The sequence below is a fragment of the Populus nigra genome, chromosome 8 (genome assembly GCF_951802175.1).
Source record: "Populus nigra chromosome 8, ddPopNigr1.1, whole genome shotgun sequence".
Classification (NCBI taxonomy): domain Eukaryota; kingdom Viridiplantae; phylum Streptophyta; class Magnoliopsida; order Malpighiales; family Salicaceae; genus Populus; species Populus nigra.
The window spans coordinates 14,495,531-14,637,666 of record NC_084859.1 but is presented as its reverse complement, the minus strand read 5'-3'; the positions used below and the strand labels follow the sequence as shown (position 1 = coordinate 14,637,666).

General features: G+C 33.7%; 16 protein-coding genes and 1 pseudogene across 19 annotated transcripts in view; 9 read left to right on the top strand and 8 right to left on the bottom strand.

Moving 5' to 3' along the window:
• Positions 1–2,867, top strand: part of LOC133700453 (RHOMBOID-like protein 2) — a 3,092-nt gene extending 225 nt beyond the window's left edge. Inside the window, exons 1-5 of the mRNA XM_062123993.1 lie at positions 1–264; positions 1,151–1,314; positions 1,568–1,731; positions 2,107–2,357; positions 2,561–2,867. The exon at positions 1–264 is cut by the window's left edge and continues 225 nt beyond it. Of these exons, the coding sequence (XP_061979977.1) occupies positions 1–264; positions 1,151–1,314; positions 1,568–1,731; positions 2,107–2,357; positions 2,561–2,672 (955 nt within the window). The 3' untranslated portion in view covers positions 2,673–2,867. The remainder of the gene's footprint in view (positions 265–1,150; positions 1,315–1,567; positions 1,732–2,106; positions 2,358–2,560) is intronic.
• A 5,777-nt stretch (positions 2,868–8,644) lies between these two features.
• LOC133700582 (protein IQ-DOMAIN 22-like) lies at positions 8,645–13,169 on the bottom strand. Its single transcript, XM_062124150.1, has 4 exons — positions 12,562–13,169; positions 10,198–10,398; positions 9,734–9,811; positions 8,645–9,647 (listed from the first exon to the last, which is right to left on the bottom strand). Exons 1-4 carry the CDS (start codon positions 12,985–12,987, stop codon positions 8,919–8,921), a joined length of 1,434 nt encoding a protein of 477 aa, XP_061980134.1. The 5' UTR covers positions 12,988–13,169; the 3' UTR covers positions 8,645–8,918.
• A 17,015-nt stretch (positions 13,170–30,184) lies between these two features.
• On the bottom strand, positions 30,185–37,303 carry LOC133700954 (serine/threonine-protein kinase EDR1). 2 transcript variants are annotated; one of them, XM_062124696.1, is made up of 14 exons: positions 36,830–37,302; positions 34,479–34,863; positions 34,247–34,369; positions 33,050–33,632; positions 32,571–32,611; positions 32,419–32,487; positions 32,237–32,337; positions 31,922–32,000; positions 31,725–31,823; positions 31,573–31,641; positions 31,363–31,412; positions 30,938–31,019; positions 30,723–30,817; positions 30,185–30,613 (listed from the first exon to the last, which is right to left on the bottom strand). In XM_062124696.1, exons 1-14 carry the CDS (start codon positions 37,135–37,137, stop codon positions 30,550–30,552), a joined length of 2,148 nt encoding a protein of 715 aa, XP_061980680.1. In that variant the 5' UTR covers positions 37,138–37,302; the 3' UTR covers positions 30,185–30,549. The 2 variants fall into 2 exon arrangements, with proteins under 2 accessions (XP_061980680.1, XP_061980682.1); XM_062124698.1 differs by lacking the exon at positions 31,573–31,641 and having other exon boundaries at positions 36,830–37,303.
• A 3,576-nt stretch (positions 37,304–40,879) lies between these two features.
• LOC133701961 (protein HAPLESS 2-like) lies at positions 40,880–44,209 on the top strand. Its single transcript, XM_062126156.1, has 9 exons — positions 40,880–40,933; positions 41,019–41,076; positions 41,149–41,242; positions 41,780–41,849; positions 42,489–42,521; positions 42,625–42,715; positions 42,803–42,891; positions 43,669–43,784; positions 43,846–44,209. Exons 1-9 carry the CDS (start codon positions 40,880–40,882, stop codon positions 44,207–44,209), a joined length of 969 nt encoding a protein of 322 aa, XP_061982140.1.
• A 593-nt stretch (positions 44,210–44,802) lies between these two features.
• On the bottom strand, positions 44,803–47,845 carry LOC133702253 (cytochrome P450 87A3-like). The gene is made up of 9 exons (XM_062126555.1): positions 47,310–47,845; positions 46,906–47,227; positions 46,671–46,820; positions 46,170–46,421; positions 45,988–46,077; positions 45,835–45,913; positions 45,618–45,724; positions 45,369–45,496; positions 44,803–45,207 (listed from the first exon to the last, which is right to left on the bottom strand). The coding sequence occupies exons 1-9, from the start codon at positions 47,501–47,503 to the stop codon at positions 45,084–45,086; spliced, it is 1,446 nt and encodes a 481-aa protein (XP_061982539.1). The 5' UTR covers positions 47,504–47,845; the 3' UTR covers positions 44,803–45,083.
• A 7,161-nt stretch (positions 47,846–55,006) lies between these two features.
• Positions 55,007–58,818, bottom strand: LOC133701393 (scarecrow-like protein 28). Its single transcript, XM_062125296.1, has one exon. The coding sequence runs from the start codon at positions 57,337–57,339 to the stop codon at positions 55,342–55,344; it is 1,998 nt and encodes a 665-aa protein (XP_061981280.1). The 5' UTR covers positions 57,340–58,818; the 3' UTR covers positions 55,007–55,341.
• A 476-nt stretch (positions 58,819–59,294) lies between these two features.
• On the bottom strand, positions 59,295–63,624 carry LOC133701394 (plant UBX domain-containing protein 8-like). Of its 2 annotated transcripts, none has more exons than XM_062125298.1 (11): positions 63,260–63,624; positions 62,882–62,943; positions 62,216–62,741; positions 61,700–61,783; positions 61,512–61,628; positions 61,013–61,216; positions 60,696–60,899; positions 60,440–60,604; positions 59,939–60,085; positions 59,794–59,852; positions 59,295–59,626 (listed from the first exon to the last, which is right to left on the bottom strand). In XM_062125298.1, exons 1-10 carry the CDS (start codon positions 63,341–63,343, stop codon positions 59,832–59,834), a joined length of 1,614 nt encoding a protein of 537 aa, XP_061981282.1. In that variant the 5' UTR covers positions 63,344–63,624; the 3' UTR covers positions 59,295–59,626; positions 59,794–59,831. The 2 variants fall into 2 exon arrangements, with proteins under 2 accessions (XP_061981282.1, XP_061981281.1); XM_062125297.1 differs by having other exon boundaries at positions 59,794–59,850; positions 59,942–60,085.
• Positions 63,625–66,795: 3,171 nt separating this feature from the next.
• On the top strand, positions 66,796–70,726 carry LOC133700974 (uncharacterized). Of its 2 annotated transcripts, XM_062124718.1 has the most exons (10): positions 66,796–66,935; positions 67,068–67,218; positions 67,309–67,365; positions 67,611–67,663; positions 68,363–68,414; positions 68,930–68,995; positions 69,080–69,139; positions 69,335–69,377; positions 69,882–69,926; positions 70,191–70,726. In XM_062124718.1, exons 2-10 carry the CDS (start codon positions 67,107–67,109, stop codon positions 70,252–70,254), a joined length of 552 nt encoding a protein of 183 aa, XP_061980702.1. In that variant the 5' UTR covers positions 66,796–66,935; positions 67,068–67,106; the 3' UTR covers positions 70,255–70,726. The 2 variants fall into 2 exon arrangements, with proteins under 2 accessions (XP_061980702.1, XP_061980703.1); XM_062124719.1 differs by lacking the exon at positions 66,796–66,935 and having other exon boundaries at positions 67,076–67,222.
• Positions 70,727–72,163: 1,437 nt separating this feature from the next.
• Positions 72,164–72,718, top strand: LOC133701960 (cell wall / vacuolar inhibitor of fructosidase 2-like). Its single transcript, XM_062126155.1, has one exon. The coding sequence runs from the start codon at positions 72,164–72,166 to the stop codon at positions 72,716–72,718; it is 555 nt and encodes a 184-aa protein (XP_061982139.1).
• Positions 72,719–82,687: 9,969 nt separating this feature from the next.
• LOC133702210 (F-box protein PP2-A12-like) lies at positions 82,688–85,440 on the top strand. The gene is made up of 3 exons (XM_062126482.1): positions 82,688–83,284; positions 83,743–83,861; positions 84,782–85,440. Exons 1-3 carry the CDS (start codon positions 82,928–82,930, stop codon positions 85,200–85,202), a joined length of 897 nt encoding a protein of 298 aa, XP_061982466.1. The 5' UTR covers positions 82,688–82,927; the 3' UTR covers positions 85,203–85,440.
• Positions 85,441–87,776: 2,336 nt separating this feature from the next.
• On the bottom strand, positions 87,777–93,463 carry LOC133700414 (probable transcriptional regulator SLK2). Its single transcript, XM_062123931.1, has 9 exons — positions 91,092–93,463; positions 90,748–90,870; positions 90,506–90,554; positions 90,028–90,242; positions 89,880–89,948; positions 89,634–89,734; positions 89,106–89,199; positions 88,950–89,019; positions 87,777–88,755 (listed from the first exon to the last, which is right to left on the bottom strand). Exons 1-9 carry the CDS (start codon positions 92,025–92,027, stop codon positions 88,223–88,225), a joined length of 2,190 nt encoding a protein of 729 aa, XP_061979915.1. The 5' UTR covers positions 92,028–93,463; the 3' UTR covers positions 87,777–88,222.
• A 2,480-nt stretch (positions 93,464–95,943) lies between these two features.
• Positions 95,944–99,550, top strand: LOC133701864 (lysophospholipid acyltransferase 1-like). Its single transcript, XM_062126004.1, has 8 exons — positions 95,944–96,438; positions 97,113–97,168; positions 97,270–97,490; positions 97,697–98,105; positions 98,255–98,340; positions 98,862–98,925; positions 99,021–99,139; positions 99,230–99,550. Exons 1-8 carry the CDS (start codon positions 96,137–96,139, stop codon positions 99,368–99,370), a joined length of 1,398 nt encoding a protein of 465 aa, XP_061981988.1. The 5' UTR covers positions 95,944–96,136; the 3' UTR covers positions 99,371–99,550.
• A 1,310-nt stretch (positions 99,551–100,860) lies between these two features.
• On the top strand, positions 100,861–102,522 carry LOC133701863 (elongation factor Tu, chloroplastic-like). The gene has a single exon (XM_062126003.1). It carries the CDS (start codon positions 100,968–100,970, stop codon positions 102,417–102,419), a length of 1,452 nt encoding a protein of 483 aa, XP_061981987.1. The 5' UTR covers positions 100,861–100,967; the 3' UTR covers positions 102,420–102,522.
• Positions 102,523–105,378: 2,856 nt separating this feature from the next.
• Positions 105,379–107,315, top strand: LOC133700775 (BAG family molecular chaperone regulator 1-like). Its single transcript, XM_062124437.1, has 4 exons — positions 105,379–106,040; positions 106,149–106,405; positions 106,504–106,650; positions 106,747–107,315. The coding sequence occupies exons 1-4, from the start codon at positions 105,791–105,793 to the stop codon at positions 107,005–107,007; spliced, it is 915 nt and encodes a 304-aa protein (XP_061980421.1). The 5' UTR covers positions 105,379–105,790; the 3' UTR covers positions 107,008–107,315.
• Positions 107,316–118,974: 11,659 nt separating this feature from the next.
• LOC133701446 (protein DETOXIFICATION 49-like) lies at positions 118,975–121,196 on the bottom strand. Its single transcript, XM_062125367.1, has one exon. The coding sequence runs from the start codon at positions 120,854–120,856 to the stop codon at positions 119,276–119,278; it is 1,581 nt and encodes a 526-aa protein (XP_061981351.1). The 5' UTR covers positions 120,857–121,196; the 3' UTR covers positions 118,975–119,275.
• A 3,369-nt stretch (positions 121,197–124,565) lies between these two features.
• LOC133701959 (sugar carrier protein C-like) lies at positions 124,566–125,898 on the bottom strand (annotated as a pseudogene).
• A 2,687-nt stretch (positions 125,899–128,585) lies between these two features.
• Positions 128,586–129,764, top strand: LOC133700421 (ethylene-responsive transcription factor ERF027-like). The gene has a single exon (XM_062123941.1). The coding sequence runs from the start codon at positions 128,866–128,868 to the stop codon at positions 129,394–129,396; it is 531 nt and encodes a 176-aa protein (XP_061979925.1). The 5' UTR covers positions 128,586–128,865; the 3' UTR covers positions 129,397–129,764.
• Positions 129,765–142,136: the final 12,372 nt, after the last annotated feature.

The following is a 142,136-nucleotide window of genomic DNA, read 5'->3' as shown; positions in this document are numbered from 1 at the left end:
AGATCTAGAGAGGGGGCCAAAGAACAGAGGAAATAACGCAAATTTCCCTTCATACTATGTTGAAACAGCAGAAAAGCAATGGACTTCATGGATAATTCCCATGTTTGTTGTCGCAAATATTGCTGTTTTTATTGTTGTCATGTATGTCAACGATTGTCCTAAAAAATCTCTGGGTATTGAAGGTAGTTGCGTGGCTAAGTTTCTTGGCAGGTTCTCTTTTCAGCCGTTGAAGGAAAACCCCCTGTTTGGCCCATCTGCTGCTACGTAAGTTTGTTCTTTCTTTGCTTAATTTTGTCCAAATTTGTGAGCTTTTATACGCGTTTTCATGTGGGTTTGGATTTGTTTCTTGGCTGGGTGTTGTGTTTGATTTGGGTGTGAAGTTTTGTTAATTTTGGATTCAGACTTTGAGATACTGGGTAGTGGTTTCTTATAATTTGATTTTAGGTGATCTTTTCTTTTGCTTAGTTACTGGTTCTGATTTTGGTATTTTTTCTTTATGCTTGCCACTAGTTTTATTTAATACTGTTATTTAATACCTGGGCTTAATTGCTTTTATGACAATACATAGTACTAGGTGTTCATAAGAAGTATTTGATTAGCAGTTATGTTTTTTTATCTTGCTATTATTGAGAATCTTCTTCTCCACTTTATCTATCATGAAAATTTGTTCTTGCGTTTATGTATTAAGGCAGTGTGGAAATTTAGGGTGATCCACAAAAGTTTTATTACTTTGTTATGGAGTTGAATTTATCCACCAAAGGGCTCTGGAAGAACATTAAACTATTTATAAATTCACTGTATTGCCTCCACTTTTAGGGGTACTGGACTTTTCAGAACATAGGTTATTTCCTGTATATGGTTTATAGATCAAAAGCTACAGGATTAAATTTTAATATGTAATTCAATGAAACTTACTATGCATATGATCTCTTAAGTGCTGTAGATTCGTGTCTTCATGGGTTTGATTTAGGGGTGTGATGACATAAATAGTGTTGCATGTCATTAAGTTCTTACCTGACCAATTATTTGTCGCAATTTGTTCAAATCGATGTGCCTTTACTGCTAGTAATATGGTATCTGCAAGCAGCCTTCAAATTCATGTGGCAGAAGAATTTTGTTCGCTGATCTTTACATGCCAATGATTGTGCAGATTGGAAAAAATGGGAGCTCTGGAGTGGGACAAAGTAGTGCATGGACATCAAGGGTGGAGGCTCATCACTTGTATGTGGTTGCATGCCGGAGTTGTTCATGTGCTTGCAAATATGTTAAGCTTGATCTTTATTGGGATTCGTCTTGAACAGCAATTTGGGTTTGGTATGTCATGTTCTCTTCTCCTGTCAATTTATATCAGCACTCGTTGATTACGTGCCTTCTTCACATGTTAAGTTGAAATCAACATGCTTGCAAATGTTATTAATCAGTGACTGGAAATATCTCATGCCTCGGATATTATTATTGTTGCACTTTAAGCACCTCATCAAGTTCTTATTCCAGTCATCTTTGTGTTTTTACCATTTTATTTAAAATCCGATCATCCTAATATATATTTTGGAAAATAATCTGGCAGTGCGAGTTGGGATTATCTACCTAGTATCAGGATTTGGTGGGAGCATCTTGTCTTCACTTTTTATTCAGCAAAACATTTCTGTCGGTGCATCTGGTGCTTTGTTTGGACTTCTTGGAGCAATGTTGTCAGAGCTTCTTACCAACTGGACAATCTATTCTAATAAGGTATGCTGTTAACCGTTGGTTTCTTTTGCATACATATGAAAGTTTTGTGTTCTCTTATCATCTTAAGATTGATGAGGCCTTGTGTTTTATGGAAGCAATAACTTGACCTAGGAAATATTTACACATACACTCAGCTTTTCCATAGCTACGTGATCTTGAATTGCTAGTTTTGGTCTTAGATTTTGTGGTTGTTTCATATGGTTAATATATTGTAGCAGATATAGATGCTTTCCTGCTACTTATTCCTGGAACTAGGACCATGAGACCAAGACATTCTTTAGAGATAGCTTGTGGTGCGGTTGCCTCAATTTTTATTTTTTTTTAAAAAACTGGATTCAAATAATTTGCAACTCAAAACTACTCTCATTCTTGTAGATTGCTGCTCTACTCACACTTGTGGTCATCATTGCCATTAACTTAGCCGTGGGAATTCTTCCACATGTTGACAACTTCGCCCACATTGGAGGTTTTGTGAGTGGTTTTCTCCTCGGCTTTGTTTTCCTACTTCGTCCTCAGTTTGGGTGGGCAAAAAACCGACATTCTCCTGCCGATGGTCGTGTGAAATCCAAGCACAAGGCTTACCAATATGTATTCATGCTAGCTGCTGCGGTGTTGCTTATTGTTGGGTAAGTTCAAAACCCTATTTTTTTTGTTTTCAAGCCAAGCAAATGAGATGGGCTAGATTTAATTCAATGCTCCTTTGGTCTCCCCAAACTCCAACTTATCCTCATGAAACCAAGTATTTGCATATCTGCGTGTTTTCTAAAAGCAAGTTCTATTAGTGCAAAAACTTGTTTCTAATATATTCATACCATTATGTACATTGCAGATTTACTTTGGCATTGGTAATGCTATTTAAAGGAGAAAACGGGAATGATCACTGCAGCTGGTGCCATTACCTTAGCTGCGTGCCTACTTCAAAATGGAACTGCCGGAGCTGATGAAGATTTTCCCATCTTATCTTCTGTTTGATAATTTTCTTATTCTTTTCATCCTTCCATTTTCCTTGGTTTTCATTTTTTCATTTGTTTGTAACGCTTTCACATATGTACATGGAAGTTGCGCTGCGATTGACTTTGGACATCAAAGAGGATTATAATGCTACTACCCGCAGAATGGTTTCCCATCATCACAAATGCATTGCTGCCAAGCATAAAGTGACTTGATGTAAGAAACTTAGAATTAATGTTGTTGTTGAATGGGCCATCAGAAATACGTGTAGTGTTTTAAAAAAAGACCGGAGACATTCTGGCCTGTGACGTTGACACGGTACCAGTTGCACCAAAACACCAACAACCAATGTTAGTTGAAGGATGACAAGTCATTTTTGCTTGCTTGCCCAAACATCTAACAACTTTTGAATTCGAGGGTTAGATTTCGTTCAGTAATGAGAGTTTCCAGAGAGAACGAGTAGCTAAAGAGAAGAAATCATCCGACCAATGCCTAACGAGTTGGTGTGGGGAATATTGGAGAAGTCATGATTCAAGGTTGGAACGAATGGAATACTAGTATTGTATGGGATTTATTTAACCCTATTCTACATCGTGAGCGTTAGTGCACAAGTCGGCGAATACCTTAAAGGTTTTGGGCAGGAGTATCGACGACAATGCCTAAATCAAGCCTTTGAAGGCTGTGTATATGTTTTCAGTTGCAGTGGCCGGCGCTCCAGATCAAATTTTTTCTCAATATAAAAAAAATACCAAGGAAAAAAATATAAGATGTGAGTCATTAGATATACCAGTTGGTAATTTAAAAAATATATATATAACAGCAGTAAATAAAATGACAAAAAATAATAACAAAAGATCAAAAAACTCTACATAAACCCATCTATAGTATAAAAAAACGAATGTTAAAAAGTGAAATTGTAAAAAAATAAAAATAAAAAAAGCAACAGAAAAAATTAATGATTAAAAAAATAAGAATTAAATTTGATATAAAATAAAAACTGAAGAATAATGAAATTGTAAAACAAAATTAATTTAAAAAACTATTTCAAACAAAAGAAATGGCAATACAAAGATGAGAAAACAAAGGGGGATGAATTGAAAAGACAAATTAATTTTATAAATTATTTAAAATAAAAAAATCATAATAAAAAAAAAACCAACCGAACATGAATAATCAACAAATTAAAAGGTTGTTATATAATTTTCAAGGGGCTGGAATTAAAGTCTAGGAAAAAAGAGAGAAAATCAAGGGAAAAAAATTAGTTGGTAGCGATAAACCTCCGTGAATCTTGAAATATTAGGATGGAGAGTGCTGCGACATTTCAAACCCTACCTGTTTGAAAATGTGGTTATAATTACTTTTTAAAATGATTTTCATTTATAAATATATAGAAATAATATTTTTTTATTTTTTAAAAATTATATTTGATATCAGTATATCAAAATAATCTAAAAACATCAAAAAAATATTAATTTAAAATAAAAAAAATTAAAACACAAAAAAAAAAAAACAGCCAGAAATTTCCTTAGCTGAGGATCGTTTTAAGTCTGTTTCTTTTCCCATAGAAGGGACTAGAAAACTCTCGTTGTAGAGGGGGGACTAGAAAAACCCACGCTCATAAACCTTTGTTTTTTTAAGTTCTGAAACCACAAACGCCATCCCTACTCAACCCACAGTCCATACCATATTTCAAACAACACTGAACAACAACAACCATCCTAAGCATGTATGATCTTTCGTCCCTCGCAAAAAAGTCTTATTTTCAAGAGGTGAGGCACACAGAAATTAAAAAGGGAAGTCTAAACATACATCGGCTCTATCCTAAAGCTAAATGCTTGCTCCTGTCTAGTTTGAGAAGAAAAGGAAATGATTTGTTGGCGATAAGAGGTTTGGAACAGAGTTGTGTATCATATTCAACGAAGGTGCAAAGCTATCATGCGAATCATTGTCAGAAAATCAATAAATACAAATGAAAATATTAAGAAAATATTTTCATTGGTAAAACCGATAGAAATATTCCGGTATTTACAGAGAATTAGTTGGAAAAAAAAGTAAAACAAAAAAAAAATGATTACGTTCCATTTCCACCAACACTTGATTTCTTAGCACCAGGTTTCTTCCATCGCGGCAAGTATAAAGTTTCCTCCTTTCTTTACATTCCAATCTCTTACATATTCTCGTACGTGTTTCCCTGTTTTTTTTTAGGATAAGGATGTGAGCTATAGGAGGAAACCCATTGGTATCTTGGTCGTACTGCATTCACATGACAGCATGTATGGCAGCCTGGTTAGGAGAACTGAGTTTATGAGGTGTTGTCGTGCTGTGTTGCGATCACAGAGAAGGACTTTCGCTTTAATGAATCGTATTGTGCTGATGAAAATGGCATGTGTTGAAACAGTACAGTAAAACAGGACATTTTCCTTTTAAGAAAACAAAACCATGCAGTAAAGTTCTCCTTCCTGTTAATGCTTTCTTTCCATTTTCATAAAGTTTGGTCCTGCTGATCTTAAAATCTGAAGGGGTGGAAGGTAGAGCAGGGCGTTTGCTTTTGTTTCAGGCTGAAAATGGCAAAGAATCGAGGCCTCTCTACATGCTTGTTTTGCATGGTAATAAATACTATGCTGTTCTATGAGATCTTTGCTTTGCATGCTTCAATGTAAATTTGGTTTGTCTTGGCTTGGGCCAGTTGATTTAAGGGTAGACTAAGCTTGCATGCTTTCTTCGGTCTTCATTTTGGGAAGATGGGCTGAAGGGTTTTTGCATGAGTTTAAAAAGACGATTTTGGGTCATTCTTCTTCAATCATTAGTCTACACCTGTGCAAGTTGCAGGGCCCCAGTTTGGGCTGCCGACATGATATATCATGAGTTTTCGGCTTCTCACCTTTGAATTGCCAAAAACATGTTTGTTTTTATATTTCAAAATTATTTCTGAAAAAATTTATTTTTTTTATTTTTAATTTATTTTTTAAATTATTTTAATATGTTTATATTAAAAATAAATTTTAAAAAATAAAAAATTATAATTTCAATAACAATTACTACCACAATACGGAGCTAGGATTATTTATTAGGGGAGGCCAAAATTAATATAACAAGAGATAATATTTTTTAATTATTATACATAAGTTATAAAATAAATACAAATATATAATGATCTTTGCACAAGGTAAAAGATTTTGAGCAATACCAAATTGAGTTACAGTGATGAAGTTAATTTCATCTTCATCGTGAAAAAAAAAATTGGTAATTTTGGTGATTCTACTAAAAACAAAACATAAAAAAATATAATCAAGATAAACCAATAAAATATATCTAATTAATTAGAAAAAAATTATTATAACAAGAATTCAATAATAAATTTGATAAAACTAGCATATTCGAGCAAAAAAACAAAAGAAAGCTAAAATAATAGAATTATGAAAAAATCTCATCAAATTCTTAATAAACATCTCAAAACAAGACAAAATAAATTTTAAATTTGAGGTTAATGATGCTCAATTACCTTGATTTGTTTGATAAAAAAAATTAATTAATAGCACTTTGCTTCAATCTTTTTGTTTGCTATTTATATTTTTAATTTTGTATTTTATCTTTTATATAAGGGCTGCAATTAGAAAAAAAAAGGGTAAAATCCATTAAGTTAAAAAAGTTATTTATAACTTTATATTTTTTTCTTTTCATGTCCACGTAGATAATTTTAAAGTCAGTGAACTACAAATATATTTACTATTAGAAGGCCCACCTATTTAAATATCCCATCTTCTTACACTATTACTAAGAACAAAAACAAACCTACAGAATTAATCATCACAATTTTTCTTTGCGGCCCCTGCTTGCCTCCCCTTGATTCCGCCCCTGACAATACTAAACAAGTTCTAAGTATTGTACTATTTTCTCTAGGTTTTCCCTCATGTTTGTGGCTAGTTCTTTTTCTTTATAAAGATTTTTTTTATGAGCTTGCTTATTTAACCCTTTGCATTTAATATTTGGTGTTGTATATTTATATCTAAGATGCAATTCTAATATTAAATAAATTCATTTAACTTTAAAAAAAAAAACTTTTTTAATTAAATATGACCAAGCCCTTCCAAAAAAATTATGTACCCATTTTTAATCAAAAAAATATAAAAATTAGAGAAAAACAAAGAAAAAACCAAAAATACATTGCATGATTTAGTATTTCTTGAAAATAAAAAAAAAATAGTTTTTATATTTTGCATGCATCATAGTCCTAATAACAAGTTTATTAAGTCCATGGAGGACTTGGTTTAAATTTTAAAAATATCAAAAAACCAATTTGTTTATTTTTAATATTTTAGGACCTACAAACTTATACATAATATTTATTTTTAATAGTAAAGATAAATTAAGTACATAATAAATAATAAATAAAGATCTCATTCTCTCTCTCATTTATTTACTTTTAAAAAATATAAATTTATAAACAAGACACGTTCTCAATATTAAAAGAAACAAAACAAAAATATAAGAAAATATTATTTTACTGTAGTTGAGTTGTATATTCTGTTACAATTGACATTTTGTTTTTCTTATTGGAACAATACATTTTAGTTCTAGACTTTTAAGTGTTTTATTCCAAGATCTTGTATTGTGTGTAATTTAATTAATTTAATATATATTATTTTAATTCAAATTTAAAGTTAAATTAACTTTAAATTATAAAATATAAATAGAATATCAAGTATCTAAATATAATTTTAAAATTTAAAACATTTCTAAATTATTAAGAATAAATAATTCAACATAAATAAAATGTCGGGACAGTAAGGTAGGAAGGTTTCAAAACAAAAGAAGCATAAATCACTTAGTCTCGTGTGCTTTAGTTTATTTCTCTTTTTGGAGTAGATGAATCCAAATATACTCTAATTTATTTCACATCCAGTTATATTATAAGACCTGCTAAAAACTTGAATTGCAAACTTTTAAATTCCTGGAGTATCATTGTCAAATTGTTTCCACCGTAGAACTAATTAAAATAAAAGTTCAATAAATTAAATATTATAAATAAAAAACAATATTTATATTTTTAAAAATACAAGCAATAAAAGTGATTTACTCAAATTAACTTTTTTTTTCTTTAATGAATAGCCATGGAGATGCCAAAATCACCGGAAAAATCTAGAATTTGAGATCCTAAATTATTAGAGCCATTTCAGCATAAACGAAACGCAGTTAGTTATGTTTAGCAGTGTGATAGTGGTTATTTTTCAAATAATTTTTTGTACTCAAATATATGTAAATGATTTTTTTATATATTTTAAAATTTATTTTTGATATCAACACATTAAAATGATCTAAAATATATAAATTATATTAAATTTTAATTAAAAAAATTAAAATTTTTTAAAAATACAATTTAGATCGTGATTCCAAACTATATATATTGCAGCAGAGCTGAATGATTCTCTTTGACAGTAGCTAGTTCATGACCACCACACAACAGTCAACAGAGCTGTGGAAATAGTTGGGCCACTCAAGAGCTTGTGGTTGAACAAGGGAAGAGCTGGACATTGCATTGAGCTACTCGAAATTTCTACTTGGGTATAAGATGTACTAATCAGATTGGGGACCTGCCCTAATGCATTGCATGGCATGGCATGGCATGGGGCAATTCAACGTTTCCATTTGAATGTAAGATGTACTGATAAAGATGCATTAATTGACCACACGGAGTCATAGGACCGTAGCCATGTCTAGCTGACTTGTGACCATCACAACCACCAACATTATCTTTCCCATGTCCTCAAACATGTTCTTCAAACGCGATCTCCTAAATCCCTTGTAGGGCATGAGCTACCTTTAAAACTGACAGTATGACTGTTTAATTCACCAGATTAATTCACCAGATCGCTCTGCTGAATTGGTTTTAGGACAATAACTGGTTTCAGTTCAAATCTATCACTACTTTCTTTACAGAAAAGATGGCAAATGGCAGAAAAGATTTAGAAGAGAAGCCTGATACATTTGGCTTCAGGAATTGACACTTCTGGTTAAGCTTGATTTTACCCTTGATACAGAAAACGAGTTCAAAAACACTACACGGATGATTTCCATTGGATTCTTGGCGTCTAGTGATCATACTAATTAGGCACCAACATAAACAACTTGACAGTTAACATACATTAATCTATGACAAATCAAGTATAAACTAAGTGACGCTCATTTGTACCCAGATGAGAAGCTACTCCAGACACTAAAACCATTGAAACTTCGTTTTAGTATTTCTGCCCAACAGGCATTCCCAGCCTGTCCAAACGACCAGATCCAGGGTAAGCTTTACTTGTAAAACTTGCACGCAAGGCAGAAGCACTCTGTGCACTACTCGATCTTTGTTCACCAAAGCCGAGAACCGAGTATCTCTTGGTTGAGCTGGATCTCTCATACTGAGGTCTTTGTTTTGGAGCGCTTAGAGATCTCACCTTAGCCCTTGAAGATTCAGTGTTGCACATATAATTTGGGTAGTCAGAGTATCCACTCATGAAGCTTCTAGAGCCACCACTCCTACTGGGAGTGAAGGGACTTCTCTTACCACTGCCACCCCTTGATGATGCAGAGTAGAATTGCGGGCTATTATCAGCGGTGCAAAATGCTTCCTCAACCTCATGAGAGAATTTCAATGGACTGAAAGATTGAACTTCGCCAGATGAGGGGCTTGGAACTGCTTGACGGACTGTGGAGCCTTTTGATGTTGTGAAACTATTGCTATACTGATCCGCAGACAAGGAAAGGTGAGAAGGGTGAAAGAGATTTCTGCGTTTAGGAGTAATATGTGGTTTTCCAGAATCAATCTCAAGGATCTTGTCATCATCAATGGGGCCAGTTCCTGGCGAAGGGGCTTGATGATCCCATGTTCTACTATCCATTCCATGTTCTGACCAATTGAAGGATAAGTGTGCAACATCTTGATCGGCAATTTCTCTGCCTTTAGTTTTTGACCCAGTTCTCTGTAAATGTCGAAAACAGGTCCACAAGTGCAAGGTCAGGATTTTAACAGTCGAATAACCATCCAAGGAGAACAGGATAAATATACCTTAAGCATTGATGATTGTTCATATTTTCCACTCATAGCACGAATGGCATGCTCGGATTTTTCATGGGTTGGCAGACCCTGGAGGTAGTTTAAATATGATCAGCAACACATAACCTAGGCAAAGTTGGTACAAGCACATAGAAATACAGTCTAAGCATACAGTTATCTGCTTCTAAAAAAATAACCATAAACCAATTTCATGAGCACCACAGCCATTTTTGAAGGTTGGATTTTATTGTATAATATGGCTCATTGATTTTTTATAACCACCCTCACCAAACCCACCAAGCTTACATCATTCAAAACCATAAATAATATATGCACCTTAATTAAAGGTGTCTAAAGCCAAAAAGAAAGCTAGTCTACAGCTCTAAAGAAAAGTAGCCTTGAGTGCGCAATTCACTTCTCAAAAAATTCCAGCATAAGGAATTCAAATATGGGAGGGAAAATTGAGTTCCGCTTACAGGGAGGTGATAGCGAGAAGACTTGCTGCTTGAGTGGGAGGATTCAGAAATTTGGGCACGTCCTGCACGTGCTCGAGCCTGCGCTCTCAGCAATGCTTGCATTCGATGAAGCCACTCTGCTGTTCGCTTCCTCTCAAGGTGACCTCTTACCAGTGCCTGAAGCCTCACCAACGCTTTTAATGCTCTTAACGCTCTCCTTGCCTAGATTAATCCAGTAAAAAGTCACCAAGTTAAGCCAGTTTAACATTGCCGTTTGGGTTTTTTTAAAGCATTCCTTGTATGAAAAAACATGAAGTTGATGTTTTTTAAGTATTTTTAAATGATTTTAATATAAGGATATAAAAAACATCCAAAAACACCTAAAAAAATCCTTCAAATTCGTGCTTTTTTAGGGAAAAATCACCTTCAGCTGCTTTATCAAACACACACCAATACTTCAAAGCCTAACAAGCATCGCATTGCATTTAATGCTAGAGCAGAAATGTCCAATCCTTCAATTAAGTACGCATTTGTTACATGTAATAATAATAAAAAAAAGGCATCTCGAGCTGGTCATAGTTTCACACTGTTACATTCACTATAGGATCATCAGTTTGACAGAACAGCTTGAAATCATGGCGCTAAACAGAACAACTCACACCAATTAAGATTTTAAAAGGAAACAGGACAGAAGCCTTAGACAAAGTCCCAATTGAAAATCCCATCTGCCACTAAATACATTATAGAAGACAATGACATCTCACTATCCGCCCTCCCCTGAGGGAAAAGATAAATGTTGTGAAAAGTCTTTGATGAATATTGAATAGGAGAGAAACTAGAAAGAGCTCAAGATTTATCATGGTTCGGCAATGTGCCTATATCCACGTAAGCAGGGAGCTTTTATGTTTCACTATGTCAAAATAGAATTATATGGTGTATATTTACAGTAGACCCTAAAATGCCCAAGAAAACATAGCCGCCCAAGGAATCCTAACCGTCCAATGAGTATTAATAGAGCCACAAACTACAACAATAAAGTATTCCACAAGCCTTGACTTAGATAGTGTTTGTGATTGTGGTGGTGATGGTTGTTTTTTAAAGTGTTTTCTGTTTTGAAATACATCAAAATAATATTTTTTTTATTTTTAAATTTTATCTTACATCAGCATATCAAAACGATATAAAATCATAAAAAAAATTAATTTGAAAAAAAAATATAAAAATTTCAAAGACGCCGCCTTGAACACAAAAACAAACATAATCATAGCAATACCATAATAGAACAACTAACCCAACTTTCATCTTTGTACATGAAGGAAACATTTACACTTTTTCGCTACTTTGGTACCCACCCTTACCTAAGACCCAGCAACTAAAAGCATTTAGAGTTGAACCATACTTGGAAACGAGAAACCTCAAAGAGTGTACTGTCAACAATTTCCGTATTCCTTGTCAACCAAAAAACAACCTACCAAATATCCTTAATTTCACTACTATTCTATGTCTAATCCTATTGGCATTACGGGCCAAAATCCATCCAACAACTGTTGACAATGGGAGCTGGGCCCTACAGTTTGGAATGTAACACTGGAATTAGACAAACCCATCTTTTTAAATAGAGCATCTCGTTGATAAAGTTCTTATCACAGAAGCTAGTGGTCCAAAAGAAAGCACCTGTACAGCAATCTCCACATGAAATCAAAAGCATTTAAGCTACAAACATACCAATCAACTAAACAAGCACACCGATAATAATAATAAAAAAAAAATCATGAAGCTTCACAGGGATAACTAGTTAAAGACTTGGGTACAATGTCTTTGAAATTACATAAAAGAACACCATGACATGGTACCGCTTGAAATTATTCCTCCAAGATCCAAACCAAAAATAGAACCAGATTATTTTCTTTCAACGTTGAACATCCCAACCAAGATAGAAGGAAGTGAAAATTTTAGTTCCACACGGATTCACGACCCTGTACATGGTAGTCTGGTGACCACACAAGTACAAATATAAAAACTGGCTCCATTTATAGTTCAATTAAAGGACTTGTAAATGGAAAAAAGAACCTCCCAAATGCAGTTTTATTCGGACACTGAATTCTTTAAGCATAACGACAGAGCAGAACAACTCAGGTGACAGTGCAATGCAGGAAGAAAAAATAACATTGTAAGAGTGAAAACGACATTGTTTTAGTAACTTTGTAGAGCAGGCAGCTGTAACATGCATCCGATCTTTTCAAGATAAAAGGTTCATGACTAAATAGCGCTAATCCCAACAAAATTGGCGAAAAAACATGACTAACTAAAGATAAATAAAATTCTTATACAGGATAGAATAAAGGAATAAACGTGAAGAAAAAAACGTGAGACGAATTATATTACCAGGTAGCCACGAAAAGCAGCTTCGATCTTAACAGCAGCGAAGTCTTCACGTAAGCCAGGACTCCCGCTAACGTACGCAACACTGTTATCAACACACCTCCCACTGCTTGTTAACCGCACCACCTCTGCAGCTGCCTTCGCGGCAGCAACTGCAGCCTCCGCAACTGCAGCAGTAGCAGCAGCCACAGCGATCGCATGCTTGTTTGGGTCCTCCTCAAACTCCTGCCCGTACAAAACGCCTGCTTTAACGGCTTCGGTCTCTTGTTGTTGTTGTTGGTGGTGATGGTGTTGGTCTTTTTCACGGTGGGACTTGACAAAACTCCATCTCCTTTTTTCTTTAGAACGAGTTGTTACGGGGTGGTCTGGTGGTGGGTCGGGTTTTTTGAGGCCGAGAACGGCACGGAACCATTTGGAAGCTTTACCCATCAGTGAGAGGGAAGTGTTAAGAAGGTTTTGGGGTGTTTGGGGTTAGCAATAGCAGGGAGTGAGAGGGAGAGGCTGGTTAAGTTCTAGTTTAGTCGGAGTGGAGGGAGTGAGGGAGTTGAGAGAGGGTGAGGGTGTTTGCTGGCATTTCACTGGTGGGTATATAAATCCGGGGAATTTTATACGATTTGGAAAATGATGGCAGGATTTAATGGGAGTGTTTTGGGTAACGCGAAAGTCTATTCGCTTGGTTTGCGCGTGTGATTCAAACGTTGCATGCAGCTTATGTTTTGGTAAAGATGACCTTTTGGATTATTTTATGGGGTGACTCCTTTCTTTTATATGAAATTGGATCCTCGTGGAACTCTCTCTCCCCCTCCCCCTCCCCCTCGATAACTACACCATCATATGCAATTATCAAGTAAACTATACATCGAGTTTTACTGGCTACTACATAATTGGCACAAGTTATATCGTGGGTTTATCAAAAAAAAATATATATAGCATAAAAATATAACTAGATATTATTAACATGTTTTATAAAATAAAATTTAATTATAAACTAAAAATATAATGTTTATTCGATGACATCTCTAAATTCTTAAAAAATATATATCAAGATGACGATATATTAAATTAAATCGAGTTAACATGTTGAATTTATAATCTGAATTATGAAAATGTGATAATTATATAGAAATAAAATTAAAATAAATTATAAAATTTAATTTATAATCAACTCAATATTGAATAAATAAAATAAAAAAAATATTAAATAAAAAACCTATTTAAGTCAACATAACAAACCCACAATGAGGGTTATGAAATCGAGATAAACTCATAGAAAACAAGTAAAAAATTTGCAAAGTTTGATTAAAAAAAAAATAAAAAAATCAATGAAAAATAAGGACATGAAAAAAAAATCCAAAACAACATGGGTGACCTGTTAAACTCACGATCTAATTCATAAGACCAATATAAATTCATAAAAAGCAAATAAAAAATTACAAGGATCCATTTTTCAATAGATGTAATGTTAATGATTGAAATCGGAAAAAAAAAATCTAAATCCAGGAGATTGGGATAACACCACGTAAAGCAAACTATAATAAATTATGAAACTCAATTCCTGAACAACCTGAAATTCAAATATGAAACTGGATAAATAAATAAATAAATAAAAGAAGAAGAAGATTGAGTTGTTTGATAGTGAAATTGTAAACCAAAATAATAAAAAAATGTAAAAAAAATAAATTGGATCAACTTGAGTTATGAAATTAAGTAATCCCTGTAAAAAAGCAAATTAAAAAAAAAATACAAAATTTATTTTTCAATAAATACAATGTTGAAAGATAAAATAAAAAAAAATCATTTAGAAAATTGATCAAAATTTGAAACAAACTAGTTAATTCAGGTTAACATAATAAACTTGTGATATGAGTCATGTGATCAAAATAAATTCATAAAAATCAAATTAAAAACAATTATGAAGCATTACTCTCAATAGATTTAATATTAAAGATTGAAATAAAAAAAATTCACGAAACCGATATATAACCCTACATAAATACAATTAAGAAAAAATCATGAAACATAATTTCTTAATACAATATAATATTGAAGGATAGAATTAGAAAAAAAAAACCTAAAAGAAAAAAGAAGATTGAGCTATAGAATAGTGAAATTTTAAAAAATATGCTATTGTATTCTTGAAATAACCTTGGCTAGGATCACACCCTATACTGGGGGGCAAGTGTAATAAATAGTAACTTGCTCGTGTAGGTACAGTAAATTAGCCGCATCCTCTACTTTTTTAAATAAAATAAAATCACTGGTTAGTTAAAATTGTTTGAGGTGCCAATTTATTAGGTTCATATATCCTATCAAATTTTATAAATTGTTCTTATTCTTTTTCAAACTTAATAACATAAACCGATATATAACCCTACATAAATACAATTAAGAAAAAATTATGAAGCATAGTCTCTAAATACAATATAAATATATTATTAAAAGATAAAACTAAAAAAGAAAAACCTAAAAAGAAGAAGAAGATTGTGTTATAGAATAGTGAAATTTTAAAAATATATTATTATAATAAATAGTAATTTGCTCGTGTAGGTGCAGTAAATTAGCCACATCCTCTACTTTTTTTTAAAAAAATAAAATCACTATTTAGTTAAAATTGATTGAGGTGCCAATTTATTAGGTTCATATATCCTATCAAATTTTATAAATTGTTCTTATTCCTTTTCAAACTTAATAACATAAACTAGTTAATAAAATTACACTGGTATTTAATTAGGTTTGATTTTTCCAATAGTTACTTTACAGTTACACGAGAATTATTACAGTGGCGTATCGTGTATAGCAAATTTCATTTAATTTCTTTCTCTGGTTGGTTTGAAATTTGATTGTGTGCAAGTTTTATAAGATAGAAATTAATGAAAATAAAATATTTTTTTTACTCTGAAAGATATACAAACGCGATCCCTTCTTTTTTTCTTCCATACAAACGTGATTCTAGATGTATTTAATATTTCTCCTTTTTAAAAAAAAACTTTAATGCTCAAAATATTTTATTTTATAATTAGTATGCGAAATTAATTTTTTATATGGCTGTGAAAACAAACTACATGTTCCTATTAGAATATCCTGTTGGTATTACTATATTTCTTGAAAACTTAGAGCTTGTATAATCTTCTAATTTTTTAAATTCTCTATGCTTTGAAAGCTATCAGATTAAACTTGTTAAAAATATTTTAAAAAGAATTGGTAATGTTTTTAAAAATTATTAGATTAACTATTGAAAACGTAAGGTTATTTTATAAAAATATATTGAAGTTATACTAGCTTCTCCTTTAAAAGCATAGGAAATTATTATTTTTTTTTAAAAAATTAAAGGCTACTTATTTGATTTAAAATACAGGAATAACTTAAAAAATTCACATCACATCATGCAAGACCCTGTTTATTTTTGTGTTTAAAAAATATTTTTTAAAAAAAATATTTTTTTATTTTTTACTTCAAATTAATATTTTTTGATGTTTTTAGATTATTTTGATATGCTAATATCAAAAATAATTTTTTAAAAATAAAAAAAATTATTTTAATATATTTTTAAGTAAAAACTCTAATCTACTATGAAATCCCTGATTAAAAATCGACAAGGAAGAACTCAATATCTAAATATATAAATTGATATAAAAAATATTATTATTATTATCATCAAGATTATTTTAAATCTAATACTACAAAAAGAACACAATTAACACCTAATCAATACCTTAAAAGGTTATTGTTGAGCTGGGACTCTAAGAAAATTGAAACTCGAAACTAATAAATCTGGACATGAGCCAAGCTATGAGAAGTTATAAACGTTCAATGTCAAAAAAAAAAAGGATGTTAATTTAAAGCTGTCAGTCAATCTTTACTTTCGTGCTCTGGGATTGAATTTATTGTGATTATTTTTAAAATCACCATACATAATATAATTCATTTAATAAGTTTCGTTACTGTGAATTGTTTTTTTTTAGATGAAAAAAAGTTTGATAAATATATTTTTCCAATATTTAACTGGCAATTATCATACAATACACTAAAAAAAAGAGTTTTTCCTTACTATTTGATTGTCCATATAAACAATGATGTAGCTCTTCTTCTCTTTTTTTTTTTTTATCTCTAATTTTTGTCATTCTTTTCTATTTTTGTTCCTTTATTTTTATTAAATCTGTTTATAGCATAGAGAAAATTCACGGCGCCTATCAAATTTATAATAATTTTATTTTAGTTCAAAAAATTATTTTATTTATTTTTTAATTCTCAAGCTTAGAAAACAAGAGAAAATATTATAAAAAAAAATAAGGGAATTTGATGTCATAAAGTTGAAAACCTAACTTTATAACAAGTTCTGGCCACCGGAGGTGGCTTGAAACCGGGCACCCGATGATGCGTCTGCAACTTAGTTTTTTCCCCAAAATGCAACCTTTATTGCAGAAAAAACATGAGCCTATAAAAGATGGGTCTGAATTTCCAAGCTCAGATGCATGAGTTTGAGTAGTTGGCTCGGTGTACAGGCGACCTACTATGCCTAATACCGCCTTGCTAATCTCTCTCTCTCTTTTTTTACCCTAAACTAATATCCTCCCTCTTCTTTTTTTTTTTAGGTTATGTTAATTTTTTATTTTAATTAAATTAATACTTTATTTTTTAAATTGTAATTATTATTTTTTATATTTTTATAATATCTCAAAGAGATTATTGCAATTTATATATTTTTTTATAACTGATATAAATAAACTAAATTTGTAGGATATATCTGTGCTTCATGAAAAAAAACACCTCCCAGATAAAAAAAAATTAAATTAAATTTTTTTAAAAGAAAAAATATTGGCTTAATAGTTTAGTATTTAATCAGAATAACAACTCTTTCACAATTAATGACTTCATTTATTTTTTAAATTTACCTTATTAAAAATAAACAATATCTTTACGTTTTTTAATTAAAAAATAATATAATAAAATGTAGATGTAATATTAATATATTCTTTTATTTTTTATTACATTAAAATTTAATTTGAAGTTCTAATCGGGATATAGAATAGCGGGTTTTAAAACTAGTAACTAAATTTCCGGTAAAAAAACAGAAACTTGCTCCGACCAAAAACGAACACCCATCATCTGCTAGTATAATATTTCGTACTCCAGGGTAGGAACCTCCCACATATGCGGCTGCAACTCCTGCCTAGACCCCAATCTTGCAAGAAAATCAGAACATTGGTTCCCTTCGCGTAACGAATGGTTGAGCTTGGAAGTCATTTCTGTCTGTTAAAAGCAACCTAGTATTATGAACGAGACCCTGACGAGGATGGCACATAGAAGGGTTCACACTAGCCACTCTCAAAGCTTCCATTGAATCAGATTCAATCCTTATCAATAGCCAAACGAATTCCCTGCCATATACCCCATAACTCAGCCGCCGGATTTGCTGTGTGGCCAAAATATACAGAAAACTCAGCCTTCCAGTTACCAAGAGAGCCCCGGATCACACCACCACAACCTGCTCTTTCCGGATTTCCCAAAGAATCACCATCAACATTAAGCTTCCAGTAACCTAGTGCAGGCGGTAACCACTTAACAAACCGATAAGGAGTACCAGAATTAGCCAAACTATAATCGCCGAAAGCTAATTTATAATCATCCAAAAGATGATAAACTCGTTGAATTAATTTGTGCGATTATCTCTCCATTAATCACCTCTGCATTCCGTCATTTCCAAGATCACCAGCATGTACACACGAACACCAACTGTTCAGACCACTCCTGGTACAATAAACCTGCAGCCAACTACACAATCGTTCATGAAAAAATTACTCCACAAGACAGTAGGCTTTTTCACAGTCCCGTAAAAGATGCGGCACAGATCCCGGCTTCTCACTACATGCCAAACGTAGAGGGAAAACAATCATTACACGTTCATACCTAACTTTGTTCGTTAGAAGCCGATTCCAGGCAGCTAATCGAATAAAAACTATACGCTTTTGTGCAGCCTTAAGTTTCCAAACCCAATTCCAACTCTCCGTACCCGCCATTGGATCAGCTTCCATGTGGAAATCAAAACCACTCCGAGCGGAGCACATACCAGTAGGATTTCTATCCCAAATAACATTAGCCGCTTTCAAATGCCTTCCCAAACCCCAATTTTCAAAACAAAAGGAGATATAATGTTCGCCATTACCAACCCGCCAAAAAAATCCAGTCATTCAGTTGAGTATCCACCTATCCATTGAATGACATGGGTTCATGAATGAAAAAGAAAATAAAAATAACTCTGAATGCGACAGGAAGGCAAATGGAAAAACGTGCCATGGAATGATGGAAGCCGTGGAAGAACCTGCATCGTCTGTCCTGATGCGACTGCACGTTCATGCCTCCAAATTATATTATTACCCCCGTAGACTTTTGTACAGGAATATTATATCCTTTTCCTTTTCATGAGAGGTGCGAGCAAAATTCACAAATTGTTCAAAATTGTGATTTTAGGCCCACAGACGCTACCAATATTATGATTTTAAAACAACGGGCCACTACATCAATTGATTCCAACGAATAGTTTGTATAATAAGTGAGTACTTGTTTTTGTTTTATAATGTATTTTTTAAAGAATTTTTTAATTTAAAAAATATATTAAACTAATACTTTTTAGATTTTTAGATGATTTTGATGTATGGATATAAAAAATAAAATAAAAATATTATTTTAAAATATGGGCTCTTTATCTTACTCTGGATGAAAAAAAATGATTGCTTTATTTCTTTTTTTATTTTATTTTAAGATTAACCATGCATTTGTTGTCTGGGAATATTTTCAGGGTAGACGCAAATTTGATTGGACGTTGAACAATGCAAATTACAATTAGTTTTTATCCCACAATTTTTGGGGCAACTCAAACCCTTTTTTTTTTTTTCGTTCTATCCAGGAGTTTTATTTTTTTAATGGAAGACTCTAAGTAGTAGAACCCAGTCAATAGAAACATTCGCCAAACACAGTCGCTAGGAAACAATTAGGCAAGAGCGAAAATCTTTGGTTTTAAATAAGATGATCTCATCTTTGAATCTGAAACCCCACGAATTGCAATATAACATGCACAACGCAAAGCTGTTAAGGGTAATTTCAAACCAACACACAAATAAAATGAAAAATAACACTAATAAAATAATGAGATAATTAAAAAAATAAGGATCATGTTAATATATATATATTTGGATTGAATAATAAAATTAAAAAATAATAAAATATAAGTTTCTGCATTTAGAAGAGCATTATTGATCCATGGGTGTGCACAGTCGAAGCACGATGATAAACTGAGGGTAATTTCACGTATTTGTTTTTTTTGTAAAATCAGAAAGTAAACATAGAAATTTAATAACACAATATCATTTAAAAAAACTTGATAAAATAGTACAACAATATAGTTTTTGTTGGGAAATAATATAAATTATATATTGAGACTTCACCTAGCAACTTAAACTATTGAGTTGAGATGATTATTTAACATGATATCGGAGTTTTGATAACCAAGCGGTCACGGGTTTGAATCTCACCATCTTCATTTATTTGATAAAAATTAAGCATAAGGTAATGTAGCCATGTGTAAGTTTCAAGCCCAAAAAGCTTTTATTGAAAAATAATATAAATTATATTTTAGAATCTTGGATTGAGAGGGTTCTTTGACAATTTTATCAAGTTGTACTTTAAAAAAACACATAATATTTACTAAATATAATTATTCTAAAACGTAAAAACTATCTCATTATACTTAAAAATAACAATATTTAATAAATATTATACTTCTAGAACAATATACATTAAAATCACAATATTTTACCAAAAATTTATGCTCCCACATATTTTTAATCTTGTGTAGTGCCCAATTTATCCTAATTTCACTGGGTGATTCTTTTGAGTTCTGGAGTGGAGTTCACGGGTCTCATTGAAAACAACAATCCCTGCTACCAGTGGTTGGTAACTGGAACACTGAAAAGGATCATAAGCCATCTCTTCACAACTCTATCTTTAGGGATCTGCCAGGGTTTTACCTACAATGTCATAGGCTGTTATGTCGTTTCAACTCACCAGAAACTGTAGCCTTTGTGAAAAAACTCGTAGACCAGAGACGCCGAGGGATGCTTTTTCAGACCACCACACAATTTTTTTCTCTTTAAATAATTAATATAGGTAATTTCTTCTTTTTAAAATCATTATTTTTCTGGCCCTTTTCAATGCCCTGTAAACTTAAAAATAATTTGCAATCACAATTCAATTAAAAAGTCTATCTCCGTGGATTCAACTGGATCTTTGAAAAAAAAATTAAAAGGCCAAGCAGATGAACATAAACAAAGATCCTTTCTTCGAGGGATAAAAGATTACATCAAAAATAACAAATCTAAGAATAATAAGATCCGAATCTATAATCATAAGATCTAGGATCATTTTAAAAGGGGAGGGGTCCCTACCTACGGTAGCTAAAGATTTGGAATCTTAGAAAGGGAAGGAGGGAGGGTCTCCAGTTGCAATCCCAGAAAAGGCTTGATATAATATAATATCTAAAATATTGATATAAAGGCTTGAAATCCACCAGGGAAAAAAGTATTAGGCAAGGTTTCAAAGTAGAATTGCAATTGCACTGAAATATTACCCTAATAGTGTTAGGATACTGGCATGTAAACCCGACAAGATAAAAGGCAAGGAATAAGATAAAATGAGAAATGAGACACACAAGAATTTACGTGGTTCACCCAATTGGGTTACGTCCACAGGCAAGTATAGAAGGATTTTACTAAGTAATGTGGGAATTACAACCTCTCTCAAATAATAGGAGAACAACTAAGAATCTCTCTATTATTAGGAGAAAACACCTCACTTACTCTCTCACAAATACCTCACAATTTTGTGGGATTACTCTCTCTTCACTCTCCTCTTCTCTTCTCTATCTTGGTGTGCATATAGGCTTGAATGCATTGCCTATTTATAGGCAAGAGTGAGGGTATAATGGTCATAAATTTAGGAGGAATATATGCCTAACAACTCATCCTCCACTCATACTCCACCAATTATACCAACTCATCCTCCACTCACACTCCACCAATTACAACTCATCTCCCACTCAAATCCCATCAATTATGCCAACTAATTAAAGTGGCTTTACATTCTCCCACTTGAAGACTTTGATGATTTAATCAAGTCTTCACACTTGATTATCTGTGATTCTTCTTCTATCCTTTCTATACTTGCCATCTTCATGCTGCTTACGTTTCTGCTAGGCCATAAGAGGATCTACACCATATATACTTATCAGTGTTGACCGGTTTAGTCAAAGCATCTGCTGGGTTTTCCTTTGTATGAACCTTCTGAAAATCCACACTTCCATCTTCCACAACTTCGCGAACAAAGTGATATTGAACATCTATATGTTTTGTTCTTGAATGAAATGCTGGATTCCTTGCAATATGCAAGGCACTTTGACTATCACAATACAAAAGAATCTTCTCTTGTTTGTGCCCGAGCTCCTCCATAAGTTTTTTCATCCATATTGCTTCTTTGCAAGCTTGTGTAGCTGCCATGTACTCAGCTTCTGTTGTGGACAATGCTACAACAGTCTGAAGTTTAGAGACCCAGCTCATAGCTCCTCCTGCAATTATGAACACATAGCCTGTAGTGGATTTTCTTTTCTCAAGGTCACCGGCAAAATCTGAGTCAACATAACCTCTGACAGTAAATTCTGATCCTCCATAACATAATGCAACATCTGAGGTACCCTTGATGTATCTCAAGATCCTCTTAATAGTATTCCAATGCTCTCTACCAGGATTTGCCATGTATCGACTAGCTGCTCCCACTGCTTGTGCAATGTCTGGTCTTGTACATATCATGGCAAACATTAAACTTCCCACTGCTGATGCATACGGTACTCGAGACATCTCCATCCTCTCTGCTTCATTGCTAGGAGACATACTTGAGGATAATTTGAAGTTAACAGGAAGTGGGGTAGAAATTGGCTTACAATCTTGCATGTTGAAGCGTCGCAAGATCTTCTTCAAATAATTCTTCTGAGAAAGCCAAATCTTCCTCTTACTTCTGTCTCGGTGAATTTGCATCCCTAGAATCTTGTTTGCTGGTCCCAAGTCCTTCATATCAAACTCCCTAGCCAACTGTGCCTTCAATTCTTGGACTCGATCTTTGTTGGGGCCTATCACCAACATGTCATCCACGTACAACAACAAAATGATGAAATCTTCTTCAAACCTCTTGTAATACGTACAATGGTATGAACTGAGTCTGTTGTACCCAAGGCTAATTATGAAGGAATCAAATCTCTTGTACCAACACCTCGGCGCCTGTTTGAGACCGTATAGAGATTTGTTCAACCTGCAAACCAAGTTCTCCTTGCCTGTTTCAGCAAAACCCTCTGGTTGGAGCATATAAATTTCTTCTTCAAGTTCTCCATGAAGAAATGCAGTTTTCACATCTAACTGCTCTAAGTGAAGATCAAATATAGCACACATTGCCAAGACTACTCTGATGGTAGTAAGTCGTACCACTGGAGAAAATATCTCATTGAAGTCTATTCCTTCTTTCTGAGCATATCCTTTCACCACCAATCTTGCACGATACCGCTCTACTTGATCATTGCCATCACGCTTTATCTTGTAAACCCATTTGTTGCCAATGGCTTTTCTTCCTTGTGGTAGCGGAACAAGATCCCAAGTGTTATTCTTGTGTAGAGCTTCAATCTCCTCTTGCATTGCTGTCATCCACATAGATACATCTGTGCTTTTGATAGCCTCGTGGAAAGTTGAAGGCTCTCCATCCTCTGTTAGAAGACAGTATGCAATGTTACTCTCAGTAACATATTCTGAGTGCCAAGCCGGTGGCCTTCTTTTACGAGTCGACCGCCGAACTTCAGGAGTTTCAGTCTCTATTTGTTCTTGCTCTTCATGCTCTGGTATAACTTCAGAAGAAGCATGATTCTGAGTATTTTCCACATGGACTGCTGTAGTCTCCTTTAGAATGCTATTATGTTCTTCCATTTGCATTTTACCTTCTGCAAATATGACATCTCTGCTGATGATTACCTTGTGGGCAGTGGGATCCCACAAGCGATACCCCTTCACTCCATCAGCATATCCCAAGAATACACATTTTCTGGATTTTGAATCTAGTTTGCTAACTTCTTGTGTATTGTACATCACGTACACAGGACTTCCAAATATATGCAATCGAGAATAATCAGCTGGCTTCCCAGTCCACATCTCCATCGGTGTCTTCAGCTCAATTGCAGTTGATGGAGATCGATTTATCACATAACAGGCGGTATTGACTGCTTCTGCCCAAAATGACTTTTCTAGACCTGCAGCCTTCAACATTGCTCTTGTTCTTTCTAATAGAGTTCTGTTCATCCGCTCTGCCACTCCATTTTGTTGTGGAGTGTATGCCGTTGTGAACTGCCTTTTGATACCTTCATGTTGACAGAAGTTATCAAATTCATCACTGGTATATTCTCCTCCATTGTCAGTCCTCAAACACTTGATCTTCTTTTCAGATTCAAGTTCCACCCGCGCTTTGAAAGTTTTAAAGACTGCGAACACATCTGCCTTCCTTCTAATTGGATACACCCAACATCTCCTGGAGAAGTCATCTATGAATGATACAAAGTATCTTGCTCCTCCCAAGGATACAACCGGTGCTTGCCAAACATCAGAGTGAATCAGGTCTAAGATGCATTTGCTCTTAGTTGTTGATGTGCCAAACTTCAACCTGTGCTGTTTACTTGTAACACAGTGCTCACAAAAAGGTAAAGTAACCTTTGTAAGCCCAGGGAGTAACTTCTGATCAGAGAGAACCTTTAAACCTTTCTCTGACATGTGGCCTAGTTTTTGATGCCACATCATCGTCTTCTCTTCTGCAGGACTGGCTGATGCGATTGACACTTCTGCCCCATGATGTGTTTCTCCCATTAATACAAACATGTTTGCAACTGTCTTTCTCGCCTTTAAAACCACCAGCGCTCCTTTGACAATTTTCATTATTCCATTGTCTGTTCGGATCTTACAGCCAAGACTATCAAATTGTCCTACAGACAAAAGATTCTTCTTCAAGTCTTTCACATGCCGCACTCCTGAAATAGTACGAATTAAGCCATCATACATCTTCAATTTGATGGTGCCAATGCCAGCAATCTCCAAAGTATGATTATCACCCATGAACACTTTGCCTCCAGAGATGGGTTCATATGTATGGAACCAATCTCGATTAGGAGTCATATGCCATGTTGCTCCTGAATCCATTAGCCAGACCTCAGTGAGCTCTTCTCTATCTGTAGAGACTGTCGCTGCTTCACTATATAAAACCTCTCCATCTTCTGAGGTGCTTGCGACACATCCTTGAGGTTTTGATGACTCTGCAGTATTCTCTATACCCCTTTTAAACCAACAATCCTTTTTGAAGTGCCCTTTTCTGCCACAGTTGTAGCATTTCACAGTCTTCTTACTTCTTGATTTGGACCTCCCTTGCCTTTGACTCCCACTAGAGCCACGCTCCGTTGATCTCCCTCTTGACACCAACAATGCCTCTGCTTGGTTTGAACTATTTCTGTCTCCTTTATTTTTGCGCCTATTTTCTTCTTCCAAGATGGCGGCTGCAACATCATCAAAGACTAAATAGTCTGTGAGGATATTATTGGTCAAGTTGATAATGAGTTGATCATACGAATCTGGAAGACTTTGAAGTAGAAGCTCTGCACGTTCACTTTCCTCTATTTGTTGACCCAACGTAGTGAGTTGTGAAAATAGAGTCCTTATTGTGTTGATGTGGTCAGTCACCGCCGTGGTTTCTGCCATTCGAAGGGTATAAAGTCTCCGCTTTAAGAAAATCTTATTGTGCAAAGACTTGGACTCATATAGCTTTGTTAGAGTCTCCCATATCTCCTTAGCTGTTTTCTTCTCCGCCACACTTGATAATACTTCATCGGCTAATGCTAAATGTATGTTAGCAATAGCATTGCCATCCATCTCATTCCATTTTGCATTATCAGTGATCTCCGCGGGTCGATCCCCAATTGCTGCCAAGCAATTGTCTTTCCTTAAGATTGCCTTGATTCTCATTTTCCAGAGTGAGAAATTGCTCCCATTAAACCTTTCAATCTCGTACTTTGCTGCCATTTTATTCACCGTGATCTATTCAGCTATCACCGTTTCACAGAACTGTAACGTATACAGAAATAGTATTGTGTGAATAATACTTCACTAAGTAAGTTCCCAGGAAAGATTGGAGGGGTCACAAACGGTCCCGCTTAAAACCCAATCTCCTTAGACAGAACTTCCTAGACTGTATTTAATCACCGCACTGACTTTCTATATACGCCAACAGTAACTTATGTGAACAGTACCGTATGGGTGAATAGTGCCGTATAGGTGAATAGTGCCGTAGACGTGAATAGTAACTGTATACACGAATAACTTTTGTGTATTAACAACACCAACCAAGAAGGCTCTGATACCACTGTTAGGATACTGGCATGCAAACCCGACAAGATAAAAGGCAAGGAATAAGATAAAATGAGAAATGAGACACACAAGAATTTACGTGGTTCACCCAATTGGGTTACGTCCACAGGCAAGTATAGAAGGATTTTACTAAGTAATGTGGGAATTACAACCTCTCTCAAATAATAGGAGAACAACTAAGAATCTCTCTATTATTAGGAGAAAACACCTCACTTACTCTCTCACAAATACCTCACAATTTTGTGGGATTACTCTCTCTTCACTCTCCTCTTCTCTTCTCTATCTTGGTGTGCATATAGGCTTGAATGCATTGCCTATTTATAGGCAAGAGTGAGGGTATAATGGTCATAAATTTAGGAGGAATATATGCCTAACAACTCATCCTCCACTCATACTCCACCAATTATACCAACTCATCCTCCACTCACACTCCACCAATTACAACTCATCTCCCACTCAAATCCCATCAATTATGCCAACTAATTAAAGTGGCTTTACAAATAGAGCTTCCAAGGGCTCGAGGAATAGCAAGAAACTAGACTTTGGAACCGCGTTTCGCTGAGGTAAAATATATATATAACAATATTAGAAAATATAAATGGTGTTATTTTTGCCTGTGAGGATAAAATATTTAAAATCATAATTAAAAACTTATTGTATATTCAAATCAATTAATCAATTATAATAAATGTTAATAAAAAAAAATAGTTGGTCTAATTTATTCTACCAAGCAAGCAATAAAAAGATTGCTTAACTCATACAGGTATATGGTTTTAAAAAACCTCATGGGGATATTTAAGTCTTGTTTAACTCTAGTTTAAATATGACAATAAAGAACTGCTAATGAATTAAATTGAAAAAAAAAATCAAGGGAGTGAATTAATAAAATAAAGATAAATTTTATTGATCCGGGTTAATACGTGAAATCTACGAACTGTATAATAGACACAACCATAATAGGTTGACTGGATTTTATCTTTCATTTTCCCTTTCCTTGTTTTTTTCTTAGTTGGACCGTTATTGCATCTTAATTGACTACGAATTATATTAAATTTTGAAGCAAATAAAAGAATTATAAAAGATTTTAAGTTAAAATTATTAAAATATATCATACTATATTAATCTCAATCAGCTTCGATCAGCTTTAATCAATAAATAATATTTAAAACCTAAGTTAAAAAATGATCCCAATGACATAATTTTTTTAAGTTATGTTATAAAAAACAATGAAATTATTTATTTAGTTGAAGTTAAATAAATAAAATAAATGATAACAAAGGGATAAATTACATTATTTGTTTTTGAAATCAAGGGGGAAAATGCATTAAAAAAAACAACCATACATGCTGTGTCATGACTCATTAAATCAATGATTTGCATCAAAGGCTCAACATGGTCTACTAATATTTTTAATATTTAATGTTGCATCTAAATAAAAAATAAAATAATTATAAAAAAACCCCACCAAAAACTCATTTGTGCGGTCCTAGCAACCTAAAGCATCTAGGCATATGAAAAAAGAGCCCGCCCTGCGCCCTTGAGCTTGTATTTTTTAAGGGGTTCTGTTAAAAAATAAACAAATTAGGCAACACATTACAAATGAGGTGTCATTTGACTGTCCATAATCCGGTCAACACCATGATAGCTAGAAAATTAAAACAATTTTTTTTTTCAACCCATTTTAATTAAAAAACATACTATAAACACTCTCACAGCAACTAGAACCAATTTATAACCTAAAAAATTTCAACAGAGGCCCTAAAACATGAAACCAAACTTACTATTAACAGCTAAACCTTGTCTAAAAGATCCAAATAGCACCGACTATAATGAATTAAATATCTTGTATCAAAAAATACATATGCAGTTATATTGTATATTAAAAAATAAAAATATATAAATACCCTTACCCCAGACCATTAATTTTTACTCTTGAACTATTTTATTATTTTACTATTCATAAAACATTAAACAAATATAAATACCCCCAACAAATTAGTAATAATTAATACACATAGTAAAAATATCAAAATATCCCTAATCTAAATACATGCAATTTTTATAAGAAAGATAAAATAGTTATTATACGGTGAATCCTCCTGTTTATATAACAAGTGTGAAAAGCTCATGGTCAATTTAAGCACAACTTTTTTTTTTTCACGAGAAAGGAAAGGAAAAAAAAAGAAGAAACAGATGGTTACGGTATCAGAATGGTTATGGTATCTTGTCAACAGGATTTCTTGTCGACAGGATGCAACTACAAGATCATGTTGTCAGGATATAATTTCTCGTCGAGTTTCTAGCAATGACATGAATGATCCTGTCCTCGTACGTACTTATCGTACAAACTTATCCTATTATACAGAAGTATCCTCACCCCACCAGAATATCAAATACTGAAATTAAAGAAAAAAGAGTCGATCATATATTTAGCTACTGTGATCATGACACGTTGAATTGAAAGTGTAATGGAGCCCTACTGGATCATTACTTTACAGAGATGAGAGAGTCACAGTAGGAGACCTGGTCAAATCAACGCACGTTCTTTGCCTCCTAAACATTTAGTTCACGGGTGTGGATATTTGTCAGCTTAGTTAGTCAACATTTTCTGCAGGTGTGAATACTGCTAGGTCAATGCCTGATTCAATGTTTTTTAGGAACTGGATGAAACACTCAAATCACAGGGGCACATGAAAGTCCCAAGAATGCACAGGATAGGAAGACAGGGCTCATACTGCCCGTCTAGCCCTGTTTTATTACTCCTGCTAAACACAGCAAGAGCAATGGGACTGGATAATTTGAGCTTGACCCTCTTCTTTTTAGTTAGAATTGATGGCACTCGCGTAGATTGTTTGATCAAAACTCAGAGTGTTAATAGTCTCTCTTGTTTTGTTGTTTGGTGAACATGCTTTTTATTTGAAGTCATTGAAATTGAAGAACATCATATAACAAGTATCAATTTATGTACGAAGATTATCTAATGTTCAGGGATTCATGCTGGCCAAAAAAGTTGTCGGGAGATCCTCCAACTATGCCCGGCAACATTAACTAAGATTAGGACATGGCACATTCACAATTCGCAGGGTAACGAGGTAAAAAGATGAGAAAAAATACACTCCCAGTTCTGGAAATCACTGGGAACTATGCCTGTTGGGGGGGCTTGGGAATTGCACCCCATTATTGGCCCAGGATTTGTATTCCATCGATGGGCATTTGCACCCCTTATCGCCAAACCACGAACACAAAACACAAAACCAGGTCAACAATACCCACGAGTCCAAAGACTAACAGGTTCGAGGATGAGGTCCTAAGGAACTCAGGCACATCATGTGACTCATTATTATACTGGACTCTGAAAGATGGCACAATTCCCAGAGAGTTTTGCTGATCCGAGCCCATGATAAATTAGTTTCCATATTGGGTCTGGAATGTCCATATAGCCTACCGAGACACCAATACTAAACAGGCACGCTTCGACCCCGAACCACTTTACTATTTTGAGTGTGTTGGATATTGAGTGTGTTAGATATTTCAGTAGTTTTTATAACTAAACTATGAAAAAATAAGTTTAGAAAAATAAATTATTTTAATTAAAATATTTATTTGATTAAAATTATAGTTGAAATTATTATTCAATAAAAAACAAGTCTAAGATGTTTGATTAAAGCAATGGTTCAAATTGATATTGGTAGTGAAATAATCTAAAAGGTCATGTATTATTTTTTTATTTTGCAATTATATCAATGTGCATTTCATTATTAATACACCGTAAAAATAACTATGCAAATTATAATACTAATTTTATTATAACATTAAATTTATTGTAATGTCTTTACGAGTATATTTCATATAGAAAAACCTCTAATTTTTTTGGAATTGTGAATATGAAACTACATCGATTAAAATTTTTTTTAGAAATAAAATCAGAATATATATATATATATATATATATATATATATATATATATATATATTTTACCGATACAAAAACTTGGATGTTGTTAAATTTTTAATTGTCTAACATTGATTTTTTAATTAATTCAAAGGAGGGTGAGATTATTTTGATCTTATGGATAACAAATTCAACTATAATAAACTATAATTCAATGAAAAGCATAGAAAAAATGTAGCAAAAGTATGTGAAAGTAGCTTCTCATAAATTGAGTTCAAAACCCATTATTGATGGGATACATGAATAAAAATTGTGTTTCAAGAATAAAATTATGATTAAATAAAAAAATAAATGCTAAGGCGTAGCCAAACAGGCACTTTTGTGTATTATTGGTAACCAGCATTACCAGGTAAGGTAACTCTAGAATTTCAATTTTTTACCGTTCATATTCAACTTCTTGTCATCTCTTTATTACATCATTTTTAAACTCTAAAAACACGCACACAAAACAACCTTATAGCTTCTTGTCTTGTAAGTGTACTTAACTCAAGTATTGACGTGTCTTTGGACTGTTTTGCAAGCGATCGCTATTTCCAGTCTTCAACATCTCTAGGATATGTCACCTGCCATTCTTTGTATTATCTCCTCAAACGATGGACGTTGTTCAGGATCACTGCTTGTATAATTCAAACAAAATTTGTTTTCATCAACTTGTAAGCTCCCAATTCATTATTAAAAGTAAAATAAAAAAAAGGTTGGTGCATATGCATTTAGAAAAGTACCTCCGCCAACAGTCGTTGATAATAGATGCTACCTTGGGATCAAGGCTTTCTGGTAATTCCAATCTTCTATCCATGAAGCCTACAACCCCAACTACCTTTGAAATGGGAGAAACACACTTTCAGTGAGATTTTATGAAATATTCAGTGCTGTATTTGATATGTACGTGTCGATGATTAAGGTAATATGGGAGAAATGCATATTACAAGGGATATACCTGTAAGGAATTTAACTTGACCCATGGAATGGAGACAGCCATGAGTTCCCAGAGGATGACGCCGAAACTGAACACATCAGATCTGTGCAGATGCAGGGCAAGCCAAACACTAATTTTCAGAAGATTATTAGTGAGTTAATAATGAATAAATTGGAGAAACGATGATCTCTCTTTACTTTAGCTAATAATGAGGTTTAATGATTTCTACTCCTTGAACACTTTTGATTGCTGAACTAGACAGTAGGTAAAAAGGTGTCCAATACATCAAGAGTTAAGAACGCTAGATGATAAAAGAGGGACCATGTCACCTCTACTTTCTATGTTGGTTAACGCAAGCAAGCAATTCCATTGAATCTGTTTAGCATAAATTAGGAAACCAGCACTTGTCCATTTCTAGATTAACAGGGTTTAGTTTCATGAATTACTTTTCATTTGAAGGTTCATTCCGGAGGACTTCAGGGGCCATCCATTGAGGCTGCACAGAGAAAAAAACGCAGATAAAACATTTGCAGACGAATGCATCAAAACTGACAACATTGAGGACCATTATATTCGCACAATTTGCAGCTAAGGAACTGCAGGAATTTCCTCAACATTTGGAGGAAATAATTAAAGAAGAGTGCTAAGATCATTACAGTTCCTCTATCAGATTTTGCAGTTAAGAAGGTTGCATTCATCCACTTTGACAGGCCAAAGTCTCCAACCTGTAACAGACTTCAGATGGTTTTCGAAGCAATTGCTAGATGACAAGTGTGCTTGAATAACTTGTGGCATATTTGGATATTACCTTGACAGTCCAGTTTTTATCAACGAGGAGATTGGAAGATTTCAAGTCTCTATGCACTATAGGTGGATTTCTATGATGCAAATAATTCATGCCTCTAGCCTGCAGTAAAAGTCAAAACTGTAAGGCCTTGTTTGTCGGTTGAAAAACTCCACAAGCCCCCTTTGTGCTCTAAAATAAAACAGTCGTTGATAACATACAACGTCAAGGGCCATCTTTAGACGCCGTCTAATGTCCAAGGCCGGGCTGTTTTTGTGTAGTGTCTTGAAAAGACTTCCCCTACCATGAAAAACAGAAGAAATATAAGAAAAATTAGTTTTCTGAAGAAATCAGAACATATAGTAGGAGAGCACGCATCCATTAGGGCAGCATTGATTTCATCCCCAAGTTGCATATCACTAGATTTTAACAGAACACCAAACGGCAGCTCTAGGAAGCCTTGGTCACTTTGAAAGAGAGCTAGCAAAACAATACCACTGGGTGATCACTCCTCAGAAAGAGAGCACTGTCATTACCTGGGTAAAAACTCCGTGACAATGGCAAGTCTTTCTGGTGAATATACTGCTCCCATAAATAGCAACACATTTGGATGCCTGAGTCTTTTCATTATATCGATCTACATGAATGAGACCCATTGATCAGGTCTTTCCTTCACAAATGAAACTTACAAACAATTGAAAGCTGAGTGTTTAAGCACCTCCTTCTGGTAGTCTAGTAAAGTTTCTTCTTTGTATTGATTCCCAAAATAAATCTTTACGGCAACATCCTGGAGTTAAAAAAATCATTTTAGATCAAGATTAATTTGGAACTCAGAACAACACAGAAGAACTTTTCCAGTTATCAATTTACCGATCCATTCCAAATTCCACGACGAACAGCAGCATATGCACCTGTAGAGCGAAACCAAGATAAGAGAGGAATTTTAAGAAGAACTGCCTATAATTAATGATAGTTAAAATCATATAATATAACAATGGAGTTCAGATACATCAAAATTAGACCAGATACTGTAATTTTGCCAAGCACTTCTGACAAGGTCTCATTACATTTAATGAAATATATATGTTCACTTGAATATCAACATAAAATGTTTTAATGAAATATGTTTCCTTTGAATATTAACACAAAATGTTCTGAATGAAGATCAAGTTTATTTTTGTTTTATTTACTCAAAATCTGCTAAAACACTTCAAAAATAGTAATTCTTCTCATCATATCATCCCTGGAAGCCAAGTTAATTAGCCCTACACGTATGCATTCATATGTAAACACTTTAAAGGACAACATATGTAACAAAGGTAAAGACATATTATGCCTTCGAAGTTTACCTCGACCAATCTCCTCTCCCAGTTGTAGGTCTTCCCAGTGAATCTCACAGTCCACTATGCAATTTGAATCGCGATCCCTTTTGCTTGATGTACTTCCAAGGCTGCCGACACTCTTCTTGTGACTTGGAAAATTACCATCTGGCTGTCTTTTTGCATCATCTTCTACCCCATTGGATTCCAAGTTTGATGCTTCTAGCTCCAATTCATTCCTGTCCTGTTGGCAGACTAATTTTTGCAGCTGATCTCCTGGCTTATCTAACCCATGACGTCCATTGCATTCTGTTGATGAGGCTACAGGAAAGTTCTCTTCTGAATCATTAGGGCTTCTGATTGGATATGCATTTGAATATTCTCTTCGGAATTCCGAGGAGGAATTTATTTTCTGTGAAATTTCTCTTTCAGCATCGTTGTTGCAGTGATAAGAAGACGATGCCTTTGAACTTGCAAGATCGTTAGTTCCATTTGGTGCTTCATTTCTTTCTGCAACATCACGAGGACCATTTTGTTGAGCATTGGCATCGTCAATGTTTCCAATGTTGCCAATGCCCTTGATATTCAGCTTTGCTAACAGTATCTTAGCAGCCTGTAAGACATTTCAACCAAGTCATTAGCAAAACAGGTAACAAAGAAAGAGACAGCCTCTACAGTGAAGTAAATTTTAATGATTTAAATATTAAAAATTGTTTTGATCAAAATTTTGTGAGAAAAATCAATCCAATGCATTCCATTCTAACTAAAAGAAATAAAAGGTTTTGATCAAAATTTTTAAACAAAAAAAAAATGTACAGTTTGAAATCAAATTAAAAATCTTTTGGATGAAATTACTAGTGTCTAAAAGTAAAGTGTATATTTCAATTGGATGATTAATGAATTTACAGAAATGCATCAAGAACCGCGCCATTGCAAGAACTGAAAAGTATACAAGTAAATGATGACCAGATGATTTCAAGCATAATGAGTTCCAAACTAGTGTTGTTATGTTAGGAAGCTTAATTAGAATTTAAGAAATTATGGTAAAGTCAATACAATTTTAGAACGTTGAGCGAATTCGAACAGAGATTCGTCTTTTTGAGGGCTCTACGCATTATGGAAATCAGAATTGAGTTTCACCTCCAATAATAAAACTTCAGCTTAGTGTTTCCTTTCAACTGATATATAAAACAAAGTTAAACCAGGGTTAGTAAAATTGAGACTTACTGGTTCACCAGGGATCTCCGATCTAAAGCACCGCATATCTGTTGCAGTATCTCCTTTGTCCCAAGAATTTCCATGTTCATTGCATGTGTCATCACCATGTTTTCGAGCCAAAAAATTTGGGGCCTGATTGGTTAAACAGCACGAGGGCATAAAACTTCTGAGAATGAAATTACATAGAACTTGAACAAAAAAAGAATGGACAAAACTCTAATGATGTAATACACATAAGCACCAGATTGGAAACTGACGATGCAATCTGTGTCACCGGCGCAATTGGTGGTCGTGGGTTCCATTGAATCTTTTTCAAGTTTAGCCTCGGTAATCTAGCACGATTTTGTGAGTTTTCGGTGTTAAATATTGCTGCGTCACTTGAAACAGTAACAATGCCAGCAAGCTCACCTTCCTCATACAATGGGCTTTTTGTAACCAAAGCCATAAACAAGTCACCTGATCTTTTCTTAAATGGGAACCGACCAGACCATGATTGTCCAAAGCTCAGTCTTTCCATTATCTTCTTTAGATGTGCATAATGGTCTTCGGCGACAAGGAGTTCAGTAGCACTTTGTCCAATGACTTCACTGTCTTTCCATCCATATAGATTTTCAGCAGAACGATTCCTGATAGAAATTCGAAATCAGCTAAAGGGTAACGCATGAAAAAGCACCTTAGTTCCATCCATAAAGAGAACATGCTAGTTATGATAATCACAAAGCTATTGGAGAAAAGAGGAAAAACACTAATTGCATTTACGAATTTTGCCTTTATTCAATTGCTATGGTCAATCTCATATAAGTTCAAGTCATTTCCTTAACTTTTTTTGAACCAATTAAATCAAACAAACAATTTATGTTTTAACATGCAACGTGATCAAAAGCAGCTGAACAATACATAACAATGCAAGTGTCTCCATGCATATAAATCTCAGTAGTTCAACCATATTCTACTTGAAAAGTTAATAGATATTTAATCACATCATATTTATGACATATGAGGTGAATCAACAAGATAAAACTTAAAAAGATATATATAGAGTCAAATGAATTTATTAATAAAAATAAATATAATTTTTAATAATCTAATTATTAAATCAGATTAAAACTTTGCAAACATATTTAATAAACCTGATCTTGTAGGAGTTTAACTTAATTATTGTAACTAGCTAGGGTTGTTTTTATATCTATATCAAATCTGAAAGTTGTTGTTTTGTAATTTATTTTTCCAATTAGGTTTGGGGTTTGAGAGCTTTATTTAATTTGAATTTTATTATTTTGTTTGGTTTAACTTATTTTTTAAACAGTATTGGACATTGGCTTAATTTTTTTTTTGACATTGTGAGTTTATTAAATCAAGAGACTCTCTTTGTGAAACCTTTCTTTCTTTTAGCTAAACGTTGTGCCAAAAACCAAGATACTTTTCATGTTTCAATAGCACACATGACACCTAAGAAATCTGGATATATTGCAATCTAAAATTGATTATTCAAACCATGCAGTAGATTAATTAGTGCTTCTTCTGTATGCAAATGCAAGTCTAAATTATTTAAAAAAAGCACTAAAATACGTTGTTAGCATAAAAAAATAATAATTAAAACGTTAATCTAACAAGAAAACATTGCACTGGACTCATTAGCAATCTAAGTCCAGCCTTGACACTATAATTCCTGGCTCTTAACACCATGTCCTAATTAATTAAGTGTTTTTGGTTGTTACAGTACTAAGTTCATTCAGTAATCTGCATATACAAGAAACTTTCTTGAGTTAATGTTCTTACATGAAATGCTCTTAACGTTTCGTAACTGAGAAAAATAATCACAGTAGTTTCTAAGTTATTGTTCACCAATCTGCTCAATGCATTTCCAGCCATGACCACTAAACAAACTATACAAAATTCTAGGCTAACCAAGGAGCTACCACATGCATGATGTATATGAGAGGTTCGATGGTATTATTGATTACTGTATAGGATTATATATCTCAGTTCAGCAATCGCTGAACAAAACACTACTAAATGGTACCAAAACAGAGGATCAACCAACTTGTAAATTAATAATGCAACAAGAAATACACAATAAATATTTTGTGGTGTTATTAGCATATAACAGCAGCATTTCAACGAGCGTCAACCAGTATATAAAAATAAAGATATACAAGAAACTTTACAGAAAACCTGCATCCTGAATCATCTCGCATAGAAAAACATCTTCACAATTGCTGTGGCCACACTACCATGACCATCTCACCCACAAATTAATCAGTGCACCATACGCATAGGGAAAATCAAAACCCTGCTAAATTTTCAATTTCCCCCCTTCCTCTACTTAAATAGCCTCAGGTATGCAGACAATTCTTTTTCTTTATTATTGTTTCAATTTCCATCTAATCCAAAATCACTTTCATCAAACACTTTTCAGCTTGTATCATGAATTAGAACTGTTTTATCAAACACACTCCCACAACCACACACAACTCAAACTAAGTAAACCAAACCAAGGACCAATAAAGACAACCTCAGGTATGCAATAAGCCAAGTAAAAGATATATATGTGCAAGAAATTATATCTATATATATTCAATAGTTACCTACCAGTATACAATTTCACCTGAGGAAGCCCTACACACATGAACAGCATGTCCAATGCAATCCAGAACGCTCTTGTAAGGACTCCCAGTAGTGAAGTACCCAGGAATACACCCCCACTGGGCATCTGACATCGCCATAGCCTCGCTATTATTCCCTTTTCTTTTCTCATCAGCCTCCGTAAGTTCACTCAGTTGCTGTTTCAGCTTTACATGACTCGCTTCAAGACTCGCGCACCGATCCACCAGAACTCGGTACAAACTCGTTCCAGACTCGTCATCTCCGCCGCCATTTTTCTCGCCGGAGACTGGCATCGTTTTTTGTTGTTGTGGTGGTGTGATCTCTTGACAAAGCAGTATTTGTTTATTACCAAGGTGGTCATCCTCTTTTTAAATGGATTTTTTACATATATTTATAGCAGTGATGGAATCTTAAACCCTGCCACGTGTAGCTGGCCGGCGAAAGAAGCTATCAGGTGTGGACAGGTGTAACGTTGGGAACGCAAAGCATGAACGGATAAAGAGAAGAGAGGTTTTGTTAGTGGTTAAAGTATTTGTTTCGGTGGTGGCTCTGATTTTGAAAAAGAATGGTTTTTTTTTTTTAAATTGAATTTTTTAAATATTTTTAAATAAATTCATTTAAAAATTCAACCAATATCACTCCACCAACACTCAAAAAAGACTCTTTTGTCTCTTGGCCTATCAACATTAAAATGCGTGTCTTGTCTTTGTTTTATTCCAAAAATGTCCTCGGATTCATGAAGAAAATTACATGATGACCTTGCCGGCTTCAGGTCTGAAAAGCTACCAGGGGAAGGGGATAGGGTTGGGTTACACTAGGATGTATTCAATCATTCTCCAGGTTGTGAAGGTGGCTTTAGTCAACTTAGAATTCTTGTATCAATTCAGTGATTTATAGAAATCAAACGCCACTAGCTCAGTAATTATTTCGAAATAAAGTTAAATTGATGTGAATTAGCAAGCAAGATCATATATAGTGAGACAATCTTTATTTATTATGTTTTTTCTTGTTTGATACAAGAAGATTTATTACAGCGCATGATCTACTAATAGCAATTATTTAGATGTCGTTTTCAGCACAAGGCATGCGGAAACTTAGACGCTGCCGCCTCTCTGGGGAATCTATTTTTGGACAGGCGCTGGAAGATTAATGGAGATAAAGGGGGATGCGAATAAAAGTGGTGTGGTGGCCTTCTCCTCTCCTCTCCTCTCCCCAAATTTGCATTAAGTCGTTGTCGTCCAGAAAATGACGGCACAATTCAGCATCGGACCCCGCAGTGTATTATAAAACGTCTATACTGCATATGGGTTTTTGCTGCTTCGCATCTCATGATTGTGTGTTCGGCAAGGTAATAGCTTTTCTAGCTACGATATGAAAAAAAAGAAAAGCTATTAATTTTAATTGTTTTTAATTGGAATTTTATAAGGGAGTTCTTAGTAAAATCCATTTAAAACTCAAGTGTATGTAATACTCTCAACTATGTAATTGAGATAAAACAGAAAGAAATTAAGCACAACACATCGTACGTACAAACAAAGCCTAATTAAGCCAACTAGAAACTCCAGGATATTCTTACTAATATTGCCACTTTCTATTGGATCACCGAATGATTAGGTGCATCCATGCATCTTCAAGATTTTTAATTCTATTTCGTTCCGGTCAGGAAGAATGGTATATCTCATTTCATTTAAAAAAAAAATAAAATAAATTTTATTTCATCTAAAATCTTAGGGTCATTCTTGATTTCTTGCCCAAATTTTAACCAAGATGCTATGCTGAAAAAATTATTTAAAACATGATTAATGAATATTTTTAAGACCACATTAAAAGAGAAGTCCACTCATTTCATTTTTAAGGTTGAAAATTTGTTTGAATTTATCCTCAACATTACAAGCTCTTTCTCATGAAATATGAACATGGTTTAAATCTATTAGGGGTGAATGAAAAATTAATCTCATATAATAATTGGTTAACATGTTTTGGTGAAACTCAAAACTCTCTAAAAGTTATATCCTACATTGAAAAGAAACAAGTTAATTTATCTTGTGACGTAGGCTTCGTTTGTTTCATATAAAATGATTTTTTAAAAATCACTTTCCAAACTTTTTTATATTTATTTATTATTAGATAAGTTGGTCAATAGAAGACACTTTCTATTTAAAAGAAAATTAGCTTAGTTTTAAGAAAGTGTTTTCTTATTATTTTAATCGGAATACACTTTTTAGAAGTTGCATGAAATTAAAAAATGTCATATTATTTTTTTATTATATCAAATTTGGTTCTCAATCTTTTAATTATTATATATTTTGTTTTGAATTTTTATTTTATTTTTTAATTTCATCCATTTAAATTTGATTTAATTCGATTTTTATATCAATTTGGTCCTCATTCTTCTAATTGTTATTTGTATTCCTCTTATCATTTTCTTAATTATTTTTTTATCTATCAGATTTGGTTCTCATTCTTTTGATTGATATTTATTTTATTTAAAATAATTTATGAAATTGATTTTTTTTAATTTTATCTCTTTTTAACTTTTTTATCTGTCAAATTTGATCTTTATTATTTTAATTGCTATTTATTTAAAATAATTTATGAAATTAAATTTTTCTTTCAATTTTATTTTTTTTTAAATTTTTCATCTTTCAGATTTAGTTTTCATTCTTTTAATGAACTTGAAAAAATATCAATAAGTTATTTTTCACGACATAGTCAAATATTAAAAAATATTTTCCAACTCATTTTAAATAATACCGTTAAATATATAAAAAAATTTTCACTTTTCATAAAAACTATTTTTTAAAAAGAAATTAAGTTTTGGCAAGCAAACGGGTTTGGTTTTATTTAGTGTGAAGTTGAGAAGCTAAATTAATCAAGTTCTAAGAACACCCAAACTTTTAAAGGAGAGAGAGGCAGTAAGCAAAGTATTGGACTTTAAATTTAAATTCACGTGCTAGCTTGACCCGGTTTATGCTCAAGCTTTGGACCTAGGTTTAGATTCATTGTAAAATATTTTTTAGTGCCTTGAAAGATTATTTTTTGAAAACTAAAATTTAGACTTGAGCTTTGTGTACGAGGAAAAATTTATTTCTGCTCAGACCACTGTTTTATATACTGTTTATGTTTTAATTATATAGCACCATTGTATGGTTTATATAATTAGCGATTCTTGCGTTTAATTATTCTAACTTGCCACATCCATTCATTCATCATGATAATAGACTGTAATGTTAAACTCATTTTTCTTGTTGATGCATTGCTCAATTGTTCTATTTTTTTCTGCCCATCAAGTTTCCTTTGACCCTAGTTGTTTTTTTTCAATTTATTAAAGCATGTGAGAAGCCTCTTGAAAGAAAAGTTCAAAGTCTGCTGTTCTCTGTTTTTGTAGACGCTTATATATATAGATAGATACTGTCAGTGACCTGCAAAAATCTGCAAGAAATGTTTTTTTTTTCTCTCATGGAAGTCAAAGCTTTTATGTTCATTTGGACTGTTTCTCTGTTTCTTTGATCGTTTTCCTCTTGTAGTGAAAGTAATTGAAACGTTGCAAGTTGTGAGAATAGATTCCATTCTTTTATGTTTATGCTCCCTGGGCTAACCGCCTAATAGTAACTATTTTGTAGGTATGGCCTTTGGGCTACATTGTTTTTCCTTTTGATGTTTCTTTGCTAGCAAAACCCCATCCAAACAATAAAATGTAGCACTAGGACATGCAAATGCATTTTTTTGTTAGCTCGGTAATTAATACTTGATTATAGATGTTAGAAGTGGCAATTCTTGCCATGCCGATGAACACACATGGGTGTCAATAAGCAAGTCCAGCACGATCTTTTCTTGTTGTCTTTTGATTATTGTATGATATGAATTATTCACAATGTTTTCATATTAGGTATATGAAAAATCTTCAAAGCATCCACTGTTTTTCAATGGCATCCTCATTTTTTGCTGAACTTCACATGTTTAATGGATGAGTAGTGTGTTTATAAGAAGAATATTGTTTGCGAGGTTGTAAATTTGGATTGGCTTAGCTCTAGGATGAGTGGTTGCATTGCCATGAATATTATTGAAGAACAGATCATAGGTAGTTCAGTATTTAGTCTTTTTTGCTGTCTTTAGACATTGTTTCCTCTTAACTTTTACAAGTGTTTGATTTAATGAAAAGCTAATGTTTCAGGATTCACTTAGGTTCCATGTTTTTGGTATTGGACAGCTATTGATGGGTTTCCGCAATTGTAGATCTGATGTTCAACAATATATAAACTATTTGAATTTCATAACTAATTTGATTCAACCGCAGAATGCAGGGACTCCTTCATTCTCCATAGGAATCACTGAAATTCTTAACACAAACCTTCTGATAGAACTAACCACTGATGACATTGGATACGTCTACCAAAGGTTTACTTATTCTTACTGCTACTGAAAGTTTCTGATGTTAAAAGATTGTAACCAGGGGCATGATTTTAAACAATCGGCGATAAGCTTTCCTTATGCATTATGCAGCATGGACTAAGCTAGTGGGTTTACAATTAAACCCACTCTGTTTGTTTTGTGGGTTCATGAGCTGTTGCTCCATCTGTTACACAGATAAACAAGGCGCAACATTAACTAGAAAGCTGGGGCCACTTCTTTTAATGCCTAGATCCCCTTATCTTGTTTGCTGTCGCATGATCATTATTGCAAACATCTAAAATCACTTCAATGTCGACTTATATCCTGACTGTATTCTCGAGTTGCAGAATAGGAAAGGCATACGATCCCAACTACCGGTATAAATTTGTACACTAGTGCAGTGAATTTTACTTGTTGCAACAACTGGAAAAGATCAGGAACTTTCTTCGCTTATCACCTAGTGCAAGCTCAACAACTTTTTAGTTATGGCATTGCTTGTACATGGATGTCCATTTGTTGAGCTTAATTTCCTTTCTTTTGCAGGAGCCCAGGAAAACTGTCAAGTGTCACTATTCCGACATTTGAAACCCTTACTCAATTTGGCATTGCTACTGTCTCTGCTAAGAATATTGGTTAAGTGGAAGCATCATATACCTTAACGGTATTTTAAACATTGCTTTCGCAAATATGGTCATGGTGCTAAATTGCTTAAACATGACACTTGCTGATGCAATATTTACTCCTATTTGGATCACATTGCTATAAGATAATGATATGTTTTTGTTTATTATATTCTGTATGTTCATCCTTTTCCTCATTCTTTGGCCAGTTTTTAAGAATTACACACCAATTTGATATCTCTACTTTCAGGGTGCATTTTTTATGCATTATGAAGTTTTTTTGTGGTACACTTCACATTGATGGAATTTTATGTTTTAGACCTTTCTTCAGTATTTCAACAATGGCATTAATAAAATCAAGCAGTTTTTAGAATCCCCACAAAATTTTATGTTTTGAAATCTTCTGGTATGGGGTGTTTGATACTTCTAAAAATGTGAGAGAATTGAAGGACAAGATCTAAGTCATGCATGTTGTTGATAGTATTTGACTTTGACTGGGATGAGAGGTCAAATTAGATATTGGTAAGTGCATACCATTATTATGCATTGCTGTATACATGTGATGCCTTAAGGAGTGGTTGCTGCAACACATTCTACTTCTAGCTATTATAATGATTGTCTCCTCCCTGCAGTTTGACTGCTCAAGAGGTGTTGCGGTCATGGAGGTAACATTAACTACCATATAGATTCTAATTCCTAACCATTCGTGAAGGATACAATCCAATTTCAATGTTTCAATGGTTGCAAGAACAATTCTTCATTTTGAAGCTGAGCGAGGTTACAATTCGGTCATTGAAAATTTACCCAGCAACTGATAAAGCTGCACGATATGTATGTGCTGGCAAGGTTTACTACAATGGTTTTATTGCAACTTTTCTTTGTCATCGTGAGTGGTAACTATGGTGGCAGAGAAATCTGGAGTCTAAATCATTGTGCTTTGATGCAGCTATACTGAAGGACTCTAGTTTTAATGAAACTGATCCAGCAGAATGCCAATTGTTTACTACTACCACCATCCTTGAAAACGGACCACAGGTTTGGGGGCAGTAACAGAATTGTTTTATCCAGTATAGTCACTAAAAACTTTACCCAGCAACTGGTCAATTTTCCACTCAAGCAAGCAAGATTTCTATGAACAATTTCTTATGCGGAGCAAAAGGATTTGGAACTGATTGTAGCAAAATAAGAAAAGAAAAAAGAAAATTTGTATGTCGTATGCGAGACTATGCGGAGGTTCAGTAGTCCATTTGTGTTTCCTATGGTGTGGCTGAAAGCTTGTAGATGATTGTTTTGCCATTCAGTGGCTTACAATTTATGCCTTCTATTTGATCTACATTTTTGTGTCATTCTTATGACAATTTATGCTTAGAGAGAATTCATTGTGTCTAGATTACTGTTATTTTTTTATCATTTGCAAATGTAAAGGTAAGAAAAGGCCAGAATTGGGGGTTTCAGAGAGCAGCTAAAATCTGCCGTCTCATAAATATTTGATGAAACTGTTGGGAGTTTTCATACCTAAAAATTAAAAAGAATATTTGATCATATATTAGTGACAGTGCAAAATATCAAAATTTAATATTTAGGAGGGGTTTAATTTCATCAAACTCTCAAAAAATCTTACAATAACGTAACCTATTCACAGACTGTGTCTGCAGACACTGACTGATGCTGTTTTAGTCTAGCATATGATTATGTTCCATCTTCGGTCAAATAGTAAGTGATGCTAATGAATTGATGGGCAGTTTATGAATTGATGGGCAGTTTACTTGTATGATGATTGGAATAACAACTCAAATCCTGAACTTCTTGCAGTTTGCTCCCTTTCGGCCACCAAAGATTAGCATAAACGGTTTCTTTGAATCTATTGAAGATATTTGGAACAGAATTTGGGAAGGTTTAGTAGCCTCCATCACTGGAAAAGTTGGCAGGTAGTTGCCTATTTTTGTGCTAACAAGGAACGCATACTGCATTGTACTTTTTGAGTTCCAGTGCTTGTGCTGCTATGGCTTTTGCATCAGAAAGGACTCTTCGACCCCTTTATGACTGGTGGGAAGATCATCTTTGGGATGATGAGCAGGGAATCAGAGATACACTGAGACACAAAAAAGATGTGAATGGAGATCGTGAGTTGGGACCAAGACAGCAACATAATGCTCGTAAGCGAAGAAGCATTTATCAAGAGCATAGGCACGGGCATTCAGGAAGGGATGCAGATTGCTATCATTATCTTCACCATGTCCACAAGGACAAGAGTAAGCACAGGGGAAGTAAGAAATCAAATGTCCCGCAGCAAGTCTATTTGGATGGACCGGAGAATTCCAATGTTGGAGGACATCATAGAAGGACTGTTTAAATGACCACTCATGGTGAAGAAATGTTGGAAAATTTGTTTATGACATGTTTAATGGGTATATTTAATGTCAAATTAAAAGTAAAATTTATTTATTTTTAGAGATAAAATTTTATTGAAATTTAATTTTCAACCTAAGCTTTTTAATATAGAATATTAATATAATTTGATTAAATTATAAGTGAGTTAAGAAATTAATTTGAAATAACTCTTAATTAATATATTTTAAAGGCTCCTAAAACCTTCTAAGAATTTTTATCTTACATAGCAAAGAAACTTATTGTTTATTTGGAGTGAATGCATAAAGTTAAGATTTGGCTCAAATAATACCAAAACTTTTAAAGGGGTGATGGTACAAAGTGGGTTTTGATTTATAATTTGCGGGCAGGCCGGCTCAACCTGTGCAGACTTGGGTCAAAATAATTTTTTAAATTACAAAAAGATATTTTTTTGTAAACTTAAATTCCTCTAGTTTTGTATGTTTCTATTGGGGGAGTGTACGTGATATGGAAATTGCTGACAATTCCTTGATGTAAAATTGCAGTACCGGCGGCCATTTTCTCATGGAAAGGATGTGACTGAATCATTTACAGTAATTGTTAGAAGTAAAATTTCATTGTGGTGTGGATATATTCCTTTAACCTACTTTCTTTTACAGAAATTATATTATGACAAATAGGACATAAAATCACATTTGGTCCTGATCAAAACTGTAGCTTTTTCTCCCCTTGAGGAGTGAAAATCAAAGCTGCCTGTCACAGTATCCTTACATTAACCATGATCCTCTCTTGTAGCTTGTTGATTACAATCCCTATGGATAAAATGCCAAGTTTGAATCTCTCAGCGCCTCTAGCCATGAGCGTGACTTGCCTTTATCTTACTGGGTATATGATTGCGTGAGTTGTATTTTTTTGTCTCTCTCCATGAGCTGAATGTGATAACCACTTGGAAATTGTAAACCAGGAGTTCGAACAATATTTCCTCCTTTGATTACTTGCCATCTGAAAAGTTTAAATAGTAATGAAGGTTAATCTGTCCCTGTCTCTCTCTCGCGCGCGCATGCATGGACACACAGATGCACTCTTTTGCGTTCTTGCAATGAACAATCATAGAAAGACATTCAGTTGCTCATTCACGCATGAAAAGGCTCGTATGCTATTACCTGAACTTTGTGACCAGGCAATGTAGAAATACAGCCATCTGCACCTTGGTAAACTCTGTTCCAACACAAAATCTCATGCCGCCACCAAAAGCCATGAATTTTTTTGATGCACCGTTTAATTCCAATCCCTTGATGACACAGAAGATTTATTATAATAGGAAATAGGTGGTTACTAGAAGGGCGACAGCTCCTTTTAGTATTGAAATATCGCAGGTGATTAAGTATAAGGAATTCTCAAGTAAAACCCACCTCCCATCTCCATGGATTGAAGGCAAGTGGATCTTCATATTTTTCTGGGCTTAAGTGTACTGCAGGGGGACAAACCATTACTGCCCAACCTTCTGGAATGGTAAATCCTGAATCATGCCAATTTATATCATACTTTGAATTGCATACAACATTCTTTGCGTGAAAAAGGCTTGGTGCACTACAGTAACTGACTAAAGTATTGCTGGCAAACACATACCCTTAAACTGGATGTCTCTAAGTGCTTTTCTGAAAATCCCTGGAACTATGTTTGCCAGTCTAACTGTTTCATTAATTACCTGCAAGTTGAGTTTGTCAGTTTTAATACGGGAAAAAGCTACTATTATGATATCCAACTGGTGGCTTGACCCACCTGAAATGTGAATTTCATTGATTTGTATTCGTTCCATGTAAGACCAGAGTTGCTATTTACCCGATTTCTCAGAATTCCCTCGTGCTCTTCCTGGGACAAGTGAAAACTTCTAGTGTATGTTAGGTTTTGAAGCAAAAATTAAAAATTTTGGAGATGCAATTTTTAATAAATTTCTCACAGACCGTTAGTTTCTTTAGCACCAATGGATTATCCGAGAGAAATTTGACGGCTAAAGTTAGAGCCAGGGAAGTTGTTTCAAAGCTAGCAAATAGCAGCACAAACATTAAATCCAGAGCAATTTCCTCTGTAAGGATTCCTCTGTCCTCCTGAAGTTCTTCAAGCACATAATCGAAAAAATCACTTCGGTACTTTCTCGGATTTGCTCGTCTTTCCTGTAGCTGGTTTTTTAGCATTCTCATTGCCTTTTTCCTACCCTGAGAATTCATAGAACAGTTAAGACAAAAAATTTGGACAGCTGAACGTCAGCTACTATTTGTAGAATTGATTTGGTGCTTTACTGATTCTGAGGGTGCATTTTGTTTTTCATGGCCCTTGCTTGGTAACGTTTTGAACCTACTAATTTGCTTCTAGTTGGTCTGAGTTTCTATTTTTCCAATGCTCGAGTATTTTTAAGAGAATGAAAGGATGGATTTATATGATTAGTATGACAGATTTCAGTTTACCTGTAAGCATTCGTGATATGCTGTTCCTGGAATGTCCAAAGGGAAGGAGATCAATCCGTGTATGAATGGAACAAAGTTGTCCCTTAGATTCTCCGAAGAATTATCTTGATCATAACTTATGAGCTTCTTTGCTGTCAGATCGAATATCATCTGTAAATATCAAGATTGTTATTAGATTCAGTATAAACAACTTTTGATGACTCCCATTATGAGAGGAGGGATAATATGAGATTACAGTTGCAGTTGTTTCTTTTAATTCGACTGACTCTTGATGGGACCATAGTTGTAATCTCTTAGATGTTGTCTGTTCAACTTCAGGGAGCATTTTCTTAAGGCTTTCTGGACCAAAGAGATTAAGCACCATATTCTTAAGATACTTGTACATGAACCCATGTAATGAGCCGACATTTTGCCTTCCAAAAATCTCTGTGAATGTATCTGGATACCAGCTCTGGAACAATTGTCCCTCTTGTTGGAAGATAAAGTAATTGAAATCCGGGTCCGTTGATACTACAACTGGCCTTCCAACCAAATTAGTCCGGAATATTGGTCCATATCTGAAAGCAACAGCAAAAACTTCAGAAGGAAATGATAAAAGCACAACTTTTTGATCAAGTTGGTGATTCATTAGAACATTACCTTTTCATCCTTTCTTTGACAAAGGGAGGGATATCAAAAGAAGTATTAGGAGCGAAGAATTGAAGGGTCTCGCCAATAAGTGGCAATCCCATTGAACCTGGTGGAAGAGTGCCATTGCATCTGGGGTTTCTCCAGCGGTGAACCCAATGTGTGATGCTTATAATAATCAAAGCTCCAAAAAACAAAGCCCACATCTTGATCAAATATAAGTGTCCAAGTACAGAGAACTGAGAAGATCCTGGATTGAGAAGAAGATTATAATGTTGATATGTTTTTGACAGAAGGAAAATGGAAGGCTAAGATTACTAGAAATGAGAAGAGTTCGAGGTAGGAAACGTGGGAAGAATGGACAGGAAGGAGAAGATAATGCTGGAATGTATCTCAGCTACCATCAGGAGTCATCTTAAATACGCAGGGCAGAAGTTAGAAGGAGACAGAAAAATAGTATACTGGTTTTACCTCTATTTGTTTTTGTTAAGTTGTTAAAAGTAGTAGTTGAATATAAAATAGAAAAGCTTAAAATTATTCTGTCCAGAGACCACTTATTATCCTATGCCAATGGTTTATATAGGTATATGTTCAGAATGACCATGAAGCTCACAGGATGTTTCCCATCTCTCTCTGCAGATTTTTATTTTATTCTTACAAGTAGTCCATGTAAAACAAAACTGACGAAGCACGAGGTCAGAATTTTGGCCTTTTCAAGGACAACATGCAGGAACAGAAGGGCTCTTCTCTAGATTTGAGAGGATAGAGATTGAGGTTCGAAGGATCTGTCTAGCCTAACCAAGTGTCTGAAACCAATCTTCAATACGTCATTAAATACTAGAATCTAATGGTTTTTACCACCTTCTCGCTGTCTTCCCAATATCTTTGCTAAATACTACAGTATCTGTGTGATGTTATATATTGCCACTAAGGATTAGATCTCATCCTAGATCTTCCTTAGCTGTGTGATCATTTGGTCATATTGTTAAATGCTAATGTCAAACTCTAGATGTCATTGCATACATCACTGTTGATCTTCTGTATTGTACTCTAGAAATGGACGCAACCACTGTATATGCTCTTCTTTTGTACTCATTTCTTGGAAATGATTTGTGAGGACTAGGTGTATTAAGCTAGTTGATCAGGTTAACCGATTTCAGCACATAGAGCACCGGCCCACCGGCCCATTGAGCCACGGACTGGACCTCCTTGCAACAACTGCTACAATTGGAGGTAGGTTACTGTGAACCATAGCCCTCCATTATATGAATCAGATTATTAAATTGATTTCTATGTGTCACAATAATGTTGGGTTAAGCTTGCTTAATGGAATGGAGTTAATACATGACTTGGAACTGGATAACTTCAATCTGGAGACTTGGAAACTGTCTGCACATGGACTCCCCCCCAAATTTAGCTTGGAGTGACAGCCCGTCTCGTGTTATTAAGCTGTAAAGATGATGCTATCCTGAGCTTGTAGGCACTGTTGAGAAAATGTCTGGATGCACTTTTTTAATCAAATTTCGTTTTCATGTCTCGAATGGTACCGATGAAAGGAAAGTTTCCCGTAAGTGTTAAAAAGAGTACATGCACACAAGAATAAAAGAATGTGACAACTGACAAGGAACAGCTTATGTGTGCTCTCTCCATTCTGAGATTAGTTTAAGAAATGCTTTCGTTTCTGTAGTCCAGAGTTTCTTTTTCTTTTTTCGGTGATTTGTTTTCAGGTATAGAGTCTCTTTATTGCAGAAAAGGACACAGATTGTTTGGAAGGGGCTTGGAAACAGTGTGTAACTGTGTGCGTGTGAGGGGATGCACAGCTATGACAGCTCCTTTTTCACACCATCATACTGTACAATGTGTGTTGCTATGAAGTCAACCATTCTGTTCTCTAGCCCCAAAAGTAAGGTTTTTCTAATAGCTTTCAGGATTCTTGTGTATTTCAAGGGCTTTCAGGGTCCAACCTGTCTTCATTGCCCATTATCTCCAAAATCATACGTTGTAGGTGGGGTCCCACACGCCCCCAACAGGGTGATCTTTTCTAATGATCCAACGGTTCATGATCATCAATGTGGTTGACTTTGGCAATCTATTAAATGGTTAATTAGTTGTTACCCGTTTGTATTCACGACACGTGTCTGGTGGCAGCTGGGTTCCTCCTAATCCAGCTGTGTCTGATTGCTGATCTACTGATTACAAGATCATGACACTGCTGGCATATACCGTGGAGTCTGTGTGCAAGTAATCTGCCTTGTTTTAACAGGCTACACGCTGGTGCGATCTTTGCCCACACTCATCAGGGTTAAAGTTCCTAATCTACTGGGTCTTCAAGTAAGTTATATACAAGAAAGGAAATTTCTTGAAGTTTTTTTCTTTAATTCGAAAGAAAGCGTAGAAAACATGAAAAAGACTTGGACAGATGAAGATCAACGTGTCAATTAATTCGCTTATATGAAAGTTTCACGTTGAAGTGATCCTATGTAGATAGATGCATGCTGTTGCTTAGCGATGGTTTATGTATAAAGATGGACAGATAATATTGCAGGTGCTGAGTTACGCGACAGGGAGATGATCATGGAGCAACTTGTTCTTCTTGTCTGTGCCGTACGCCTAGGGAATGTGCATTTATATTTAAATTACAGTTTAAGTAAAGAAGAAAAAGAACTTAAGAAAAGACAACTTTTGTTGACTGAGATTTGGAAATAGGATTAAAATACACAGTAACGTTTATTCAAAGGACACAACCATTTTAAACTCTGTGTTTACTAAAATTTGATGTAATTGTCAGCAATGTTATTAAAATGGGTCCTGTATGGTGAGTCGAACCGCGACTCTAGACCTAATTTGAGATGGGTTTAGAAAAAAAACTAGGTAATAGGTAAGAGTTGATTTGATTAAATTCAAAACAAATTAAATAATATTATTTTTAATTCATAACTCAACACAATTTTGAAACTAATTTCATCATTAATAAATGGTGTCAGCAAAATGTTTTAAATTTATCACCATTAACTCTGCCATGAAATCCTAATTTTGGGTAATAAACCTCTAGATTTGCCGTAATATTTGTTTTTTTTTTTCCTGGTCACGGTGGGAGTTAATGGACTCTCTTGCTGCTCACGTAACTGGGACAAAAGGTGAAGAGTCGAGAGGTTGTCCATTCTGCAGAACCAGGGGATGACTAATGTGACAATAGTTACAGCTTCTCAATCCCTATTTTAAACAATAAGTTCTATTATTTTTAGCATCTCAATATTATGATAAATTTTTTATTTCAAATCAAAGTTATTTCTAATCAAATATATTAGTGAATTTTTGTTGGGTCGGTAATTAAAAATAATTTAAATTAATTTGCATAGTTCACACCAAATGTAACTTTAATTAAGAATAATAATTACTAATAAACTCAAATTTAATGGACTTAAAAAATTCTCTGAAAACCTAAAATCTCATAATCTCGGGCAACGTGTCTATACCTAGCTCCAATGAACTCAACCTTGAAGAAAAACTCAATTTCATGAGCTCGGTTTAAAAGAATAGTCTATCTTTCATAGGCTCAGTTTAAGGAAAAAACTCAGCCTTCATGGGCTCAATCTTGAAGAAAAGTCCAACACTCATGAGCTTAGCCTTAAAAAAGAGTCTGGTTCTCATGCGCTCAACCTTGAGGAAGAGTCTAGCTCTCATGGGCTCAGTTTAGATAAAGAGCTCAGACTCAGCCCTATTAAAATTATGAAAAGGATATGTAAGGAATATTTATCTCTTATTGATGCATATATCAGAGATATTTTATCTTATTGAAGCTATTAGAAAAAAATTAAACTTTAACCATTCATCTCCATAAAAACATAAGACTCATAGATTATAAATACACCATAAATCCTTCAAACTCTAGGTTTACAATCTTCATTCTCTATTGTATTTATATTTTCAGAGCATCCCTCTCTCTAAAATATCAGTCTTTTCTCTTTAAAAAGATATTTATTTAAATATCTGAGAGTTTTTAAATCTATCAAAAATAACTTTTTACAAGCACTAGGTATCGACAACCAGCCATCTTAGTTAGAGAGAATGGATTAGATTACTAAAATTAAGAAATTGATCGATTTTCGACATATAAGTCTTGTTTTCAAACTATTTGAATTTTTTGGGATATCATCAATTACAATCAATTATAAAGGCAAGATAGTTTTTAAAGGCTAGATATAAATATATAATTCTTTTGGAAATGGAAAGAACATGTTTGGTAGGGGTACAAGGAAGAAAAAATTATAGGGGTAATTTTTAACACCATACTTGTGTTGGGCAAAAATTTTGAGGAGGTTTTTTCTTTTAGAAGGATAACATTTAACTCCAAATAAGGGGTTAAATGTTAGAAGGCTGATTTTTTTTTAAAAAAAAATTTAATATTAATTTATTAATTTTTTTATACTTCTCATTTTGAATACAAGTATAATATCTTTTTATATATATAATTTTATTTAATTGAAAATCTGATTTGTTTTTCATTGAAACCTACTTTATCTCGAAGTTTTTTCAACGTTTTCCAAACATCCTTTGACACTTTACCCCTTCACATGTTTTGCACTTCAACACTTGAATCTTGCTCCCTTAATATTTTCTCTCTTAATTTTTTATACAGTAAAAAAGAATCTGAGTGTAGATGGCAGCGTAGCCCAAGTCCCGCAGCTAGTATATACTATACATGTAATGGGCCTAATCCACGGTTGACCTCCAAGACACTCTAATTTAATTTAACTAGGCTTAATCCACGTGCAAGTGCTAATCTGACCATATTACGCTCGATAACCGTGATGTGCTTATTCTAAATAATCAAGTTTGGCAGTTTAATTAATTAACAGTCGTCTCTTTTGGCCCCCCTTACTTTTTGGCCCTCAAGAAAAATTATTCCAGTCTTGGCTACCCTAAGAGGTATGCTAGCTCCACCCTGACAACCATCGTATCGTCGTCGTCACGGTGTATTTCAGGAATATAGTTGATTTGATGCCCATGGACCTAGCCCCTGCGTGCATTAAACATTAAAGCTCACTCTTAACATCTCCCAATGAAGTGGGAAACCTCTAAAAGCGTCGTGTTTTTTCAGGGGGGAAAGAAAAGGAATATAAGATAGTTTTCAATTTTTCTCGTATCATTTTATTCTTAAAAAAACTTTGGCAGAATCTCAACAGTGACTTTTCTGTATATTTTTCTATATTGTGATGGCAGAATAGGAACCCATACCGTGTGAGCAGTGATTACCTGCCTGAGCTGGTCTGTTAGCATGGAGACATCAACATTGAGAATTAATGACGAAAACATCTCAATACCCTTCAGTTTTTTTCACGAAAATGTCTTGTTCTTAACTCCGATCGACCTAATTAAAACAATTAAATATGTAACTGAGGCCGGAGAGGGGAGTGGATGCCTCGGGGCGAGAGGCCAAGTTGAAGGATTCAGGGAGGTAAATTAGAAACAGCCATGACATTACTGATGCTATTAACCATCTCCAGGATCCTCTCTTCCATTTTTTTTTCACTGAGAAAGAAAGGAACTCCACCGACGTTTTAGATCGGAGCTTTGCTTCGCTTCTATCCTGCGTCGTTTAATTCAACTGTGGTTGCCCTTTAGAGAGATTCTTTAGAGAGATTCATGATACGATACCGTTTTGCTTTAACTGAGTACTTACATGTTTATTATTATAAAATTCATACAGAGCAAATATATAAATTAAAAAAATATATATATTTTTTTATCATGTAAACAAATATCAAAATTATACTTAAATAAAACTTAAAACTAGTTTCTAGTATTTATTTGTTGAAATACTTCAAACATATATGATCTAAAATTTTATTGTTGCCAGTAATTAATTTTTTATTCTTAAAACTTTATTATTCATTATTTGATACAAAATAACTTTTTTCAATAAGTTTATCAGGATTCAAACAATTTCTCATTATTTAGGTGTTTATATAAACAAAATTCAACAAACTAAAAAGAATAATACTAAATATTTCTCTACAAAAACCGAATATAAAATATAAAGTAGAAAGAAAAAATAAAAAAAAGGTTTTTAGAAAAAACAACATAAAAAAAAGAAATGAACCTAAGAAAATACTTTGATATTTTTCATTTGTTACCGACATGCGTTGCACCAGCATAAAAAGAATATAAAGGCGATTTTAATTACATGATGAAAAGTTATTTTTATTTGTCAGGAAACGCCACCCAAAATACACGGATGTCTCATATGCACTATCAACTTTTCCCATTAAAATAATATTTACTATGTGTAAAAAAATTAAATTGCTCTTCATTAAACTAACAATAACAAAAAAATTATATCAAAAAGGTCAAAAAACCATGACAGGTGTTTTTTTTTTCTCAAGGATTAATGTGTTATTATACTATATTTTTAAAAGTGAAAAAACAGAAATATCATTCTTTGTTGATTTTAAAAATACTAATTTGAAAGTAATTAAATCACTTAATTGTGCTTAACCATTTATAAAATACATATATACTTCTAGTTAATTTTTTAATAATTAATAAATCATGTGAGGAGATTGAAATAGCCTCAACGTGAAGACCATTGATTTTTTTCTTAAAGAAAAAAAGGGTAATTAAACTTTTATATTGAATAGTAAAATGTGTCTATAGTGAATTTGCCTTCCCCTTTGGGTTTTATTTATTTACTTTCTTCTCTTGTAGGTGTACCGGTAAAAGATCAGGAATTGGCTACGTCCCAACCTGCACTAAGAAGAATCGATGAAATATGTACCAAGAGAAATGAAAAGCAGCACCGTTTGGCACCATTTCCCCTTCCTCACCGCACTATGGAGACAAGCCGAGTACTAATGAACTCTCAAGTGGGTGTTAGAGTGGGCAAAATCGGACTGTGGCGCTGCTAAATGGGAAATATCACTCGTATTCAAACCACGGCAGTTTCTTAACTCGGCATTGGATTTCAAAGGTAATGGTTTTGAGCTCTTGCCCTTTGGTGCAAGGAGGAGATGCTGTCCATGGCTGCAAAAAGCAGGTGCCTTCTGTTCTTGCACTATCGATCCATCATTCTTTGATTGGTCTCTCCCCCTTAACTCAAGGAATTAATTAATCCCAACAGCAGAGACATGATTGAGAAGTTTGTTTGCTAATGAACACCCTCTCCTTCTAATCCCTAAAACTAGATTCTTATCATTCCTGTTATCCCATTCTCCATATGCAGTAACAGCTTTGTCGTATGCAGTAGTGTGTAACACACCAAAATAACTTTTTGAGTGTGATTGTCGCGTTTCTTATGATAGAAGTGCTGGTTTTGATGTATATTTTCTTTGGAGATTGCCTACTGATTGATCAAGACATGGAAATTCCAGTCTCTCTATTTTCTTGATATATTCAGCTCTCCTAAATGAGAAAACACATGGAAATTCAGATATCCTTCTTCAACTTCATTTCTTGTTTTGAATAAGCTTTTCAGGATCATTAAAAAAAAGGAAAAAAAGCTTTTCAGCACACATCACTCACTTATTTTCGTACTTCGCAGAAAGCCAACTGGTGTTTAGGGTTGAAGATTATTATTTGCAAGGCAAAATATACTCCCAAACAATAAAATAATTCCACTTGTGGCAATTTTCAATTCTCAAACACATCATGTTTTGCATTTCTAATAGTCCTTCAACTTATAAAAAGAACGAACAACGTAATGACAAGACTGCAAAGAATTCATGATACATAAAGAACGAACAACGTAATGACAAGACTACAAAGAATTCATAATACATAAAGAATCAAAGAATAAACATAAAACTGACTCTGAATTCTGTGGACCAAAACCTAGAAACCTGCCCCGCAAAGAACTGAAATCGGTATGAAACTACTGTGTATTCATACAAATGTATCTTGTGCTATTAGACTGACGAATCTTATCTGCAACAAAAGAATGAAAGAATAATCACAGCTTCTTCTACCTACAAAGAATTTAGTGTCCCCCCCCTTTCAGTATGCAAGAATGGTATGGAATTTTGATGATATGTATGGAAAAAAATCTTCAAGGTGGCTGAGAAAAAGAGGTTGAACTCCCTGCAATGTCTAAAGGTGTCCACGCCGAGACTGTGTAGAGAGGTTGATCTAACCAACTTAGAGTAAGCGCTGCTTCCTCGTGCCCTTGTTTCTTAACTTTGTAACTATCACAAGAGTACATCTTCAATAGCATTTGGGCCTGAAGCATCTCCCTCTCATCGATTCTCACGCACCGGAGCCCTCCTTGCTCCATCAACTTCTTCCACTTGTCAAAACTTTCATGTCTTTCATGCCGGTCACTTCCTTCACAAGCAACAACGTTTCTAATTTCCCGAGCATACATCTCCTCTAATTTGATCCTAACTGGGCTGTTAAATGGAAGGCTAGAATCAATCGAGTCAAATATAGCAGAGTAGTACTTCAACGAATTGCAAACTCTTGTTTCCAAATTAGGGGCATTATGTTCCGCTTCTTGCTCTGCCAGAAGGACTATTGTGGGGTTTGTACTCCGGATAAGCCCCAAGAAATCCCTCAGTGCTCCTCCACTCCCATCATATAGTGTCTTGTGCATTTGGAAAATACAATTAATAGCCACACACTCCCTCTCCTTCACATGGAGCATCCACAACCTCACATCTTCTAACCTGTCCACAACTGGATGAAACTCGAAAGGCAGGTTCAATGCCTCAGCAAATCCAGCAAGCCTATCTCCTGTCTCATTAAGCTCTTGCTTAGACTCACCTATACCAGTGATTCTAACATGGCTAGGAGGATTAGTCCTGGAGGCCAAACTCTGAAACAAACTAGGCCATTGAAGCCCTTGCCTAATGTCAAAATCTATAATGTGGACCCTATCTTTCCCTTCAAAAGCCCTCAACAACATCTCATTCGCCGTGAAATGAATGAACTTCGGAATTGGGCTCACTTGATTCAAAAGCCTCAATGCAGTCCCTGAATCATCATCAACCCGATCAAGTTCCCGGGGAGCAGTTATATGAAAAATGTGAGGCCAAATCCTTGTAACTCTAAGAGCTAATGCCTCGGTATAATAAGCAACAAGGCGGCTAATAGGAATTCCTTTGGGGGAAGCAAGCTCCCCCAGTTTAGCTATAAAATGGTTGATCCTAGCAATATTCTTTAACCCAATCTCTTCAACACAAGCTGTAAGAAAGCTGACCAGCTCAAACCCCTGATGCTCTCTCTGATCATCCTCTGCAGCCTCCACCGCGCCTTCTTGTGGATGAGGAGGATTGCTAGAGCCATTACCCACTTCGTGCTCCACTACGTTCTCGCTTAGTCTAAGGCCCAAGCTTTGACTCTCTGATGAAGTACTTGAACCCGAGGCTTCTTTTACTGGCCTTTGGCTACTCTCTCCATATTTTTCACCCAGGTCAGCGATCTCAGTTATAACAGAGTCCACCCATGGATTGTTAGACAATGGCAAAGGCGGTGAATTCACTTCACTGGGCACAAAGCAAACCCTCTCCTCATCTCCTGAAAAAGTCAAAGAGAAAGGAAATTGTTGAGGGTTTAGGCTTCTAGGCACATCCAAACTTGGTTGAAACCAAGAATTGCTACTACCCAACTGGCCTAAACTCAAACTATCACCTTCGCAAATATCATCAGATTTACCGTTATCATTGTTACCCTTTTTTCTCTTAGCCCTGTTAAAGCAAGACTCATCAACTGATTGCTCGGCAAACCTCTTCAAGGTCTTACCCTTCTCCCAAAACTCATCTTTCACTGATTGATTGCTAGTTGCCAATGGTGGGAGCCTGATATTCTGCATGAGAGAGCAACTGCTGGTCTTGGACTCAAGTGATTTGTCCACAGACAAGCCAACACCTACAGGCCTCATTGGCTGCGACCGCGATGATTCTTTGCGAGAGAAAGTACATGGCAAGTCCAATCTCTGTGTGCTCATTGAAGGTAACTGAAAATGGCAAGCTTGAAACTGCGCAGGTGATTCACTCCTCAATCTATGCCTTGGTGACAGCAATGTTGAACTAGAACACCCGGCCAACATCCTCTATAAACTTCCAATTTTTCTTTTCTGTGATTTTTGTTTGATTCACCCACCCTATTTTTTTCTATTCTTCTCTCCCAATCTCTCTTTGTTTCTATAACAAATCTTCAACTATGAAATGTATGGTCTTGCTCTATCGTGTATGCGTTCTATGTAATCATATAAAACTTTGCATGTATATTTGAAAACAGAAATCAAGAGAGATGGACTAATGTGAGTGTGTGAATTTTCTTTTTCTTTTTCTAAGAAACCAATAAAAAGAATAAACAGGAATCCGATGAGTAACAAAAAAAAAGAAAAACTAAGTTTTCGTAAATGGTGTTCAGTGTTCCTGTATGAACAATGTGAGCTAGTATGCAGCTATTTAACAAAAGACTAGGCAATGAAAACTCCCCAACCCCAACGAAAGAATGAAAGAATTTGTAAAACTAATCAATCATACAAAACAACACCTATAATAAAACAGTCATCGGATTCCAACACATTTAAAACAAACTCATTGAAACAAACTATCAACTCTAATATTCACTTCATGGAAGGAAACGCAGAAACATACTTGCGCAAACTGCTGGCTGAAATCAACACAACTCTTTAAACCCAGTTCAGCATTTGAAGTTTCCATCACGGTACTTAAAATGAAACCAAAACCGAAACCCAGAAACCCCACCTCTTTAACCATGCATGATCAACAAAGAAAAATAGCATTCACTCACTAACCAAAGAAACCATAAACCATAAAGAGGTTGTGTTTTTATATACTAATAAAACATTTGGTTCTTGTTCTTCTCTCTCTTTCTCTCTCTCGCCCCTTCTCTCTCTACTACTATGTTTCTTACTAGTAGTATACCTTCCATAGCTGTCTCAGTCATTGCTTTTTCTAAGACTGGCATGGTTTTTACCAGCACTTGGAAAAAAATTATGATTACTGTGAAAAGGGGTGTTCGAGAAGACTTGGGAAACTGGTTTTCTGGTCGTTGGATTTTGATCAGATGGTGGATGATGCAAGTTCAAGTGGCCGTTGGAGCATGTCGGGAAAATATGACCGTTGGAGATTGGAGGAGGTGGTGTGTACGGAGGAGGTGGTGTGTATATGGGTGAAGATTTTTATTCCTTTTTTTGTTTTTTTTTTACTTTTTCTCTTTTTCTGTTGTTTTTCTCTGTGACGATCACGTAGGATGCACGTGCCTGTTCACCAGACCGTTGGGTTATATCATCGTCTCGTCTTTGTTCATCCTTGCTAGGACTTCGCGTGATTATCATTAACTTCCCTTGACCTCCAATGTCATCAACAAATATTAACACACGTGATGCACTGTCGGCCGTAATTAGATACTGATTATCGTCTTGCTTTTTTATGAGGAATGGATCGCTTGTAGCTAAGGGCGATGGGCCCTCGGGACTAGGGCAGGTAAAGCTAAAAGATGTTTGCCAGACTACAACTAGAAAGAGGCCAATGCCATCTAGATTCCAGACCGTGCAGTGACACCTGTATTGAAAGCAACAGTAAGAGACAGCACGGACATCCGGTCCCAACGGAAGGTGGAAGAGTCATGACGTACTGTACACTGCCCGAGTTTGGAATTATAAAAAAGACAAAACCTTACCACCGAAAGAGTTGATCCCGTACTATTTTTTTGATACGGCAGTTTGGACTTGTAAGCGATGAATATTTGCCCTGAAACGGTAAGATTGTTGAAATACATTGCACCAATTGGTAATTTGACAGCATCCCCCAGATGCTGCCAACGGCATACCTGTTAACGAAAAATAATAATATTTTTTAATCATCAATATATTAAAATAATTTTTTTTAATTTTTAAAAATAATTTTTAATATCCAAAAATACTAAAAAATATTAATTTTAAATTAAAAAATTAAAATTTTTAAAAACACGAATGAAAAAAGCTGAGGTGGAAAGGCTGTAACAGCAGGAGCTGCATGCGAAACACACGCCTTTTAAGTGGGATCAAGAAAGTTCATAAATACCAACATAAATAATATGTACAAGAAACGCAACCATAAACATGTAACCCATGAAGCCAGATTGAATGTGAAATCTGTCCGCACAGTGTGGATCCGAGTGACATCCCCGGACTCCATGCATTGATTCATTTTTCTAGACAACAAATTTATAACTTTTTAAGTTGTAACTCTCTACAATTTGTAACTAGTTCATCCTTAGATCAACTCTAGAAACAAGGCTTCCTGTTTGCTGGTGAGGCCAAGTTCGTTGAGAGTCAACGCACCCTCTCCATCACTGAAAGCACGCCTTGGGTATGGCCTAACCTGCTCAGGTAACAAAACAAATCAGAGACGGCAGGAGGATGTAAATTTAATTACCATCTTTACCAGAAGAAATTCTAGCATCAAAATAAAAATGGTGTAAAGTTTCAACAAAACAACAAATCAAGTGTACATCTGGAGATGATTTCACCATAACCACTTCAGCTTACCAATCTGTAAGTGCCTGGCTTGACCACTCTGCCAATATCTATGAAATCAAAGAGAGCCTGCAAAGCACAATAAACAACATTTTAAAACCAGGATGGTAAGCAGATACAAAATGTTTAAGCATTACTTTCCCAGCAAAACTCAACTCACGTGTAACTTGTCAGACTTGAGAAATCGGCGGCCACGCCGGCTTCCATCAGGCATCCGCACCAAAAGCGTCACAGCATTCTCATCATTAGATGAAGGTTCAAGAGCCAGAGAAGCTTCTTTAGCTGCCAACAGTCTCTCAAACTCCTGCTAGCAAGAATCACACAAGCAGCTATAAACAATTAACAAAAGGTTTGTCAAAGCCATTAGTCACATCCCTTCCTCGACAAGCAAGGAACTGATTGATGACTTTGAGAGACACTTGCAACAATATCTACCACTGCCAAAGGTAAAACCAAAGACCATGAAGAAAAAATAGCAAACAAGGTGACTGGCTGCTTTGAAGAGCATCAAAATCTCAATTCCATTGTTATCATTTACCCAGACAAGAAACATATATATTACCAAGCAACATAATTGACACTGCGAGTTTGAAAATAGACTTAAATTAGTCACCAGTTCCATGTCCATCTTTAGCATAGGAAAACGAGAAGACAATACCTGCTCTTCCTCCAATTTTCTACGAGATTCTTCCTCCTTTTGCCTTTCTTCTTCAAGAGCAGCTTTCCTAGCCACTTCTTCTTGTACACGGCGAGCTTCAGCTTCCTCAATGGCCTTCATCTCCTTTTCTCGGTCAGCTGCCAATGATGCAAGATACTCATCATCCTGCATCCACCAGACAAAGCATACTAACCGCATCAACATTATGGCCCAGAATTTGAAATTTTATTTCGCAGTCAAAGAACAAAAGCCAAACCTGTTGTTCACGGATCAGGCGCTGAGCTTGTAAAGAGGGTGATGGAGGACGAGGTACTGGACGAGGATAATGATCCTCATTTTGCATGAACTGGTGGTGAGGTGTATATGGAAAGCGATATCCAGTCCCTTCAGGAATTCCACCAAACATTGCAGCCTCAAGCATGACTGCTTCATCATGCTCCTCAGAAGAGATGCCTCCCCACTTCAATTTGTCAAATTTCAAGTGTCAACAGATTTGTTTACCTATAGAATGTTATGTGTTCTACATATTGAAATTAGAGTTGATCAATTGTAGAGAAGAATTGTGAAGGATACCTCATCAGAAAATGCATCTCCATTGTGCAGGGGATGACTTCCTATATTACTCTGTCCAGGACTTGATGGCGGGCTAGCCTCAGCAACTCCAACTTCTCTAGCAGATTCCAAAGAGCCGGAAGATGGCTGTCTTGATCTATGCCTAATGAGAGGCTGATCTTCCACATCTTCCGCTTCATCTTGGATGGAAGAGCTTCCTGCCTCCTGCCTAAATTGAGTCAAGAGACCATTGTGAGATTTCCTACCTCTAACCTCAGAAGTAAAATCTAACACATACTTTCTTATCTTCTGTTTTATATGATTGTGCAATTATGGGATGCATTTCAGGTTTTTTCTATGATTATTTATTCTTGGCAGGCCAAGTGAACATGGTTATCTTAGATGGCACAAATACTTCATTGCCCTTTTGTTTGGCCATTACATCATAAGAACATCACATCAGTCATAGAAAAAGTCCAATATCATATGATTATATGTACTAATGACCAATTAAGAATACTTGCCCTCCATTTGATGCAGCTATTTTCCCCTGCCCTTCCTCAACAGCATTATCTCCTACTTCTGACGGTCCAACTTTCCCCCTCTGGTCATGCAAAGTTTTCTCTTGCTCTGCTGTCTGGATTCAGTTTGTGTTAAACAAGACCAAGAGATGCCTATAAGTGAAGCAAAGTGTAAAGAAACACAAACCTTTAAGGATAATGAATCCACATGTTCAAGTTCAGCATCCTCCCCATGAGACTGCCTTTGCTGAGGTCCAGTTTCAGTTAGCTCCTAAATGATAATGCATATGATCAATTAAAAAAAGAAACATTTTCAAAAGAAATAAAAAGGTAAAGAGAACACCTTAACAAAAAGCTAATCCAACCTTTTAAAGTTATGATTTTAGAATTTAGATTGCAACTGATCAAACTACTTTTTAAAGTTTTTTATTTGGAGCTCTTTTGCATGTAGAAAGAGGCAAACTGGCAGAAGAACCTTATTTTTTTACAAGTTTATGTCACATAGCCCAAATAAAACTTACAAATCAAAAGAAGCATCCAAATCAAAAGGTTTGATGCTACGAGGGTCCAAATCAAAGTTCTGAGGTTCAACAGGTCTGCTTCAAATTGGTTATCGGTACAATATCTAGAGTACAGTAACACAAACTACCTGGAAAAAAAATCAGATAGTGCATGCACCAACCCATTAGCTTAGTTGGCTTACCTGAGCCTCTTGCTTTGAAGCCTCAATGGCAGCCCGGACCATTTCTTCTTCGATGTCATTGCTATAATCAGGTAAGTTATCAAATTCAGGAGCACTGGGCCTGAAATGTCCGTCAAGAGAACTATCCCGTTGGGTGGCCCGTGCATTTAAGTCAGTTAAAATATCATCATCGTCATCCTCAGCTATGACTGTTCCCTGAATACCAGGACCTTGTGCATGTTCAGTTCCAGTTACATCTTCAATAATAGGAGCATGAACAGAATGACCAGATGCATCACTATCATCCTTGACCTCTATAGGTATCTCCCTTAACTCTCTTGGTTGAGAAACAAAGGGTGCCTGGTTCATAAAATCAGAACCAGTATCAAATAGACCTCTTCGAAAAAGTGGATAGAACAAATTCATAGCACCACTCTCAGATGGAATTGATAGAGGATTTCTTCTAGGAGGTGGCGCAACTTCAATTGGGTCATCATCTATATCCATGACATCATCTTGCAGCGAAGGAATGGAAGGTTGTCGCATGCTGGACATGTGAAAACAAAATTGCAACATAAATCCTCAAATACATACCACAAGAACTGCACAGAACAAATTTTTGCTACCGGAGGATGAAAAACAACAACTAACAGGCAAAAGGATGACAAAATGGCAGGAGAGACTTACGCGCTTCTGTCTCCTTCGCTGAAATGCGTGTTGACAGCTGCATTGAGATCACCACCATGTTCCTAATTGCAAGCAATCAAGAATCAATAAGTAATCACAAAAACCTCGGATTAAGTCTAACCTCCATATGATTAAAAATATTATCTGAACTTGAAAAATTGGTTACAAATTTGGACCTAAACTTCTGCGTCTACTACATCAAATAGTCAGATTACACTTGAATTAACCAAAAAATATAATTAGCAATCAACATTATCAACTACTTAGCCCACAATGCTGACCCTAATTACATACCGATTACAAAATCCAACAATCAAAGCATGAATCTCACTCCAGTTCTTCAAGATTACAATCCGATTGATTAAAAAAAAGGGTTACCTCAAGTTTTTGCACCGCTACATCTTCGGCGACGCCTGTGATGCTGATAAACGTCTCGATTGCTTCTTGATTATGTCTGGCCATCTTCTTTTTTTATTTTTAAGAATGGAAGGCTTTTATTAATTGATCTCACCGTTGTGTTTTCTTTAATTTAGGTTTCTAAATTGGAATCGGAAAGAAGAGTAGATGATGTTTGTGAGTGGAAAGAATCTGAAGAGATGGGATTGTTTGTGCTGGTGAGGAATGAGGAGAGGAGGCGAGGAGAGTTTCTCCGATATTCTACGCTTCTACTTGAGTCTTCCAGCCTCTACCTATAGAAATGCTGCCTTTTCTTCCTTTGGATTGGGGAGGAAGAAATGTGCGTCGTTTGGGTTTTATTAGAATATTTGTAAAACAACCGACCTGAAGTCAGTGGAATCTAATGATTTTTTGAATAATTTTAATTACTTTTAAAAAAAAAATGATTTGGCTTGGTTTCAGTTTATTTGTTTAATGACTCACGTTATGCTCATGTCGTATCAATATATTTTTAAATAATTTTAAATATGGAAAGGTATGCCTTGTTATAATAGAATTCTGATTATTTTATTTAAAATATAAAAATAACTATAAATATTTTAAAATTAACTAACGTCAATATTTTTTTTTCTATACATGGTAATTAATTAATATGTAATTACATAGTTAATAATCTTAAATATTTTAAAATTGACTGACCTTAATTATTTTATCTTAAGCATGCCATATCCTGGCTTGTCTAGATTCCACTAATTTCAGTCACCTTTTCTTTCTCTATCTCTTTGCCATGCTCTTCTTCTCCACTTAAGAACTTGTAAGCCATAATAATACTGGTTTTGACTTTAAACGAGGTGAACAAAAAATATATAATTAACCAGAAGTCAAGAGAAAAATATATAAATAAATCCATGAAAAAGAGGGACCTATAAGTTTGAAGGAAAAGAGAGAAATGAGAATGGAGAACGGTGAATTAAGGTTTCAATTTTTTCCTTCTAACACAATTACAAATTGAGATGGATATTTGCTTGCTTTTTCTAACTAAGAATTGCAATTTGCAAAAAAGACAAAAAGATTGAAAATTAAAATGGTGCATATCTTGTTCACTTGTGTTTTGTCAATTAGTTTCTTTTATATTTGTGAATAAAATAATTACCAATAATTTAGACTGTACTAAGGCTTATGAAGCCCCAATTGTAGGGGTAAACATCGGGGAGTGTTGAATTCTAAGCTAATAACAAATATGATATGCCCAAAACATTGAAGCTAGTAAATTTATTTTAGGTTGACCATGTTGACTTAAGTCAACCCAACCTACCCATAACTTGAGTATTGTTTCAGATCAACCCCCAAGTCAGGTTTTATAACTATACTTGTAATGATAAGAACAACTTTTACATGGACTAGTAGAGTGATGGTGTTTTTTCTACTTTCTTGCACCTCATTTTAGCATACTTTCTCCTTAAATTGTAGTTATATATAAATACTAAGAGGTGCAAGAGGTGAGGTTAATGGAAGAACCATTTGTCGTGGAAGAGACATGGCTCTTAATTGCTCTTGCATGGCCAAAAGATCCTTTATGAGTATTCTTACTTTCTCAATTAGCTACTAAAAATCTATAAAAGCTAATGTAACACTTGTTATATAAAAGGTTCATAACTTTTCATATCATAAAGTTTCTAGTTTGTCAATCATTGAAAGAATGAGAGAATATATTAAAAAAAGAAATTAAATTGGCTTTTGTTCGAGAATTCCATACATATGGTGTTGTTGATGAGGTTTGAAGAAAATCCTAAAAAATCAGAGCCTTTTGAAAGCTAATAAGGGGTTAAAACATTGAAAATAGATTGGTGTGTTTAATAATTAATGAGAATCACGAGCACCTATATAATAAGTCTCTTATTAGGCTTAAATGACACTTTGATATTAAAGTTAGCAAGATAGATGAAACTTTAAAGGCTATTGTATGTTTGTGTATTGTAGAACAATAATAAAGAGCAAGATAAAAATGTTGAAAAGTAAAGTTGTTTGGCACCATGGTCGGAAAGCACTTTTGAAAAATTATGAAATTTTTATTTTTTATTTTTTTGCTTCAAATTAATATATTTTTGATATTTTCAGATCATTTTGACATATTGATGTCAAAAATAATTTTTAAAAAATAAAATATATATTATTTTAATGTGTTTTTGAATGAAAAACACTTTGAAAAACAACTATTATCACACTCTCAAATACCCTGGTAATCTTATTCAAACTTACCTTTTGGTTCATGAATTTTTGTTTATATATCCATCAGTCACGCTAACTTGCATGGATATAAGAGTAAAATGAGAAAAAGATGAGGAAACATGATTTAATAGCAATAATTTAAGATTACAATACTGTTAAGAAGAAAAGATGTCGTCATATGAGTTATTCATTTGGCATGAACTTGCTAAACACATTTTTGTAGGTCTAATTATGATAGAAAGATATGAGAACATTTAATCCTGAATATCAACCATATGGAAGGATGTTGGAGAAATTTTGGGTCAGGCATCCTCTGTTGTTTGAATGGGAGGTGATTTGTGTTTTTTTAAGTAAAAAATATGTTCTTATAGCTTTTAAAGATGTAATCTATGCTTAAAAAGTATTGTACTTTTAACAAAAAGTCACCACATCTCCAAGCCAAACACACTATAAAGCGGTGTCTTCACGATATTATGTGTCCGAATATGTATCCTTATTAGGTTTGGTGGGCGCTCCAAACCTATTATAAAAGGCCAATTATTTATGAACTAGTTAGATAAACTAGGCTTCTTGAAAATTAGATTACCTTGTCTAAATCTATTAATGAATGAGGTTATGTAGGGTGACCGGCCCAAAAAAAATTAAATTATGATCGAGCTTACAGGCTCCAATATAACCTTTACCTTGTTAGTTTTTGGTTTAGGTTATGTCTCGTCTTCTATTTCTTGAATTGTGTATGCCTCATGTTATATGTTCTAGGTTTGGAGAAACACGATCCATGTTGGATTTTATTTTTAATTTACAATTAATGTTATTTGCAAAAAAAAAATCCAAACCATTAATTTCAAAATTAATAGTTTGGATTTATATGAGATGATGTGTCATATCATCAAATTAGCTTAAGTTACTATAAATTTATATTTGTTGCAAAATTTATCTAATAATTATATTTTATTTAATGGAAAATTAATGTATGCACACACACCACTTATACAAACCTTAAATAATAATTTAACAAAAAGATAAAAACATGTTATTTATTTTCCAATTAAAAAATGAAAAAAGTTCTATTTACATTTTCTTCAAGGTATATATTTTAAAATTATGACATATACAAACCTTAAATAATAATTTAACGAAAAGAGAAAAATATGTTATTTTTTTTCCAATTGAAAAAAATAAAAAGTTCTATTTACATTTTCTTCAAGGTATATATTTTAAAATTATGACATTGTATTAATAGAAATGAAATTAATAAATTCAATTTTGTCGTAAGAAAACTGAGAGGGACTGATATTTAAATAATCATATTAGGTCGGGGACATATTTGTAGTCACCAGAGAACAACTCATTTTAGGCTTATGAGATCCCCTGATTCATTCAGCTCATCCCTGTCATTCTGTTTCTTTTCTTTTTAGGTTTTCTACGGGTAATTTCTCTTTGGGTTTTTTTTTGGTTTTTTTATGGATAATCACAAACTGTAGGAGGCCAAATTTGGTTGTTAGATATTCAATTATTGATCTCCTTTGATTTGATTTGAAGTATATCATGCATGCTTCAGGGTGCGTATCTGGTAAGTCTGTAAAAAGGAAAGAAAGAGATGTCAAAGCTGTTGGCACGGATTGCTGGGTACTTGAGCAACCGAACTTTGGTGGGTGTAGACAAAGTAGGTAACCGTTACTTCACCAGAACAGAAGAGATCGATGGTATCAGTAAGTGGGTCTCTCCTCTTCCTGTTGTAAATTTGTGTCTTTTCTTTTCTTTGCACTTGTTATTAGTTTGTATATTTGTTGATGTTTCAGTGAAAGAGAAAAGATGGGTAATATTCAAAGGGGAGGAGGATCCAACCTCACTTCCAGGTACAAATTTTAAGGCTTGGAAATTTTCCCCTCTCTGATACAGTACTGAATTACGAGGATCATTAGTCATCAAATAACCCTTTCTTATCCATTGGTTGCCTCTAATAAGCTGTTAAGTCCATTCATGATTGTTAAAATACATGTTATTTCTAGTTATTGATATGTTGCTGGGACTTGCTGTGAAACTTGGTTCTTCTGCATGGTTTATTCCTTACACTGAATGTATGTTTATGTGGGTATTGTAGTTGAATGGATATGCTGGCTGAATGGACAGCGTAAAAGGGCTCCAACTCCTGAGGTATGTTAGAGACATTATTTATTTATTTATTTATTTTCACATATGCATAAAGAAAAATGGGATGAAGAAGAAGTCCTCTCCAGCTGAAATATATTTAAGAGTATGTGTGTTAGACATTGAATTTGGAATTGTGTGTATTACGAAAACTATTGTTCAGTCTTGAGCACTTCGTCACCACTTGGCAACTCAGTGAATGCTATTATAAAAAGTTTGGATGATGTATTCATCATGCCTCATCCCTTGGTGTTATCCTAAGTTACTTGGAATCAAATCCTACTCTCATTTGGGGTAGTATTATTTTTGTGCAGTAACAAAGGGGTTTCGGATTTTAAAGATGTTTTCTATACAATAAATTTGCTCTTCTTTGATTGATTTTAAATGTGGATTGTTTGAATGGTTGTTAAATAAATCCAAGGCATCTTCTTTCCTTAGGTAACTTGATGAAAAACAAACAGTACTGCATCAGAGGCTGAATTGACTTCATCATTCCTTTCTTGGTCTCTCTGGACAAGTTAACATTGACACGTAAAATGCACTATTAGTGTGTTGTGCCTTTTTGAATATCTATTTTGTGGATGGACAATTGAGTTTAGACACACATGAGAAATAAGTGTTTATTTTATTACTTCTTTATCATTTTAGTGAGCTACAATGTTGGAGTTGCGTTATTCTTCTTTAAATATACTTGATTTTCTTCAGGAACTGATTGAGATGGAGGCTAGGCGTGAACTTGTGAAGCAGAATGTGGCTCGTAAGTTGCTTGTAGAATTATATAGATCTTTCTGTTTCTTCCTATTTTCTGGTTAATAATATTATTTATGTTTTATTGTTGGCTTGGTACCTATAATATTGCTTGCTGTCTCCTACTTATTGTTTTTGTCTCCAACTTCTGCAGCTACATTGCCACAGCTCCCATACTGCTCACAACACCCAAGCTAACCTAAACCAGCCCTTCAATCATTAAATTAACCCTTAAATTTTAACTACATAGTGAGTACTTGTTTGATGATGCAGTCTCTTCAGGGCACTGTATATCTATATGTTTTATAAATGGTTTTTTGAAGACCTTGACTTCTCATATCTTTCCCTGTTTCTTTTCTTTATGTCTTCTTCATAATTTGAGAAACAATTTTTGTTTCTTTCTTGAAGGTTTTTGATTTACAAAAGTTGACAGTTGAGATACCCTTTTCATTTTCTTCTCTACTTCACACAACTAACTTAGATTTGTCAAGGATCTTAATCAATGTATTTATTTTTCTGTGAAAGTTCTCAAGCAAGAAGAAGAGGAAAGGAGAGCCAGAGAAGGCAGTTCTCGTAAATCCACAAGCGCTGGTAAGTTGCTAAAGCCAAAATCTACTTTTTTAACAGCGTAATCATGCTGATGTAATTGTTGATATTAATCCACCATTTTTACAGGTAAAACTGGAGGTCCAGACTTGAAAAGTTTCGTTCGCCAATTTCCTACTGCTTCTGAGGGTATTACATTCTTTCACTGAAATATTAATTGAGGATTGTATTTCTTGGCTGCAAAACATGTCATTGCATATGCAGGATTTACTTTTACCATGTCATGCCCACTGACTTTGAATATAACACATGTTTACATGCATACTTTCAACTCTGCCGACTTCTGTGCTAACCATGATGACATTATGGTGCTTTTTCTCAAAGGTAACAATCTTGAGGAAGAATCAGATGCAGTGGATAGAGCAAGGTGGGTCAGCTAAAAATTGTCTTCAGCTTTTGAGATAATTTCATTTTATCGCTTACCTTGATTGTGAGGTCAGAGATCACCCATTCTGTTGCTAGTTAAAATAAAAACTTTTGTCATCTTAATTGACCTCTGTTGGCTGTAATTCTTTTTCTAAGCCACCAGTGCTCAATTCAGTTTGCTTCTTCAACCAATGATGTTCTCCTCTTGGGTCTGCTCCAAGACTTGGTTGCACCCATGCATGAGTGCGTGAACATGTGATGCTTTGAAGCTGGCCACCTTATCGACCACCTGAGCTTATATTGTTTTATTTAATCATAAGATTTTACTGTGCTTCTGATAAATCATCCAAGCTTTTACAGTGTCATAATGTATTGTAATATTAAAGCTTCTGTTGTACCGTGCCTTGAAATATATCTAGCAATTGAAATTTTACCTACAATTACATCCTTGCAAGTGGAGCTAGTTTTTTGTCCATGCCATAACATCAGTTGTTAAATTTTGCAGAGAGGGAGAAGCTGGGGGAGAGAAAGCAAAAGAACCTTTGTCAGAGTAAGTAAAGCATCTATGCTATGCACATGATACAATAGTCATAAAGAACTTATGTTAACTTGATCACGACTGGCTATTTGTTGAAGGTTGCATCCATGAGGCACGGTAAGGTGCAAAATTATGGGAACTGCCTATGAAATGTGTTTACCACGTTTAACATATCAAATGAATGTCCATACCATGCAATGTGTTAAAATCTCCATTGCTTTCATGATTCTTTCTTCCACAATAATACTCATGCATTGCTCTCGTATTTTTTTATAGGCATTCAGAACCAACTGGATCTGGTTCAACCTTCAAGCCAGGGACATGGCAACCACCGACATGAGATGGATGACATTGTAATGGTAACCTGTTTTGGTAGTCGTTCTCTTCACTGTTATGATCCCTGATCCCCCATTGGTTTTTTAGTGATTAGAATCACAAAATTCACTAATGACATTGTTGGACAGAATACATATACTGCAAACTTCTTTTTTGGAAAGATTGAGATTTTGGGGAGGTGAGGATAAATCGGATAGGTTTAGCTTCATAATTTGTATCAGCCAAAACAAACCCGAACTCAGGTTCATACCATTAAGCAGCAACATCAGCCATTCAAGAAGATTTGGAGGGATTCTCTGTGAAAGGAGTTTTAACTTTTTGAAAGACCCTTGTACCTTTATTGGACGAGAATATTGGCCTAATAAACCTGTAGCTAATAGCTCGTGCCATCATCAAGCTTCTCTCTGTTTTTCCACCCCTCAATTGCAATAGTTTCACACTAGTTAATCAATAAACAAAATTCATATTCTTTTAAATGATTATCCTGCAGTTGTTTTTTCTCTGTATATTTGAGTTGGTTAATGAAGCTCACCTCAAAGAGAGGGTGGATGCTATAGCAGGCATGGGAACCAGTAAGAAATGCTCTCTTCTTTCTTTTATCTTCTTCGTCTTCTTAAAAGACTTTTCGGAGCTTTTGAGATTTGATAGGACAAGTGCTGTCCTCGCCTAGCTTTTCAAATTTATACTGTTTATCAGATGGTTTTAAATGTGTGGCCTCCAAATTAGATGTCCAAGTAGGGGCTCGTTTGAGACTCCTTGATTTGAGTATTTATCTGATACTTGATTTAAATGAAGAAAGAACTACTGTTGTTATTATACGGGCTAATCATACAGAGTAATAAGGGTTATTTTCTTAATGATGTTGTTATTCTCATTCCATAGTTTGTTAATTTTACTTCATTATTTAATTATCTATATATATAGACTAAAAAACCCCAATTAGATTTTTCACATTTTATATATACTATTTATTTTGATTATGTTTTGCACAAAAAAAACTGAAAAACACAAGAAAATATGTGTGCAGACGTGGGATAATTCTACGATTTTATGATAGATATATTTTAAAAAAGTTATTAAGTCAATCAATCTAAATTGATATTTATCATTTAATTAAATGTTATTCACGTTACCTAATTAAAAAATAATAAAAATAAAAAATCAACCTGTAGTTTATATTTATAGTCAAAGATTGTGCTCATGCAATTCTCTAATATAAAGGTTACATAACATTTCTTTTAAAGATTGTGTTTATCTAATAAATTATGGGATAATTACAAAAAAAAATTATAAGATTTGATCATCTTTTTTATTTTCCTGTAATACCTTAATTAAGAAATCACACTTTATTTTCTGAAAACATGTGTAATATCAAAGTACTTTAATATTTCTTATTTAATTTTTTTTTTATATCAAGTTAATCTTCGAATGTTTATCTAACTTTTTAATCATTATATTTTTTAATATTAAATTTAAAATCTTAATAACATATGTTTAAATATGTTAAATGAGTTACGGAGGCTGATTTAGGTTCTATATTCCCTTAAATTTTGATTATTTTTTACTAAAAAATATTTTTTTATTTTTAAATTGTTTTGATATATTAATATAAAAATAATTTTTTAAGAAATATATATTTTTAAATAAAAAACATTTTAAATCATAACCACTTTTATAATACAAAATGCATCCTTTCCTTGAAAAGAAAAAAAAAAGGAGGAGAAGAAGGTTGCTTGCAAAGTAGATAATTAATTACATGATGATCTGTCATCAGTTGAAATTAAAAGCTGTAGATGTGGTTGGTTGGGATCCACGACCCGGGCAACTCTTTTTGTTTGTGGTGTCTGAAATCGGACAATCTAGAAAATATCGTAGGCATATGATCATATCCAATCAATCTAGCATTAGCAAAAATGGCCCCTTCTTTATTCCTTGTACTTCTACTACTTCTCATGATCTCAACAAGCCAATGTTCTGCAACTTTGCAAGATAAACAACCTGATCTAATAGAGAAATCCTGCTCAATAATCGTAGGATATGAAGACTGCGTGAGAATCCTCAGATCAGACCCTCGTGCCATTAAAGCAACCAACGTCAAAGAGCTAGCTTACATCATTCTTGATCTCTGCATAGCAAACGCCACAGAGACTCTTCGAGAAATCCCAAAGTTGCAAGAGAAGTACAAGAAAGATGGACAAATTGAGGAAGCTCTACGAAGGTGTGAGGTGGAATATGAGAGTGCTGACAAAGTTTATTTTCGCAAGGCTGTTGAGCAACTAGGGACTAAGTCTTATCGTGAAGCACAGAATTCAGCACACATCGGAGGTGCATTAGGTACGAGTTGTGAACAAGAATTTTATTTCCAAGCACCAGAATTCTCACCTTTATGGCTCAGGAATCATGATTTGGCAGTTCTTGGTACTGTTGCAGAAGGCATTGTTTCCCTTCTTCGTTTGAATAAATCTTAATTGTAAGGGCTACCAATTTCTTATTACAGTAGTGCTGCAAATGATTCTACGAGAATAATGGCATTATCCTTGCGATTCTGAATGGGGGTGCTATTATTATGTTTTGATTTGTGTTGGAAATTTTATTGTTGTGGTGATCTTCTCGCATATTTTCGTTTTAAATGGGCTAATTTGAGAATTTTTATAGTTTGGGCTCAGACCCATATTATGAAATAAAAAAATCTATAAAAAAAGGGGGAGCTTTTCCTCTGGATGGAATACCTTATTCTTGAATAACGTGTTACCTTTTCATTCTATATATTAAATCAAAAGATAAAGCTAAAATGCCATGAGGTTTCACTATAGAGATGTTTTTATTTATTATAGATTAAAATAGTTAAATGACTATTTTAGTTCTTTAAAATCTATTAGGATGTTGCCTTTCTAAGAGCAAAGTCAATTTATCATTTGATAATTATTTAGGGATTTTATTTTTTTTTAATTATATTTATGTGCAGTAAAAAGATTTTATTACTAGTAAAAAACAAAAAATCATTTAACTCTTGCAAAGGATCTTTTCAGGTATTTCATATTATGTTTTTCGATTCAGTCATTTTTTTTCTGTTTTTTGTTAAAGTTTTTATAATTTTTATAGGTCTTAATTTTATTTTTCAAATAAAATTTATAGTTGTTTTTTAATAGTTATAATATTTATTTTAATTTGGTATCTTTTTTATTTTTTATATGTTTTCTTTACTCTTTTGTCAAATTTTTTTATTTCAATAATAATAGTTATAGTTATAGTTTTTAATTTTATCTTTCAAATCAAATTTATAATTTTTTTAATAATAATAATATTTATTTTAGTTTGGTTATTTTTCTTTAGATTTTTTTTATTTGATTTTGGCTCTTTTCAATGTTATTAAACTCAAGGAAAGACCGGGATGAGGTAACTACTGGGTCATTAAACGGATGGATGTAATTATTGATATATAAATATATTTTGCAATACATAACATATATAAAAGAAATAATGAAGTGATAAGTGTATAATGTTAAAAGGTGTAATATTTTTTAAATAGTCAATGCAATTACGGTTTTCGGTGTTGACCCAAACCGGTTAGATGTCCAGATCAATGAGTTTTCAATTGAACAGACAAGTTCGGTAGATGCTTAATAACAGGGTCTTTTCCCCTTGATAATGGCTGCACTGTCATTAGGATACAAGGGGCATGCGCCATGCCAGCTGCTTAGCCATGGCCCACCAAACCCTTCAATTCACCGGTAATGTCCGCATCAAAACCCTTAAATGTAGAGTGGCGTCAGGATCATGCCGATATATGGTTTGCATTGTCTTCTTGCCCTGCCCATCTGTATCACCATTGAAATTGCCACCCTCAAGATCTTTGAAAGGTGTTAGTTTTGATTCATAAAAGCCATCTTGGACGAATGAAACTATTCTCATGTTTCCATCTTCCCTTGTCACTCTGAAAAATGAAGAACACAAGGATTTTAGGCTTTTCGTTGGCTAGCAAAGAATCTCACAGTTGTCCGAGAGAAACTGGTGTATTTTGTGACATTTCCCATCCACGATCGATGACTAGCTAGAGGTGGAGTTTCAGTACCTTACGTGTTCGGCCAAGGTCGTTTCACCTCCCTTTCGATCACTCGTATTCTTTGATGTTTGACTTGGTTTTGTGTTAATTGGGCGGACCAAAAGTCAGAATGGTAGGTTCTTGCAATCACAGCATGCATGGACAAGCCTGTACGCACAGCAAGGGGAAAAAATAATCCCAGAGGAAACGCTTGAGTTTAATTTATTATTTATAGATTTTTGTGTGCTTAGATTTGTGATTTGTGTTTAAGAGGCTTTAAGAATTTAAGATTGAACCATATCATCACATAATATTAATTTTTTCAGGATTTTTAACATTATAATCATCGCTCGTTTTAATCCAGTAAGTTTGCCCAAATTCCATTGAGCACGGAGAAGCGCGTCATTTGTGCATGAATAGTTTTTTTAAAAAAAACAACGGGCCTGGATACGAGCCTACACCTGGACAAAGCTCAAGCACTCTTGAACTCAACTCCAGCCCAGGTTGCTTTTTATTATTATTATTGTTATTTTAAGGTTTTTATAAGTTCTTTTTTATTTTGATTTATATGTCTGCCAACCATAATTGAACTAACGTGTTCAAGAAAGTCTTTATTGTTTTTACTTGAATTTTAAATTAAAAAATATTAAAAAAGTCATAAAACTATTTAAGATGTACTATTTGATAATAAAGAATAAGAGTAATTGAGCATTTTTTAAACTTTATTTATAATCTGTTTAAGAGCATGTTTGGTATTGTAATAGCGATTATTATTTTAAAGTATTTTTTACTTTGAAATGCATCAAAATAATATTTTTTATTTTTAAAATTTAATTTTAATTATTAACATGTCAAAACGATTTGAAAAAATTAAAAAAAATAAAAATTAAATTATTTTTTTAAAAAAAAAACACTTTTAAAATATAAAAACAAATGGGATTTATGCATGGAATGCTTAAATCTACCCCCACGAAATGGTACTTAACACCTTGCTAATGGAATGACATTCGGAAAAACGAATGTCCTTTTGTAAATTTCTAAGATTATTTGTTTTTCCCTTTTCTTATGATGGCACAAACAATATTGTTTCATACGGTAAGCAAGTGTCCCTTCAAAATTGAAATTCAATTCAATTGTAGAATCATAATTGAAAGGAGAGCACTCCAATTTGCTTTTCTTAAGCACGAAATTAGGCAGCTGATGTTGACATCTTGTGCATCAAACTTATGCCGGTGTTTCAAGATTCTCCAGAACCAGGCAAGGAATCTGCACTAATTTCACAGGATGTTGTAGAATTGTTGATGAGTGCCTGAGTGGTAAGGTAGGAGCTTGCATCATTCAACAAAATACACTAGTGACTTCTAACATGCCATATTTTCAAAAGGTCTCCTGTCCTGTCAGCATCAGAGCTAGGTTACATTATATTAGGGGGGAAAAAAAGAGATAAATAGGCGTATCATTTTTTTTTTAATTTATCTTGAACATGTTAAATTTTGAACATTTTCTATACTTCAAAAGGTTATATTTTATATACCGAAGTTATATCCAATCTCAAATAATTGGTTTTATTCTATAAATTAAGTCAAGAATTTGCGTATAAAATGTTACATGTTTTCCATTATAATTGTTTTAATATTTAAATCTCCTTATCCTTCTCCACTATCAAATCACTATAAATACCATCATTTCTTGTCCGCAAAAACAACCACCAGGTCCACCACCAAAGCACCTTGATTTCGAGCCGATCGAAAATATAATTAAAAAAATTATTTTTAATATTACCACATTAAAATTATTTAAAAATATTAAAATAATAATTTAAAAATTTTTAAAAAAATTAAATCTTTTTTAAAACATAATTGAATTGAAATATCAAACAGGCCTTCATCTCACTTCTTCCTCCTTACTTTTCCTCACAAATCTCCTTCCTTCTCCCTCTATACCCACATGACCTTCTTTTTTAGGAACAAAAATCCATCCTATTTTTATTTTGTGGGTAGCTCGGGAATTCAATCAATATCGAATGAGTAAAGTTGGTCCATTACAATTTTTTTTTCTTAAAAAGGATTGCTGCATATAGATTGTCAAAGAAAGTAAATGAAGAAGTATAGTTAAAAGAGGGGATTTATTGCAATTTCAGTACCAGGCCAAATTCAAAGTCTTGTGTGAAATTATGCCCTGATATATATACCTAACGGATTTCAATCTACCAAACACACAAATGGAAAAAAAAAAAAAAAGTCCATCATAAAAGATCTACCATCCCCACCATCCCAAAATAATTCTAAATCCTTGAATATACTTACTATCTTCCACTCTCTCTCTTTTTTCCCAATCAGGGGCCTCAAGTTTACATTATTCCCACCCCCCCAATTATAGCCCCATCCCTCCTTCTCTTCCGTGCAAAATAAGTTTCATTTGCAGCAATCACATCATACTAAAATATAGTCAAAGAAAGGGAAAAGGAGAGAATGATGGTATAACATTTTCAATACTCGTGTAACCACCTTTTTTCTTTTTTCTTTCAAGTCAAGCTAAATATTAAAAATTAAAATTTTATAAAATTATCAATAAAATAAAAGGACCTTTCTCATTTTTAGGTACGTAACAAAATTAAAGCAAAAGTAGAAGGAGCAAGACTCAAATCTTAATTAGACCATATTCTCAACTAACTCCCAAAGGGAAATACTAATTAGACAACGATGAGGTATAAAATTCGGGTTCTTTTATAAAAATGCATAGTCCTCTCCACCGTCGTCGGCCGTGTGCCCGCCCTGGCGAATTGGCTTCACGTTCTTCTTCGATGAATTGGCTTCACGTCCTTTTTTTAGTGGATTGCATGCACATCCCTCAAAACTAATCGTGTCTCCCTCCTTAGTGGACTGGGTCACCTATACCTCCTCAACGAACTGGCCATGCATGTGTCTCCTCTCAATGTACTGGATGTTTTCCCCGCCGGTGGGATTACCATGCATCCTTCCTTAGGTTTTATTCCTCTGACCATGAATTGTGATTGTACAGAACTGTGTTGGTTTGCTCAAATGGAGGAGAAGCACACCCTTACGAGATGAACAACGTATATATATATACCAGACAAGTAGCATCCCTTGACTCACCAAAAAAGGAAATAAATAATGCATGTCATTAATGCCATCACATATACAGAACAAGTAGCATAACCTTACAAGATTGTTTGTTAACTTATTTTAATAATCATGAAATATTAAAAAAAAACAAATTAAATAATGATTTCATTTAAAAACATTGTGTTGTGTTAATTAAGATGAACAAAGAATATGTTAATAGAGAATTTTATCTTGATGAACAAATTTAATAACAATGTAAAGAAATTAAATATTTTTTTCACGTTTAAATATACTTTTCTGCAGCGTAACACAGAAGTAGAAACTAGTATACTACTAATTCACGAGGATGGAAAGGGAGTTTGTTAGCAATAATTTGTGCTCGATCTCTTCATCTCTCGTTTAACTCTTACAACATTAATCGGAGGGAAAGTTTTGCGCATGGGAAACTACAAAAAAGCATTCTCTTAATTAGCTTGTTTTTTTTATTGCTAATTAACTTTATACATTATAATAGTAGCACCGACCAAGACCAGTGCCACATTGCTATGCCTACCAATAAAATCTTGCCACACGCGACCATTTTGGTGCGGCGCCAGCATTTCCTTTGGGCAAAAGCAACAAAGCTTAGCCAGTTTTCGAACTAGCCGCCTGTGTCGAAAGGGATCCCACCAAGCAGACCATGGTTTAGGGCCTTAGGCAGGTGTTTAATAATTCAATGTAGGAAAAATCGCAATTTGTCCCTTACCCATTATCAAATTCACAGTTTCATCCCTAAACAAAAGGTATTTATTATCTGTGTCCCTAAGGTTTCAGTGTGTTTCTCATTTGGGTCATTAATTTTATCGGTTTTTGTTAAATATTTCCCATTTAATGTGCATATTTTATACAATAAAATGGAAATTACTTTATTAAACTTGATGGAAAATATTAATAGACTTTCATAGATGAACCTAAATGGAAAATTTCAACAACTAAGGACTCAATTGACAAAATCTCTGGTTTTAGGATGATATAGAGAATTGGATAGCATATACGGGGGCTAATTTTAAGCTTCCCGTGCTTATTAATTTGAGTATTGACTCAATCGACAAAACCTAAAGGGCACCTACTGTAACAACTAAAGAGAAATACCATGGATTGTAATGGTATTTTTTTTGAGTCCATAGAATAATTAATTAGATTTGTTTAGTCAACGAAACCAGATCATATAAAATTAGTTTTAATATGATATATATAGTTTAAAACCCAGGCCAAGCAAGGGCGTAATCCAAATGAGTCTTTTAATTTTTATTGAAATTAATTTATTAATTAAAACATTAATAATGCCTGCAAATACTGATTTTTCTGGTATTAGAAATTAACTTTTGATCTTACCAGCGAGTAAGTTAACTAGTAATACCTAACCAACGTCCAAAGCCAAAGAAGGAAGCTGCATGCATGAATTAATGTTCTTTCCTAAACACTCAATTAGAACCTGCTAGAGGAAGATTAGTTTTAAGCATATAATTAAATACTTGACTAATTCCTTTAATATTCTTAGTTTACATTCAATGGTAGACTAGCAATTCCTCAGGCTGGAAAAATCCTCGACGGCCTTGACTAAATTAGTTCTTTGTCGGTATTGATGCACGAAAAACACTAACTAAATAGCTCCATATGTCACCCTTTAATTGCTCAGTCAAAAAACATGTTTTTCTTTTTCTTTCTCATTTTCTTGGCTAAATTCTGGAGGCTTCTGGAAACTTGCATCATGAAGAAAGAAAGAATCAAAATTTCAACATTACAATAGTGTGAACACCATGAAGCTGACCTCTTTTCCAAGCTACATTCTTTTTCGTCGTCAAACCCTAAGCATCGCTAAATTGACTTGCTAGGCTCGGGATTATATATATATACACACACCTGTTTGTGTGTGTCTATGATATTGAATTTAGTGCAAGAATTAATTCCAAATTATTTCAAAAACATTTTTAAAATGAAAAACAAACATACTCTGCAACTTAAAATTAATGCATTCAATCAACAGTCCTCATTTATCGCTTAATCGTGCCAAGACGGCTCTAATCGTTATTTTAATCATGTCATGACCACGTAAACCCATATACTTGGCCTCCTCATTCTCTTCATGATCCCTTGACCATCCGGGAGGCCGCTCTGCTTTGTTAATTAATCATAGCCCAGGTGTTGTAACCTTGTCATGGCCACGTTATGTGGTTGAGATGTCGAGCCGAGTCAGACACACGTGGATGTGGCTGTACTTTTTAGCTGATTGTGCGTGTTTCTATTGGCCCATGATTTTTTTGGATTAGTTTGAATTCAAAAGAGAAGACCTAGCCACTTGTTTCGCATATGAGAAACTTACAGTTTCTATTATATTGTAGGCACAATTAGCGGACCAGGAATGGGTTCCATCGGACATTGATTTGACGGTAATATTAATTATATCCTAATGTTCTATCAGTTAAATTATTGATAATTTAATGATTATTTCGTGGGGGGATCATACCATAATAATGACCTTCTATTCTACACATCATGTTCAGCCTTTTGTTGGTGTCCTTTGCTTATGCGAGGATGTCCAATCTTATCAATACTATGATTCAAACAGTATTTTATTAAATTCTAAAATTTTATTTTATTTAAATTTTGTTTTTTAAGTTTTTAAATTGTTTTTGATGGATTGATATAAAATATAGTTTTTAAAAATATATATTTTAAAACGAAAAAATATTTAAAAGATAATAACAGCCCTCTATGGCTGCCATAGATTTTGCAGCAGTGGGAGGAGCATCCAAAAAGTAAATAATTTAATCTATAAATTCTTCTTCTTCAATGAAAAATGGATGAGAATCTCTGCCCAGTCTAGGTTTGACAAAACAAATATAGGTGTTCGAGTCATTATATACAAGACTACTTGTTTTATTTTCTTTTGCCTTTCGGTACCATGGTATTCTCTCTCGCTTTTTTTTTTTTTTGTTATTTTATTTTTGTCTTCCAATCTAACTGAGTCCTGGAATTATTATGCCACGGCAACTCCGCTGGATCTTTAACTTTGTTCATGTCCACCCATCATATACGTGGCATGCTATGTCACGGGGCTACTCTAATTTTTTTAAACTTAAAAAAATATTAATGCAATCCAAGTACTCATTAAAAAAAACAATATATATATATATATATATATATATATATATATATATATATATATATCTAAGGCTAGTATTATTAACTTGATTAAGTTTAATAAATTCAATTAATTTAATAAGATAAATAAAAAATACAACAAAAAAATTAACAAAAAAAACTGATCCAAACCCATTTGAATTAGCATGTTAAATATGCGACGTGGTTGTGACAGCAAAGGTAACCCCATCGAAAGAAAATTAATAAAACTATAAAATTCAATTATCAAACAACTCAATATTAAAGGGTAAAATAAAAAATAAAAAAAACTCGAGCTAAACCATGTTAACCTTCTAACCCCCGCAATTATGGACATAAGATTTGTGTAACCTCATAGGAAAAAAAGCAAAAAACATGGAAATTAATTCTCAATCAATTAAATATTGAAGAATAGAATTGAAATAAATAATAAATTTTAAAAAATCAAATGTTGAAGGATCTTATCTAATAACGAAACAAAAATTCAATAAAAACTCAATAACCCCATAAAAAAATATAAAAGATTCGAAGCTCAATTTCTAATAAATAAAAAAGATTTGAAACTCAATTTCTAACAAATAAAATATTAAAAAATAAAACTAAAAAATAATATTGTCTAAGTAAATCGAATGTCATCCTAAAAATCACCATGTTGGCGTAATTTTCAGGATGTTAGTATCATTTTTTTTTAATGTGTTATATCTATAAGGTTGTTTTCACAAAATACATGCCTGCATGATTTTCCTCGTAATAAAAAAAATAATGCTAATCTCATTCATTTATTTATTTGAATATTAGTCTACATTATTACCATGACTGTAATAATAATAATAAAAAAAAAGCTAAAAAAAGATTTTTCTGTAGCAATATAGATAAATCGCTGTTCACTGCAGTAACAATACACATGTGAAGTCTACGGTATTCCTAGAAAAAACACGTGTCTCCTCTTGCAGCATAGATATCAGTTAAATTGATTAGAGCATAGCATTCACAGGACGTCATTACATTGACACATGCAAGCTGCTATTACAGACCCTACAATGTCATTGAAAATCTTCGTCTCCTTCCTTCCTTCCCAAATTCGCTTTGGATTCCATGACAAATATCTCTTAGCTTCAAGGACTTGATGTCAAATAGAGTAATTTTTAACATATTCAATAAATATGTTATCACATGTATTTACTATCCTTAATAATATTCTATCCTTAATAAATAAGACTATATAAATATTATTTAACATATTCAATAAATCATACATTCTTAAAATAAAGTGAAATACATAAAAAAAAAACATATTATACATAAAAAAAATGCATTTCAAACAACAACTAATAATATAATTTATCACATGTATTTACTTAACCTTTTGGTGTATCTCAACTGGTCAAGTCTTGAATTTGCTTCTTAGAGATTACCCGTTTGAGTGTCACAAACCTCAAGGTTTCAGGAGGCTTACATGGTCATTAACTTCAAGGTCCCTAAAAATTAATCAAGACGCGTGTAAACTGGTTCAGACACCTATGATTATCAAAAAAGTATTTACTTCATTTATAAATAGAGATGGAGAAAACTAAAGTATTTGTTTCATGTTCATACTCTAATTAAAAACAAATAAATATAAATCCTATGCAATAATAATATAGCAATGCTTCAGTTGTATATCCCAATAGAAAAAACACATGAAAGTGGTGATTATACTAAGAATTTAATTATTATTTTTGTTAATTAACAGTCAAAGATTCTCGAATTCATCTCCCTCAACTTAAAGCATCAAACATAAACTAGTTTGGTCTTATCCTCTTAGTCAACTTTTGGTCTGATTTGTCGAAGTTAAACCAATCTCTTCCATTTAAGTGAATACAGGAGATGGAATAAGCAAATTTATTAAGATTTCTACTTCTCACATCCTGAGAATTTTGACCTTCAAAAAAAAAAATTCACTAGAAATATTGTTCAAACACAAAAAAAAAAAAAAAACAAAATAATCACGCCATGAATTTAGCACAGTACAGTATTATATTATAAATAATACTATCTAAAAAAATATAAAATTAATGGTAATATCTTAAAAGTAAAAAAAATAAAATAAAATCTAAAATCCAACCCGTCAAAAACAGACAACTGTATTTTGCTTTGTGTTTTTCCGTCTTTCCCCTGGTTGTTTCTGTCATCAAAACAAGCAAACAAAGAAAGAAATCTTCACATGTGTGTGTGCATACATTCATATTACCCGCGATACGCGTCTTTTCTTTAAGGCTTCCTTTACCTCCCTCTGACGACTCTCCTTTGTTTCCTTTCATCCGATCTCTTAATTCTACACAACTTTCTAGCCCTCCTCTCCGTTTTTGGGATTCCTCTGTTTTTGCTATGCTCTGTTTATTTTCTTGATGGGTGCTAATCTTTCTTTAACCTTTACAGACCCCAACGCCTGTTCTCTTGTTGGGTCTCTATGCTTACAAATATCATCGCCACCAGCAACAAAGCCTAGTCTTGGCGATTTACCAGAGGGTTGTGTGGCTTTAATTCTTGAATATTTAAACCCGCAAGAGATTTGTAAATTGGCTAGATTAAACAGAGCATTTCGTGGTGCTTCTTGGGCTGATTTTGTTTGGGAGTCAAAACTGCCTGTGAATTATGAAGATTTGATTGGAAGAGTTTTGGGTGATGATTTGAAAGATAAGTTGTGCAAGAGAGAGATTTATACTAGGCTTTGTAGAGCCAACGCTTTTGATGATGGCACCAAGGTACGATCTTTTAGCTTTTATTTGTTTGGATTATGAGAGGAAATAACCTCTGGTTTTTGGTATTTTGTTATCTTGTTATTTAGTACATTAAAAATGGAAAATTTGACGAAAAGGTGTCCTTTTGAGTTGTGGCTCTTCTCTGGTTTTTGCAGCAACTTGTAATGGAATTTGCATGTTTTCTTAATAGTGGAACCCTGATATAGATTTTTTTTCCTGATTTTGTTTGTTTTGGTGGATGAGAAAATTTATCGGAAGGCAAAGATAGGATTTTGAACTTTATTTACTGCGCCAGGGGGGAAAGAATCTTTTGCTGGTTTGATTTTGAAATTGTCAATTACATAGAAATGGATCATGATTGTGAAAAGACAGGACGGTTATTGATTTTGAGTGTTCAATTCTATCAGGCTTTATTCTTCTGGCTTTTCAACTTGTTGAATTAAAATTTTGCATTTGTGCAGAAAGCATGGCTAGATAAGAGGACAAGAGGTGTCTGCTTATCCATTGCTTCCAAGGGATTAGCGATAACAGGAATCGATGATCGAAGATATTGGAATCATATTCCAACAGAGGAATCTAGGTGTGATTACTGAAACTTTTGCTGGAATTTTGATTAGAATTGCAAAATGGTCAGTTTTTCATTATTTATTTGTTAGACATGGCTGGTCAAGTCCAAGTTGATCGGGGCATTTTCTTGTCGAACTTCTTCAAAGAGGTTTTTTAAGTATCTTTCATTCTTCAAAGATTTCTAGGCCATGATGTGTGAGAATTTGGAATCCAGCAACTATTTGTAGTTGTGTACCATATTAGCTTGGAGGTAATTTGATTGGATCTTCAAGGGGTAAGTGAATTTTGGATTATGTCAAGAGTTTTTATAACTTCCATTTCCTGGCATCAGGAATTTTTTTTTAATGTAGAAGTAGATTCTTTTGACCCTGAGCGTGAAACCAATAATGTGACTGGGGAGCATAATTTGATAATGTAATTTACAGAATTATATCCCTGAAGCCCCAAGTTATTGAACAAACTGTCACTAACGAACCTGCTCTGGTTGCCTAGCTGCCCCCATCCCCAAGAATCCTCTTCTTTTTTCTCCTCCATAGAATATGGACAACGAGGAAGGACCCTGGACCTAAGTTAATATTTCTGCATTCCTTCTTGAAACAATTAATTGGCATACACGGCTGAGACCTGCATCTGATTTGGCAGATTGGATAGTTGTATCGCTCCTTTCTTAGCTATGCATGATTTTGCAGTTTGTTTGTGTGTGTGTGGATGATAATTCCACGATCCAATAATGTTTTTATCCTTCTCGTAGCCACTGCTTCTTCGCATGGTAATTCTGGTTGGATTAAAGGATTATTATGCTTTTTATAAGCGGGTTGATGTTAATTGGATTTGTTGTTTCTATGTTTGTGATCAAATTGGTGATTATTTCCCATATAGATGTAGTCAAAATAGCACTGGAATTGATCCAAAGTTCCTTTGTTTTTCTTGTAGGTTCAACTCAGTTGCATACCTTCAGCAAATCTGGTGGTTCGAGGTTGATGGGCAATTTGAGTTCCCATTCCCAGCTGGGACCTATAGCCTATTCTTCAGACTACAATTGGGGAGGGCTGCTAAGAGGTTTGGCCGCCGCATCTGTAACACTGAGCATGTCCATGGTTGGGAAATAAAACCTGTGCAGTTTCAGATATGGACTTCAGATGGTCAGCATGCCTCTTCCCAGTGTTTTTTGAACGATCCTGGGAAATGGAACCTCTACCATGCTGGGGATTTTGTGGTTGATGGCTCCAATACATCAACAAAGCTCAAGTTCTCTATGACACAGATAGACTGTACACACACCAAAGGTGGTCTGTGTTTGGACTCTGTTTTAGTATATCCATGTAAATTGAGAGAAGGGTTGAAGCATTTTTAAACTGCATTTAACCTTTTAGAGTAGAGAGGATGTTCTGCCCTTGTGGTGAGCTAGGACACATCTTTGAGATGAAGCGGAATCTAGTATTTATTAGTTGGTTGGTTCTTCAGCCCTTGTATCGATTGTTACCAAGCCAATGTATATATTGTCATTGGTTTAGCTAGTTGATAAAGAGTGTATTTCTTCTTCGTTTCTTTCCTCGAGGAAATGTTCACTGCTCTTTTTGTTGTTGTAAAAATAGCTTCATGGATCATCCATTTTGGCTTTTTTCTGTGGACGAATATGACAAGAACGTTTGCTTCTGTGCTTAAATTTGAAACCATTAAGAGAAACCAAGGGAAGAAGGAATTAATTATCGCAGAGCACTTGCAGCTTTCTCCGGTTTTAGGTTTTGTGTTGCCAGACAACAATGCCAGTTGGCGAGGGAGACAAGACGGCGATGTTACTCGCAAGTTTCCTTGGCTTTTACGAGATATTTTTGCACTTGTCAGTACTTCTTTGTCTCGTATAATTCACGGCTGGATTTCATTTACGGATCCATCATAAATGGAAACACTGCACCAGTTAGAAGGAATAATTTGCCAAGTCTTTCCGACAAATTCATCAATTTGGATGGCAAAAAATGTTCCCTCAGTCTTACTATATGAGCTGTAATAAGAGTGCCCATTAAAAAATGTGTGGCGAATAACGTGTCAAGACAAGAAAGTGTAGATCGGTACATCAAATACGAGGGAGATTCCACAGCATCAGCCTCTAAAAATAATCATATATATATATATATATATAAAAACTCGCAAAAATATCGTGCGACTTAGTTTACTATTCACTGCATTGGTAAAATAATGGTTCTGTGATTTTTTAAAAAACATTTGTCTTTATTCTTGAGGTATTTTTGCCATGTATTAGTTATTAAAGGATTTTCAAGAAATATAATTGTATTTTCTCTTTTTTTAAGTACAATAAAATAATTTAACTATTCTCAAAATAAAAATTTTATAACAACGAGGAATGGTGGTCTTTTCATTCATGCATCTAATGTGATAAGTATACCTTTGAAATAAAAAAAATATAAATCATCGAGAGTGTTTTAGTCTTTTCATTTAGTTTTTTTTTTGTAATTATTAAGATTGTCAATGATATTTTTATTTTTAAATATTATTTAATTTTAAAAAATTGTTAGTACATTTAGTGCATATATTATTACGTGGAAAGCACATACATCATATGAACAGCGCGTGTGGCACCTCCTAGTAACATAAAATGTCATCACACCGTATTGTTGGATGTGTCACCGTATCCTTTTTTTCTCGGTACGACATGTATGGGTTGTGGTGTGGTGGTTGTGTATAAAATTTTTCAATTTGGTCCTTTTTTTATTTTTATTTTTTTCTTTAACTCTTTTATAAAAGTTCTAATGTTTACAATTTCATTCTTCAATCCAAGTTTATGCTTTATTATTTTTTCTAATTTGATCCTTATTTTTTTGTTTCTTTTTAGATTTATTTTTCTTTTTAATATAACCTTCCAATAAAAAAAAATCAGGTTTCTTTAATGATCGGGGTCACGGTTTTAAAAAGGTAATGCAGTTCAACGTCTTTTTTTTAACTTATTTTTTTTCCAATCTCATCAATCAACATTAAGTTTTTTTTTAAATGACTTTATGGTTTTCTTCAATTTCTTTTCTATTCGGTTATTCCGATCTTATAACATAAGCCACAGATTTTAAAAGTTAACATGAATTATTTTATTTCTTATTACTCAAGTTACATGTTTATCATGCTACCTCGAGTTGACTTTAACCCCCTCCCTTTTTTTTTCTTTTTATCTAGTTATGTAATTCCTAAGGTATTTTTTCCAAGTCATTGTGATATTATTTTATTTTAAAAAAATATTTGTTTTCTATTATTGCTAAGTTTTTATTTTATCATCTAATTAAAATAAAATTAATTTATTAAACCCAATAAAAACTATAACATTAAACTCTAAACCCAAAAGAAACTATAACCCTCGATTCGGTAGGAAAGAAGGAATAATTTGACTTTTTTTTGTTGGGGAAGAAATAATTGTTTGTTTTTTCTTATTTTCTTGAAATGCGTTTGAACCACTTAAACATCTTTATCGTTTTTTATAAGAGAGAAAATTACACCGCAATCCCATGTCCATGTCTAGTCAGCTCTATAACAGAACCAAATCACTCTACGAAGTTCAAACCCAAAATTTCCTTGTTCCCTTGCATCTAGTCCACGGTGATTGCGCCATTAACCACATGTACAGAAAGACCAGGCACAACAATTTCACAGCCTAACAAGTTCTGTGATCTGAACGTTGGTTATCAGCTACGAAATAGTTATACATATTTAGAAATAGGTAAAGGGAGGACAGCCTAGGCATGCAACAAATCCAGGGTCGTAAAAAAACATTGAAGCCAAATGCAATTCAGCGTTGGCTTTTTGTGGCATGTAATTCATGCACGGTGCCATGCTTATCTTGACAAACCTGAACAATACTTATTATGGCAAACAGACAAGGATGTGATAAAAACAGTATGGTACCATATTTCATTTCTAGGGTAAGGTTTAGACTTTGGGGTAGTTAACAGTTCATGTTGACATCACAGCATCTAATCTTCCTAATCAAGTACTTAATTGCTCACGAAATTGCAACTTCTATCAAAAGCACTTGCGGAAAGAAACTCTCAAGGCCCTATACGTACGTATCTTCTATTGAATCACCCCCCAGAAGGATGGAACAGAAAGTACAAAAAAAAAAAAAAACACTCACAAGTCACAACCATCCCAATCACATAGCTCATGCTGCCACGACATGAAAAAAATCCTATTTCCATTTGAAGCATTTTCAGGATCTCAGGAAACTAATGCCTTTGTGGAAAAGTTGATGAAACCAGCACTGTCACCAACCTTGGAAGAATCCGTATTAGGAGTCATGAACACAGGCATTTGCCATAATAATACTTGACGCATTTCCTGAAGGATCGAGCAGCGACATGTTGTGACCAAAAGTCATCCCATCCGTAGCAGCGTCTTGCCCTTGGCACCTGTTTGCAAGCCAGATATAATATTACCTATCTTAGCGTTAACTGCTTCATTCTCAGCCCTAATGATGATCTCCTCGAGCAAATTTTGGACTTTATGTTCCCGTCTATGCTGAACACTCCCCGAGGAATGGAGACCGGGAAACGCAAACTCCTGGATGAATTCTGCACTCGAAGTCTTGGGAACTTGAGATGGTGTGGAAGATGCATTTCTTCCACACCTTTTGTATAAAAGTGACGTCTGCTCCAGTTCACCCACATTCGAGTTGATGCAAGTTTCTGATGGATATATACAGTGGCACGACACATCAGAGATATTCAATAGAGCACCCTTACTCATGTTCGAGTTATCATTGCTGTTGCCACCAAGAGCATGAGAAGCAGACAACTTATTTGGATCAGTTGGCAAACCTTGAAGGACCTCGAGCTGCTCTTTTTCTTGCAATTCATCTTTGTGGAGTTTGGTTGTTGAAAATTGCTGGGTATATTTCTTCAAGCTCTCTGCATTTTAGGTTTTACATCAGAAATGACTTTGCAAGAATCAATTGGAAACTGCCTTAACAAGTACATTAAAGTTTACAAGGCAGCATAGAAAAACAGAGAATTGTAAGGCTCAAGCAGCTATTTCCAAGGGTTTTCAGTTTTAACCTTTTTAAGATGACACACAAAGATATAAAACAGTAGATATCACTTACCAATTGGTCCAATTTGATTATCCCAGCTGAATGTCATTAAGTCTTTCATGCAGCTGAATATGTCTGCAATCTGTCAGGTAATGAACACAGAATACAGAAGATCCTGAGTAGAATTCAGGTGAAAATAGACAAATCAAAACAAGTTCTCTTACAGACCTGCAAGCAACGGACATATCTCTTCGAAAACCCCAAATCACCAACCAGTTGCAAGCCTAAATCTCTTTCAAGCTCACGCCCAGCTGATAATAACCTACAAGATGGACCAGATTTATTTATGAGTTACAATATTGTCGCCAAAAACATGTTTTTCAAATATGACAAGAAGATAGAAGATTGGGGCCTCGGTAACTAATTATCAAGAGAACAAAATACAAATCAGTTTCGGAAAGCAATTTGTTTGCTGCTTGACATTACATAACATGCTATGGGGTGGTGGTCCTGCTTATTGGGTCAAATCCAATACGTTGTAGGAAGAAATTTTTAAATATCAATCTCATCAATCTATCATACAAAATCCCATTAATCCGATAACATTTTTGAGAAATAGGAGACATCTAAGTCATACAAGTAAGATATCTATTCATTCATAAGAAAGGGGAAAATGGTGAACAGTGACATGTATCATGCTTGACCAATTCATAGAATTAGTAAGAGCAGTAAATAAAACCTCCAGGGGTTTCTTACATCGTGCAATTTTCTTGTAAATCACACAGTGGTGTCCTATATGATCCGATATCATCAATGTTGGTTTGATAGTTTTTTGAAGCATGAACTAACTCATTAACCTGCATACAGGAGCATCTGTTCTGTCAAATTTAAATCTCAAAAGGATGCATTAACAATGTTCAAAAATAAATAATGGATTGATAAACAACATACAAGGACCACAATGGATCCAACATGATGGTTCAGACTGCAGATCATTTGTACCTTAGGTAGAATTGAACTTCGAGGAATTAGTTCTTCATGGTCCCGAGAACAAAATTCCCAGCAAATTATCTGAAAAGCATTCCTTGAATATAAGATCAATGTGTTATAGAATCCACCAGCTTCATGCTATAAATGGGCTATAGCTCACCTTTAAATTATGTGCGAAGATGATACGAAGTTTACCCTCACGAACAACATGAAGTTGGTCATAGAGAGTCTCATGAACTACCTTTCCATACTCCAACACCATTAATCCAGAAGGGAGTGTGAACTCAAGAGGGCATTCAAGAAACAAAAGTTCATTGATAACACCGCTATCAAACTGAATATTATTAAGCCTGGGAAGTACTTCAAAAGTTGCCTCTGCCAAGAAATTAAAAAAAGAAAAAAGATAAGTGTTCCATGGAAAAATGTTAAAAAGTATTAAAAAAAATTAGCTTTCACCTAACACCTCAAGCCTTTAAGTTAGACATTAGGGTCCAACGGTAATGAATTTGGACAGCCAGGCAGATGGAGGTAAACATTATATTTTACAGGATTTTAGCAACATGTCAATAATAAACTGTTCTTTTAGAAAGCACCATAGTAACTGACTTATAAACAACATGTAGTGCTGATTTGCTTACCAAATCCCCTGCCAGATTTGGTCCTGCACAAGTCACAGTGCCATGTACCCTGCAAAATAAAGGGAAACAGGGAACAAATAGAATAAGTGAGGAAATATTTATGCATGAAGAACTAGATGAATGTGTGCATCTGTCTGAATGCATCTATTTATGATTGATAATAAAAGGTATGTGAAACAAATATCAGTGTTTCAACGGTGGAAAAAAGGATATATTGACAACCTAAAACTAGCCATATCTACCTGGGAGAATACACCTATGGCATGAAGCCTGGCACTATCACATGAAGACAAACACCACCGTTTCTTAGCACAAGGAGCATAATACTCTGCAACAAATTTTCTCCAATAAGAAATACCACTGTCCTACAGAGAGAGAGAGAGAGAGAGTTAGAACAGCTTCAAAGTGTATCACTTTGTTGAAGTCTTGAGGAACTAGTGGTCGGACATTAAGATAGAAATAAAGTATCAACAAAAGACCCGGAACGAGTAAACATTAACATCTAAAACTACTAACAAAATATGAGAGGTGGTACTTATTAAAGAACATTAGAAATGATTACATTCTTGATCACATAGTCACTCACAGGAGGTCGTTGCCGCTGATGATACATGTATTGCATTAGCCTGCGTGAACATACATTAGCATTGAATGAAAGCATAGATTGGACACGTGGCAAGGCCAGACTTTGCAGGTAGTCCCTCATTTGTCGCTGCTGCTGCTGCTTCATATTAACTCCCAGCAATTGAAGAGTTGACTGCAAAGTATCCTGCTGCTTTTGATTCCCTAACTTATTCTGTGGGACTAATGCATGTAGAGTTGGGCGTGAAGCTTGCAGTTGCACTGAATCCTGGCTTGGCAGTAGCTGCTGAATAATATTCTCTTGTAGAATAGCATTTTTCTGATTGTCTAATCTGATTTTCTTATGTTGCTGACGTGAAGAGGAAAGCCCCTCTCTTTTGACATCAAGAAGTGAATCTAGACTCTTTTGCAATTCAGACTGAAATGTGGTACGTATATCTCCTTGTTGACGTTTCCTTTTCTGAATTTGTAGCCTATTTTGGCCTAGATGGACATCTTCCTCTGCTATCGAGTAGCAGGCAGTGGAAGATCCAAAATTGCTTAAATTAGGTGACATCAAGAGGGGGAATGTGGATAAATCAAGATGATCCGTGTCAGTAGAAGCGCTTCCTTGTAAATGGGGACCTTTTGGAACAGCTGAATTGGACCCAGTAGCTAAAAAACTTGCTGCAAGACTCGATTCTAAGTTAGTAATACTATTTAAAATAGTTTTTTCCCTATCCTCGGATACTTCGGCGACATTCAAATCTGGAATCTTGATTAAAGATCCTGGAAATTTTCCAGATGATGCATTTGAGCAACAACCTAGTGCAGCGTGGATTTGACCTCTTTGTAGTATGTTCTCAGAATTTGAGGACTTTACCAAGTCTGTGGTCACCTGACTCGAGTCCAAGGAGCTCAGTGCCAACAGGTAGTTGTCCAAGTAAGCTTGTAAAGCCATTGCTATTCCCTTGAAGCATTTAGAGTAAAATAGAAATCTTGATTAAATTCTCACATTCAAAAGACAAATATTAAAAGAAAATTCAGATGCAACAAACATACAGTAATTCATGCTCACACACCTAGCAAAGAGCATATACACCAGCGCTAATACACGCATAGAGTCAAACTGCTCAGACCTGGATGAATTTCAATCAAGGGATATTAAACCATTTTATGTAGGCATTGTTTCTATTTTAAGTTCCCTATGTCCCTTAGCTCCACTTGTTTCAGAAATAGCAATGCCTCAACGTGTATAAAGTCTAGCATGCAACCAGGTTTAGACGCCGTAAAATAGTTTTTTAGCACCATAATGATCAATATTTTCCTTGGAAAGAAAGGTAAAGGTTCCCTGCTGGAAATATTTTCCGAGAAAAGAACATAAAGACGTGCCCGTTTAACCGCATAGGAATGTCAACAAACATGTAACAAGCAAGGTTAACCAAAGTCCCCAGCTACAAATGTCAAATCGAGTTATAATGTTCAAGCAGACAATGATGAGTTTATAATGTTCAAGTCTTCACGCATACAACCAACTCAGTAACTTTAAACAGCCAATTCAAAAACAGACCGTCTCATTATCATACACATTCATGAAAGACACCAAGAACGCTGTTAATGCATAATCATACTAAAAAATATATGAATACAAAGAAACTACACAGAGCATCAAAGTTAACCTTGAATCCTCAGCTGGCTTCAGAATTTAATCGGGCAAGAAATAAATTATGCTTTAAGTAACAAACACATCTCAGGAAACTTGCTTTCCCCCCTTTCACTCATTAACGAAGCAAATCCTCGGTATTACCATTTTTTTTGAACATCCAAAGAACTACATAACAAAACATAAGAAACTCCTAAATAAAATGGTTACATTAGTAGCCTTAACAAAAGACCCCATTTTTAAAAAACGAAACATCATAAAGTTCAAAACTTTAGCTTCTTTTCCCACATTTTCTATGAAACCAAACAGTCATTTCTCAAAGAAAGTGCTAAACAACAAAAAGAACAAGAAAAGCACGAAGCTTTTAAAGGTGGCACCTTTTTAAGAGAAAATAAGAGATTATATGCTAAACCTGAACTTTGATTTTGAAACCCTTTTGACAATGGGTCTAACAGAGTCTACAGATTGTGTTGTACGGAACCTTCATGGCTAAGTGAGCGTTTCTTTTTTCTTCTTTTTGTGGGTTTTTCAATTCTGCTAAGCTGGGTTTATGTAGAGCGGGAAGAGGCACCGACTAGGAGAGAATGGTGACTGGCGGGTGACAGTTGGTTAACCTTGTTTACCAGTGAGACCGGTGAAAGTAAGGGACAGGTGTCATGTTAGGACAAGCCACGTACTTCTGTCCTGGATTGCAGGATGGATTGTTTTGTCTCCTTCTGGATCTGAAGAAGAGAATTTCCTTTTACCCGTGATCTTTTAGATTATTGCATTTGAATTTGACCTGCTTTCTTGTTACTGTTACTCAATCGAGTATGATTACTTTTTTTAAAATAGTTTTTATTTAAAAATATATTAAAATAATATTTTTTATTTTTTAAAAATTATTTTTAACATCAATACATCAAAATAATAAAAAATTATCAAAAAATATTAATTTAAAAAAAATAAAAAAATTTCAAATTTTTTTTAAAACGTTTTTGAAACACAAAAACATACGGGCTAAATAACTGGATTAGGTTACAAATAATAACCATATTTTTTTTTTGTTTTCAACACTTTAACTTTCCTAATTATAATTCCAAAACCATATTATTATTTTTTTATTTTCAACACTTTAACTTTCTTAATTATAATTCCATCCCTTTTCATTTTAGTCCTCTAACATATTTAATTGTAATTTCATCTTTTCAAGTTAAATTAACATGGTTTTATATATTGAGATTTCTTTTGATTTATATTCTTCCATGTATATAAAATGTTGAGGGATTCAATGCTTAATCCCTTGAATTGATGGTAACTACTAGGGATCTTTTTTTAAAAAATATTCTCGAGGTTCCTGTAAAAAAAACTAACAACACTAGGAACACAAAAATTCAATTCATTAAAATTAAAATCTATCTTATTTTACAGGATTAAAATCATAGGAATATTCAAATGATAAGCATGAATAAGATCACTTTGTTTTGCATAAAAATTAAGGTGTTTTCCTAGTTTTTCTACACACTTTTCTTTTCTTGCTCATACTTTTTTCTACACACTCATTTTCTCTTAGTCCCGGCCTTCCCTGTGTTTTTTTCTCCAAATTCTTCAATCCTATTTCTAATGGCTGAAACTTTCCTGTTAATTATTTCACACTTATGGTTCGCTTTATTTTCACTCGGCCTTACATTCTCACCGTTATTTTTCATAAATTCTTGTTCAACTTCCCCAACTTTCTTAAGCTTCAACTGATCATCATATGTTTACTTTTAGTGACGATGGAGAAAGTGTGTGAATCTTTATATCCTTCTCCGTAACATACCTATATTTGAACCCATCATGCTTGCCCTCCCTATCGGACTACCAAGGTCTCCCTAATAATAGGTGTGTGTGACATACATGTGAACTACATCACATACAACCTTATATTTAAATTTTTTTTTATTGTGAATGAAATCAAAACATGCTTAGTTGCTCCTAATTTCTTCATATTCAATCAACCACTAAAGCTTATACAGTTTATCATGCTTAGATGTATTCAAGTTCAATTTTATAATCAAAGTTGAGTTGGCAACATTATTACAACTATCATTATCAATTATCATACCACATACCTTATTATCAATGTAACACCTAATATAAAATATATTCTTTATTTGTTGCTCTACATTCTTTTAGCAAACCTAAAACACTCTAGGATCTTCTTATAACTAAGGATTCTCATTGAATAACATACTTCAAATCATTATAATTATTTAGTTTTGGTATCCTCTCCAAATCATCCTTACTAGCTGATCTTAGCTCACCATCATATATTATAATCATAATTGTCTTATTATTGATGTATAATTGTTCTTTAAATTTTTGAGTTTTTAAGAAAATTTTGCAACTTGATCTAATGACTTAATAAAAACTTTGTTTTGAAAAACCAAAGTTATGTGCAATAAATCACCTCTACCCTACGCCTATAACAAAATACAAATGAGAAGTATAAATTATAACAAAGCTGATCACAACCATAAGTTCAGTTGAGAGAGAGAGTTTTTTTAAGTGGTAATTTTGTTATTTTTAAAGTAACACAAGCTTTTTCTTTATTAAATAGAGAATCATAACCATACGTTTAGGTTTTTTCAGTGGCAATTTTGTTATTTTAAAATAATATGAATTTTTTTGGTACAAAGGCAAACTTGTAAATAATCCAATATTTTTTGTTGATTTTTTTTGGTGCCATGTAAAGTGCTATGAACTTATAAAGTTTAGATGTTTTCTATAATTTTTAAAAGAATACAGGCAAGGTGAAAAAAATCTCTAAGTTATAGGATGTTCATGGTAATTTTCCCTTCAAATTACATGATGTTGATAAAAATTTAACTTATTTGAATATTTTTGAAATATTTATTTTAATTACCATAAAAAGTTGATGAAAAAATATTTGCTGATATAATTTTACGGTGTTAAGGGAATAACTAGTAATATTTTATTAGTTATTTTTTAAAAATTAATTTAAAAAAATAAAAAAAAATATAAATGAAAAAGAGAAATCAAGATAAATATATTTTTATCATTTTTCACTATCATGGATTTTATTTTATTTTTTTCAATGTATGTCTAAGAAAGTAATGCGACTAGTTATTTTTGCCGTAGTACGTGAGAAATATGCATTTTACATCATAATTAATGTTTTTCTCGTGGATGATTTCAAGGCAAGAAAAAGCCGCTATCTACTTGGACAAGCACAGCCAATGAAATCTCCCGGTTGTATCGCCTCTGCCTTCAACAATAATAATAAAAATAAAGCATTGCAAAGAACCAGTCAGCAAAACCTGAAGTTCCACCAAAATCTCAAAATCTAAGCGCAGACCAGTCAGCCCGCTGTGTTGACTCGCCCGAGTCAATCAAAAGCAAAGCACTCTAACGCAGAAATCACCATGCCTTTTGAAATGGAATCCATGGCCGCCGCTATTGGCGTCTCCGTACCAGTTTTGAGGTTCCTTCTTTGCTTTGTGGTCACAATTCCAGTGAGTTTCATCCACCGATTCGTCCCGAGTTCATTCGGCAAGCATTTATACGCTGCTATTTCAGGGGCTTTCCTCTCGTATCTATCATTTGGGTTCTCTTCAAATCTTCACTTCTTGGTGCCCATGTTGTTGGGCTACCTTTCGATGGTCCTGTTTCGGCCTTACTGTGGAATCCTTACGTTTTTATTTGGATTCGGCTATTTAATTGGCTGGTATGTGTTTTTAATTTTATTTATTTTTGAGAAAGAAAGCTCACTTTTTATTTTTATTTTTATGAATCAGTTGTTTCTTGATTAATTGGAGCTGAGTTATAGGATTTTTAATTGGATTACTTGTTAATTGCCATGCTTTGATGATTTGCTGCTTGATTAAATGGACTCGGCGTGCTATTCATTTTGATTTCTCTTGAAGGCTTCAAATTAATGCGTAAATTGCAGAAAATAAAACATGCTGGAGGTTAAATGATAGCATTGAAATTACTTGAACGCATGCCGTAGTTTGAAATGCTGAAAGCTCAAATGCTCCATGTTTTGTTTTATCTTGTTTATGTTGGGTGGAAGTAGGAGCTGGTGAGTGTTGTATTTTTAATTATTTATTTTGGAAAAAAAATCCATAAAGAAGGAGGGATAGAAGCTGCTTTTAGCTAGAAAAGGTGTCATCGTTGGAATGCTGAATTTCTTCATTGAGCAGCTGTTTTCTGTGTGTGGAGAATATGGTACTGCCTTATGAATCTCAAGTCTCCTAATAGCTTCATGTTTGTTATTTGATGTTCTTTTGAATATGAGTATGAAATTTATACTAGTTAATCAAATGGGACTGAAGAAATCTTTTTTCTTTTTTTTGGGATTTTTATTTCTGAATTCTTGATTATTGTATCCATGTGTAGCCATGTGTATTACATGAGTGGTGATGCATGGAAGGAAGGAGGCATTGATGCCACTGGTAAGCACGATTTCATATTTCATAATGACGATAGCGGGGAATGGTATACTCTGTGAGAACTATTTCTTGTTGGGTGATGGATAGTTTTCTTATATTATCAGGGGCTTTAATGGTGTTAACACTGAAAGTCATATCATGCGCCATGAATTACAATGATGGACTATTAAAAGAGGAAGAATTGCGAGAGGTTCAGAAGAAAAACCGCTTGATTAAGCTGCCCTCTTTTATTGAGTATGTTGGTTACTGCCTCTGTTGCGGGAGCCACTTTGCTGGTCCAGTTTATGAAATGAAGGATTATCTTGAGTGGACTGAAAGAAAAGGGGTATGTTTACTGTGTTTGTTTTGTGCTTCTATATGCTTTGTCTCAACGGAGACAGTCTGGTCTTGCAAAAGAGAATGGAAAAGAAAGGTCTATTATTTTTTTTTCAACTTCTGGGACAAAGGCTTAGTTTTAGTTAGTCAAGTTGAGTTGATGCCTTGTCTTGCTGTAAATATTTGGTTCTTAGTTTTGTTAGTTCATCTTTACAGATTTGGGCCCCTAGTGAGAAAGGGCCCTCACCATCACCTTTCGGGGCAACAATTCGAGCTCTTTTCCAAGCTGCTGTTTGCATGGCCTTGTATCTGTACCTGATACCCCAGTATAACATACCCGGGCTCAATGGTCCAGCATACAAAGGATGGGGCTTCTGGAAACGGCTGGGTTACCAGTATATGTCAGGCTTCACAGCACGATGGAAATATTATTTCATCTGGTCAATTTCAGAGGCAGCTATTATTGTCTCTGGCCTGGGTTTAAGTGGTTGGACAGAGACTTCTCCACCAAGGCCACAATGGGATCGTGCAAAAAATGTTGACATTCTAGGTGTTGAGTTTGCTAAGAGTGCAGTTCAGTTGCCACTTGTATGGAATATACAAGTCAGCACTTGGCTTCGTCATTGTGAGTTTATCATCTCAGCTTTTGTTTCCAGTTGGTTGAGTTTTATTCCAGGATGTAAATCTTAATTGGTACTATTCTTAGCATCCATGTATGGGAATATGTCACACAATCTGATGTACTAACTTCATGTGCTATTTGTTCTGTTGTAGATGTTTATGATAGACTTGTTCAGAAGGGGAAGAAACCTGGTTTCTTTCAGTTGTTAGCCACACAGACTACCAGTGCTGTTTGGCATGTGAGTATAACATGCAACCACTTATTCTATTTGTGTGGGTGGTCAGGAAACTTATTTTTAAATTATGCATTTGACCCCCTTATAGCTTTATGTATAATGATGCTGTTACTTGTTGCAAATTAAAAAGATCAGTCAAGCACCAATAGGTAAAATTCTTGCGAAGAGCAAAGGAGTGTGTCGTAGCTCTTGTCTTAGCAATCTGATCCTTTCATGGTATTCCATATCTCAATTTCTCAGGTCATTGCAAATTAAAAAGACCTGAAAGCACCAAGAGGTTAATTTTTACAAGAGCAAAGGAGTCTGCCATAACTTTTGTTTAACAATGTTATCCTGTATAGCATTCTATATTTCATTTTCTCAAATATTTGACTCTTTTCCTTGGCTCTTTACCTGTTTTCCTAGCATTTTCCATTTGTCTTCTCAGAAATACCTATGACTATACATGTTTTGGAGTTTTCTTGTATAATATTTTTCATTGATTTTAACTTTTTCCTGTCTTCTTCTCTCTATGCAAATTACAGGGATTGTATCCTGGGTACATAATATTCTTTGTCCAGTCAGCGTTGATGATTGCTGGTTCAAGGGGTATGACCTGGAAGATCTTTTTTTTGGTCATTTTCTTTGTAGAAAGTTAAAAAGAAAAGAAGAGATTACTAACCCTCTTTCGCTACCTCGAGCAGTCCTATACAGATGGCAACAAACTATACCTCCAAATATGGCTCTGGTGAAGAAGTTGCTTGTGTTTATTAACGTTGCTTACACCATTCTGGTTCTAAACTATTCTGCTGTTGGTTTCATGGTTAGCACTTTCTCTTATTGGAACAAACTATTTCAGAAACTGAAAATTGATATTTCTGGAGCCTAATGTTTCTCTTGTTCTATGTCATAGGTATTAAGCTTGCAGGAAACAATTGCTTTATATGGTAGTGTATATTACATTGGAACCATTGTACCCATATCATTGATCCTCCTTGGCAACATAATTAAACCAGCAAAGCCTGCCAGATCTAAAGCCCGGAAGGAGCAGTGAGGTAGGAATTTCTCCTCCGATGTTTCTCTTTAGAGTTCCTGGAACGAGAGCAGGAGCATGGCAGATAACTGACCGTCTCCTCAACTGTTGCCCAATTTTTTCAACATTTCTTTTGATCTCTGACACTGTGACTCTGTCTGAATTTTAATTTCAATATAAATCCTGGGCATTACATCTTCATATCTACAAGCCCCATTGAGTTTACCGCTGTGCTGTGGAACTAGATATAAATGTTCAGTGGTAGGGGAAGGAAAATAAAATATTTTGAATACCAAGGCTTACAAAGCGAATGTTTTCAGCAGCCATTCTCTACCAGAAGGCCATTCAACAATTTTGTCTGGAATATGGTGGAGCATGAGTGGTGACATAATCATCTATGATTGGCTAATCAATAGAACTAATCTTCGCTGGAGTCCTATTGTGTTAAGTTTATGTTCAAATCTCGCTTTTGAATTTGTTGGTTCTTGGGTAGGCTTTCCGGCTTCCACATTTTTTTCTTATGGCAAGTGCATGATTTTTGTGGAGGCGTATGGCCGTTGGCCTCAGGTATTCAGGTCCCCTGTTTTATCATTCTATTTTCCAGAGCTTCGGTCAATGTCAATCGTTTTAGTTCTGGAGTTTCTTCAACGAATCCGAACCGGTATTGCGCGTTCTACCTGGATTTGACAATTTTATCCAGATGCTTGTGAATGGTGGAATTATTCAAGAAAACCCAGCAAAGAAAATCTCATTTTTGTCTGGTGGGTATTGGGACCAGCAAGTTTCTAAAAAGTAGAGGACCTTGATGGGTTAACGTGGCTCCAACACAGGCAGGACCTTGAGGCTTAACACAATCACAACGGGACCTCAAATTACGCCATGGTCACCTCACTTCCTATGAACCACAAGTGCCGCCGGCACCGGAAACCCCTCAATTTGAAAGAGATCTCAGTTTAGCCCTTCTATTGCTGAACTTCATGCCCCTGGTAAAATCTCCACGGTCAATCCACAAACACAAGCTATAACATGAGTTCCGATCCTCAGTAGTGCCGCTGTGTTTGCCCTCATTTGAGATTGTGGTATAAATGGAAGTTTATCAAAATTTATTTTATTTATTAATTTTTTTTTATGTTTTTGAATTGTTTAGAAGTATTAATATTAAAAATAAATTTTAAAAATAAAAAATTATTTTAATATATTAAACAATCGCTACTATCGTATTTACAAACTCATGATTAATCTCCAAATGCCTAAACACACTTTAATTTATATAATTCCTTCATCAGGAGCAACTGTCCACCTACACAGTTACTGTTACCCAACATTCTTTACCAGGACTCTAGGGGCAAGTACTCTTTTAATAACCTTAAAGGCTTAAACCTTCAAACTCCTGTCCACGTGTTACAAATTGGGAGGTGATTTCATGAACTTTCCATGCTACCCTAGGTGACAACTTGCCTCTAGTCTCAGAAGCAACAGCAAGCAGCAGAGGATAAAACACTCAATAACAGCCATTCTTTTGTTACCCATAAAGAGAGAACAAAACACATCCTCTCATACATTTCTCTCCCAATCAAGAAAACTCTCTCCTCTGTCACTCTCTAATCCGCCACTCCTTATGGCTATTTCCGCCTCAACAACTACTTTCACCTCCACAAACCTCCTCTACCCCCACCACTCAACCACCACATCCACCACATCCCCCCCTACTTTCTCCCTAACACCCACCTCGAAACTCCCCTCAAAATCCATCCTTTCGTCTTCTTTTCTCCCCACCTTCACTCCCACCTCCTCATCCTCCCCTCTCACCACCACCCGTCACCGCTTTCTCACTGTCCGTGCAGCTAGAGGGAAGTTCGAAAGAAAGAAACCCCATGTCAACATTGGCACAATAGGCCATGTAGACCACGGCAAAACAACTCTCACCGCTGCTCTAACCATGGCTTTAGCCTCTATGGGCGGCAGTGCACCAAAAAAATACGATGAAATCGATGCTGCACCTGAAGAACGCGCTAGAGGAATCACAATTAACACTGCTACTGTTGAATATGAGACGGAATCTCGCCATTATGCTCATGTCGATTGTCCTGGTCATGCTGATTATGTCAAGAACATGATTACTGGTGCTGCTCAAATGGATGGAGCTATTCTTGTTGTGTCTGGCGCTGATGGTCCAATGCCACAAACAAAAGAGCATATCTTGTTGGCAAAGCAAGTTGGGGTTCCAAATATGGTTGTGTTTTTGAATAAACAAGATCAAGTTGATGATGAGGAGCTGTTGCAGTTGGTAGAGTTGGAGGTAAGAGAATTGTTGTCTAGTTATGAGTTTCCTGGTGATGATATTCCAATTATTTCTGGTTCTGCCTTGTTAGCTTTAGAGGCTTTGATGGAAAATCCGGCTATTAAGAGAGGAGAGAATCAATGGGTTGATAAAATATATGAACTAATGGATAATGTTGACAATTATATACCAATTCCTCAAAGGCAAACTGATTTGCCATTTTTACTTGCCGTTGAGGATGTTTTTTCTATTACTGGTCGTGGGACTGTAGCTACCGGGAGGGTTGAGAGAGGGACAATTAAAACTGGGGATACAGTAGATATTGTGGGGTTGAGGGAGACTAGGAATGTAACAGTTACTGGTGTGGAAATGTTTCAAAAGATATTGGATGAAGCATTGGCAGGTGATAATGTTGGGTTGTTATTGAGAGGTGTTCAAAAGGCTGATATTCAGAGAGGGATGGTTTTGTCGAAGCCAGGGTCAATTACTCCACATACCAAGTTTGAGGCGATTGTTTATGTTTTGAAGAAGGAAGAAGGTGGTAGGCATTCTCCCTTCTTTGCTGGGTATAGGCCTCAATTTTATATGAGGACAACTGATGTTACAGGGAGGGTGGCTACAATTATGAATGATAAGGATGAGGAGTCGAAGATGGTTATGCCTGGGGATCGTGTGAAGATGGTGGTGGAACTTATTATGCCTGTGGCTTGTGAGCAAGGTATGAGGTTTGCTATCAGAGAAGGAGGGAAGACTGTTGGAGCCGGTGTTATCCAGTCCATTATTGAGTAGGTAATAAACTGTAGGAAATATGCTCTATCGGTACTTTTTGGATGGCATTGTCAAACTTCATATCTCAGCTTTGTGCAATTAAACTACCGCCATTTTAGCAAAACTTTTGAGCCCCATGTCATATATTTTGCAATTTGTTATTCTTTTGCACTTTGCCCTGATACTTAGTCCAGTTGGATATTGTCTTTGTGAAAATTCAATGTGGTAACTTAACCCTTTCTTGCTTTGGCTTCTAATTGCTGAATTTCAGTGAATTCGAATTGCATGTATTGGGATGATGAAACAATCTATATTCATTTATCTGTTAATACTGCCCTTGCATTTGCTTGGTTCAATTAGTGTGGTGGTTTTTTCTTGTGTTTTTGTGGCATCATAATTGTGAATGCCATTGTTGATTAGATAGGCTATATTACCTCGGTGTGCTTCTGCTCAGTGTCTTTAATCTGATTGTGTGATGGACTGGGGAACCATATCATCTCACTACTGTTTGTTCATATGTGTGCATTTTATGTGCTGCACTTGCTTTTAGATTCAGTTCGTCCACTGTCATTGTAATATTTTCAGTAGTGGGATGAAGATATCGTTTGAGACTTGAGAGTGTAGTTTTGACTGACATAATTTATAACTAGATTGCTTTGTACTTGAGCAAATAAGACCTCTGAAATGGGTTTTTCTCTTTTCTGTATCAAGTGTAAGGTTATTATTTGTACTTTGTTTGGGAGGGCAAAGGAACATTTGAAGACTGAAAATTAGGGGCCAATCTTCATGCTTATGTTTTCGCAATGCTAAAAATTAACTCCCAAGTTAGTATACATAGCAAGCAGCTAACTATTTTCTGGAGATTGGACATGTGTTTATGCACACGAGTATCCATAGATGGTGGAGGTGCCAAGGCTTCCAGGCTAGTTCCAGCATTAAAGTGTGTTCCCAGTTTAAAATTGGTGGAAGTCTTAAAAATCTTGTTAGATAATTTTAGAGTTGCTTAGGATTTATATGAATATTATCTGAAAATTAAATGGTTTTTTTGCTTTAAATAATTATTTCAATGTTGGGTTGTCGCAAATTACAAGCTGTTTAGAAGAGAGATTTCTATGCTTTTGAGTGCTAGTTTTTTTTTATATGTATTTTCCAGGTGTTCTGACTGTTCTATTTTCTACTTACTACATAGGAAATAAAAAAGACATTTTATTTACAAAGATATTTAAATTTTTTTTATAAATAATTAAATATCAATTTGCCCCTTGAATAATATTATATATATCATTTCAGGGTAATTTGAGAAATTTATTCAATTAAATTTCTATTTAATTTTTTTAGTTTTTTAATCTAAAATTGTAATTCTATGAATAAATTACATTTTAGTCTTTAATTTCTAAAATTTATTTACAATCTAGACACACTTGATTAATCATTCTATTTTAATTTTTGATCAATAATTCTTATGTGTGTGACTCATTAAGTTTTCTAATAAGTTAATCCAAATATAAATAACAATTCTAAATAAAATATGATTAAATAAATTAATTTATTATCAATTTAACAATTGATTAATTTATATTTGAAAATCAAGTGTATAATATCTAGCGACACTAATGTTTTTAAAGCAAGAAAAATCTAAAACTTGATTAATTTTTGCAATTGTAAAAATTGCATGACAACGCTAAAAAAGAGAGCAAATACCATAAGAGCAATGACTCAGAAAATAAATCAAATAAAATATTATGAAGTGAACATCTCATGTTTTTATTTGATCAATTAATTTAATTTAATTTAATTTTTAAAAAATTAAATTTAAAAAAGAACAATAAATATAAAACCAAGAGATAACCTAAATAATTTTTAAAAAGAGTGAAAAACCATATAAAAATAATAATAACAAAGTTTAATATCCACTTAAATGAAAGCCAAAGAATAAAACTAAAAAATATAAACTTAAAAATAAAAAATAAGCAAACATAAATAAATTTCTTAAACTAAAAAAACATGCCTGGTGCCTGTGCCTATCAGTGGGCCTGATTTGGTCAGGAACCCATCTTATCTTTTGGTTGGGTCATCTATTATGGAGAGCTCCATGGTTTGACTATAATGGGTTGCTCTCCGGTCCTCGTTCACTTGTCCAAACAAGGAATATGGATGGGATGGGATTTTGTTTTCAGCATACATTTGTATGTATGTATGTATGTATGTATGTATGTAATGGCATCATTCCAAATATTTGACATTGACAAGAAAACAACATGCTTTGAATAATATTAATAATGTCAACACCGTTCCTCTAACCTTACAACTAAGCAAACAGAAACATACAGACAGACAGGCAAGGGCTACAGATTTTTCTTTTCTTTTTGTGCCTGTCAGAAGACTTTGCCTTACCATGTTCCTTCCTCCTCCTCCTACTCCTTCTCCTACTCCTACATTATTATTATTATTATTATTATTATTATTGCCTTCCAGTTCGTAGAAAACGACTGCCTCTTACTTTCTCTCTCTCTCTCTCTCTCTCCCTCTCCCTCTCTTTCTTTCTTCTTTCGCACATGTTCATTCACCCCAGTTAGATGGAAATCTAGTTTTTATTAATATTAACTGGAAGGATCCTCTCCCTCTCTCGAGGTCTTGTGTTCGAGCCTCTTCTTTATAATAAAAACAGGAAGGAATTGGACAAACTTTTATCCTAGAATTTACTTATTAAGCTAGAAAAAATGGTTATAACGATGGAGATATCAAGAAATAGTAGTTCTATCAAACTTTATTTATCAAATATATCTTTGATTTTGGTAAAAAAGAGATTTACTCTGATTCCCTCCATTTAACTCGCACCCTTTTTTTTTAATGGTTAAATTCCCATACCATATAAATAAATGTCAAAGTTTCCATTTTAATTTCGTCTTCTTTGTTACAAAAGTAATTTCCAAAAAAAAAAAAAACCTTTCTCCGTTCTTCAGTTTTGTATACATAGATTATATTTTTCTTCCCCCCCACTTATTTTTTTCATTTCCCTTTTCTTTTCCTCTCTCCTCCTTGCTTTCTTCAGCTAAGATATCACATCTCTCTCTCTCTCTCTCTCTCTAGCAATATTTCTCCATTAACCATCCTCTCAATATATAAAAAAAAACATTATTTTGTTTTCAAAATCACCATTGTCTTCTTGTAGAAACATGTTTTCTTTCATGTAAAATACCCTTCCTGTATTTATAATAGCAGTTCAGTATTGAGTCCAAATTAATATTACACACCATGTCCTTTGAACTCAGTTGTTGTTAAACTGGAAAGCACTGCTTCAGATCAATGAAGAGAACTTTCTTAGAGATCTAAGGTTCTTTCTTTCTTCTCATCTGCGTTTATCTTAAGCCTCAAGGCAAGTTCAGGGATATATGTCGATGGAACCAATGAAGTCAAAGATTAAGGGGATGTTTACTCAGCGGGGCAAGGAGGACTTTTTTGTTGGCAGAGGCAATATGAATATTGTTGAAGAATGGGAAATTAGGCCAGGAGGAATGTTAGTTCAAAAAAGAACTACTGCTGATTCCAATCACAACTCTGTTCCTGTTTCCAACATTAAAGTTAGAGTCAAATATGGTTCTTCATGTCATGAAATCAGCATCAGTTCTCAAGCAAGTTTTGGTAATTTGATAATTCTTCGACCACCGTGTCTTTGTTTATATTGATGATACTTTTGACTTGATATTTTTTAGAATGATAAATATTAAGGAGTTGGTTTTTGGGTTACAGGTGAACTGAAAAAAATGCTAGCGGAACATACAGGAGTGCACCCTCTGGATCAAAAGCTGATATTCAAGAAGAAGGAGAGAAATTCGAAGGCGTATTTAGATGTTGCCGGAGTGAAAGATGGATCCAAAATTGTGTTAATTGAGGACATTACCAGCCGCGAAAGGCGTTGTCTTGAGATGCTCAAATCTGCTAAGATAGAAAAGGGTTCGAAGTCATTGCAACAAGTAAGCTCGGAAGTTGACCAGTTTGGTGATAAGGTAAGTAAACTTTACTAGAGATAAAGATTACACGGGTGCCTCTAGCAGATATCAGATTTTAAAGTTTCTGAGAAATTTTTTTTATTGCAATTTGGTAGGTGACATCCTTGGAAACAACAACTTCCAAAGGAGGAAAAGTAGCAGAGAAAGACGTGGATGGTTTGACTGAAATCTTGATGGCAAAATTAGTAGCATTGGATGGGATTTTTGTTGAGGGAGACTTGAAGTTGCAGAAGAGAATGCAGGTATTATGGGACTTCTAATTGGTCTACTAGCTTTCTTGTTACACATTTCAATTCGATTAATGTTCAAGTTCTTGCTTTGCCTTGTCTTTCATGAAGGAAAGGAAAGTTCAGCAGTACATTGAAGCTCTTGATAGGCTCAAGTTAAACTATTCTACTGCCAATACCAGTGGAGGCAAAATCCCATTGCAGCAACAAGATAATTCAACTGGGAAAATGCCAATACCAAAGCAAAAACAGTCAGTTCAGTCCAAACAGCAGAATGCTACAATGCAAATGCCAACACAGAAGCAGCAGCGACCAGTATTGAGTAATTCCGAGTCTTTTGTGGTCACATCAGCATGGGAAACTTTTGATTAAGCTGTGGAGATATTGTTTCCACGAGTTCTTAGGTGAAGTGGGAGCAATTTAAAGAAAAAGACGGTTAGCTATGCTTGGATTTCCATTTTTCTGTCACTTTTGTTTCTTTACTCATTCCTTGCTGTTTTAGATTTATGATTTGTTTTTCTTTTTTGAAAATAAACTCAATTGGCTCTTAGCAAATTGTATATAGAATATAGCAGAAGGTGCACAGCGAAGGGAGAATTTCTTATATGTACCACATTATGTTATAGAGTAGTTGTAAATTCGGGCAAGTGGAATTATATTTTGAAGAATTTGTTGCAGCAGCTGTTACTGTTGACTCCATGTTGGTGTGGCTCGGGACCACAGAACACCTAGAGCGTGTTTGATAGTGTGGTTGCGGGTGCTTTTCAAATAACTTTTCGTGCCGAAATGCATGTCAATGATGTTTTTTATTTTTTAAAAATTATTTTTGATATCAGCACATCAAAACGATCTAAAAAGTACAAACCACATTTAATTTTAACAAAAAAAAAAATTCAAATTTTTTGAAAACGCAGCCGTAGCCGCGTTCCCAAACGCTGCCCTAATCTTGTGTTCATACTTCCTATATTTTACCAAACAGTTAAATAAAAGTTTTTTTGAAACTAATACAAATTAAAAAAATATTTTTTTTAAAAAATACAATTTAAACACAATCATAATTATAAATATTAATTTCGTAGCCACAATTATTGAAAATAAACAATTGCTATATGGTTGTTACAAAATCAATATTAAAAAATAGTTGTTAATTCTTAATAGTAATTATATTAATTTAAATTATGTTATTTTTATAGCCCGTGATATTTTCCAATTTTTTTTTTACCTGTGTTGCTTTTCTTTTATAAAAAAAATCCTCATACTTCATAGCCTACTGACTCATCGGTAATTAACGGAGAAAAAAAAATCTTACTGTCTTGGGACCGTTACTCCAATTAATCAAATCCACTTTATTCAGTCATTTATTGCCTGTAGCAGATTATAGTAAACAGTACTCATCTGAGGAGAAGTAAATAATTTCTGATTCGATCGGATCATAGAGATTCTTCGTTTCTATATATATACAAGGGGAAAAGGAGACTAGGGGGTTAATATTTATGTAATAATTAGGATAAAACAAATCATTCCAAAATGATAGAAAGGTAGACTTGACATTGGAAGGCAGGACACATAGCGCTGGAAAACAGGTAGAATGGTTAATCATCTCAAAGGCAACATGTTTAAGTGTTGGTTCACGTAAAATTCCAATTAAACACACAGATTAAGTTACTCCCGGAAAAATTCTCCATCACAGCTGTTCTCCCTCTTGCTGAGAGAAAAAGATCGATGTCATATTGTCTTGGTTTACAAAACTATTGGCTTGACGTGATGGGAATACCAGTTAGAAATCAAGAATTCAGAGACATGCACATGGATAGGTTTTGCTGGTGAAGTTTGAGGTGACATGATGTCAAATTTTACTCATGCATAGAAAAATCAATTTCATGCAATCCTGCTCAGTGATTATGAAAGCTTTTATTAAATAGTTCAACCTAATAATTGAACCTCTAATGCCAGCCAGTTGTTAATAACCAAGTCTGAGAACTTTTATTAAACAGTTCAACAATATTTTTAACTTTTATTTAATAGACTTAAAGTGGATGTTAGGAAAAAAGGAGCGAAAGGGCTGTCTATTTTGGTTTTCTTAATTTACCAGAAATCTCAGTAAACGTGTTATCATCTAAGGTGATGGTGCCAGAAAGAAGGAACAAAAAGCAAAGAAGTAGAAAGAGAAGAAGCCCAATGGTTACTCGACTTGGGCAATAATAATACCTCGAGTGGATTCAAAACATCCCTGAGAAACTGTACCAGTCAGAGAGAACATCATGAGGAATAAGAAATGCAAGAACTGAGAGGGATTCTATTCATGTGATGCCTAAAAGGTTTCTGCAAACTCAAGGTAATTCTCCCAAACATGCCAAGAACTTCCAGTTAATTAGCTTTGGAGTAAAGAAAAAGGTAGGGGCCATCCTTGTTCCTTCTTTTCTTTGTTCTTCCTTTCGTTTTCCCTGTGGACAAATGCATTTGATAGCGTTTCTTAGGAGATGGGGCACGCTCGCGTTTCCCAACTTTATTTCATGCGATGAGGGGAAAGCAAAGCAAGGGTTTTGCTTTTTGACAGGTGTTGCTGCGAGGCTTTGACTAACTCTTAGGAGATGGGCCTATTGCATGTGAACTGGAAATGAGGATGCAAGATGGTACCCCAAGAAAGTTGCCGATCTATTTTCTTAAAAAACAAGGTTATTAAATTAAGACATTGATATGTTTGACTTTATCAGTCGGTAGTAACATTACCCTAATAACATTAACATTAAGGAAACACCTATATATATGACATGGGGGATAAATCTTACTTCACATGTAGTGAAGCGTGTTAATATATTCTTTGTTTCGTAACTCAATTGGTTAGTATGTATCATATAAACCGTTCTAGGTTCGAGCTATGCCGGGAGTCATATTTTCATCTATAAACACTCAAATACGTTAATACCTTTTGTTTTATCAATCTGTAACTGTTTTATCTAGTAGTTCAGTTGGTTAACGTGTGAGTTTTAGCCAAAGATTACGGGTTCGTGGTGCGAAGTTATATTAATTTTTATGCCACATATAGCCTGTCATTTAAAAAAATAAAATAAAAGAAGCGGTGAATGACTTGGGCTTTTATAACAAACTCAGCCGTGTTGGGCCATTTTAGCCTGCATTTGGGCTATCTTTTTATTAGATTTTTAGGGTTTTTCTTTTTCTTTTTCTTCTTTAATGTCGAGTTTTTATTGAATTTTACCCTTTTTAGAGATAACATAGGAGTACAAATGTTGTAAATACTTAATGACACATAAATTTTAGTGCTAAAAAAAATATTGTTGCAAAGGCGCTCATATAATAGTAACTTATTTAACCTAACTTATAGGAGTTTTTCAGAAACAAGTAAAGTGGGAGCTAAAACAAATAGCAATATTCAACTAACTTCATAAAGTCCTTCCTAAAAGGTTATGAAGCCTGACAGGATAGTGGTTGGAAAACAAATTAAATGTTCATAAAAACCCGCAACTATTCAGGTTGTATGTGAAATTAAGATTATAAAAAGATGTAAACTTATATTTTTGATAGAAAAATATAAAGATGAAACATATTATATATGAAGTGTGGATATAGATGCATGTAGTCGTAGTAGGCGTTGGTAATATGATGTAGGTTCTCGGCATTTAGGCCGGGAAAATTTGTATAAATTTCGTAATGTTATTTAAAATAAATATCTAACGTCCTTAAACTTCTAAACTAAAAGGGAAGGCTTTCTTGACTATAATAAACTCACAACAAAGAATCGCTAATTGATATATGTAAAGGAACATAGGAAGGTTTCAATATTGACAGTTAAAAAATTCATGGTTGAAAAGAAAGATTAGGCACGTAGTTGATACTCTAGAAAAGGTGAAACTTTTACTACTAGAATAGTTCAAGAACCCTAATTTTTTAAAAAAAATATAAGAATAAATAAGGTATATTTGAAAATTGCCGGCCCATACTTAATAAAAGATTCCAAATACAAAATAAAAATTACTCAAGCTTCACTTATTAGAAATGCATAAAAAATAAAAAATATATTTATTTTTAATTAATATTTTAAAAAATCTCGTTTATAATTTTATCCAAGTCTCTCAATATTCTTTTTAAATCGGCTTTGACAGCAATGTTGTAATAGCTCGACATTTGACAAGTGAAGCAACTTGTTTTCCTTAAACAATGTTCATTGAATGATTTAATTAATCCTTCGATCGATATGTACATGTGACAAGTTGTACTTGTGCTTGATAGAATACAAATTAAGTTTATTTAAGGCATCAACTAAAGTTTATTTAAGCATCAACTAAAACTTGTAATATTTGTAACTTGGCTTTCATGTCGGAAGTTTGTAAAAAATGCTGTTTTTTATTTTATTTTATTTTTTATATATATAGCTTCGTGCGAGAAATAATGACTCCAAAGTGAGGAGCTATATATTCGAAGAAATTGGCAACATCTTCATGTAATAAGCAGTTGAATGATATATAAGACTTGCTGCTGCTTTGGAGATTAATCCCAACCTCCGTCACCTTGTGCAATTGGCACATACGCTACGTGGATCCATGTCGGTTTCTGAAAAGTTGGTGGTTATCTTTCCAACTCCAGCCATGGCTTCTTAATGGTAAGCTAGTTAATCCCATGGAAGGAATTGGCCATGACTCTCTATCAGCTAAGACAGAGAGCAATACTTATCGTCCCAGGGTATTAGCCTGCAATCAATCAAGCGAAGCTTTGATCAATTCCATCTCGTTAGGAAGTATTTGGTATGATTGTGCTAATTAAAGTGTATTCATGTTATAAGTAGATTTTAACCTACAAAATAAGGATGCATGTTCGTTTCTTAATTTAAGGTAGATTTAGCCTAGACAATAGGAATTCACGTCGTGAACTTCTATGAGACGTCAAAAGCCCGCATCTTAGAAATTTTTTGACTTCGGCAATAATGAAGCGGCTCAAGGCGTAGCCTAGCGCATCGTGGGCTGTCTTTAAGAAGAGAATGTACGTTCTTGTTTGTGCTAATTAATGTCCTTAAAAGCCTGTTTTCTTGTAGTGTTAGGTACTATTTTCTTTCATCAACAGTTGCAGTACTGAGTGTGTGAATTTAAAATGGGTACTATGCATGGATAATCAGCTCCGAGTCATGTATATAGAATGCCCTCTTCTCTGTATTGCGTACGTGATGTTTCATCCTCCTATACGATCATGCAAATGAAACAGAGCCTCACATGATCATGTCGATAATATTTGCATACTTCCACTGAACAACTCATACAGATGGGGACCAAGCAGACATGCAAAAAGCAGAAGGCATTATCAAGCTTTATAGTTTATGATTAATAAGACAGCATAAATGGGTGCTTGTGATTAGTAGGCTTTGGACTCATTTGTGCACGAACATTTTTGATGATGCTTACATGAGAACAAAACGTCTATTTGTTAGCAAAAACACATGGCAGGCGCAGCTTATGAAGATGACAAAAGCTGATTCTAGAACCAACCAATTCGTCCTGTCATTGTTGATTTCCACGGACCTTAAAAAACTTATCATCAAAATTAGAATTCAAGGGACATTCAAACACCACCCATTCAAGGCAAACAGGTTCATCCTTGAGACATAAGAATAAGGGCCAACTTGACTTCCTCTTTCTAGAATTCCCTCGGCTCAGTTTCGATATGGCACCGGTTGCTAGACTCATGGCACTGGTTTATTTAGATTCGCCCTTTAAATCTGGATATGGGCTAAGTGTACAGGGTATGAAATAAAGGACATAATCTGTCAAGTCGCCCACCACCCCATATATATAAGAGTTCCCTTGTTTTCTCTTGAGAGAAGAAGAAGAAGAAGCAGCAGCAGCAAAAACGACAAGCTAGATCCTTTCACGCTACTTTAAAATGAATGACATGATTTTAATAAATATTTGTTGTCCAATTAAAATATAGCAAATAATAATTAGACTAGTACTGAGTATACATGTAGTTTATATCCACGTAATTTATAAGATTAGGGTAAAATATTTGCTATCATAACAAAAATGCAATCACTTAATATCTTTCGGGTGCTACTAAATTCTCTCCCAAAACTTTGTTAGTTCCACTATTTGACTTTCTAAAATGAATGCCGTAAATCCTCCCATTCATCTTTATTTTGTGCAAATAATAAAGTTGAAAATACATTTAAAAGCACTCATATATATATTTTTTAATTTAAATTATATATTGAATTCAAAATAGATGATAAAATTTAGAATATGCATGACCAATTAATCATTTCCCCCCTCTGAACAGATGTGCTCTGGTATTTATCAAGCATGAACTTTTAATAAAATAGTGGTAATCATTTCATTAATTTATTAAATATAGATTCTAGAACAGGCTTGTTTTTTCTTTTCCAAATGACTAGTAAAGCTGCCCTGTGCTTAACACTCTTGTCTTCAAAATCTCCATTTATTTAGGGAGGGAGGGGCAGCATTACATTAAAAAACGTGTCACCATGGATTGATCACCTCGACTAATTGTTTTCTTGTATGTTCCAGAAAACAAGCAAAATTTATCGTCAATCACGCAATTGAAAAATGTTGCTCATGACCAAGATTGTTGAAAAGATTGAAGCAAAGCTCAACTTCATTTGCTGTTAACACCATGCTTTGGGAAAATATGAGCGATCTGTATTAAGTTGTTGCTATTTAATTAATTAATCTCTTAACTTCAACGCTTTGCAAGCATGCTTAATTTCCTGGTCAAGTTTTACAAGCAACTCTTGACATTTCAGTTGTTCTTAATTTCCTGCTGGCTGTACATATAAACGTTCCATCTAATCCTTCGTTGTACGGTGTTGTTAGAAAGTGTGATAATAATAATTGTTTTTTTTAAAAAAAATATATATATTAAAATAATATTATTTTATTTTTTAAAAGTTATTTTTAATATTAGTACATTAAAATAATTTAAAAACATTAAAAACATATTAATTTAAAATAAAAAATAAAATTTTTTTATTTTTTTTAAAACACACTTTTAAAACACAAATGCTAATAAGAATTTTTCTGACATCTTCTAGAATGGTCAGTTGATCGACTGCTTTGAAATCTTATAAATAATAAATTTTCAGATTAAGAGAGAGAGAAGCTTTCATGTTGGAGATAAAATGGTATATCCTTTACAAGGGAGATGATCGTGACGAGATTGTGAAACGACTACATCTTTGTTACGCGTTACAATATAGGTTTGATCAACTTTTAAAAAAATATTATGTGTTATTAATTTTTTTTTCTATAGTAAATATTAAAATAATAATATATTTTGATCAATTAGAATTAATTTATTTAACCTATAAATCTCCATATCGGATTATATAATTTTAATAACTCTATAGAAAGTAAATTAAAATAAAATATAAAATTTAATTTTTAATAAATTCAATGTTAAATGATAAAATTAGAAAAAATTATGTCATTTTAAGTTCTATAACAAGTTATCCTTAAATATGTTAATTGTTATAATTCAATTTCATATATATATATATATATATATATATATATATATATATAAAAAAAAGTAAATTACTTTGGTTTATATTTATGCATGCTATGGATTTTGTGTTAAACTAAACAATTATCTAATCTGCAGGAGGCCAAAAATGGCCAACGGGATACACACGCAGAGCAACTACACGGCCCATAAACAGTGCGAAGACACTCTGGTTGAGTTGACTTTGATTTGTGTGTGTCACAATAATGGACTGCTGCTATGTGCATGCACACAGAGGTCATCACGTGGCTAGCTAGGACCGCCAACTTGCCTCGTGTCTGACATCCAAGTGTACAGGCATGGGTGCACGACCCATCCATGTGGTATATTGTTAGGCAGATCGTACTACTGGGGGCATGGCCTCGCTAGAAATTCAAGATCCCCCCCCCCCTAACAATTTTGTTTAATATTCAACATTATTATTATTATTATTATTATTATTATTATTAATGGAATGGGATTGATCATTCATTTATGGAGTGCATAATTCCATTGAAATAACTACAAAAAAAGAGAGTATATTATTAATGTCCAGGCTGCTAGCCAAGACTTTCTAGGCCATGCTTCTCACCGAAACAATAATGTCCGGGCTAGTTTTTTAAAATTCTTCATAAAAATCTAGTTGCTTCTGTTTTTTAAAAAATTAAAATTATTTTAGTTTTTTTAAATTAATATTTTTTAATATTTTCAAATCATTTTGAAAAATTATAATTTTAATATATTTTCATTTTAAAACACAACTATTATCCTAGTCTAAACAAAAATCAACCTCTGCTGCTGCTTTTGATATATTCCTCAACCGACTTTGAATGTATTATGGAACTTTGACAACTTAAATGGCCGGATTTAACGACAGTTCTATCGTTATATAATTCAGTCAACCTACAATGCTATATATAATATTTAATGCCTTTCATTTAAAGCTGAGGTCCACAAGTCCGATCAGGTGTTTTAGCAATAGTCAAAATCTAAATAATTCCGTAACGGGCTTGCTTTATTGCCTTCTATAATCCAGGAAAAAAAAAAAGAAGAAATTCTCCGATTTACTTCCCCTGATTAGAATATCCGACCTGGGTTTATCAATCTTACTCATGGTGCCGTCCTGTTTGCGAATTCCTTGGAATGTTTTAATTAAACTGCCCCGTTAACGTATATGGTGCAACCCTAATTTAAGTAATTATTAAAGATGAATAATGCATCCATTTTTGTATTTAATAAGATTTGTTTGGAATGATAATCACTTCATTTGTTTTTTATTTCAACATTTATCTAAAATATATGGTAAAAAATTCCTTGTATCATAGTAAACTCTTTTTTTTTTTATTAGTTTTGACTTTTAAATAGATGTAAAGACACGTACATGTTAGGTTTCTATTGGTTTTAATTTCAGAAAACAAATATTGATTAAGAATTAAAAAAAATATGAGAACTTTATATGCATTTTTTCTTTTTACTTTATTTTAGAAAGCCAGAATTTGACTAAAACATTACTTTTTATTTTTTATTTATTTATATTGAATTTGATAATATTGTTTTTTATAAGTTCTTATGTATTTATAAAAATTTTCATGAGAGAAATTAAATTGAGATATCATATCTATGAAAAGATCAAAATATATACATATTTACTCGTTCAAGTGTGTTTCATGAACAAATTCATAATTATTCTCTCCATTATATATGATTTACAAGGCGCAAATATATAGTATTTGCTAATTAATTTAAGATAAAAGAATTTAATTAATTTTTCTTTATTTTTTTAAATAAAATAGAAACTCTGGGGAGTGCGAGCAAAAATGTTTTTTTAAAAAAGAGATTCCATATGCATATAAATAATAAGAAATAGAAAAATTCTGTAAGCAATTTTTTTTTAATTGTTTTTTAATTTTAATCAATTTTTTCTCTAAAATTAGAACCAATAGAAAGGAATCTAACATGTATCCCTCTCTATACCTTTAAAAGTTAAAATTAACGATTATTTAAATCAATTATAAACGGGGAGACTTATGTTATCTAATGGAACAAACCATATAGATTTAATTTCTCATATTAAAACTATAAGGGTGTCTTTATATAAAAAAAAAATTATATTATAATTACCTCTTCTATAACTAAACCCACCAATATACTAATATCACAGTTAGGCGTGAGAGAATTAATAATGCATTAGAACGAGCTTGAATTTGTTTATAAAATTAATTAAAGGGTACTTAAACACAGATAAACAGTGATTAAACTATAAGCTACCAACTAATAACGCATGCACGCAGCCGGCCCGGTCCCAACTAGGCATGTTGGCAATTTTTTTTCTAACATGTATTATCAATGTTATCATAAGAGCTTCTCGCTCAATTAACATGCATACTGTCAATTATAAAATCCAACTTAATCTTTTTTTAATTATTTGCTTTTGATCATCCGAGCCCAATGTTTTTATACAGTCTAACTTTGATTTAATCTAGTAAAAACAAGAAAAACATTACTAGAAGTAGCCGCCGGCCTTGCTATGTATATGCATGGGACGGCCGTTCCATTTTTCCAAAAAGACGACGGTCGTTACACGTGGCTGCCTGCTAAGAAATGTTTTGGCAGCTCATTAATCTATAGCATAAAAATAATCGATGACGGCCAATATATGGTATGGAAAAAGTGTAAGCGTGTGTGCATGTGTAATCTATATTTTTTTTAATTAACATGAATATATATTCAGGTTTACGTATATTTTAATTAATTTTATAAATCTTAAAATTAAAAAACATTCTAAATTTCAAATAATACTAAAATTTATAAAACTCTAACTTATCTGGAATCTGTCATAATTATATGCAATCTATATATATTTTTCAGTTTAATGTGGGTATCCGGGCTTGCGTATACCTTGACTAATTTCACGGGTCCTGAAGTTAACAACCATGTAAATTTTCAGTAGTTATCATATAAACAACCATAATATTCAAATTTAAAATCATAAAAAAATAAATTTTTTAATTTTTAATTTTTATCATTAAATCACCTTCTCAACGGTTATGCAATCTATATCTTAATTGATAAGTTACTGACTTCGTGCTTTTGTAAATTAGTCATATAGAGAGCAGACGTGTGTGTGTGTCCTTGATTTGTGATTAGCTTAGACGGCCAATGACGCAGCCGTCTTTGCAATCTTGATTTCCTATATTCTAATTTTATCAATAAAATCTAAATTTAATTTTTAATAAAATTAATTTAACATATTAAAAATATAATCAAATTCTTATATCTAATCAAAATTTTTAATTTTATCTAAATTAATTATTAAACATCATTAAGCTTTTAATTTAATTCATGATTAAATCATTTTGACATATTACAATTTTAATTATGTCCCTAAACTTAATTTTTTATAGATTCATCCAATAATTATTTAATTTGATCTTAAATTTACATTAACTTTCTAGTTTTGAGTACAAAGAGATACAATTAAGCTTCAAATTTCACTCAAAATTATAGCTTGATTATTCTGTATATATTTGGAACCTTCCTCAACTAATTTTTGTTAAATTAGTGATTACACACAAAAAAAAGATAAATTTAGAAAATAACACAAAAATAAATTATGATAGTTATAAGAATTACGAATAAATAATTAAATTTAGTTTAATATTAATAAAAATTCATGTTACGTGAATCATTGTGTTTAATTGTGTGAGTTGGGAATGAACTGTGACCATAGTGTTTTTTTCTCCGGGGGAGGTAGAGGGTGAAAAAAATTACACTGCTGGATTTCTAAATAATTTTTGGATTGTGATATTTTGTTTTTTTGTTTTATTGTGCCAAGTTCCCGGAAAACTCCGTAGAAAATCAGAATCCCACGCGTTAGTTACTTGGATATCTGGAGAAAAGAATGGAACGGGCCGTCTAATCTACAGTGCGTAAATTGTTCTAGCTGTATTGTCGCCGCAGGTCCTTGTACCTCAACCGCGCTCATGTCCCCCTTTCGAAAGACACCTGCGGTCAACCTCCTTTTCCAACTGAAATAAATACGTGCTTTGATATTTATGACAGCATCAGTCATCACACGCAAACTTAAATGTGTTGTAAGTTTATTTCTTCTTTTTTTAGAAGAGATTTAATTTTTTTTCTCCAGAAGAAGAAGTCTATTATTGACAGTTGAGTTATAATTTAATGAAAAAAAAATATAAATCTTTTTATGGATTATGGAATATTGCAACCATGTGGCTGAACATTTATTTTTCTATCTCAATTAATTTTATTCTAAGAAATTTCTCAAAAAATTAATAAAAAAAAGGAAGATTATTTTCAATGAAAAAGATGGGTTTTTAAATTATTTTGCTTAATCTTTTTTATGGGCATATATTTGTATTTTTAAATTGTACACATTGAGTTAATTTCTTCTTCTACACAAAAACGTTATTACCCTTTCATGATTTAACCTTCTTTCATTAGTCAGATTGGTTCTAACATATAGTGTGTTATATGCAAAAATGAAAATAAATGAGAATGCACAAATCTGCTCAGGAAAAAAAAAAACTATACGGAATTATTCAGAGGAAGATAATAAGGATAGAAAGGGTCCTGGTGACCCGATCCAAATAGAGGGGGCTTGGTGAGAGAAGAGTCGTGTTTGGAGTCGGCAGCCATAAAGGTTGGCCAGTCAAACTCCTTGGCTTCTCTACCCTACGCGATGAGCTGCTTGTGGGCGTACACTTCACACTGGAATCTCAAGTTTTAGATTCCTGGGATCCTTCCTGAATAGGAAATTTGTTATGCGCCAGCCTCCTTTCCCAAAGAACACACTACCATCCGAACAAAAAGAAAATCAAACAACGAAAATATATTCCCATTGTTACTTTCTTTGTATTTGAAGCAACTAGTATATTCCCTATCTCTAAATTTCAACTAGTTTCATGATCTCTTTACAAAGTACTGCAAAAATTTAAGAATAAAGGGAATCTTGGTGGTAGCTGCTAGGAAAGATCTAGCTGCTAGGAAGGATCGCCGAAGAATGAAAACTCACCCCATCATCCTCGCAGGGGTTTACGGGAGACAATATTGTGATGGCACGAACATCAATTGAAAATCGTGAGAAAATATGTGGCATCATCACATCGGTTACCAATCAAACCAATGAATCATTACCATCTAACGAGCTGGATGAATTCTTGGGATCTTTCAACTTCTCATCCTCTTCGTTGTGGTCAGCATCGTTAGATACATTTCCAGTTAGTTCCTTGGCTCTCTGGGCTTGGCATTCCCAATCTGTTCTAGCCAGAACGAACAACATGGTCACGACACATGAGCCCTGGGCAGCTAACAAACCCAACCAGAGTCCTTTAAAATCAAAGCCAGCATAAAAACTTAACCAAACAGCAACAGGCATGCCCACAAGGTAAAAGCATCCCAAATTAATATTTGCACCCATTTTAGGCCTTGCCGTGCCTCTCAAAACACCACAACCTGTTGTTTGCGGGCAATTTCCAAGCTCACAAAGGCCAATTATAGGCAAAACCATTGATGTCAATGCAATAATCTCTGCATCTTGAGTGAACATGCTAGCCCAAATCTTCCTCACCATGACAGCAAAACACAATGCTGCAAATCCCAAGACAAAGCTTGAAGAGAGACCAACAGTAGCAGCAAGCTTAGCCTTTTGGGGATTGTTAGCACCTAGTTCATTGCCAACTCTTGTTGACACGCCAAAGCTCAAAGAAGATGGGAAAATGTATATAAAAGCCGTGGTTTGAATTAAGATTCCCATTGAAGCAACGGTAGCTGTTGGATTTAACAATAGCCCACAGAGTAAAATCATGATCTCATACCACCACCATTCAAGGCAAACCGAAATGCAGCTTGGAATTGCCAAATTCAATAAAGATCTCCACCCTTTTAAGCATTCCAATGATATCCCACCCCAGGTTTTCTTGTACACGCCAGAGATCATAACGTAAATGACCAATGATCCTACAAGACTGAAGTTAGTCCAAACTGCGCTTAACGCAACGCCTTTGATTCCAAGATTGAATACGGAGACAAGAAGGTAGTTAACAGGTATGTGAAGAAGAATAGAAAGGGTTGCACAAAATGTTAGAGGCAGAGTAATTGACTGACTCCTGAGATATATACGCAAAGGATGCAAAATGGACTGAGCAACAAGGTCAGGGAGGGAGTAAAGAATGTAGAGTTGTGCTTCCGTGGAAATATCATCTTCTTGACCACAAAAGAGAAGGATCTTTTTCATGTTGAACCACAAGAAAGCAATAGGGATGGAAACTAAAAAAAGCAAAAGAATTGTTCTTTGCAAGGCCAGGCCAAGAAGTTTGTATCTTTTGGCACCAAAAGCCTGTCCACAAATGGGTTCCATTCCCATGGAAAGACCGGAGAGAATAGAGTAGCCAGTGATGTTAGCAAACCCAATTGCCAGTGAGCCACCTGCTAAAGCCAGTTCTCCTTGGCGACCGAGAAAGAGCATGGAGATCATCGAGCGAGAATAGAGTAAAAGACCAGTTAATATCATTGGAAGTGCTATGTTGGCTATGCATCTTGCTTCTCTGATTGCAAGAGCGAGGTGAGTCCTCTGTTGATTTTCAAATGTTGGGTCCTTGGGGATCAAAGCGGTTATTAGCCTGTCAGATTCCTGTACTTCGGATGATGGGTCTATTTTGCATTTGCAAGAATGAGAAGGTGCAGATAACTGGCACATACTTGTGGACTTAATCGAGAGAGAGAGGGGGAGAGGTGATTTGGGGTTTTGGGGGATTTGAGAGAGGGGAGTCAAGGAGAGGTTTAAATGGAGAGCTTGTTTGGGCACATGTGGACAGAGTCATCTTTACTGCTTTTTTAGACCGATAGAAAAAGAAAATTAAAAAACAGGAGGAAAGAAGGGATATTTATTACTTTGTCAGAACTTGAGTTCCAACTTCCAACCGAGTCTTGGAAACCTTTCCAGGCGTCCTTTTATGACCGATCACAGTGCCATTGTCGGGGCCTGCCAAGGGGAAAGTCATCCCAAAAGGCAGAGAGAGAGAGAGATTTTGTGATCTCCATGATTTCTCAATTAATTAGTTCTTAGCATAGCCAAAAATACCTAAAGTCTAAAGAGGGCGTGCGAGCGTTCTCATTACAAGGCGTGAAGAATGTTTTTGCGCCTTGAACGCGGAATGAAGAGGATAGGCTGGGGGTTGTTGTCAACACAGACATATTTAAGTGGTGGACGGTTACATAAATCGGAACCGTTCTGGAATACTAGGGATTGAGCTTATACCATGTAGTTAGCATCTATAATTTGTTCGCTGGCCACATCAATTCCCTGTTGACATGAGTTATATGATTTGTCTCAAATTAGTGCATTATGTCTCATTTTGCGGGACTCCACATGGAATAATACTATGGATCCAACCAAAGTTGATTGAGCGACGAGACCTTTGAGTTGATGTAAAAGGGCGAAGTTAACATAAAACCACTTAATATTTAACACCTATCTCTCCTAGGAAGATGTTTCAAATTTGAAATCCTTAAAAAGTTTTTACTCTTGCAAATGTACCGAAAGAGACTAATTAAGATCAAATTCAGTTTATAAATAACTTGAGATATCAAGAAAGGAGGTTTTTTTTGTTTTAAGAAGGTCAAGGAAGGAGGTTGCCTTGTTACGTTTTGCCAAGAACAATAAGTCTCTATATAAGCATAATATTGACGTCAAAAAAAAAAACCTATCAATTTTTATTGGCCATTCCATCAATAATTAAATTACTGATATAATATTTTTCTTGTTGGTTTCATTAACAAAACATAAACATTACTGATAAAATAGCCAACAAAATCCCAAGATTAACGATAGAACTTTCATCATAATTACTTTTGTTATAAAGCATTCTATAACTTTTTGATGAAATAACTTCTATATCATTAATGTTGAAAGTTTAATATTTTTTGAGTTATTTAAAAAATTACAAAAGAAAACTTTATTAATTTTATTGAACATAAAAAATTAATTAATTTCAATATTAATTTAAAAATAATTTTACAACAAAAAATACATCTCTACACACAAATAAAAATAGAGGTAAAAGGAGGAGATTTTGAGCCAAAAGAAAGGTCTTAGATGCAGGATAATGTAAAGCCATATATTACATTATTTTCTCTCAATTCTTTCTATTTTTTTCTTCTAATTTGGCTACTTGCTTCTCAATCTATTCCATGACCCTCGCTTTAAATTCTGACGTTGATCAGCTTAAATCAAGTTGTTGTGTGTCTAGATTCAAAGCAGTAGGACTCAATCTCATTTCTCCAACTATCAACCACAAGAAGTGAGGTATTTTGTTAATTGAATGATGGGGATAGAATACAAATCCAAGATTTTAAAAGCTTCAGAAGATTATCACTGAACAAAATACCTATCAGCGTGCGTGCAGGGTGCATCCAGCTTCGAATTTATTTCAATATTTCTTGTTCTATTATTGTCTGAACCAGCAACCTTGATTTCTAGATATATAGCCATAAGCAGTCAGGGACATTCTGCTAATCTTTCATATAATAATTAAGGGGGTTAAATAAACTAATTAAGAGCCATATACTAGTCGCCAAAATAACACGCACGCACGCACGCACGCACAAAGATGCACACGCACGTACTGAGAAAAATCTTTCACAAGATTTTCCATCTCTGGTGACTAGTAAGGGAAACATTGTCAATCATCTTGACTCGTTAAAACCTTTTGAGATCAAAGTTGCTAGTGTTAAATATAAGAAAGGAAAAGGTGGGGGGGTTTTATTGATATTGTATAATATAATTAAAATAAATTTAATCTAAATAAAATATATATATATATATATATAGACTAAACAAAAAAATTCAAAAAAATATAAAGACTGCTCTATTTTTAATAAATAATAAAACAGAATAATCTTATATTTTTTTAAAACTAATTCAAGTAGATGAACTAATCCGTCAATACCCACAGAAAAATGAATTTCTCCGTCACTATCTTCAGTATAAACACGAGAAATTAATTTACGTGCAATATTTGATCAGAAGCATGAATATTCTTTGAAGTGGAAATTTGTACACCTGCCCTGAATATTCTAGCACAATATTGGAGCAGCCGTTCTCAAAAGTCTACAGTGTTTTGAAACGTTGCAGCAGAAAAGAGTGGCTGTTCCTAGACGTGCACGTAACGACCGGCAGTGTGATTGGCTGCTAGTTCTGCCCAATTAAGAGTTCCAGGAATTTTCTCGAGTCAATTTGGCACGATTTAAAATAAATTTCTTTTTGATTGATATTCAGTGAGAAGTTGAACTAGTCAAATCCGTTAAATATCGATTGAAATTAATTATCATTTTTTTTAAGTGGTATAGAATTTAAAATTATTTTTTAAATTTTTTTAATACTTTAATATTAAAAATAAAATTTTAAAAATAAAAAAATATTTAATATATTTTAAATAAAAAATACTTTAAAAAATAAATACTATTTGAGAAGACAAATACCACCACAAATAACATTAAAAAAAAATTTAAAGGTAACCTTCTAGGTGGTGCTCAAGTGGTAAGAGTTTGGAATCAAGAGGTTTGCTCTCTCTGTGGTCTCAGGTTCGAGCCCTGTGGTTACTCATATGATGATCACTGGAGGTTTACATAGTCGTTAACTTTAGGACCCATGGGATTAGTTGAGATGAGCGCAAACTGACCCGAACACCTACGTTAAACTAAAAAAAATAAAATTCAAAGGTCGCATTAATATTTAACCATGACATTTACAGCCAGATTCACTCTCAAAATCATTCTTAAAATTAATTTTAGTATTATTTACTGTTTATATCCTCCTTTTGTTCTTAAGAAAACTTCAACCATCACAACCCCAACTTTTCAAAACTATCTTGTGTGGACTAGAAAAAATTGAACCAGTTTTTAAAATTTTTCAAACAAACAAACAATCTTCAAGGCAAAGTATATGTCTTTGCTTGTCATGGACTCGAAGCCCATACGCTCGAACTCAAACTGGCTTTGAGCCTTGTTTTCTATTCTAAATAAATAAACACTCACACAATAAACAATTCTAACACAAAAGCAGATCCAAGTCCAACAAATAGAAGGCAAATTAACTCAATCAGTTCCAATATATTGAAAATTCCTGGTCCACAACACACAAAAAGCCTTACTACGCAAGTCTCAGAATAAAAACAAGAAATAAACTCAATAAAATCCAATAACTTTGGACTTGTTCGTTTCAAACTTAGCATCATCTTCATAAAAATACTTGCTCCAGTGAGGATGATTGCGCCACACAGTGGTCATTTCTTCAATTGGGACACCTTTAGTCTCAGGCAGCAGTTTGTATATGACGATGCTCATGACAATCACACAGACAGCAAAGCAGATAAACAAACCGAACTTCAAGTGACAAATGGGATATTTTATAGCACCCTGTACTCGTGTAAAGTTGCAAGCATGTTAACAAAACCAGTAATGAGAGAAGAAAAAAGAGAAGCATTGCTCCCAAAACCAATGGTTTTGAACAGAATAGGTGCATAAAACACGATCACGTTCATGCCAGTGAGTTGTTGAAACATGGGAATGCAGAACGCAAAGAAAAGCTGAGGCCTCTACTTCCTTCTAAATATGTTTAACCAAGCATGTTGGACCAGTTTTGCTTTCTCACTAGCCTCGACAAGATCATTGAACTCCTCATCAACATTATCAACTTTGCGGAGCTTAAGAAGTTGTTCTTTAGCTCTATCATAATTGCCTCGTTCTATCTCGGAATTCGGAGTATCAGGAAGAAGGCATGATCCAACAAAAATTATCAGACCAGGAACTATCGCGCCACCCAAGCTCAAGCGCCATGCCATTTCTCCTTCAATCCACTTAGCAAAGGCAAAATTCAAAAAATTGGCGATGAGTACCAATTGTGATAAACAATTGGAACGTCATATTGAGAGCACCTCGATATTTATAGGGAGCCACTTCAGATAGATAAATTGGCACTGACTGTATGCAAGAACAAGTATAAAACATTAACTATATATATGTATGTATGAACAAATATAAAACATTAAATATCATAAAAAAATCTTGGAGTTTAAGATTTCGGGGTTTTCAATATATACACATTTTATTGCTAAATGATAATGATAGTTTATAAAAAAGAACAAACTTGAAAAGAATAAATTTACCTGATTGGCGCATCCACAGACGAAACCAAGTAACAGCCGACCAATAATAAGCATGGGAACATTCATGGCTAAGCCATTAACGATAGCACCAGTAGCGAAAAGTAAGCCACTAGTCATCATCGTAGGTCTCCGTCCATACTTGCGAGTTGCCATGGATGCAAATATGGACGAAACAAGGGCGGCTAGTTATAGTGACGAAGTAAACAACGTCAATATCTGGCTATCAAACTTGCAGTATTGATCATCTGACGGTTTGACAGAGGACTCCCTCTTGTAAAATGTAAACTTCAGGAAAGAATTTCTTCAAGAAAACATCCATAGATGTTACACCACCTGTACAATTAATAATTATGTTTTTTATTATATTTTTTTGTTGCCAGAGTAATATTTCATAGATTTTCAAAACCTAATTAATGCTTTACGATAAGGGCCATCACATACCTGAAATACCAAGATCATAACAAAAAATTAGACCTCCTGTAGCTGCAAAAATACATGTTAATAACACCCTGCCAGTAAACTTTCCAGGTTATTCCTTTCCACCAGATGTTGGAGCAAAAGCCCCTCCGGCCATTCTTCCTTGTAAGATTAGAATATATAGAGGAGATATAAGGTGAGCTGATTTAACTATATCTCTACTTCTTGCTAATTCTTTTGATGATAGTATCATAATTGATTTATCCGAAATTAAAATCGTATGTTTTTCTATATCTTGGAAAAATCTCGATAGCTTACATATACACACTTTCCATCCAGTTCTATAAGGCGTGTGTTTACGTTGAGTAGTTTTGAAATCAATTTGAGTTGAGATTTGTGTGTTAGAGTTTGATTGAGATTATTGTTTCGGGTGATAAATATTTTTTTTATATTGATTTTTGTGAGAAATATCTCTATTTAGTGGCGGAGTCACATAAAAAAAAGGATGCAATTGCCTCCTTAATCCTTTTTTTTTCAAAAATTTTTTATATTAGAATTTTAATATAATAACTTAGCAAGTTTATTTTTTTTTATTAGCTACTAACTGATCTAAGCTTTTTTTTTTTTGAACTATTATTCCTGCCTTCTCTTTCTGTTACAAAATTTTTCTTCAAGTTCTAAAGTCTAAACTATTAATTAGTTAAGTAAGTATTCTCTTATGCTTTATTCTCTAGGTGAGTTTCCTTTATTTTTTCAATTTATTCCATTGTCTAATTTTAGTTTTATTTCTTTATAATTAGTTCTTAAAAATGTTAGAGTTTATGATAATTTATGGATTTGTTAAATTAATATGTGTATGTATAATATTATATGCATATGAATATGAATTGAAATGAGTTTTGATGAATTAATATGTATTTTTTTTATGAATTTCATATAAAAAATAATAGTGATAAACTTACTAGTAATTAAAAATGAAGTACTAGATAACTTAAAAAATTAGGGACATAATAAAAAAAATTAAAAAAAGTAAATTAATATTTATATTTAACCCACTTGTATAAAATAACAAGTCAACAAATAATTATTGTTAATAATTTCACTAATCCCTAGAAGATTTAGATGAATGAAAGTTTGATTGTACATATTGAAATAAAATATCTTTAATGAAATTAAGAATGAAAACATTATGAAGTAGTTTCAAAATATAAAAAATAAAAAAAAAACAATTATAATGTAAGTTTTTTTATTTTAAAAATATTCTTAAATTAATTTTGTTTGAATTAGTACATACATTTCAAATTGATTTCTGTATATATAACAAATGAGGATAAAATTGATTTCTGTACATACATTTCAAATTAATAAAATATTCGACTAACCCGCCACTTATGATATGAAATGAGAATAAAAAAAATTAAATTTTCAAAAGAAACACCTAAAAAAAACTGAATTTAAGTAAAAAAAATATTAAAAAAAACCCGAGCTAAGTTGACTGATACGCACTTGGTAATTATTTTTAAAAATGAAAAATATTTTTTTAGATAATTTTTCTAATAAATTTTATTTTATTTCAATCAATTTCATATGTGTATTTATTTTTATTATTGTTTGGTTTAATAAAAATAATTTTATAAATAAATACAATAAACACAAATTAATTTAATATCTTGATCTATATATTTTTTTAATTTTAATTTTAGTTATCATTGATAACTTTTTATCTAATTACTGATTTATTTAATTAGATATTTATATAAATTTTTTAATTTATATTTAATTTTTTATATAAAAATATATTAAAAAAGCCTCCGTTTCTACGGAATGAAAGTCAAATGGCTAGTAATAAAAAAGAAAAAGAAAAAAGAAGAAGGTACAGTTCAAAAAACAGTCCAGTCCATGTTAACCAACCATAAAAGATTATATTCTTTTAACGTTATTGTATAATAAAAACATGAAAGCTTTTGAGCTATAGAATAAAAATATGAAAACAAGGGGCCCAGAGGAAGTAAGACACAGAGGACTTTAATTGTTTAATATGACTTGACAAAACGCGGTCAGTGGCATTAACTTCAATAAAAGTAAAGCAATCGAGGGCTTGAAAGGACTTTTTCAGACAATAACAAAGGAAAGAGAAGAGAGGGATCGGAGGAGGTTCGTGGATCCAACATCCTGGATTTGACTTTAACTGGCGATTGAGGGATTAATTGTGAGAGTACAGTGCCGTAAGGTTCGAAATATAGATTTTCTTGCTGAGATTCAAGTACCATAAGATGGATGATCGTGATAACCCAACCAGATCACCAACTAAAATGTGCTTGTCACTTTCACGCAGCTTTTTACACAGCTTAAATTACTGTTAACTTCCACAAAAACAATTAATTGGTATAAAGAATCGGTTTTGGTCGTCACCCATATTATAGACACCCCTCTGGCAACCATGCTCCACTTACCTCCTAGTCCTCTGAATCATAAAACCAGAAGAGAAGATATCAAGAGAAAACGCTGATGGCTAATTTGGCACTACTGTGAGAGAAGAGCAAATACCAGCTAATGGCTAGCTAGGCGCGCCCAATGCGCGTGCGCTCATTATGATCAAAACTCTCCATTTAGCAGATGAGCTAGCTAGCTACTCGCCTCAGCTCAACTATCACTTTCCACTTTAATCTTTCCAAGACTAAAACCCTAGCTATCGCAACTATACCTGCATTACACGCTGGAGTACCACGATTTTGAGTAGACCCCCCACGAAATCCCCACGCATTAACCTTTACAACACAAATCTACACAAAATCTCACATGTATAAATTCTTTCCTCCTTGCATGTACCTACCAACCCACAACCCCTAAATCATCTCCTTCTGGTCCTCGTCCTTCACAAACACACACACACACACACACACACACACACACATATTGATTTACATATGGCTGAGCCCAACCATCCACCAATGTGCCCCAAATAAACCAAACTCGGCGACTATTAGCACTACATTTTGACCCTAATTCACCTATAGTAGTGAACCCACTTGACCCTATATTGTCACATTCTATCCCTACAAGCACAAGTGAAAATCCATCTCCAAAATATCATCCTCCTCAACAATATTGTAAGCCCACCAGCATGGCCACAACTTCATCTAGCTCCAAAAGGCACCCAATGTATCGTGGAATCCGGAGCCGCAGTGGCAAATGGGTGTCCGAAATCCGGGAGCCACGAAAAACCACTCGTATTTGGCTTGGCACATTCCCAAAGCCGGAGATGGCAGCAGCCGCCTATGATGTGGCTGTCCTAGCCCTAAAAGGTGCTGATGCAGTTCTTAACTTCCCGAGTTCTGTTGGGACTTATCCTGTTCCAGCATCAACATCACCCACTGATATTCGTAATGCAGCTAATGCTGCTGCTGCATTAAAAAAGGCTGAAATGAGCTACAATGAAGCATTAGTTGAACAACCTAGGAATGACTGTGCCGTTGGTACCTTTTTGGCATCAGGTGGAGAAGAATTTGTCGATGAGGAGGCACTGTTTGATATGCCAAATTTGCTGGTGGACATGGCAGGAGGAATGCTGCTTTCGCCACCAAGAATAACCCCATCGCCATCTGATGACTCACAGGGAACTTCTGATGGAGAAAGTCTGTGGAGCTATTCTTAACATTAATTCTCCTTACTACAAATCTTTACAACTTCATCAATGGATTAATTAACAACATAAAGAAAGAAACAAGAGGGGTGTGGCGGTCATTACTGTGACTTTTTTTGGGTACTATTTTGCCTGTCCTGAGGTATAAGCCAAGCAATAAAAATGATGGAGGTTTGGATGTGAAACGAAAACAGGATAAAAGATTCATCAAACAGTACCAGTGATCACATTATACGTAGTGTGTTTTTGAATTTTGAGATAGAGAATAGTGAGTTTGAGTTGCATTTCTTTTGATCATGTGAACGCCGCATTGTATAATAGTTTAGCTAGCTTGTAAATATTTTTTGGCTTTGTTTTTAATATTCTCTTGTGTTCACTAATTTTCTTGTCCCTTCTTTTTCATTAATTTCATTTTCCTGCCTTTCCTTTCCGTCCCTTTTTATTATTATCTGTTTCTACTATATATATATATATCTTCCATTGAGATGGAACAACTTAGGTTAGTAATTAAGAAGTAAGATTTTATTTTTATTTTTTAAATTATTTTTTTTATGTTTTTGGATCATATGTGTTGATATCAAAAATAAATTTTAAAAATAAAAAATATATTATTTTATTATATTTCTAAGCAACAATATTTTTAAAATAACATTAAACATACTTTCAAAAGAGTCCCGTGAACTCATTATAACTTCTTCGCGGCCATTACTTAATATGTAGAGACAAGTTAAAGCGGTTGGTGACTAACAAAGAGCCTAGCTACATTTAGAAATTAATTAGCAATTAAATTATCAATAATGATAAAAATCAAAACATCTTCCTCTCAAACTAAGCAAGCTAGCTAAAATTGAAAATGGAGCTTCTTTAATCATGCATGTCACACGACAATGCATAAATCCATCCTTTATTAATTATTGTTTATAGATTGCAAGTCAAGACTATGTGGGGGGCGCCCCTTAGTTCAAGAGAGAGAGTGTCCATTTCTATGTGATGAAAGATTGAAAGAAAGCAAAAGGAGGGTGGACAATTGCATTTTCGGGCCATGATGAGAGAAAAAAGATGGTCTTTGATTGAACGGTTACAATTATCATGTTACCTTGTCTCCCGTTTTCTATATGATTCCTCTGTTTATCGTCAACATTACTCAGGTTTCGCTAAATACAGTACTAACCTTGACCTCATGATTTTCTTCCATCGTATTGCTTCATGATTAAGCTGCAACAATTAGAAGAAAGGGAAATGAAGCAGAGATCCTTTGGCAGTAATCTCCAGCTTTTTTCTCCAGAAATGTATTTAGGTAGATAAAAGGCTTTAAATCGTTTGTTTTTTTTATTTACTGTTATTCGATGTTTTTAATAATTAAATATGAAATATTCTTCACACGGTGCCATACCAAATCAAACACGGTGCTATTCTAATTCCCATGTCTCTTTTAAAATTTATGGGCAGTGGGTATTTCTCTCCTTTTCTTCGAGCAGGTTTCAAAATCCTCTATTTTAAAGCCAACAAATTCAAACTCAAATCAGATAAATTGATGCAATCCAAAGAATTCAATCAGTATTTAAATTGATGTCTAGGACAAGAACTGCTGGTTGTTGATTGTTGACTTTAACTCCGGCGTATGGTGTTGTCGCTGTGGTGGTGCTCAATTCTTTACTTTGAACTGCACAACAATATTTAATATTATGGCCTCAAAACTTGAGTCATTTCTTCTCTTTTTCTCCACCGGTAATAGCATATATACTCATAAACCACCACCTCTTTTTTGTTTCTACTTTTCATCTCTACAAACTTCTCCACACGTATCATCAAAAGTCCTTAATCACATCATCAAAAGCAAGCAGATCTCGCCTATTGACTTTCTTCTCTTCTGAGCCTTTATTTTTCTGCTTCTTAGCTGATCCCCTCTTTTAGAGACGATCCAGAGCAGTGATTGCTTGGTGGGAGGACCTTCAAAGAGATTGGGTCCAACATGCCCTGACCCGAAGCACCTAATCTCATCCCTTCACGATAACCCATATTCGCCATCATCTTGGAAGCTATGCCCCGTGTATGATTTTCTCAAGTCACAAATATGGCAGTTCCTGTCTGGATACGCATCCAGATTCCGGTGATGAAAAGAGCACGAGATTGTGGTTCGGCTTTTCTTCTAATTTGATGTAAAGTTATACTATTTAATATGAAAATATTTTTGTTATTAAATAAAATATAATGAAAATTTTGTAAATGATGAGATATTTCTTATTGAAATTATTCTTTTAACAGAATATTAGGTAACACACCTTTTTAATGAAAGAACTTGAAACGACGCAATAGAAGTTAGATACAAACCTGTACAACTCTAACGCGTACGTACTGGCGGGGAAAGATTTGAGCACCTCTAGCTAGCGACCTCTTTCATGAGGGCCTACGAGACTTTTTCAGCTCTTTAAGGAGACAAACATCTCTCGTCATATCCAGTGGACCCTGAGACATATGTGTGCACCATACTCACAGTTCTATTCATTGGAACAGTTGTGAACAATTTAAGTGTGCTGGCCTCTTTTGTGCAATTATCTTCTGACGAGATTTTCACCATATATGAGAATGTACGTTTGTTCTAACATAAGCTGTGCACCTGTAAATCGAAATTTTCAGCTATCTCTGACCATTTTTTCAGTATAAAGTTGTTGCAGGGATGAGAGTTACGAAAAGATGGAAGTAAACTAGAAACATTGCCGGAAAAAAAAATCCAGAAGAAAGTATGTTTGATGGCACTTTTCCTCCCTGAACAATTGTTATTTTGGCACATTAAACTTAGTGGTTTTAGAAAACGCAATCGGGTCCTTATACCGTCATATACTTGTGACAATTATATTTTTAATGTGCAAAAATCACATTTGTCAATAGACTAAATATGCCATTAAATCGAAGAAAGTATATATACATGTGTGCTTCACAGTGTGAAAGACATAAATACTCGATCGTATGTTTAATATATTAAATGGAGTGGTCTTTTTAATTTTCTACATTTTGGGAGATTTTTCGTATGTATGTGCGGTTTTCAAGGTAAGTAACAAATATAATTATTTGATTAAAAAATCAGATTATTTGTATAAATATTATTTTTAAACATGAATTCCTATAGATTCAACATAATTAAAATTTTGAATGTATCCAAAATCTTCTCTATCTATTGAGTAGATTAATTATACTAATTAATAAATGAGGTACCATAAGAAAAATTCTTCTTCAAGACAAACCACCATTTAATTATTATTTTTTTAGTCAAATCAAAGTGCTTCCAAAGAATAGCGATTATCCTTACATGAAATATCTAGTATATAATGAAAACCCTAATTAGTTCTGTTTTTCATAAAATATTTTAGCGACCCCCTTCTTTTACAGAAATTTAAAAGAGAGATCAATAAAGTGGTTGTAAGTCGGCCATGAAATCCAAGAGGGTCCCTTCAAACCTAATTTTTGTGGGGATAAATAAATATCTGACACAAAAAAAATTGAAGGAGCCGAAATTCCCCCTAATCTTTGAATGAGCAGAAATTAGGTTTGACTATGGGAAAGACAAGACATGGCCGACAATGCATCTTCTGCTGTCTTCTCTTCACTTTCACGACCTGGTTGGTGATGCGTCTCTCTCTTTATCTCTCTGTCTCTCGCGCATACATACTTGACTGTACGCGTGCAAGCTTACACATACACGTACGTAAATGGAATCCCCTCACAAAACCTTGATCATAGGATTGCTATACTTGCCATGTATGGAATTGACATCTATTTTTCTTTTTTTGGGTAGAAAATCAGAGATATATTTGATACGCTCTAGCCGACTAGATGCAATAAAACATATCAAAAACTTACAAAACGTTTTTTTAAACTTAGAGAGGTGGGCATGGACACAATAGTTATCCTTTGAATGACCTACTTAGAATCCGATTAGCATAACTATGCTATTAAAATTATACCAAATGCTAGCTATCTACAGTGTTCTTTCAGCATGCACAGGGAATCCTTGCTTAAATTAAGTTCCTGAAGTAAAGTAGTAGTGTTTGAAGAGCCTGAAGGAATTACTTTTACGCCGAAGTATTTTTATATTGCAAATTTCCAATAGGGAATGCCTGGTAAAGATCTGATTAGGGAAACTGAACAGATAATTAATCATAGACATTCCATTTTGGGTAACGTGGAGCCTAGCTAACCAACTAGCAAGACAATAAACAAGTGCTTAACAGTATTTATTAGCAATTAGTAGGTGCAATTAACTTAGATGGTGCAGTTCTCAAAACATCTGTGAAGACGAGGGGACAAGCATCCACAATGGTTAACGCAACATTGAATATCTTTTTAAGTCTTGTTTTTTAATAAAGATGAAAGCTTCTCATTGCTATTTGCCCTGTCCTCTCACTCTCACTCTCACTCTCACTCCCACTCTCTCCGACTTTCCCGGCCTCCTCCTGCAAAACAATAGGGTTTCTTGAACTCAGAGTCAGTGGTCCACCACAGATGTTGTCCCCCATTGTTACTAATCATTATGTTCTTTGGGTTTCTGAGTTATGATGATCGTTCCTTTTCTATCTTTATCTTCTTTCTTACACTTGTTAAATATCCATGATGATGGATTTGAGTTGTTTTTTGAACTTCGTAATGACAGTCCTGGACCCCATGTCTAGAATGAAGATATGACTTGAATTTCTGGGTTTTTTATTTTACATTGTTGCAAATTCTCTGTGCATGCTTATCAATATATTCATTCATGCCTGTACGTGTATAGTATGCATAGATCAATTGAATCACTAGCTTATATTTTAATGAAACATGTTTTCCAGTGCTCCTCGATTAAACTCTACTGCTCTACTTACAGTCTTATAGAGAATGATCAGAAGGGATAATAGATATAACTAGCCAATTTATACGCGCTTCAAAAGTTACCTCCGACAATAAAATAAAAGGACATGATTATTTTTATTTTTTTTACCATGGAAAATTTTAATTGCGAATTCAATAAAGAAACACGATCTCCAGTTGCATGAAGAAGACCATCCGGGCCTAGCATCTAGATATTTTTAATTAATCTATTTAAATAATTTAAATTGAGGTTAAAAAAAATAAAAGGTCAAAAAGAGGTCATACAACTAGATGGGTGGGCCACCACGCCTATCACTTAGAAAACCATTTTTTATTTTTTGATTAGCAAGGTGGTTTAAAAATCGAGCCATTTATTTTTAAATTAAAAAACTATTTTTAAACCTAAAAAAATTTAAATAACATCTTTTTAATTTGAATAAATCAATATATCAACCTAAAAACTCTAAAATTAGTTAACAAATACAAAATCAAATAAAAATAATTTATTCATTGACCTTGATCTACTTTTTCTATAAAGATACATGAAGGGGAAAAAATCCTCAATGAAACTCCTCTAGTTAAATAATTCTTATTAATATTAAAAATGATTTTTTTTATTGCGACAACTAACATTTTTCTTTTTCTTTCTCAAACTCGGGAACTTAAACATGAATAAATATAAAGTTTTGTGCTGAAATAAAGAAATTTTAAAATTGCAGGATTCTAGAAGAAATTCAACATAAAATATGGTGGCTATATAAAACTTTTCTATGTGAATTTGAAATAGCTTAAAATAATTTTTTTATATCTCGATTTGGTCCTTAATCTTTTAATTCTATCTTAATGCTTCAAATAAAAACCGTATTTTATTAAATTGACCTATAATCAAACTCAAAGATCTTATAAAAACATTAATATCTCAAGAAAATGCAAAGAATAAATACCATAAACCGAAAACACATTTAAAAAAAAACAAAACACAATAGGATGAAATCAAAACAAAAAATTTGATAACCAAAAAAAAGTCATTGTTTCAACATACAGCTACAAGACACGAGTGCATGGTAATTAATCACGCCTATTAAATATTGCAAGCTTGTACTTATGACGCAGGAAAATAATCCACATCTATGCATCAAAGTATTGTATATTCCTATAGTTAATTGTAAATGTAATATTTATATAGTTTTTCTTTTTGGATAATATTATAGTTGAATCATTGACTATTAATTATATTGCATCGACAGAGTAAGTTATAATTATAATCTTATTGAAGTATTATGAAAATACAGAGATTGTTAGGAGTTTAAAGACTTGATAAAAATCCTCCTCTGTATTTAATAAAATATTAAAAACCTCCTTTTGTTCAAAAATGCTTTTGATTACCATTAAACCAAGATAGTTATATTAAAAAGAATACAAAAAATGTACCATCTTGTTTTTTAAGCTGATGAATTAGCCGTGTGCCCGTGGTATGCTGTAGGGCCTATATTTTTTCAGTTAAAAATGATGTTTATGCAACGCAAACATGTGTAAAGAAGAAGAAAAATTTGTGAATTGAGTTATATACAAGATTAGGACAAAAAAGTTGGTTTTATTTTGGGAGAGGAGAGAAAAGAAAACAAAAGGTTCACGGGCAATAAATCAGATCATCACTACCTACAACCATCACACCGCCAAGAAGAGAATGACAACGCTTCCAACAATACAGAAAAAGAGATTTTTAAACTCTAGAAAGCGTTGCACGAGTCTCCCTAACTTTTTTGTTTATATATATATAATTTGTCAAATGTCAAACCACCTCTAAGTTGACCTAATAATAACTAGAAAATCATTGTGAAAAGGTGGAAAAAAACCCTTTAACATCAATTTTATTTTTTATGCTTTTAAGGGTATTTTGATCATTTCACTTTATTTTTTTATTTTTTATTATTTTTAAATTTGTCTAACGGTATTGTCAATGGAATATTCGCTCCAAAAAATCAGAAGAAAAAGTAATGACACTAAATGGACCATTTGTTTTTTTTAAAAAAAGAGCGATAACGATGACTAAAAGAAAAGGGAAAGCTTGTCAAGAGGGAAAAAAAATATAAAGCTAAATTCCAAGATGATTTAATGTTAAAGAATAAAAATTAAAAAAAAATAATGTACCTTGAGTCAACCCGTGCTAATATGACAACCTCACAACCAGGGTCGTGATGTCAGACTAACATCATAGCAAGAGAATTGACAAAATAATGATAAACAATTCCTACAATCGAAATGTAAAAAGATAAAAAAAAATCAATCAACATAAAAAAGCCCAGAAAATAAAACACCTGCAAACCCGGGTAAGGTTATCAAATCTCATTAGTCGAATTATACGAATGGAATAATATAGTAGAAGAAAAAATAACAAAGTTTAATTCTTTTTTTTAAAGAAAACTCAATTTTAAAGGTCAAGATCAAAAGAAGATATATAAAAAAAGCAACAAAAAAAAACACATGAATTAACTAGTCAAACCTATTATCCATATCATGATACTGGAATAACTTGATTGAAAGGATACCCAAACAAAGCCCTTTTTTAACATAAACAACTTCGAATGATAAAATAAGGGAAAAAATAAATAATAAAAAAAACAATATCAACCCATGTTAACTTTTCAAACTCGTGACCTGATTTGGTAAACTAAAAGCACCCTATTTAAAAAAACCGTAAAGCCTAATTCTCAACAAATCAAATGTCAAATGATAAAATTTTAAAAAATATATATACAAAATGATTAAAAAACAAAAAAAATAGCGATTAAGAGAATGAAAATCAAATTTAAAATGAAAAATAAATGAGAGTACAACCTAAAATTTGAATTAAATAGGAAAATTAAAAAGAAAAATCAAACTCATAAAAAGGATCCAAAACAAAAAATCAAAATCAAAAGAATAATGATCAAATTTGAAAAAAATAACAATTCACAAATAATTAAAAATAAATCTAAAATGAGAGGATAATTCTAAAATTAAAAAAGGATCAAGAATAAAAATAAAAAAAATAAATATTAAATTTAAAATATTAGAAAATGAGGGGACAATTCTAAGATTTTAAAAGTGAATTTTGAATGGATGAGAGAGAAAGGAGTAAAGGAAGGGGAAAAAACTGTTAATAAAACACTGTCGCATAAATAATTTATTTTTACTTTTTTAACTGAATATATTTTTATTTTTATCTTTCCCGTTTTGAAATAGAAACCAAAAACTACCAAAAGTCAGCACCGCGAGGAGACAAGGGATGACAATTTCATTTGTTGTTGTTGAAAAAAGGTTGGCAATTTACATCAATCTCCCAACGTAACAGACGAGGTGAGCTGGACACAACGCCCTGCCACGTCACATCAACGTAGAAGTTTCAATGCTTAATCATTAAAAATAGAACGTAATTAGTGTTTTGTGGTTTAACATAATCGTAGAACGAGATTAGGCCACGGGATAATGATCAACGAGAATCACGTGGTCGCAAATGAATCTGGGGACCATGTTTAAGTTCCTGCTCATGCTTTGTATATTTATAGTGGGCTTTATATCTGGGCTTGGTGATGAGATAAGTAAACTCCGAGCTTGTCAACGTTTGGGCTTGGACCTAAATGTTCTGGATCCACAGTTTCCAAGTCTTATGTTCTCTGTAAGCCATCTGATTTGTTGAAAAATCATTTACTCTTTTCCTCCAGGACAATAATAGCTCATCGTTAATGTCAAAATGAAATAAAAATATATTAATTTGAAGTGAATAAAAAACTAAAAATTTTTAAATCTTTTTAAAAATATTTTTAAAACTTCAAAACAACCAGGACCTTAGCAAGTTAGATCCGATCTACTTTTCTTAAAATAATTAAAGACTTACATTACTTTTATTAAATTTTTCCTGCTAAAATAAATTTATTGACTTTAATATTGAGTTTTTTTTCATTGAAATGTGTTCAATTATACTTTTTTTTTCTCCGTTCCTTCTAATTGAGTTGCTTTGTCCTTTCTCAATTATCAAGCGTTGTAAAATAAAAATAAAATTTTATTATTAAAATATAAAGTTTGAAAAAATAAGGGACCAGAGTGTAAAACATAAAAAAAATCTTTTTAAAACATACCAGATTTAGTACAATGGCAAAAATAAAAGATAACTCTGTATGACAATGACCATATATGTCACTAAGAACCATCAAAATAAGAGCAAACAATATTCATACCTCACAGCTCCCTTAGAAATCTTAGAAATCATATATATATATATATATATATATATATATATATATATATATATATATATATATATATATATATATATATATAATAAGTATACCTGGCAACTCCCATACATCCCTCGACAATCAAATCTCATAGAAATCATAAAATCAGGAACCACAGTAAAAAAAATAAACATGTATAAAGCTCCTGATTCTCCTCAACTCGAATAGTTGAACAGGTAGATTTCTAGATGTTATAACTATATACTTTTATTTCTAATCTATTATATTAATATTACGATAAATATATATATATATATATAACAAATTTTTTCATTCAAAGATTTTTTTTGAAAAACTTATCTTTAATTTATATATAAATCATGTATAAACTTATGTCACATTGGACATCGAGATAAACTACGTATAAAAAATATAAAAATAAAATGATAACTATAAATTTTAATTAGTTTTCAGAGTTTCTAGATAAATGATTAGTTATATGATAGAAAATATAGTAATTACTTTATACATCCTATCCCAAGATAAATTATATTATTATTTTTTAAAAAATAAAGATGCATGATGTATTTACTTATTAGGAGTTTATCTAGAATAGTATATGTTGATTTTTTTTTTTTGTTAAAGATAAAAACACTGAGACCTAAAGCAATGATTTGAACCCAAACGTGATAACGAAGCTTAATCATTACATTTAAATCATGGACATTAAATATGAGAGGATAGACATAAGCCTATTCAATATTATATTGATTAAAATAAATTCAAAAATCATCTTCTACGCTCAACGATTTCATTTGAGACCAAATTCACTCATATTGTAAAATAAGGGTATCCCAAATTAAACATGAACACCTTAATAAATTCACAAACACATCCACAAGAACATAGAAAGTTTAAATTTGAAAGACAAATGAATATTTACAATTAAAACTTAACGTTAAGGCTTTTTAACAAATATTTATATTTTGTAAATTTAAAAACGTACAATGTTTTCATCATATTCATGGGTTTTTAAATGAAAATAAAAGATCAGTAAGTATCTGGTAAGGTAGGTCCATGGCCATCGCATGCAATGCAATGCCCCTCGAGCAATTTAGTGCAGAAACAAAGTCCAGGGTGGCCCATCCTTGACACCGATTTAATCGAAGCATTTTAAATTGCATGTACTTTCGGAGACTGTAAATGTATTATTTTTTTAGTACAAAGTCACAATAATCGATCAGAAGGAGAGAGTGGAGATGGCAGTTTGCACATGCATAAGAAATGTGATTAATTCTGAGGACTCATCTACGAAAATTGTTCAAGAACAAATAATGAACAAATGAGGACAGAAAGAGGTTGTCCTTGGATGTGTAATTTTGGCTGTGAAACTTATTGAGAGCAATTAATATTTGTCTAACATGAAGACCTGGAATTCTCAAAAACTAGTATAATACAGGGGGCTGTAGAATGAAGAGGAAGGAAATAAAGCACTTCTTATCACAGCCACAAACAAACAAAACTAAGAAGCAATATTTTTATTGAATATGAAACTATATTTAGACAGGAAAATGGATAGTTTGTAGAACTTTTTTTTTTTTGAAAGATAGGTATATTATTTAAACGCCAAAATCTGGCGGGAGTAGAACATAAACTACACAATATCTTACTATGACAAAAAGTCATATATAGGATAAATCGCAGTCTAAGTAAAATAAAAGCAAATAAAACCATATAATATCTATCCGAATGAGATTAAAACTAAACATTCCTCTATAAAACAAAAACAAAAGTAATTATATGGCAGATTGTATGGATAACAAGGAGTGCAAAGATAACTTATTAAATCAACTCAAATATTTATCCTGTGAAGCTATTAAAAATAATTGATTTAATCAATGATTTATTAGTTGAGAGTGGTAGATTGTTTGCATGGAAGATGATTTTTTTAAAAACTATCAATATAATGGTATATTAAATGTTGTTTGTTGTGATATATGAAGTGTCGTCAACTAGGTTACAATCCAGAATTTAGACACCACAATGTAGCTAGAAAAACTAGGAAAAATGTTTTTTTGGTTTGAAAAAATATTTTTAACCCATTTTAACTTAAAAACATCTCTAAAACACAATTAAAAAGCCTCTTTAAACCACCTAAAAAAATCAAAACACCCCAAAACACCTTAAAAAACCAAAATCAACTAGAAAAAAATGAAATGAAATACAATCTCTTTTTTTCCAAGAAATTCTAGGGAAAAAACACTATTATTTATTTTTCAAAGCCGAAAAATAAACAAAATAAATATGTGATTGAAAATAAAAATTATCAATAATTTAAAATTCAATATATATTTTCTAAGTATTTTACATTCCAATCCTCTATATTTTAACTTTGTATGTTTTCTATGATTTCAAACTTAATTTATCAAGTAATAGGGAGATTCAATGTTGATATAAATTTTCCCATATCAGGTAATAAGCTAGATCATTAATGAGATTATATATGCTAGTTTATTACAGAGGTGGAGCTAATAACTCAGGATTCTTCTCTGCTCGAATTATGGGCTGGGGACATTCATGTGAGAAATGGTGCTTTTCTTTTTCTCGGTAGAAGAATCAAATTACGCCCGCCGAACATTTACCTTCTAAGGGTGTTTGACATTAAGTTTTAAACTGTTTTTTTTTTAAAATTAAATTTTTAATATTTTTGAATTATTTTGATGTAATGATATTAAAAATAAATTTTAAAAAATAAAAAATATTTTAATTTATATATATATGTATATATATATTTTTTTAAATACTTTCAACATAGCTACTAACATATTTTTCAAACTCCTCTGTACAATAAAATCGTGGTCGGGACCGGACCACACAATCATGCAAAGGTACTTCTGGCAAGGCCATGCCCTAGCCAGTAGCCAGTAGCCAGAGCTAAGGAACTTTAAAATTTGTGGGAATACTCATGTTGTCTTTGGCTTTTCCTTTGGACATTTAAAATGTCGTTTCCTCTTCGGCTTGCAAGTGGAAAAATCAAAATCCTGATCGTATGAATCGAATCGAATCATCAGGCACGCGCGCCATGTTCCTTTTCAAATTATTTTGTACATTATTAGTAAATTACTTTTCCACTACAGCACCTTTAGGCCATAGGTTTTCCGTACAATGATGTCCTTGTCCGCGGGCCATCTGACAAGTGTCCTCCGTAAATACGGTATTTTGTAATTCTAACCCAATTTAACAAAAAGTTTCTTTGAGAAAATAACATTAGTTAAAAAAACATTTTAAAAATACTGAACAATATTGGTGTTGAAAATTGCAGTTGTTTTAAAAATTATTTTTAAACTTTATAAAAATCAATTTAAATTTTCATAAAAATTCAAAGGATTTTAAATGAAATTTAAGATTTAATGATCAAGAAATAATGGATCATGAGGGACACATCATAGCTATTAAAAATTAATGATGCGTGGTTACTTCCTATTTTTGCATGTTCTTTCCTAAACAACTGAGCACCAAATAATCTTTGCCACGCACGGAGATCTTCAATCATCATTACGTGGATGGATCTATATAATTATTTGCCTGATGGATCCATGTGTCATAGCTTGATGACACACATACATGGATGGGCCAGATGGCATTCCGTGTAACAATAATTGATCAGCCGTCCATGGAAGGCCCTCCGACCCC

Excerpts from the sequence above, each read along its gene's own strand:
- LOC133701394 (XM_062125297.1), bottom strand. The coding sequence starts at position 63,343 with ATGGCCAGACATAATCAAGAAGCAATCGAGACGTTTATCAGCATCACA. Across the intron at positions 62,742-62,881 it reads AGCGAAGGAGACAGAAGCGC|CATGCGACAACCTTCCATTC; the intron begins GTAAGTCTCTCC and ends TCACATGTCCAG. Across the intron at positions 61,217-61,511 it reads CTGCATCAAATGGAGGGCAA|GAGGCAGGAAGCTCTTCCAT; the intron begins GTATTCTTAATT and ends CAATTTAGGCAG.
- LOC133701960 (XM_062126155.1), top strand. The coding sequence starts at position 72,164 with ATGGCCCCTTCTTTATTCCTTGTACTTCTACTACTTCTCATGATCTCA.
- LOC133700582 (XM_062124150.1), bottom strand. The coding sequence starts at position 12,987 with ATGGGTAAAGCTTCCAAATGGTTCCGTGCCGTTCTCGGCCTCAAAAAA. Across the intron at positions 9,812-10,197 it reads CTTCTCGCTATCACCTCCCT|GGTCTGCCAACCCATGAAAA; the intron begins GTAAGCGGAACT and ends AACTACCTCCAG. Across the intron at positions 9,648-9,733 it reads AACAATCATCAATGCTTAAG|AGAACTGGGTCAAAAACTAA; the intron begins GTATATTTATCC and ends CGACATTTACAG.
- LOC133702253 (XM_062126555.1), bottom strand. The coding sequence starts at position 47,503 with ATGTGGGCTTTGTTTTTTGGAGCTTTGATTATTATAAGCATCACACAT. Across the intron at positions 46,078-46,169 it reads TGGTGCTAAAGAAACTAACG|GAAGAGCACGAGGGAATTCT; the intron begins GTCTGTGAGAAA and ends CACTTGTCCCAG. Across the intron at positions 45,208-45,368 it reads TGCCTGGTCACAAAGTTCAG|ATGGCAAGTAATCAAAGGAG; the intron begins GTAATAGCATAC and ends TAAACTTTTCAG.
- LOC133700954 (XM_062124696.1), bottom strand. The coding sequence starts at position 37,137 with ATGCCAGTCTCCGGCGAGAAAAATGGCGGCGGAGATGACGAGTCTGGA. Across the intron at positions 33,633-34,246 it reads CGGAGATCCCTGGTGAACCA|GCTGCTAAGATACTGTTAGC; the intron begins GTAAGTCTCAAT and ends AATGTCTTACAG. Across the intron at positions 30,614-30,722 it reads ATCAACGACTGTTGGCGGAG|TGATCCTGAACAACGTCCAT; the intron begins GTACTTTTCTAA and ends TTATACAAGCAG.
- LOC133700775 (XM_062124437.1), top strand. The coding sequence starts at position 105,791 with ATGTCGATGGAACCAATGAAGTCAAAGATTAAGGGGATGTTTACTCAG. Across the intron at positions 106,406-106,503 it reads TTGACCAGTTTGGTGATAAG|GTGACATCCTTGGAAACAAC; the intron begins GTAAGTAAACTT and ends GCAATTTGGTAG. Across the intron at positions 106,651-106,746 it reads AGTTGCAGAAGAGAATGCAG|GAAAGGAAAGTTCAGCAGTA; the intron begins GTATTATGGGAC and ends TCTTTCATGAAG.
- LOC133700414 (XM_062123931.1), bottom strand. The coding sequence starts at position 92,027 with ATGGCTTTACAAGCTTACTTGGACAACTACCTGTTGGCACTGAGCTCC. Across the intron at positions 90,243-90,505 it reads CAAATCTGGCAGGGGATTTG|AGGCAACTTTTGAAGTACTT; the intron begins GTAAGCAAATCA and ends ATTTCTTGGCAG. Across the intron at positions 89,200-89,633 it reads TTACAAGAAAATTGCACGAT|GTTATTATCAGCTGGGCGTG; the intron begins GTAAGAAACCCC and ends TCCATCTTGTAG.
- LOC133702210 (XM_062126482.1), top strand. The coding sequence starts at position 82,928 with ATGGGTGCTAATCTTTCTTTAACCTTTACAGACCCCAACGCCTGTTCT. Across the intron at positions 83,285-83,742 it reads CTTTTGATGATGGCACCAAG|AAAGCATGGCTAGATAAGAG; the intron begins GTACGATCTTTT and ends GCATTTGTGCAG. Across the intron at positions 83,862-84,781 it reads ATTCCAACAGAGGAATCTAG|GTTCAACTCAGTTGCATACC; the intron begins GTGTGATTACTG and ends TTTTTCTTGTAG.
- LOC133701863 (XM_062126003.1), top strand. The coding sequence starts at position 100,968 with ATGGCTATTTCCGCCTCAACAACTACTTTCACCTCCACAAACCTCCTC.
- LOC133701393 (XM_062125296.1), bottom strand. The coding sequence starts at position 57,339 with ATGTTGGCCGGGTGTTCTAGTTCAACATTGCTGTCACCAAGGCATAGA.
- LOC133701864 (XM_062126004.1), top strand. The coding sequence starts at position 96,137 with ATGCCTTTTGAAATGGAATCCATGGCCGCCGCTATTGGCGTCTCCGTA. Across the intron at positions 97,169-97,269 it reads AGGAGGCATTGATGCCACTG|GGGCTTTAATGGTGTTAACA; the intron begins GTAAGCACGATT and ends TTATATTATCAG. Across the intron at positions 98,341-98,861 it reads CTACCAGTGCTGTTTGGCAT|GGATTGTATCCTGGGTACAT; the intron begins GTGAGTATAACA and ends TGCAAATTACAG.
- LOC133700974 (XM_062124718.1), top strand. The coding sequence starts at position 67,107 with ATGTCAAAGCTGTTGGCACGGATTGCTGGGTACTTGAGCAACCGAACT. Across the intron at positions 68,996-69,079 it reads TCGTAAATCCACAAGCGCTG|GTAAAACTGGAGGTCCAGAC; the intron begins GTAAGTTGCTAA and ends CCATTTTTACAG. Across the intron at positions 69,378-69,881 it reads GATGCAGTGGATAGAGCAAG|AGAGGGAGAAGCTGGGGGAG; the intron begins GTGGGTCAGCTA and ends TAAATTTTGCAG.
- LOC133700421 (XM_062123941.1), top strand. The coding sequence starts at position 128,866 with ATGGCCACAACTTCATCTAGCTCCAAAAGGCACCCAATGTATCGTGGA.
- LOC133701961 (XM_062126156.1), top strand. The coding sequence starts at position 40,880 with ATGAGTGGTTGCATTGCCATGAATATTATTGAAGAACAGATCATAGGT. Across the intron at positions 42,716-42,802 it reads TGGCAAGGTTTACTACAATG|CTATACTGAAGGACTCTAGT; the intron begins GTTTTATTGCAA and ends GCTTTGATGCAG. Across the intron at positions 42,892-43,668 it reads TCCTTGAAAACGGACCACAG|TTTGCTCCCTTTCGGCCACC; the intron begins GTTTGGGGGCAG and ends AACTTCTTGCAG.
- LOC133701446 (XM_062125367.1), bottom strand. The coding sequence starts at position 120,856 with ATGTGCCAGTTATCTGCACCTTCTCATTCTTGCAAATGCAAAATAGAC.